At 46.4% G+C, this 144,179-nt stretch overlaps 2 protein-coding genes across 3 annotated transcripts in view; one reads left to right on the top strand and one right to left on the bottom strand.

The window, feature by feature from the left end:
- isoQC (iso Glutaminyl cyclase) overlaps positions 1 to 6,836 on the top strand; it is a 65,269-nt gene extending 58,433 nt beyond the window's left edge. Inside the window, exon 7 of one of the 2 annotated variants that reach the window (XM_068362745.1) lies at positions 4,879 to 6,836. In XM_068362745.1, coding sequence (XP_068218846.1) covers positions 4,879 to 5,030 — 152 coding nt within the window. In that variant the 3' untranslated portion in view covers positions 5,031 to 6,836. The remainder of the gene's footprint in view (positions 1 to 4,878) is intronic. The other variant, XM_068362746.1, reaches the window with a different exon arrangement.
- Positions 6,837 to 43,907: 37,071 nt separating this feature from the next.
- Positions 43,908 to 140,450, bottom strand: Datp (purine phosphoribosyltransferase family protein Apf). The gene is made up of 4 exons (XM_068362744.1): positions 140,300 to 140,450; positions 84,502 to 84,618; positions 66,072 to 66,187; positions 43,908 to 44,357 (listed from the first exon to the last, which is right to left on the bottom strand). The coding sequence occupies exons 2-4, from the start codon at positions 84,611 to 84,613 to the stop codon at positions 44,157 to 44,159; spliced, it is 429 nt and encodes a 142-aa protein (XP_068218845.1). The 5' UTR covers positions 84,614 to 84,618; positions 140,300 to 140,450; the 3' UTR covers positions 43,908 to 44,156.
- Positions 140,451 to 144,179: the final 3,729 nt, after the last annotated feature.

Genomic DNA, 144,179 nt, shown 5'->3' with positions numbered 1-144,179 from the left:
TAGGGTCTCTGGGCATCCTGCTGCGTTCCGAGGATCTTTCCAAGGAAAGCACCAGGAAGGCCCTGGAGACCTTCCTCCTCTCGGGCACACGTACCATCGAGTTTCTGGCCCACCAAGTTTCGAACTTGTGGGCAAACTTGATCTTGAAACGACGTGATGCGGTGACCGAGAGGTTCCACGCGAAGGTCCCAGCCATGGATGTTTGCAAGCTCAGACACTCTTCCATCCTAGGAAAGAGCCTGTTTGAGCCCAAGGATGTGGAACAGGCAGCTGAGAGGTGGAGGAAATCGAACCATGATTCTCTCCTCCAAAGGGCTCTTACATCTATGCTCTACAAACCTCCAGCACCCCAACAACCTCACCAGTCCAAGTTGACGAAACTGGCGCCGGCAGCAAAGACGAAGGTGTCCAAACAGCAGCCCTTTCCTGTGAAAGACAAGAAGGGCGGAAAGTCCACCAGGGGAGGCAAGAATCCTAGAGGGAGCGGCTGAGGCTGCAAACGCTAGGATTGGCAATCCCCCTGCATGTCCACCAGTGGGGGATGCCTACAAAGTTGCGCATTCAGGTGGCAGCAACTCGGGGCCGATTCCTGGACGATCTCCGTGATCAGTCAGGGATATCGCGTTTCGTTCACGACATCTCTTCCTCCCCTGACAGCGAATCCAGTGTCGTTGAGCTCCTATGCCATGGGATCGGTAAAGGGGCTAGCACTTCGGGCAGAAGTCGAGACTATGCTCAAGAAGGATGCTCTCCAGGAGGTCGTCGACGGCTCCCCAGGCTTCTTCAGTCGACTCTTTCTTGTAAAGAAGGCGTCTGGAGGCTGGAGACCCGTCATCGACCTCTCAGCCCTGAACAAATTTGTCAAACAAACTCCGTTCAGCATGGAGACAGCAGACACTGTCACAGTGTGACCGCAAGACTTCATGTGTACACTGGATCTGAAGGACGCGTACTTCCAGATCCCAATCCATCCGTCTTCCAGGAAGTACTTGAGATTCAGCCTAGGCAACAAGATCTACCAGTTCAAGGTGCTGTGTTTCGGTCTCTCCACAGCACCGCAGGTTTTCACCAGTGTTCACCCTGATATCTTCGTGGGCACACAGGATCGGCATCCGTCTCCTCCGTTATCTGGACAACTGGCTGATCCTGGCAGACTCGAAGTCGACCCTTCTTCGACACCGAGACAAGCTTCTGGGACTTTGCCAAGATCTAGGGATCATGGTAAATCTCGAGAAGTCTTCTCTGCTTCCATCTCAACGACTGGTATATCTAGGCATGATATTGGACACCAATCTCCACAAAGCCTTTCCATCAGACGACAGGATAGCAAGGCTGAGGAGGGTCGCAGATCCTTTCCTCAGACGAGAAGAGCTTCCAGCACAATCGTGGTTACGTCTCCTAGGTCACCTTTCCTCCTTAGCCCGTCTGGTTCCAAACGGCCGCCTCAGGATGAGATCCCTGCAATGGCGACTCAAGTCCCGGTGGAATCAAGGCCACGATTCCCCGGACATCCTGGTCCCTATGGGTCCTGCGGAACGGACGGACCTTCAGTGGTGGGTGACGGACGAAAACCTTCGAAAGGGAGTGGATCTTCTCGTCCTCCCCCGGGATTTGATGCTATTCTCGGACGCCTCAAAAGAAGGGTGGGGGGCCCACGTTCTGAACCACAGGATCTCAGGCCTATGGTCAGAATCAGAAAAGTACCTCCACATAAATCTGCTAGAAATGGAGGCCGTATATCTGGCACTTCAACAGTTCCAACGGATCCTGGCGGGTCACTCCGTGGTGGTGATGAGCGACAACACCATGGTGGTGGCTTACATCAACAAGCAGGGAGGTACCAGCTATCTCATCTTGCAGTAGAGGTACTGAGATGGACCGAAGTCCACTCGATTCCACTATCGGCTTGCTTCATTCCGGGCAAGAGGAATGTGCTCGCCGACAGTCTGAGCAGAGCATCGCAGATAGTGAGTACCGAGTGGTCTTTGGATCCTCTAGTATCCAGCAAAGTCCTGACTTTGTGGGGTTCCCCGACGGTGGACCTGTTCGCGACAGCCTTGAACTTCAAGCTTCCGCTGTACTGTTCCCCAGTCCCGGACCCCAAGGCACTCTGGCAAGATGCCTTCCAACAACGGTGGGACAACATCGACGTTTACGCCTTCTGTCTGATGAGAAGGGTGCTCAACAAGACCAGACTATCGGTCAACCTGTCAATGACCCTAATAGCTCCGCTATGGCATCATGCAGAGTGGTTCCAGGACCTTCTGCAGCTCCTGATGGAACTCCCGAGAGAGCTTCCTCCACGACACGAGCTACTCAAGCAACCACACTGCAACATCTTCCACAAAGCCGTAGCATCGCTTCGGCTTCACGCCTGGAGACTATCCAGCATCTCCTCACAGAGAAAGGCTTTTCGCAACAAGTTGCAGAGAGGATGTCTTGACACCTGCGAAAGTCATCTGCAGGGGTCTACCAGGCGAAGTGGAGAGTCTTCTGTGGTTGGTGTCGTGGAAGGGGTATCTCTCCCCTCGATGCCACTATTCCAGCAATAGCGGAGTTTCTTGTGTATTTGCGGGAAGAAATGCGCCTTTCGGTCTCGGCGGTGAAAGTCTATCGCTCAGCCTTAAGCCTGGCCTTCAGGCTAAAAGGAATGGACATTTCCTCCTCGCTGGAACTTTCCCTACTTATACGAAGCTACGAGCTTACCTGCCCTCAGTCGGAAGTGAGACCTCCTCCATGGAATGTGGTCTCTTAAGAGACCTCCGTTCGAACCATTATGCCAGGCTTCTGATCGTCACCTGACTTGGAAGACGGTGTTCCTGCTCGCTTTGGCCTCGGCCAAGCGAGTCAGTGAACTTCATGGTCTCTCGTACGACGTCGCCCATTCAAGGGGATGGGGGGAGGTAACGTTCGGGTTCGTCCCTGAGTTTGTTGCTAAGACTCAGAATCCTGGAGTTCCGGACCCACGGTTCGACTTCTTCAGGATTTCGAATCTCCTTTCTGTAACAGATGACCTAGACCATCTCCTACTGTGCCCAGTAAGGAGTCTGAGGCTCTATCTTAAGAGAACAGCTGCAGTTCGTCCTCGAGTGCAAGCCCTGTTTGTGAGCACAGGAAGGACGAAGAGGAGGGTCACTAAGAACACCATCTCAGCCTGGATTCGCAGGGTCATCCACCATTCCCTGAATCCTGACCCTCCTCCATCATGTCGCCCGAGAGCACACGATGTCAGAGGCATCGCTTCGCCCCTGGCATTCAAGAGAAACTTCTCAGTGACGCAGGTTCTACAAGCTGGGGTCTGGAAGTCTCAAATGACCTTCACAGCCCACTACCTGCAGGACGTGACCCACAGGAGGCTCGATACGTTCTCTATCGGCCCTGTGGTGGCTGCACAACAGCTGGTCTAACCTCAGGCTCGTTAATGGACAAGTAGCAGAAGGTTGAGGGCATTGTTACCCGGTTTTAGTCTGCATGAAAGAAAAAGTATATCTGGCCCTTACTCTTTTCTTCATCCTCCCCTCTCTTGGGGAAAGCAGCATCCTGAGTTCTTTGCACAGCTGACCTCAAACCACTGCAGGTAAACCATGCTTCCTGTGTTCATAGTATTGATATAATACTGTCGCATCCCCCATACCCTGCCGAGGTGGTATTGGGAACGTCCTAGCCCAGATTTCCATCTATAGGACTTCAGGTCAACTTCCTAGGACAAGTCACACTTCTTTCCTTCACACACTCGCTTATGTAGGCCGCACGTTCCTTGTGGAGCAAGGAACTTGCGAGGTGCAGGGACTCCTTATCTCGAGTGCTACACACTCGGATCCTGAGTCCCCAGGCAAAGCCAAAGCCAGTAAGGCTGGGACTTACCACCCTACCTAAGGGTTAAGTCACCCCATGTAAATAGCGTGGTTTGTATTTCGGTTACGGAACAAATGACAAATTCGGAGATAATTTGTATTTTTCCTAACCATACAAACCTTAGCTATTTACACATACTTGCCCGCCAGCCCTGTCCCCCGTGAAGTCTTACCTCTAAGCGAAGTGAATCAGTTCACCGGTGTGTGAGGGGGGAGGGGTAGCTAGCTACCCCTCCCCTACCTCCTCGCTAGTAGTAAACCCTCGTTAAAAATCTAATGGCTCGTCATTTCAGCTACGCCAAAAGTAATACCCCCCATGTAAATAGGTAAGGTTTGTATGGTTAGGAAAAATACAAATTATCTCCGAATTTGTCATTTTCATGCTATTTTGAAGAAAAGCCAGAAGTTGTCTCTAGATAGGTTCTTTGTGAAATTTTAATGTAAGAATAAAAAAAAAAATATGACCAAATGTGTCCATAAAGCATAAATTAAGTGCTTCTGTTAGTGATAGTGAATGCTATTCAAGAGAGAGAACTCCCAATATTTTACTCAAAAGTTCTCATGGAGGGAGATTCTCCTCTCTGATCTCTGGCATGCCAGCCACGACTCTCGTCAAATATGAAGTGTGGGTTATTTTTGTCAATATTTCTATTTTTAATTGTGAATTATTAATTTCTGATTTTAGGGGTTATAATTTCTGCTTTTAATAACAAAAAAGGAGTGTATTTATGAAAGTGTGGAATGCATCAAGTGAATTCCTTTTATGTATTTAAGGGAAATATTGTTTTAGTATAAGAATTCTGGGTTACAAGCTTGCTCCTGGAACAGATAAAACTTTTATACCGAGGCACCACTGTACTGTACCTGGGGATTTATTACATAATAGTACTTTCCAGAGCAATTGCTTTAATTTATTTAGGCTCAAGTTATAAATACAGTACCATGTACAGTATAGCATACTTGATATATATACTGGAGTTGGAAAAAGAAAATTCTTGTGAATTAAAATAATTTTTTCTTCCAGGTGTGCCAGTTGTGCATTTAATTCCAGTGCCTTTCCCCAGAGTGTGGCATGAGGATTCAGATAATGCAACGGCTTTGAACTATGAAACAATCCAGAATTTGAATATCATCATGCGAGCATTTGTCGCCGATTATCTTCATTTAGCCCTATAGGAAATTGCCCAGAACACAGCCTTCCATGATGATCTGTAATTAGATTTTCATAAAATGTACTTATCCTTTTATGATTTTTCTCTTCTGTAGAATGTCTTCTTAGTTGGGTATCGTTAACAGACTACAGTTACCTTTTTGTAGGTATTGTGTAAGTTCAGATTGATTAGATCTCCAGACGGTATTTTCTGTAGACGTTATTATAAAATATTAAATGAAATGTGGTTGGCTCAATTATTTTCCTTGCAGATATACTTTTTTCTTCATGTTTAACTCAAAATGTTAAGCAAAATGAATTTATAAAGGGATACTGTCTTTAAATCAAAGCCATATTAAAGTCTGCTATAGTAAATGATCATCTGAAGCTGTGTTCTGGCTGTATTTTCATGACTTAATTTTTCAAGGTCCATTGGCTGTAATAAGGAAACTAATGATTAACCTATTATGATAAGGATTAATAGATCTTATACATCAGTAATTGTATTTCGTTCTACAAAGTTGACAGTAAAGTATTCTTCCATGTGCTGCAATTGGCCTTTTCTTAAGTATGGCAAAGGAATATCTGATGTCTTTGAAGCCTTGGAATTATTTTTTGTTACATTTGAGCCACATACAGGTATTGATGAAATAGCACCGTAAGTTAGTTTTGGGCTGGTAGTGGGTCTTAGTTTATTTTTGTTAGTCTGTTATTTTTTATTTCTTAAATACAAGTATTGCATGCTGCTTTGTCTAGTGATGAGGTGCTAATGATTTATGTAGTTAATGTGTTACAAATGTTAATTTTACTTAATACTATGGTTGTGAAAATAGTCCTTTGAATTCAAGCATGAAACTGATAAAACTTATGAAAAATGTGCAATATGTTATGTGAAGTATGATTATTTTTATGAAAGTTTAATTTTAGGGTTGAAATTTATTTACTATTGTCTGTTTTCATTTGATTTGTGTTTAGACATTACTATTAGTGTGTACAATGATACCAGTATTTTTCAAGATAATCCAATACCAATATTTTAATTATCATTTTAAAGGTAGAGTTGATGTGATACCATTACTTTATAACTCTGTCTTGTATTATTTCTTTAGGTTTACTTGCTGAAATTTTAAAATAATAATTCAAGTAATTCTAAGAAATATTCGGTGATAATAATATACAACACTAGTAAATTATGTACTTTGTGAAGTTTATTAAAGGGTTATCGGCTGTTGACAATAACTGCAATTGGTACTTTTCAGTTATATTGTTTTTACACAGAATTTAATACTTTACAGCTAACTGCAAGTGTCAAACAGTTTTGATGATGTCCTAATTATAATTTTCCACTCTAAATTATTTCTGATAGCCTTTTAATTTCTGTAAGGAAGTGTGTTTTGTACTACATTACAGATTTATCTTCATACTGCATTGTTGTTTTTATTTTTAAAATTTCTAATGAGAGAAAATCAGGTTATCTGCTTGCTAACCAGTGGAGAAATTGCTGGTTATCCATTTCTATATTATTTTTGTGGATTAATTTGCTGCTGCTAAAATTTTTTTATTGATAATGGTTTCTTTAAATTCTATAGATACAAATCTCTCTTTTGTACTTGACATCTAGTTTCTTCTTGATTTCCGAATTTATAAAAATATTAAAGAAATGTATTACTCTGGTACCAGGAGCAAGTAACTTCTCTATATGAATGATAAAACTTAAAAAAAAATATTATGTAGATTTTTCTAATTATTAATCAGTAATTCCATTAAAATGGAGGGAAATGACATTTCCACTCGACTTGAGAAAACAAAAACTTTAAACTCTTATCAGCATATACTTGGATTTTAATTTTCACAATATCTCTGACATAAGATCATACAAAATGTGCATTTAAAAAAAATTTCTTTACCTCTAGTGACATGATAGGATGTGGATGTGTTACCATTATGGCCTTTTGAATAAGTGAGGAAGGTTAGATGTTGAGTATAAGTAGGTGACAAATGAAGTAAATAAGCAATACAGAGTTGGTGAATATAACCAAGACTTGCATTACTGTGGTACATTTCACGAAGATATCACTCTTGTCTTCTCAGCCTTAGCTTCTGGGCTTTGACCCATATCACTGTATACTACATCTGTATAATGATATTATGCAATTAAGCAATGTCATGCATTCTCAACATACTAACTGTGAGCATTGTATTTTGATACAGATTTACATGCTCTTTTAAATATGCAAATAACTTGGCCAGAATATGCTATTTCTGTGAACCTCCTATTTTGTTCATATTACTGTAGGGTACGCCTCTCTCAAAGATGATTAAATTTCAACTTTTTCCCATAAACTGAAAATTTCCTGTTTTCTTTCCTTGTTATTACTATGCCCTTCAAGTGTAAATTGTGATTTCCTAGCAGGGTATGGCAATACTATTGCATAGATAGATCATATCCGTATTGTCTTTTAGTGCTACCATCGGTCACGTTAGAGTCGACAACTCCAGATTGTAATATTTTTTGTTTTTAAGTTCTATAGAAAGGTATTATCATTTATTGAATTTAAGGGATGTCTTCTTCTGGCTTCTTTATGTCTAGTGAAGGTTGTTCAACAAGGGATTTATTGCTGGCCGATAATGATCCTCATTCACTTTGTGTTACATGTCGGGTAAAAAAGTATGATTTGAATAACCATTACGAAGAATAATTCCCTCATGAAGGATCATCTTCAATTAGTAGCTGTTCACTCAAAAGATTCAAGTCATAAAAGGAAATAGTCTTTCTATTTGAGGAAAACCCAAAGAACACCAGGGTAGTAGATATTTGCGGAAGTGAGGTTGCCGATGCCGTTTTGGCCATTACCAAACTTGCAGGAATTGATAGTACTGTAGCGTTATAGGCTTCACAAAATAATCGGGCAAAGGGAGCAATCCTTGAATGACCTACCCTGATTTGAATCTTGGGTTAACTACTAAAGTAGTGCTTACTGGTTCTGGTGTACCAATCAGCCAGGGTTCTGTTAGTGTATACAATGCATTTTAAGAGAGTATAGTTGTTCCTCGAACCTCGCACTGTAAATTCACTTCAGGTCCTTCTATTGCAAAACCCTCACTGTTCTGAGATTTTGTCAGCCCTGAATAATGTGCCATATTGAATGGTTCCTGAAGAACTTGGTTTATTGTTATTAAATTCTCTAAAAGCTTCGGTTTAGACGGAGATGATGTTGCATCATGCTTCGAGTGGCAGTAGGTATCATTCTCTTGTAAGCTCGGCCACTAGTTCATCTCTAATTTTAGTATGGGCGCTTGTATCCCTGCCTAAACAAGTCCCTTGCCTGGCACAGGCACAACAGGAAGTAAGCAGATGGGAAAACTTGATAATTCCAGTTTGGAAGATCTTACATAACACGAATGCAAAAGTGAGGAGGGAGCAGAAAAGGAGATTGACTTGAGTGAGGTATTTCCATTTCAGTAATTTAGAAAGGTTATAGAAAGGTTATTGATAATTCCAGCTTAGAAGATCCTACGTAACATGAACATGACGGTGAGGAGGGAGCAGAAAAGGAGGCTGACTTGAATGAGGTATCTCCATTTCAGTCATATAGAAAGCTTATTGATAATTCCAGCTTAGAAGATACTACAGAACACGAAACATGAAGGTGAGGAGGGAGCAGAAAAGTAGGCTGACTTGAATGAGGCATCTCTGTTTCAGTCATTTATTAAGCTTATTGATAATTCCAGTTTGGAAGATTCTATGGAGGACGTAAGTAAAGGTGAGAAGGGAGAAGAAAAGCTTATTGTAGGATTGTATCCAAATAGAATGACCCAGGTAAGTGCTGTTAATTCTTATTCAATTATGCCGTCGAATGATTCTGAAACGACATTTACTGCACTCCAAAGATTTCTCTTATTTTCAGTGAATAAATGACTGTCCCATGTGGAAAATAAGCCAATAATTCTGCTTCCCATTTTTTATTAAAACCTATCTTGAACAATACCATTCATTAATTTATAAAAAGAAAAAGTCAATTTCCCAACCTTGTTGTTCTCCCTACATGACCCAGTTCTCTTAATTTCATTATTAATGTGAATAAAATGAATGTCTTGACTCTAACAGATTCTATTTATAGTTATACAGTTCTCACCAAGTTTTCAATGGAAACTCCTTCAATGGTCCTGGTAGTAGTGAAGGAGATTGGATGTTTGCAATGGACTTGATTGACGGTTTCTTTCACATTCCTATTCATCAAGAATTGATGAAATTTATTTGGCTTGGGAACAGGTCAAAGGTTCACCAACTCAAATGTCCATGCTTCATTCGCTTGAGGGCTCTTAAGTATTTACCAGGGTGATGGCTCCCATCTAGAAAATAGCAGAGGTTTCTGGACATCAGAAGTATGTTATACTTGGGAGATTGGATAAATCTGAGCATGTCTTTGGAAAAGATTCTGATTCAGCACCTTTTCTTACTCAGGTTACTGAAAAGGTTAGGAATAGTCCCAGTTATTATGATGAAGTCTCCTCTAGTTCCTTATCAAAGGATTCTATATGTGAGGATGATAATAGCAACAATACCTTTTTGGGCTTTTCCGTTGCTAAAAAGGATTCAATCTTTGTTCTGTTAGATAATTTCAACCAGATGTGATGAGGTTACTAGGGACCATAACATCTCTTAAAGTCCATTCCAATGGGTCACATGAAGATAAGGAAAGTCTAGTTTCATTTTATCGACAAAGAACCAAAATGTGCAATCTAGACCCTTGTTCAAATGATGCAGAACCAATTACACCAGTTGAAATGGTGGGATGATTCCACCATTTGGCTTGGTATGTTGTGGAAGTAAGGTTTTTAGACATTCTTCTATTCGCAGATGATTTCCAAGAAGTTTGGGGCACGCACAACTAGGGATTTTCTTCGTCAATCAAAGAGTTTGTTGAAGGAAGAGTCAGCACTAAATATCAAATACCTGGAACTTTTGGTGGTACGTCAGGATCAAGAATCTCTGGTGATGGGAAAGTTTGTTGCCATCTATTCAGATAATACAACGGCTCTGGCTTATATTCAGAAACAAGGTGAACCAGGTCGGAATCCCTGTTTCAGATAGTAGAAGTTCTCTTTACCATAGATGATGCTGAGCAGAATAAATCTTTTACCTTTGTTTATTTGAGGGAAATTGAATATGGTAGCAAATCAGTTAAGCAGGAAACGACATGTACTTCCAAACGAATGATCTCCGCATGCTTTAGTGTTAAGAGATTTGGAATAGCTGGGGGAATACCAAAAGTAGACACCTCCTTGTTGAGTGACATTGCAAATATGTGTGTATTGCTTTCCAGTTTTGGAGCCATTGGGAGAGAAGGACTGGTTGAATCTAAATATATCTGCTTTTCCTCCGATCTCAATCATTCGGATAGTGATACCCAAGTTCAAAATTTCGTCAAACGGCAGGATAACTTTGGTGGCTCCCTTTTTGACTTGGAAAGAATTGTAAACAGACCTGTGTCAGAAGAGGTTGCCTTTTAAGACCAAACTCTCAGACAACTGATTTCCAAGGCAGTTCACCTAAACCCCCTTATGCTTCATCTGTGACTGCATGGAGACTATCAACCATGTTCTTGTTCTGATTATTTCTTTGAAAGGAATTGTTGAAAAACCCTCAAGTAACAGATTTCATAGGGTAGCTTGACCTTTTAAATTCCTGTCTGAAAGGAAAATTATACTGCTAAACATGGATTGTGGAATCTTGTTGGCAGGCCAAGCCTCTCTCATTCAAGTCAATTGAAGGTATGAATTTGAAAAACTTTGAGAGCTATTATGCATAAATAAGGTTTTACCTGTCATATTGCTTTACTTTTAAATAATTTTCTATTTACTGCCAAAGATCTAACTTTGTCATTTAAGTAAGTCTTGCTTAATGTGGAAAACGTTCCAATTTTTCTAGCTGACTTTCCTTCTCCTTGTTCTTATAGGTGGTGGTATCAACAGTAGTTTTGTTATACTCTGCAGCATAATCCGGTCTCCAGTTCCGTGTTTTCCTCTTTGTTACCCTGTTTTCTGCTGAAAAAATAAAATTAGGAACTGAAGCACAGATTTGTTCCTACTTTGCTCAACATCTAACTAGAAAAAAAAAAGGTTTCAATTTATGCAACACAATTGCAAGAAAATTTTCTAAAATGGAAAACTAATAAGCATATTCCACAAATCCTGTGCCCTTCCTGATGACTAGTTTTGATAAATCTTATTTTTTATTAATCTATAATCCTCATTACCACCTTCCAGTGAATGCAAGATTTAGAAGAATCTTATCCCTTCTACATGTGAAAGGCTTCTGGTTTCGTTTTAGTGACCTGTTTTCCGGTAGCCTTTAGCCTGAACATTCCTGAGATTAACGTCATGTACAGTATACAAAATCTTCAATTTCAATCTTGACAGTCATTTCAAATAAAACAAGGTGATAATGTGGTGCTACAGTGACGAATTTTGTACATGACTAGCATTTAATAAAGAAAATCCAAACTAGTTTTATTAATGTAACCTTTGATTCTTTAAAAAAAAAGATTCTGCAAAATTAAGTAAAATTTGCATATTTTTGGCCTTCGTCTTTAGTTATCAGTAAATTTCTTTACAAACCCATAAATCTCTATTGGCCTTCAATTTTATTCAGCTTGTAGTGGAATATGCATTAAAAAGTCCAACTTAATTACACAATCTTTATAGGCCTTCAACTTTATTCAGCTTGTAGAGAAGTATGCATCAGAAAGTCCAACATAATCACACAAGTTCTATAGGCTTCCAATTTTATTCAGCTTGTAGTGGAATATACATAAGAAAGTCCACCTTAATCACACAAGCTTTATAGGCCTTCAATTGTATTCAGATTGTAGTGGAGTATGCATCAGAAAGTCCACCCTAATCACACAATCTTTATAGGCCTTCAACTTTATTCAGCTTGTAGTGGAGTATGCATCAGAAAGTCCACCCTAATCACACAATCTTTATAGCCCTTCAATTTTATTCAGCTTGTAGTGAAGTACCCAGCAGAAAGTCTACCCTAATCACACAATCTTTATAGGCTTTCAATTTTATTCAGCTTGTAGTGAAGTACCCAGCAGAAAGTCCACCCTAATCACACAATCTTTATAGCCCTTCAATTTTATTCAGCTTGTAGTGGAGTATGCATCACAAAGTTCACTCTAATCACACAATCTTTATAGGCTTTCAATTTTATTCAGCTTGTAGTGAAGTACCCAGCAGAAAGTCCACCCTAATCACACAATCTTTATAGCCCTTCAATTTTATTCAGCTTGTAGTGAAGTACCCAGCAGAAAGTCCACCCTAATCACACAATCTTTATAGGCTTTCAATTTTATTCAGCTTGTAGTGGAGTATGCATCAGAAAGTCTACCCTAATCACACAATCTTTATAGGCCTTCAATTTTATTCAGCTTGTAGTGGAGTATGCATCACAAAGTTCACTCTAATCACACAATCTTTATAGGCGTTCAATTTTATTCAGCTTGTAGTGGAGTATGCATCAGAAAGTCCACCCTAATCAAATAATCTTTATAGGCCTTCAGTTTTATTCAGCTTGTAGTGGAGTATGCATAAGAAAGTTCACTCTAATCACACAATCTTTATAGGCTTTCAGCTTTATTCAGCTTGTAGTGGAGTATGCATCAGAAAGTCCAACTTAATCACACAAGCTTTATAAGCTTTCAGTTTTATTCAGCTTGTAGTAGAGTATGCATCAGAAAGTTCACCCTAATCACACAATTTTTATAGGCTTTCAATTTTATTCAGCTTGTAGTGGAGTACACATCAGAAAATCCAACTTATTCATACAAGCTTTATTGGCTATCAAATTTACCAAAGGTATCCAGAATTCTAACTCCTGGAGTGAATATCCCTTAAAATTTTAAAAAGGGATATCGCGTAATATCAGAGGACGTATTCTTGACACGTCTCATGGATATCTACACCCCCAATATCGCTTTCACTTCGAGGGGAAAGAGAGGCAAGAATAAGGAGTCGTTAAAGAGGCGACACTTCTACTGTACTGTAAATAGTGCGCCAAATCGCCACCGCGAGGCGCCACCGAGCCATTCTTTCTCTCGTAGCTTCGTTGACCGGTGTTATCCCGTGTTATCTCTCGCTATTTTGGAGTTTTTTGGTCGCTATGATGTCTTCACCAGCCTCATCAGCTTCTGGAAAGGAGGAGCATCCTGAGTGCGGGAACAGCTTTTGCAGGGTCCGTAGTAAGAACTTCTACGGCCATGATATATGCAGGGGCCATGCTCGCTGCGCAATCACCAAGGGGGCTCTCAAGTACTGGGACCCACAGGTATGTACCGTTTGTGAAAAACTGGTAAGAGAGGCTTTTGACGATCAAAAGTCCACTGAGTCAAGGGACGCAGCAAGGGAAATGCTGCGAAAATGGGTTAGGGGCTTCCAGAAGAACACTTCTGGCCCATACTTTCCTAATGAAAAGATGAGGGCTTGTCTTTTCCCTAGGGCATCTTCGGATGCGGTTATTCCTCGGGCTCAACCTGAGATTCCCCTGGTTCAGATTCCGGTAGAATCTGAAGTTTCGGATGCCTTGGAGAACATCCAATTAGAGGACAACATGTCAGTTGTCTCAGAGGAGACTGAGAACAATCTAGTGGAGGAACTGGATCAGGCGGATGACGTTCCACCTGAGACAGAAGTCGAGAAAGCCGAAACGATTTTGGTATCATCGGCCACAGTGACTGAGCCGGTGCCTTCGACCTCTTCCACTGCACCCCAACTAGATTCCATCACGAGTACGTTGCACTCATTGTCCATGGTGCAGGACATTCAGAAGAAATTGTCCGAGAAGGAGGCCTCTCTTCGGACGGAAATGCATCAGCTAGTTGCAACACGTTTGGCCCCGAAGAACTAAACGTTAAGGATCTCCCCGCCTTCTCTGACGTTAAGCCCTGGAGGTACGCAGAGCATATGCCTATGTCGGGGGGGGGGGGGGGGGGGGAGAGATCTTCCTCTCAGAAAAACTGGGAACCGTCCCAGTGGAGGAAATTGAGTTCTGGCCCAGCAAAGGGGCCTACCCGGATTGCTATGTCCGTCTTAAGACGGAACCTGCATCCAAAGAGGAGACAGAGCCGAAGGAAACTATTGTCCTTGAACTCTCTAAGGCTCAGGCCTTATATACCACCACCTTAAAGAAGAGGGCCTTTACTAGCTCTAAGGTGCCGGCTCTCAGCAAGAAGCACCCGTCCTTCATTGCTGACCCAAAACGTGCCTTCCCCTTTATGGACAAAGGGCTTAAGGCAGCCTTAAAGGCAGTTGAGGCAGGGAAACCATGCCCTACACTGGAAGAGTGTAGACCCTTCTCCCTTGCCTTCCCATCAGACGATGCGGACTGGAAGGATGTGCACAACATATTCACAGTTGGGAAGCTGGAGGCAGATATTGCCGGACGACAGTTCGGCGAAGACCTCCCGAAGCTGTCAGACTTTCTCCTGCGTAGGGAACAGGAGACAAAAGAACGTCTTGCTGCTTCCTTGTCTCTGCAGACTGGCCTGGAGCCAATGGCAAGCATCCCAGATACCTCAGACATGTACATAGTCTTCGCCAAATCTCATTTGGCAACAGTCACCAAAGACCTGTACAACTTTATTAAAGCCCGAAGGGCTTGCAGAGAGTTCGTGTTCGCCTCGGCTGCGGTGAGACACGAACCAAGGAAGCTGATAGCTTCCAACATCTGGGGAAAAGACCTCTTCCCAAGTAAACTGGTCAAAGAGGTCGTGGACAAAGCCACTACTGAGAATAGAAACCTCTCTAAATGGGGCTTGTCCTCTAAAATAAAATCTTCAGCTGATGAGGGTCCCCAGCCGAAGAATAAACCAAAACGACCTAAAGTGCCCTCTCGGCCTAAGCAACAGCAACAGCTTCCCGTGGCCACGGTGTCCCAGACGGTGGCACAACCACCCACCACCTTCCAACTGGTGCCCCAAACACTGGCGACTCAGTCACCAGTGTTCACCCCAGTGTTTGAAAGGCAATCTACAACCTTTCAGCCGAAGTCTCGAGGTTCCTTTCGAGGTTCCTCCAGACGCCCCTTCAGAGGTAGGGGCAACAAGGGTGGACGTGGCCAAGGAGGTAAATCCTCCACCCAGCACTCAAAGTGAGATGCTACCGGTAGGAGGGAGACTCTTCTTCTTCCGGGATCGTTGGACCTTCGATCCCTGGGCCCACAGCCTAATCAAGAACGGACTAGGGTGGAGTTGGAGCTCAACTCTACCGACCTTCCCTCAATTCTTCCAATTGGAAGAATATGTTCAGGAACTCTTGAACAAAAGAGTTATAAGGAAGGCGAAGTCTGTCAGATTCCAAGGAAGGCTATTTTGTGTTCCGAAGAAGGACTCGGAAAAGCTCAGAGTAATTCAGGACTTGTCACCACTCAACAAGTTCATAGTGAACTACAAGTTCAAAATGCTGACGCTTCAACACATCAGGACCCTGTTGCCCAAACGGGCATACACAGTCTCCATAGACATGACGGATGCGTACTGGCACGTTCCAATCAGCCGTCAAGTTTCCCCCTACCTGGGATTCAAACTACAAAAAAGACTACGTTTTCAGAGCCATGCCCTTCGGTCTGAACATAGCTTCAAGGGTATTCACCAAGCTTGCGAATGCAGTCATTCATCAACTACGCCTATAAGGAATCCAGGTGGTAGCCTACCTGGACGACTGGCTGGTGTGGGCAGCATCCGAAGAAGAGTGCAGGCAAGCCTCCAAGGAAGTGATCCAGTTCCTGGAACACTTGGGATTCAAGATCAACTTGGAAAAATCTCGACTATCTCCAGCTCAGAAGTTTCAGTGGCTGGGCGTCCACTGGAACTTGCAGTCACACTGCCTTTCCATTCCATCAAAGAAAAGGAAAGAGATAGCAGGATCTGTCAAAAGCCTTCTTCGGTCCACAAGGATATCAAGAAGGCAACAGGAGAGAGTGTTGGGGTCCCTCCAGTTCGCCTCAGTGACAGATCCAGTATTTAGAGCACAATTAAAAGATGCATCAGGAGTTTGGAGAAAATACGCATCAAATGCTCGAAGAGATCTACAAAGACCGATACCAAATCGTCTGCGATCCCTACCCAAGCCATGGTCGGAGGCCAAAAACCTAAGGAACAAGGTTCCCTTACAACCGCCTCCACCGTCAGTCACCGTTCACACGGATGCCTCGAAAGAAGGGTGGGGAGGTCACTCTCATCATCGGAAAGTCCAAGGAACCTGGTCTCCCCTCTTCAAAACCTTCCACATCAATTTCCTGGAAGCCATAGCAGTTTTTCTTTCCCTGAAGAAATTGAAACTCCGCTGCTCAATCCACATCCGTCTGGTTCTAGACAGCGAAGTCATAATGAGATGCCTAAACCGACAGGGCTCGAGATCGACTCACATAAACCAAGTGATACTAGCCATCCTCCGCCTAGCGGAGAAGAAGAGATGGCACTTGTCAGCAGTCCACCTTCATGGGTTCCGCAATGTGACAGCGGACGCTCTATCCAGGACCAAACCGATAAGAGTCAGAATGGTCCCTAGACGCAAGATCATTCTCCTTCATCTTACGCAAAGTCCCAGGACTGCAAATAGACCTCTTCGCAACGAGCAACAACAAGAAGCTACCCCGGTATGTAGCCCCGTACAAGGATCCTCTAGCGGAAGCAATGGATGCAATGTCCATAGATTGGAACAGATGGTCCAAGATCTACCTATTCCCTCCAACCAACCTTCTGCTGAAAGTCCTCAACAAACTGAGATCCTTTCGAGGGACAGCAGCAATAGTGGCCCACAAGTGGCCCAACAGCGTTTGGTTCCCTCTGGTAACGGAACTACCCCTGAAGCTGATCCCGTTGCCGGACCCAGTTCTGACTCAGCAAGTGCAGAAATCGACTGTCTCAGCTTCATCAGTGAAAACCCAGAACCTTCATCTCATGATTTTCTCGCCTTAGCGGTCAAGAAACGGTTCGGGATTTCTAGGGACAGTATTAACTTCTTAGAAGAATACAAGTCAAAGTCAACAAGAAGACAATATGAGTCTTCCTGGAAGAAGTGGGTGGCCTTTGTCAAGGCGAAGAAACCTAAGGAGATTTCTACAGATTTCTGTTTGTTCTTCTTCATCCATCTTCATGAACAAGGTTTAGCAGCCAATACAATTACTGCATGTAAATCTGCCCTAGCCAGACCAATGCTTTACGCCTTCCAGGTAGACTTTTCCAATGAGATCTTCAACAAGATTCCTAAAGCCTGCGCTAAACTTCGGCCCGCAGCTCCTCCTAAGCCCATTTCATGGTCTTTGGACAAAGTTCTTCACTTAGCATCAACCCTGAACAATGAGGATTGCTCGCTGAAAGACTTGACTCAAAAGGTGATATTCTTATTTGCACTAGCCTCGGGAGCCAGAGTTAGCGAAATAGTGGCCCTCTCGAGGGATGATGGCCACATTCAGTTCACAGACAACGGAGAACTGAACCTCTTTCCGGACCTGACGTTTCTCGCCAAGAACGAGCTGCCCACTAAGAGATGGGGTCCCTGGAGAATCTGCCCTCTGAAGGAAGAAGCATCCCTCTGCCCAGTGGAATGCCTAAAGGTCTATCTTCACAGAACTTCAGACTTTAAGGGAGGTCAGCTTTTCAGGGGAGAGACTTCCGGTTCAACATTATCCTTGAAACAGATAAGGGCGAAAATCACCTACTTTATACGCAAAGCGGATCCAGACAGTACACCCGCAGGTCATGATCCGAGAAAAGTTGCCTCGTCTCTGAATTTCTTTCAGACGATGTCGTTTGAAAGCCTTCATGCTTATACTGGATGGAAGTCTTCCAGAGTTTTCTTCAAGCACTATGCGAAGCAATTAAAAGAAATTAAATTTCATGTGGTGGCGGCGGGCAGTGTAATAAAACCTGCTGCTTGATTACTGCGAAGAACAGTGCACTATTTGGGACTTATAGTGAAGGGTGTACATGATAGACTCGTAAGGCATATCATGTTGAGTATTGTGTTTAGTGATGACACTATAGACTGTTCTCTCTACACAGGTGACATTAAGCATAATAGACTGACACAAGTGCCAGGCATACTTATATGCAGCGTTCCTAGTAACAACAGAATGCACAGTGAAATTTTATATTTCCCTTAGAGTGGCTAATGTTTCCTTTTCAGGTGAAACTTATTTTATTTCTGTTATTACTGTTAATGCTTTTATGCAGAATTGTTCAGCGTAAAATGTAATTAAATACAACCATGATTTCTATTTTTGTAATAAACAATAGAACGAATCTTTGCGTCTCTTTCGCCCCAAACATTCCAGTGTATGTATAAGTCAGAGCATCCTTGACTTTTTTGATATTTAAGAAAATATCGGAACTAAGATTCATATTGTTCCAAGCAAACAGGTAAGATCTTATTGTACTAGAATGTTCATTTTACTGTTTAAGGTTTCCTACACGTATATAAACCTGTCCGTCTCTTTATCGACAGACCTGGGAGGTACAGTAACCTGCACAGATCAATACCATCCTAATACAAACTATGCTTTACGTATATGATGACACTAATATACAAACTGTTTGCTAGATTGTTTCCTTGAACTCACAATCCTCGGGTTTTTTCCTTGAGTCTACCCAGACTCTTCCCTATAGGGGGCAGGAAACACTGACATATTTCATGATCAGCTGATTGATGTATAATGGTAACATCAAGTGTCTCTAGGTCTAAAGACCAAAAGGAAAGATTTATCTCGAGATGAACGGCACTATTAAAAATCCACAGATACATTAATGCTCTGGTAAACTTCCATCACGACGACATGGCCTGAGCCAAAAAAACGGATTTTGAGCGAAGCGAAAAATCTATTTTTGGGTGAGGTAGCCATGTCGTCCTGATGGACCCACCCTCTTTTGGACAAAAGGATAATGAATCCCTCCCTATGGTACTGTATCTGCAACACCTATAAAGCTACAAAGAATGGCTCGGTGGTGCCTCGCGGTGGTGATTTGGCGCACTATTTACAGTACAGTAGGAGTGTCGCCTCTTTAACGACCCTCCTTATTCTTGCCTCTCTTTCCCCTCGAAGTGAAAGCGCTATTGGGGTGTAGATAGCCATGAGACGTGTCAAGAATACGTCCTCTGATATTACACGATATCCCTTTTTAAAATTTTAAGGGATATTTGCTCCAGGAGTTAGAATTCTGGATACCTATGGTAAATTCTCTGGGATATATCACTGTAGTCAAATATACCTAGGAAGCTACCTTTGAAGGAACTTCCATCAGGACGACATGGCTACCTCACCCAAAAATAGATTTTTTGCTTCGCTCAAAATCCGTTCTATGAATTTGTCATATTTATAGGCCTTCAATTTTTCAGACATGTACAGCAAGGCATAGAATATAGAAATCCACATTTAATGGAAATTGTGGACTATGAAAAAGCCTTTGATAGTATGCACCTGTCAATTTTGTTGAGAATCCTGCGTTATCATGGAATTCCTCTTAAATATGTAAATTTGATTAAGTCTGTCTATGTGCATAGCAAGTGCAAAGTTAATGTTAATGTATTCCCATCAAATGAATTTCCAGTGAACAGCAGAGTACTCCAAGGGAATGTATTGTTACCTATGTTGATTATCCTCCTCATGGATTTTGTATTGCATAGAACGTTTAGTTAGCCAGAACGACATTCCCAGTATATATTTGCTTTGATAAATTTAGCTATTTAGCAATTTCAGCTAGGAAATTTTATATTATGCCGATTGTACAGTGGATTTGGCAATTTATTTACCAAGCCCCACTAGTGCTGGGCTAGGCTTCCTAGCCTAGGCACCTTCATTTACTTTCATGCATGATATAGTTTTCCTAGTGTGATAATTTATTGAAGCTTTAGGCAATATTTTATACATATAAGATATTACTGCATATAAATTTTCCTCTTCCAAAATAGTATACGAGAGAGTTTCGGTGACCGATTCTCACCGCGCCTAGGCTACTAGCCCAGGGGCTTTAGCATACTTTCATACATGTCCCCGATTGCCCTTGTATCGTCTTATTAAGTGGAGACTGACACCTCCTATTCTTTTTAAGACGATACTAATTTCCTTGGGAGATTTAAGAGCAATCTCTCTCCCTCTGAGTTAGCCTAGGCTAACCCTAGTCGGCTTTACCGTTAATTTTATTCGGGTAAATCTAGGCTAGGGTGTTTCTGTCCCTTCCCTTAACCGCAGAGGCTGGTTTTGAGTTTAGGACAGAACATCAGAGTATTCGTCTGTGATCGGTGGCCGTCTGGCTTGGTGAATTGAATTCCTAAGTCAGGTTAGGCTACCGATGCAGGAGGCTAGACCTCCCTAGGCTTCACCAGAAGGCATTATATGATATAATGCCTCCTCCCTGCGGCCTAGCAGACAGTCCTGTGCCGGCAGAACCTAAGCTGAAGAATTGAATTCTTCTCTTGCTTAGGGTCTCCGACACTAGACTCTGTTCCTAACACCTGAGACAGCGGCATGGGTGCTGCCGTCTCACGCTATTAGGCTAACCCCATTCTAGGGAATCGAATTCCCTGGCCCCTTGGGGTTATCCTTACACTGGAACGGAGTCTTTTTAGGTGGGGTAGAACCTGCCGGCTACTACCTCACCTACAGGACCCTCACCCCTCCCCTTGCTGTCCTTTAGTGATGGCTTAGCCTTCACACATTTTGGTCACCATTCTACATTCGACCCTTGTGCGGGTAGATTGTGGGATTGGCTCGGGTTCTCTGTCGGCTGCCGGCAGAGAATCCCCTACCCTATCGAGTGTTCTTCAGTCCTCTCTTGGTCTGCCTTCCACAACCCTGCCGGCTGGTACCGGCCGGGTTGTGGCTGGATGGAAGCCCGAATGTAATTCCCCCTTCCATATGAACCCTCATTCTGGATGGAGGGCTGAGCCTTTGCTTCCCCTCCCATCCATATTTTCTCTCTCTCTCAACAAGTATCCTGGGCCCACCAGACTGTGGACCGCCGGCAGGTTGCACTTCCGCCGAATGTTACGGGTTGCCGACGACCGACGACCCAATAACGGCCAGCACACACTGGCCGGCCGCTGGCAGCTAAGATGACTGCCAGGAGCCGGTCGAATGTTTGTTTGATGACATCGCACTCACCGCCAGCTACCGGGGGGACTGCCGAATGTCGGTGACCCCCCGGCTGCCGGCGGTCTGCCGCCCACTACTACTAGAAGGCAGTACACCTTCTTCTTAAACCCAGGAACTACCATGCCGGTATGCGCCGGCAGGACTACAGTATATGGCCGTGGAGTGGTCAGTAAAAAATTGCGATATTGATTATACTGCAATAAATAAACCACTGTACGGTCTGTACGGTAGCCCATACATTTTCCAACCTACAAGGTGTTTCAAGGGCAGCCTATTGTGAGACCACTTGTTGAAGAAAGCGATTCTTTCTTTAAAAAATTCAGTGATCACTATATTCAATCCCCAATATTGAATTCCTGAAGACGGTGTTATGTTACACCTTCATATATCCTGAGGATAAATGTCTTCTTTAATAATTCTATCTTAGAATACCCGAGATTCAATATTGAGGGAGGTCATAGCAATTGGCTGAGCAGGAAACACACGTAGGAGTCTTTCCTCTTTCCTTTCTAGCTTACCTATCCTAAGCTAAAATATACATAACATTGTATGATGAATTTTGTGAGATAATTCACCGAATACTCATCCGCCTTTCCTTTCTTTACAGGAGGAGCATCTCGAGTGTGGGAACCATTTCTGCAAGGTCCGCAGTAAGAACTTCTGCGGCCATGGGATGTGCAGGACCCACGCACGCTGCGCAACGACAAAGGGCTCTCTTGAGTATTGGGACCTCCAGGTATGTGACGTATGTTCCAATCTGGTTACTGAGGCTTTTGATGATCAAAAGTCGACTGAGTCAAGGGATGCAGCAAGAGAGAAGCTGCGTAAATGGGTCAGGGGTTTTCAAAAGAATGCCACTGGCCCATACCTTCCTAACAAAAGGATGAGAGCTTGTCTTTTCCCTAAGGCATCTTCGGATGCAGTTATCCCTCAACCTCAAGCTGAGATTCCCCTCGTCCAGATTCCGATAGAATCTGAAGTTTCGGATGCCATGAAGGACATCCAGCTAGAAGACTATGTCGGTAGTTTCTGAGGAGACGGAACGGAGTCTTCTAGCAAAAGAGCAGGAACAGGAGTCTGTTTTACCTCCTGAGGGCGACGATGAAGGAACCAAAATTATATCGGTTTCATCGGCTCCGGTGGCTGAGCCCGTCCCGTCGACCTCCTATGCCCCCCAATTGGACACAATAAGTCACACCCTAACATCTCTCCTGTCTATATTTCAGGACATGAAGAAGGAGTCATCTGAGAAAGAAACTTCGCTTCGGATTGAGATGCACCAGCTCGTGACTTCCCGTTTAGCCCCGAAGAAGCTAAACGTTAAGGACCTTCCCCCTTTTTCGGATGTCAACCCTTGGAGGTATGCTGAACACATGCCTATGTCAGGAGGGAAGATCTTCCTCTCTGACAAACTGGGTACGGTCCCAGTAGAGGACATCCAGTTCTGGCCCAGCAAAGGGGCCTATCCTGATTGTTATGTTCGTCTGAGGACGGAACCTCCCTCGAAAGAGGAGACAGAGCCGAAGGAAGTCATAATACTTGACCTAGACAAAGCCCAAGCTTTGTTCACCAGTACCTTGAAAGAGAAAGCCTTCACTAGCTCCAAGGTACCGGCTCTGGGCAAGAAGCACCCATCCTTCATTGCTGCTTCTTCCCGTGCCTTCTCCTTTATGGAAAAAGGGTTCAAGGCAGCCTTAAAGGCAGTCGAGGCAGGGAAACCTTGCCCCACACTCAAAGAGTGTAGGCCATTTTCCCTTGCCCTACCATCAGATGATGCAGACTGGAAGGATGTCTATAGCACCTTCTCAGTCGGCAAGTTGGAGGCTGACATTGCCGGACGTCAGTTCGGAGAAGACCTCCCTAAGTTGTCAGACTTCCTCCTGCGCAGGGAGCAGGAAACGAAGGAAAGACTTGCCGCCTCTATGTCCCTGCAGACTGGACTAGAGACAATGGCAAGTGTTCCAGAAACCCCAGACATGTACATGGTCTTTGCCAAAACTCATTTGGCAACGGTCACCAAAGACCTGTACAATTTTATCAAAGCCAGACGAGCTTGTAGAGAGTTCGTGTTCACCTCTGCTGCGGTGAGGCACGAACCAAGGAAGCTGATAGCTTCCAACATCTGGGGAAAAGACCTCTTCCCAAACGAAGCGGTCAAAGAGGTTGTCGACAAAGCTGCCACGGAGAATAGGAATCTTCTCCAAAAGTGGGGCTTGTCGACCAAGAGAAAGACCAAGCGACCTAGAGTGCCCTCTCACCCACCTCGACAACAACAACTTCCCGTGGCCACGGTGTCCCAGACGGTGACACAACCACCTACCACGTTTCAGGTGGTGCCCCAGCAAGTAGCGACACAGTCGCCTGTTTTTACCCCAGCCTTTGAAAGGCAATCCACGACCTTTCGGCCGAAGTCTCGAGGTTCCTTTCGAGGTTCCTCTAGACGCCCCTCTAGAGGCTGGGGCAACAAAGGTGGACGTGGCCAAGGAGGCAAGTCCTCCAACCAGCACTCAAAGTGAGATGCTTCCGGTAGGAGGGAGACTTCTCCTTTTCCAGGATCGCTGGACCTTCGATCCCTGGGCCCACAGCCTAATCAAAAACGGACTGCGGTGGAGTTGGAACACAACTCCACCAACTTTCCCTCAATTCTTCCAACACTCAACCCCCATTCTGGAAGAATATGTCCAAGAAATCTTAGACAAGGGAGTTGTAAGGAGGGCAAAGTCCGTCAAATTCCAAGGAAGGCTGTTTTGTGTTCCGAAGAAGGATTCGGAAAAGCTCAGAGTCATTCTGGACTTGTCACCACTCAACAAGTTCATAGTGAATCACAAGTTCAGGATGCTTACTCTTCAACACATAAGGACCCTATTGCCCAAACAGGCACACACAGTCTCCATAGACATGGCAGACGCATATTGGCATGTCCCGATCAATCGACAAGTTTCCTCCTACCTAGGATTCAAGCTGCAAAAGAGACAATACGTCTTCAGAGTCATGCCCTTCGGACTAAACATAGCCCCAAGGGTATTCACAAAGCTTGCGAACGCAGTCATTTGTCAACTACACCTAAAGGGAGTTCAGGTAATTGTGACGACTGGCTGGTATGGGTAGCATCCGAAGAAGAATGCACGCAAGCCTCCCAGGAAGTGATCCAGTTCCTGGAACATCTAGGATTCAAGATCAACCTGGAAAAGTCTCGACTATCTCCAGCTCAAAGGTTCCAATGGCTGGGTGTTCACTGGAACTTATAGTCACACTGGCCCTCCATTCCATCAAAGAAGAGGAGAGAGATAGCGGGATCTGTCAAGAGACTTCTTCAATCCGACAGGATATCAAGACGGCAACAAGAGAGAGTTTTGGGGTCTCTCCAGTTTGCCTCAGTGACAGACCCAGTGCTGAGAGCACAATTAAAAGATGAATCAGGAGTCTGGAGAAAATACGCATCAAACGCTCGAAGAGATCTAACAAGACCGATACCAACTTGTCTGCGATCACTCCTCAAGCCATGGTAGGAGGCCAAGTACCTAAAGAAGAAGGTACCCCTACAACCGCCTCCACCTTCAGTCACCATCCACATGGATGCCTCGAAGGAAGGATTGGGAGGCCACTCTCACCAACGGAAAGTCCAAGGAACCTGGTCCTCCCTCTTCAAGACCTTCCACATCAACATTCTGGAAGCCATGGCAGTTTTTCTATCGCTGAAAAAACTGAAACTTCACTGCTCGATCCACATCCGGCTGGTCTTAGACAGCGAAGTGATAATGAGATCCTCTAGCGGAAGCAGTGGATGAGATGTCCATGGATTGGAACAGATGGTCAAAGATTTACCTGTTCCCTCCAACCAACCTCCTGCTGAAGGTCCTCAACAAACTGAGATCCTTTCAGGGAACAGCACCGATAGTGGCTCACAAGTGGCCCAACAGCATATGGTTCCCACTGATAACGGAACTACGACTGAAGCTGATTCCGGTGCCGGATCCAGTTCTGACTCAACAAGTGCAGAAGTCGACTGTCTCCGCTTGATCACAGAAAACCCGGAACCTTCATCTCATGATTTTCTCACCTTAGCAGTCCAGAAAAGGTTCGGGATTTCAAAGAACAGTATCAAATTTTTAGAAGAATACAAGTCGAAATCTACTAGAAGACAATACGAGTCTTCCTGGAAGAAATGGGTTGCCTTCGTCAAGGAAAAGAAACCAAAAGAGATCTCTACAGATTTCTGTTTATCTTTCTCTATCTATCTCCATGAACAAGGTTTAGCAGCCAACACAATCTCTACGTGTAAATCTGCCTTGACTAGACCCCTACTATATGCCTTCCAGGTGGACTTCTCGAATGAAATCTTCAACAAGATCCCTAAGGCCTGTGCTCAACTTCGGCTAGCAGCACCTCCGAGACCCATTTCTTGGTCCTTGGATAAGGTTCTTCATCTAGCCTCTACCTTGAACAATGAAGATTGCTCTCTAAAGGATTTGACTCAGGGGGTGATATTCTTATTTGCACTAGCCTCAGGAGCCAGAGTTAGCGAAATAGTGGCCCTTTCGAGGGATGATGGTCACATTCAGTTCACAGACTGCGGAGAGCTGAACCTTTTTCCTGACCCAGCGTTTCTCGCCAAGAATGAGCTGCCCACCAAAAGGTGGGGTCCCTGGAGAATCTGCCCTCTGAAAGAAGATGCATCTCTATGCCCAGCATAATGCCTAAAGGTCTATCTTTGTAGAACTTCAGACTTTGGGGGAGGACAGCTTTTCAGAGGAGAAACCTCAGGTTCAACATTGACCTTGAAACAACTAAGGGTGAAGATCACCTATTTCATTCGCAGAGCGGATCCAGACAGCACACCCGCAGGTCATGATCCGAGAAAAGTTGCTTCGTCTCTGAATTTCTTCCAGAACATGAGTTTTGAAAGTCTTCGCTCCTATACCGGATGGAAGTCATCCAGGGTTTTCTTCAAGCACTACGCGAAACAAGTGCAAGAGATTAAGCATTAAGTGGTGGCAGCAGGTAGTGTACTAAAACCTGCGGCTTAAATTCTGCAAAGAACAGTGCACTAATTGGGACTTTAGTGAAGGGTGTACATGTTTTCCTCCTACAGAGTGACATGTTTTGTGAAGTGTCTAAGTAGTACCTAGCGATGTAAACAAACGGCTGCCATAGCTGGCCGCCATCTTGGTTTACGTCACGGCCGCCATCTTGGTTTACGTCACGGCCGCCATCTTGGTTTACGTCACATCCGCGCGCTCCATTCCTTGATTCCATCCAGCGTATCTGTCAGCCTCCATGATACAATAAGAAAGGGAGGGGCCTGACAGGCCAGAGTAGAGAACAAGGGCGGGTCCATCAGGACGTCATGGCTATCTCACCCAAAAATAGATTTTTCGCTTCGCTCAAAATCCGTTTTTTGGGCTCAAGCCATGACGTCCTGATGGAAGTGTACCAGAGAATTAGTGTATCGTGGATTTTCCCCGTTTCGGTAGTGCCTTCTACTTCAAACAACATTCCTTTGGTCTGATGACCTTAGAGACCGTGACATCTCCGTTACATGTCACTACCAATGGCATAAACTATGACATGGCTTCCTGCCCCCCTGGCAGGGAAGTCCTGTTTGGACGAGAGGTACATCTCATAGTATCCTGATGAAGAAAAACTCACCTGTAGACGAGGATCTTGTCGGTCTCGTAGACAGATCAGGAAAGTTAAGTACTTGTGTGGGAACAAATATTTCACTTTTCTTAGGTGAGCTTATATCAGACAGGAGCAATATTATAACATGAATTATAATAAAGGTCAAAATAGGGGCAATAAAACTTTGTTCCGTAACTGAAATACAAACCAAGCTATCTAATATGGGTAATTACTTTCGGCGTAGCTGAAATGACGAGCCATTAGATTACGAGGGTTTACTACCCCACCGCTAGTTAGCGGGGGTAGGGAGGGGTAGCTTGCTACCACCCCCCCCCCCACACACCTGTGATTTAGCTCACTTTGCTATCGGCTCGGGTGGTAGTCGGACTTGTCCGCTCTCACCCTCGTCTCTTTTACAGCCATATTAATGCTTTTGTCTTTTTTACTTACTTTTTCTTATACTTGGAATATATATACAGTGATACCTCGGTAGTCGAACGACTCTATACTCGAACAATTCGGAGTTCGACCAAAATTTTCGAGAAATTTTTGCTGCGGTGCTCGACCAAAAATTCGGTACTCGACCAGCCGAACACGTGACGACCGCATGGGCTTTGTGATGATCGCGCCATCTCGGCCACTCTCGCTTGTTCGGGAAGCATCAGTTCTCTCGAGAGCGTCACTCAGACAACGCGCGATCAGCATTCGTTGTGATTTAGTGATTTTCAGTGCTTTTAATTGCTTTTTTAGCTTTCATAATGAGTCCCAAGAAAGTAATGAGTGTTAAGGGGAAGGAGAAGAGGAAAACAGTGCGAACAACGATCGAGTTGAAGAAGGAAATTATAGCGAAATATGAGAATGGTGTACGAGTGTCCGATTTAGCGGTAGAATACGGAATGGCGAAGTCGACCATTTCTACGTTTTTAAAGCATAAAGAAATGATTAAGAAGGCGAATGTTGCAACGGGAGTTACGGCGGTAACTAAGCAAAGGCCACAAGTGATTGAGGAGATGGAAAAGTTGCTTTTAATATTTATTAAAGAAAAACAGTTGGCCGGGGAAAGTGTTAGTGAAGCGTTCATTTGTGAAAAAGCGTTGCATATCTATGAAGAATTAGTGAAGAAAAGTCCGAGTACCAGTGAAAGTGATTCATTTACATTTAAAGCGAGCAGGGGTTGGTTTGAAAAGTTTCGTAATAGAACAGGTATTCATCGTGTTACTAGGCATGGGGAGGCAGCTAGTTCGGATCAAATTGCAGCCGATAAATACGTGGGGGAATTCGATCGGTACATAAATGAACAAAATTTGATCGCACAACAAGTCTTTAATTGTGATGAGACTGGGTTATTTTGGAAGAAAATGCCAGCCAATACGTACATTACCAAGGACGAGACGAAGATGCCAGGTCACAAGCCAATGAAAGATAGGCTAACATTGTTGCTGTGTGCAAATGCAAGTGGCGATTGCAAGATCAAACCCTTGTTAGTGTACCACTCGGACAACCCCCGGGTGTTCAAACGAAATAATATTTGTAAAAGTGCACTACCAGTTATGTGGCGCTCGAACACTAAATCTTGGGTCACAAGACAATTCTTTACTGAGTGGATAAACGAAGTGTTTGCCCCCCAGGTTAAGGCTTACCTCATTGAAAAGAGCTTGCCAATGAAATGTCTTCTGGTTATGGACAATGCTCCTGCACATCCTCCAGGTCTCGAGGATGACTTGAAAGAAGAATACAGCTTTATCAAAATCAAATTCTTGCCCCCCAATACTACTCCCATACTCCAGCCCATGGACCAACAGGTCATTTCAAACTTCAAAAAACTCTATACCAAGGCCCTTTTCAGAAAGTGTTTTGAAGTGACCAGTGACACGAAGTTGACCCTAAAGGAATTCTGGAAGGAACACTTCAGCATCCTCAACTCTGTTAACATGATTGACCAAGCTTGGCGAGGTGTGACCTATAGGACATTGAACTCTGCCTGGCGTAAGCTGTGGCCATCATGTGTCACAGAGAGGGAGTTTGAAGGTTTCCAACCAGAGGCGGGTCCAAGCACTGCTACCCCTGTAATTTCTGATGACACTGATGTCGTTGAGGAAATTGTTGTCATGGGCAGGAGTTTGGGGCTTGAGGTCGACAAGGATGATATTGATGAGCTTGTAGAAAGCCATTCTACCGAGTTGACTGTGGAGGAATTGTTGCACCTGCAACAACAACAGCAGCAGGATCTGATTGTGGAGCAGGAATCTTCAGAAGAGGATGAGGTAAGGGAGGATGTTCCAAGTTCTCTCATCAATGAAATTTGTTCCAAGTGGGCAGATGTGCAGGCTTTTGCTGAAAAATACCACCCAGAAATTGCAGTAGCAAACCGGGCAGTGCATATGTTTAATGATAGTGTCATGTATCATTTTCGAAGAATACTGCAGAGGAGGAAGAAACAATTAACAATAGACCAGTTTTTCACAAAAGAAAAGAAAGCTGCTACATCAAAGCCTGTTTCTCCTCCAAAGAAGAGACAAAGAAGAGAAGAAACCCCTGAAATAGATCTGCCCACCCTTTCATTGGAGAGAGAAACAACTCCTGAAGGAGAACTACCCCGCCACATCATGGAAGGGGACTCTCCTTCCAAGCAGTAACCTCCCCCTTCCATCCTCTCCACATCCATCCCTGTATGCCATCGAACAGCTGCTCAAAGGTATGTTCACTACAGTACAGAAAATGGTTTAAAATTGTTTTATTTTAGTACAGTAAATGGTTTAAAATTGTTTTATAGGATTTTCTGACCAATTTCATACACATTTAGATAATTATTGTTGTTTAGGTACACGTTTTATTAATATTTTGGGCCTGTTCGAGTGCTTGGGAACGGAATAGAATATATACCATTATTTCTTATGGGGAAAAAAAATTCGGTACTCGAACAAATCGGAGGTCGAACACGGATCTCGAACGGATTATGGTCGAGTACCGAGGTATCACTGTATAAACATTCTTTATGTTTATGTATATATTTCTGTATAGAAATGTAGTAAGTTTTCTTTTCAGTGTTTGTGCTGTGTGTGTGATGTACAACAACGACACTTGCGTAGTGCAAGGCCACCACAGTTCCACTTCGTGGGGAACAACCTCTCCCTCTGGTCCTTCGGTCTTCCCTTCGGCTTATTTCTGTTAACTCGGCCGCCGCAGGGGAACCGTGATCGCCTGGACTCTCTTCATTCATCTATTATCTTTGCTTTGCCTCTTTTCCTACGGAAAACTTGGATTTTCAGCGAAGGGAATATGGTCTTTTTTTAGATTGACTACGGTCTTTCTCTACTCGAAGTCGTTCACCCCTTACTACAACTACGTACTATTACGATAGCTCCTTTCCCGTTGCAGGTTAGGTTGCTATTTCCGTTGTTTGTCTCAATTATTTTTTAGTGAAATCTAATTGTGTTTTAACTTTTCAGCTTCTCCGTGGGGAACACTTCCCTTCGGGGGGTCAGTGGTTCTCACCTTTAGTGTATATTCTTAGATGATTTAGATAATTATAATTCTGTTATAATTCTGTTTTTATTACAGCTCTCCAACCCCCTTCTCCCGTGGATGTCATCTGGGGAAGGAGGGCGCATACTTAATTCTTATTTTATGTTATTCCCTCGGGGTTTCTCTTCGGAGTTCCTCCCTGGAGAACTTGTTAAAATAATTATTTAATTTTATTTTCCCAGTTAACTATGCAGTTCTTCTTCGTTCGACTAAAGAGTGCCAACGAAGCAGAGCCTGCTGTCTCTGCCAAACTGTCCTGTTCATGACTGGGGAATCTGCTGTCGCTGCCGTCCCTCAGAGGACGTCGTCATGGGCGTTATCCTTTCTCTTAGAAGTACTCCCGTGACAACGTGCCAGCACTTCAGATCATCTTAGAACGCTAAAGGAGGTTCGCCTCCAGGGGTTGGACAACTTCCCTTCCGAGGGAAGTTTCCTCCCCAGATGTGAGGTTTTCTCCCTTCAGAGGGAGAACTTCTCATACCTTAATAAATTCATCGCCTTCGACTACTGTTGCTGCCCCTTGGCCAGACTTTTCTCACCCCTTGCTGAGTTTCTCTTCCTTCAAGGGTGGAGCACAGTCTTGGCAAGTCTCTTCTACGAAGTGTTCACCTCTTTTGTTCGCGAGAGAGGCCACTCATAGAGACTCCTCTTCGGAGGATCGTTCCTGTTAAAGTCAGCCTGCTGATCCAACGGCCCTAAGGGGCGCCATCACAAGTGTCTTCAGGTCTCTTCTACGAAGTGTCACCTCTCTCGTTCGCAAGAGAGGCCACTCATAGAGACTCCTCTTCGGAGGATTGTTCCTGATAAGGTCAGCCTGCTGATCCAATGGCCCTAAGGGGCGCCATCACAAGTGTCTTCAGGTCTCTTCTACAAAGTGTCACCTCTCTCGTTCGCGAGAGAGGCCACTCATAGAGACTCCTCTTCGGAGGATTGCTCCTTATAAGGTCAGCTTGCTGATCCAATGGCCCTAAGGGGCGCCATCACGAGTGTCTTCAAGTCTCCTCTACGAAGTGTTCACCTCTCTCGTTTGCGAGAGAGGCCACTCATAGAGACTCCTCTTTGGAGGATTGTTCCTGATAAGGTCAGCTTGCTGATCTGGACCTCTCCACAGATCGTTCGCGATCTCTTAGACCTGCTGACCTGCCGTATCCGTTCCTGACTGCTGACGTGCTGTGGGCACCAACGCATCCTTTTGTTATACAGGCATCGATCCCTTCGAAGTAAAAAGGGCGTATGGGAAAATACTGCACATACTTCCCTAAGGGCCAGGTTTCACCTGCGCGCCAACGCTCACCTGCGTGCCTGACAAAGGCGCCAGCGCTCACCTGCGCTCCAGCGCACATCGTTGGAGTTTCCTGAGATAGCGCACAGGCGCTCACCAGTGCTCCAGCTATCTTCTGCGCGCCATCATTCACCTGCGCGCCAGCGGACATCGATGGTTGTTCCTGCTAGCGCGCCAACCTCACCTGCGCGCCAGCGCTCACCTGAGTGCCAGCGCACATCGTTGGAGTTTATCTGAGTTAGCGCACAGGCTCACCGGTGCTCCAGAGTTCTTCTGCGTGCCATCTCTCTCAAGCTGACCTACTGATATACCAGCCCAACCTTGCGCTGCAACAAGGACTTCGGTCCTGGACTCTAAAGCAGACCTGCTTACGGTCCTCATCGGGGAATGTTCACCCTTTCTTCAAGGACACATCCCAGTTCCTGATCGTCCTGCCAGCTGACCCTTCAACCTAGCGCGCTCACACGTTCGCGCGTTCGCCGCGCGCGTGTACCGATGGTTTCCTGCGCGTGCTCACCGATTACGCGCACAAGCGCCGACGATCTTCTTCCGCGCGCAGGTACCATGGTTTCCCGCACACGCACCGCTACCTTCGCGCTATCTAACGCGCGCAAGCGCCGACGATCTTCTTACGCGCGCAAGCGCCGACGATCTTCTTATGCGCGCAAGCGCCAACGATCTTCTTTTGCGCGCGGGTACCGATGGTTTCCTACGCGCACACCGCTTCAGTCCCGCGAGCACGCTCACGCTCAACGATCTAACGCGCGCAAGCGCCGACGATCTCCTTACGCGCGCAGGCACCGACAATCTTCTTACGTGCGCAAGCGCCAACGATCTTTTCCGCGCACGGGTACCAATGGTCTCCGGCGTGCGCGCCAATAGTCTGAGGGCGCAGATAGTTTTCCGCGCGCGCACTCCAATGTACGCATCCTGCTCGTCAATCTGATTCCTGCGCACTCTATGAAGTCTCGCCTGCACGCACGCGCATCAGCACTTCGACAGTCTCTCGCGCGCCAGCGCCAGTGCGCTCCCTAGCGCAATCGCCAATACCCTCCCCGCGCGAGGCTGCCGAACAACGCGCGGTAAGGGCGCCACCACCACATTTCCCCCCCCCCCCCAGCACAGAACAGCGCGCTTGCCGGTAGGGGGGAAGGTTCCAGAAAGGTCCAGGGACATGCCCTCCTTACCTTTTTACAGGCGACTTCCCCTCCAGAGGGAGTGTCTGACAGCGCAGCCATCAGCCGGCAGCCTGGTTTGGGACTCTAATCAGAGTGGTAGCACAGGCTTCAAGCTGTTCTCTCTGAGTTGAGCCACAAATCCTTGGCTGCATCTACTCCCCCGAAGAGGGAAAGAGGAGTTTCGGACGAGGTAACTTCTCCGAGGACGTAGCTGTCTCCTCGTAAGTTTTCGAGGCAGGCACTTTCCCCTCTCAGATTTTTCTCCCTCACCTTCGGACGGAGATTTCCCACCCTCAGGAGAGTCACGGGAGGTGAGACGTTCCCCAATCACATTGAGGGAAACCCCACCTCGCACGGTAAAGTCTTCTCGTTGTTGGAGTCCTACATCCCTCCCGGGAGGGAGTCAAAGGACTCCAAGACAATACCGGGAGTCCCCTAGCACCAAAATCTACAGGCTCAGACATTCTTTCGTTATGGGAACGAACCTGTTTAAGCCTAAGGACGTGAAGCAGGCGGCTGAGAGGTGTAGGAAGTCACCAAGACTCCCTCCTACATAGGGCTTTGACATTCAAGCCATATAAACCTCCAGCACCTCAGCAGCCACGTCCCACCAAAACAACGGCAGCTAAGACAGTGGGGTCTAAGCCCTTTCCGGTCAAGGACAAGAAAGGCATTAAGTCCACCAGGGGAGGGAAGAATCCTAGAGGGAGCAGCCGAGGCCCCAAACGCTAGGATTGGCAGTTCCCCTGCATGCCCGCCAGTGGGGGGATGCCTACAAGGTTGCGCAGATAGGTTGCAACAACTCAGGGCCGATTCATGGACGATTTCCGTAATCAGTCAGGGATATCGCGTCCCGTTTACAACATCTCTACCTCCAATGAGGACGAATCCGGTGTCATTTAGCCCCCTTGCCATGGGATCAGCAAGGGGGCGAGCTCTGTGGGCAGAGGTCCAGATTAAAGCAAACTCCGGTCAGCATGGAGACCGCAGACAGTCAGTCTTGCAGTAAAACCGCAAGACCTCATGTGTATACTGGATCTGAAGGACGCATACTTCCAGATCCCAGTCCATCCGTCTTCAAGGAAGTACTTAAGATTCAGCCTAGACAACAAGGAGTACCAGTTCAAGGTGCTGTGTTTCGGTCTCTCCACAGCACCACAGGGTTTCACCAGAGTGTTCACCCTAATATCATCGTGGGCACTCAGGATCGGCATCTGTCTTCTCCATTATCTGGATGACTGCCTGATCCTAGCAGACTCGGAGTCATTCCCTCTTTGACACCGAGACAAACTTCTAGGACTTTGCCAGGATCTAAGGATCATGGTAGGTCTCGAGAAGTCCTCTCTGCTTCCCAAGCAAAGACTGGTTCACCTAGGCATGATTATAGACACCAATCTCCACAAAGCCTTTCCATCAGATAACAGGATAGCCCTTTCCTCAGACGAGAGGAGCTTCCAACCCAAACATGGTTATGTCTCCTCACTCACCTTCTAATTCTCAACGGTCACCTCAAGATGAGGTCTCTCCAGTGGCGGCCCAGGTTCTGGTGGAATCAAGGCCGCGATTCCCCAGACATCATGATCCCTATGGATCCTGCGGAACGGACGAACCACCAGTGGTCGGTGACAGACGAGAACCTACGAAGAAGAGTGGATCTTCTCGTCCTTCCCCCAGATTCCATGCGGTTTTCGGACTCCTCAAAGGAAGAGGGGGGGGGGGGGGCCACGTTCTGTACCACAGGACCTCAGACCTGTGGTCAGAATCGGAAAGGTGCCTCCATATAAATCTGCTAGAGATGAAGGCCATCTTCCTGGCCCTTCAACAGTTCTAACAATACTTGGCGGATCACTCTGTGGTGTGACGAGCAACAACCCACAGTAGTGGCTTACATCAACAAGCAGGGAGGTACCTTTTCAAAGCAGCTATCCCATCTCTACTGATAGACCGAAGTCCACTCGATTCCACTATCGGCTCGCTTCATTCCAGACAAGGGGAATGTGCTCACCGACAGTCTGAGCAGAGCGTCTCAGATAATGGGTACGGAGTGGTCCTTGGATCATTCAGTAGCCAACAAAGTCCTGACTTTGTGGGGTTCCCCGACTGTGGATCTGTTCACTACAGGGCTGAACTTCACGCTCCTGCTGTATTGCCCCCCCCCGGGTCCCGGATCCCAAGGCACTCTGGCAAGATGCCTTCCAACAACGGTGGGACAGCACCGATGTGTACGTTTCTTCCCCCCGTTCTGTCTGATGAGGAGGGGGGTGCTCAACAAGACCAGAATATCGGTCAATCTCTCGATGACCCTTCATAGCTACGCTATGGCATCACGCGGAATGGTTTCCGGACCTTCTACAACTCCTAACGGAACTTCCGGGAGAACTCCCTCTGCGACACAAGCTACTCAAACAACCATACGCCAACATCTTTCACAAAGCCGTAGCTTCGCTACGACTTCACGCCTGGAGACTATCCAGCATCTCCTCACTGAGAGAGGATTGTCGCAACAAGTTGCGAACGGGATGTCTGGACACCTGCGTAGGTCATCCGCAGGGGTCTACCAGGCAAAGTGGCGAGTTTTCTGTGGTTGGTGTCGTGGAAGGAGTATCTCTCCACTCGATGCCACTATTCCAGCAATAGCGAAGTTCTTCGTATATTTGCAGGAAGAATGCACCTTTCAGTCTCGGCAATGAAAGGCTATCACTCAGCCTTAAGTCTAGCCTTCAGGCTCAAAGGAGTGGACATTTCTTCCTCGCTGGAACTTTCCCTACTCATACGAAGATAGGAACTTACCTGCCCTCAGTCGGAAGTGAGACCTCCTCCATGGAACGTGGTTCGAGTTCTCAAGCCTCTTAAGAGACCTCCCTACGAACCATTACGCCAGGCTTCAGATCGCCACTTAACTTGGAAGGTGGTGTTCCTACTAGCTTTGGCCTCGGCCAAGCGAGTCAGTGAACTTCATGGTCTCTCGTATGACATCGCCCATGCAAGTCAATGGGGAGTGGTAACGTTCAGATTCGTCTCTGAGTTTGTGGCTAAGACACAGAATCCGGGAGTGCCGGAACCTCGATTCAAATCTTTCCGGATTTTGAGTCTTCGCTCTGTAACAGATGACCCAGACCATTCCCTACTATGTCCAGTAAGGAGTCTGAGGTTATGTCTCAAAAGAACAGCTACAGTTCGTCCCCAAGTGCAAGCTTTGTTTGTGAGCACTGGGTGTACAAAGGAGGGTCACCAAGAATACCATCTCGGCATGGATTCGTAGGGTGATCCATCTATCCCTGAATCCTGATCCTCCTCCGTCATGTCGCCTTAAAGCGCATGATGTCAGGGGCGTAGCTACGTCGCTGGCCGTCAAGAAGAACTTTTTCAGTGAGGCAGGTTCTACAAGCGGGAATGTGAAAGCGTCAGACGACCTTCACAACCCACTACCTGCAAGACGTGACACACAGGAGGCTCGATATGTTCTCTATCGGCCCTGTGATGGCTGCACAACAGCTGGTTTAAAACCTCAGGCTCCTTAATGGACAAGTAGCAGAAGGTTGAGGGCATTGTTACCCGGTCTTAGTCTGCATGAATGAAAAGGTTTGTCAGGCCCTTATTCTTTTCTTCATCCTCCCCTCTCTTGGGGAAAGCAGCATCCTGGGTTCTCTGCACAGCTGACCTCGAACCACTGAAGGTAAACCATGTTTCCTTGTGCTCCTAGTATTAAGTTAATACTGTCACGTCCCCATACCCTGACGAGGTAGTATTGGGAGAGTCCTAGCCTTGAGTTCCATCTAAAGAACTTCAAGTCAACTTCCTAGGACGTGTCACACTACATACCTTCACACACAGCTTATGTAGGCCACAGCACTTGTACAGCAAGATGCTAGCAAGGTGCAGGGACTCCTTATTACTGAGTACTGACACACTCAAATATTGAGTCCCCGGGCAAAAGCCAAAGCCAGTAATGGCCAGGACTTACCACCCTTCCTAAGGGGTGAGTCACCCATATTAAATAGCGTGGTTTGTATTTCAGTTACGGAACAAATGACAAATTCGTAGATAATTTGTATTTTTCCTAATCATACAAACCTTAGCTATTTAATCAAACTTGCCCGCCAGCCCTGTCCCCTGGTAAAAGTCCTACCTCTAAGCAAAGTGAGCTAAATCACAGGTGTGTGTGAGGGGGGGGGGGTAGCAAGCTACCCCTCCCTACCCCCCGCTAACTAGCGGTGGGGTAGTAAACCCTCGTTAAAAATCTAATGGCTCGTCATTTCAGCTACGCCAAAAGTAATTACCCATATTAAGTAGCTAAGGTTTATATAGTTAGGAAAAATACAAATTATCTACGAATTTGTCATATTCTATTCAAGAAAATATCCGCGATAATATGAAATAAGGTAAATAATTTACAATAAAATTATTGATTAATAAACATAGACTGAGGACTACATAAGACAAGGGTGTGGAATCTGAAAAGGAAAACTTGCCATTACACACATGGGTTCCAGGGGAACTAAAAGTCTTTTAAAGTCACAATACACTTCATGTCCAAATAAACATGTGGCACACGTGTTCAAGTCTATGTTACTTCACCTTGTAGAAGAAGAGTCATGCCACTAAGTGGCACTTAAAATCACTATGTATCGTTGAAATAACTCACTGTCCTACACAGCACTAGTAGCAGGTTTTAATACACTACCTGCGGCTACCATGAATCTTTTGACTTCGTGCACCTGCTTCGCATAGTGTTTAAAGAACACTCTTAAGGATTTCCAGCCTGTGAAAGATCGAAGGCTTTCGAAATTTATTCCTTGGAAGAAATTTAGGGAAGAGGCGACTTTTCTAGGATCATGATCTGCTGGTGTACTGTCAATATCCGCTCTGCGAATAAAGTAGGTGATTTTCGCCCTTAGTTGTTTAAGTGACAAATCACTACCCGATGTTTCTCCTTTAAAGAGTTGTCCTCCGCCAAAGTCTGAAGTTCTTCGAAAATAGACCTTTAGACTCTCTACTGGGCATAGAGAGACATCTTCCTTCAGGGGGCAGATTCTCCATGGGCCCCACCTCTTAGTAGGGAGTTCATTCTTAGCAAGAAACGTTGGGTCCGGGAAGAGGGTAAGTTCCCCTGTTTCGGCGAACTGTATCTGGCCCTCTTCTCTAGATAAAGCCACTATTTCACTGACTCGTACTCCCGAGGCGAGAGCAAAAATGAAAATAATTTTTTGAGTCAAGTCTTACAGAGGGCAAGATTCGTTGTCCACACTAGAGGCAAAATGGAGCACCTTATCCAGAGACCAGGAGATGGGTCTCGGTGGAGGTGCAGGACGGAGTCTTAGCACAGGCCTTCGGAAGTTTGTTAAAGATTTCGTTGGACAGGTCTATCTGGAAGGCATACAGTAGTGGTCTTGTCAAGGCCAATTTACAAGTGGAAATCGTATTGGCTGATAAGCCTTGTCCATGAAGGTGAATGAAGAAGGACATACAGAAATCTATGGATATTTCCGTAGGATTCTTTGCCTTGACGAAGGACACCCACTTCTTCCAGGATGACTCATATTGCCTTCTGGTAGACTTTGTTTTGTATTCCTCTAGGAAGTCTAAACATTTCTTCGAGATTCCGAACCTTTTCTTCACAGCTAGGGAGAGAAAATCATGAGATGAAGGTCTCGGGTTTTCTTTGAGGAAGCGAAGACAGTCGACTTCTGAACCTGCTGGGAGAGAGCTGGGTCCGGCAGAGGAATCAGCTTGGGCTGTAGCTCCAGGACTAGAGGGAACCAGTTGCTCCCGGGTCACTTGGGAGCCACTAGGGCTGCTGTTCCCTTGAAGGTTCTCAGTTTGGAGAGGACTTTCAGCAGAAGGTTGGGTGGAGGGAACAGGTAAATCTTGGACCATCTGTTCCAATCCAGGGACATGGCGTCCACCGCTTCCGCCTTGGGGTCCTCGTATGGGGCCACGTACAGAGGAAGTTGGTTGTTGTCGCTCGTCGCGAAGAGGTCGATCTGCAGTTCCGGGACTTGACGGGAGATGAAGGAGAATGAGTTTGCCTCTAGGGACCATTCTGACTCTATGGGGCTTGTCCTCGATAGAGCGTCTGCCGTCACATTGCGGAATCCTTGTAGGTGAACTGCTGAGAGGTGCCATCTCTTCCTGTTCACTAGGCAGAAGATGGGTAACAGCACCTGGTTGAGTTGGGGCGATCGTGAGCCCTGACAGTTGAGACATCTGACCACAATGGTACTGTCCAGAGTTAGACGGATGTGGATCGAAGGACGAGGGGACAGTTTCTTCAGAGTGAGAAGAACCGCCATGGCTTCCAAGATGTTGATGTGAAACGTCTTGAATAGGGGAGACCATGTTCCTTGAACTTGTCGCTGGTGGGAGTGACCTCCCCATCCTTCTAGCGAGGCATCCGTGTGGATGACGACCGACGGAGGTGGTGGTTGAAGAGGCACTGATCTTTTCAGGTTCTTTGCCTCTGAACACGGCTTGAGGAGTGAGCGAAGCCTGGTTGGCAGAGGTCTCTTGAGATCTCTTCGAGCGATGGATGCATTTCGTCTCCAGACTCCCGATGCATCTTTTAGCTGTGCTCGTAGCACTGGGTCTGTCACTGAAGCGAACTGGAGGGAGCCGAGCACTCGTTCCTGTTGTCGTCTTGAAATACGTTTGGATTTTAGAAGTCTCTTGACAGATCCGGCTATTTCCTTCCTTTTCTTCAGAGGGATGGAAAGACGGTGTGACTGAAGGTTCCAATGGATTCCCAACCATTGAAACTTCTGAGCTGGAGACAGTCGAGACTTTTTGGTGTTGATTTTGAAACACAGATGTTCCAGGAACTGGGTCACCTTTCTGCAGGCACGCGAGCATTCTTCTGACGATGTCGCCCAGACCAGCCAATCGTCTAGGTAAGCCATCACCTGGACGCCTTGAAGGCGTAGCTGTTGGACGATCGTGTCTGCAAGCTTCGTGAAGATTCTTGGGGCCACGTTGATTCCAAAGGGCATAGCCCTGAAGGCGTACTGTCTTCTTTGAAGCTTGAATCCTAGGTAGGAGGAAGCCTGGTGATTCATTGGAATGTGCCAGTAGGCGTCCGCCAGGTCTATTGAGACCGTGTAAGCCTTGTGAGGCAGTAGGGCTCTTATCTGTTGAAGAGTCAGCATCCTGAATTTGTTGTTCGCGATGAACTTGTTGAGAGGGGACAAGTCCAGAATGACTCTGAATTTGTCTGAGTCTTTCTTGGGAACACAAAACAGTCTTCCCTGGAACCTGGTGGACTTTACCCTCTTGATCACCTTCTTGTTCAAGAGTTCTAGGACATATTCTTCCAGGATGGGGGTTGAGGGTTGGAAGAATTGGTGGAAGACTGGAGGTGGTTTTATCCAGCTCTACCCTAGTCCCTTCTTGACGATGCTGTGGGCCCAAGGATCGAAGGTCCAACGATCCTGGAAGAGGCGGAGTCTTCCTCCCACCGGAAGCACTTCATTGCTTCTGGTTTCCCGAGGGTTTACCACCTCGGCCACTTGCTCCCCTTCCTCCTCTCCCTCTGGATGGACGTCAAGAGGAGTCTTTGCCGGAGCCTCTACCTTTGGGGGCGAAAGGTAGTGGATTGCCTTTCATAGGCACGGGTGAAAACTGGCGACTGGGCCACCACCGGCTGAGGGACCAGCTGAAAGGTCTGTTGTGGCTGAGCCACTAGCTGGGGAGTAGCAGGTGCCGGAAACTGGCGTTTGGCCTGACGCTGCTGGGGTCGGGGCTTGTTGGACTTCTTCTTAGGCTGTGGACCCTCATCCTGAGAAGATTTCCTCTTTCGGGACATGCCCCGCTTATTGAGAAGGTTCCTATTCTCAGTGGCGGCTTTGTCCGCAATCTCTTTCACCAGGTCCACTGGAAAGAGGTATTTGCCCCAGATGTTTCCGGGGTTCGTGTTTAATGGTAGCGTCCGCAAACACGAACTCTCTACAGGCTCTTCGGGCCTTGATGAAGCTGTACAAATCCTTCAGCAAGGTGGCAAGGTGGGTCTTTGCAAGAACCATGTAGTAGCCTGGGACCCAAATGTCCCTGGCCATTGTCTCAAGTTGCACTTGAAGAGACAGGGAGGCCGCCAGCCTCTCTTTCGTGTCTTGTTCCCGACGCAAAAGGTAGTCAGTGAGCTTGGGGAGGTCTCCAATAAACTGACGTCCAGCGACGTCAGCCTCCAGCTTTCTAACCGTGAAAGTTAGCTGGATGTCCTTCCAGCTTTTATCATCGGGAGGTAGGGCGAGGGAGAGAGGCCTACACTCCTCCAATGTAGGGCAGGGTTTTCCTTCCTCCACTGCCTTCAACATGGAATTCAAGGCCTTTTCTGCAAAAGGAAAGACCATGGTGGGAGGAGCAAGAAAAGACGGGTGCTTCTTGCTCAAAGCCGGCATCTTGGAGTTGGTGTATCCTCTGCTCTTGAGGTAGTCAGCCAGCATAGCTTGAGCCTTGGCGTGGTCAAACACTATGACCTCCTTAGGCTCGGTCTCCTCCTTGGAGACTGGTTTGGACTTGAAACGGATGTAACAGTCCGGGTAGGCGTCGAAGCTAGGGTAGAACTCCACCTCTTCAAGGGGAACGGCACCTAGCTTATCATTAATGAAGATGCGTCCAGTCGTGATAGGCATGTGTTTTGCATGCCTCCAGGGATTGGTCACTGAACAGGGGGGAAGATCCTTGACGGAAATCTTCTTCGGCTGCTTCTTCAAGCTCAGAAGTTCCCTCTTAAGGTCCGCATGCCCCTTGCGGAACTTCCCCTCCAGGAATGCCACCAGAGCTTGGATGGTATCCTGGGTGCCCAGTACTACAGGTATCGGGGTGGCAGATGTAGAAGGGACTGGTTCAGAGACCAAGACGGAAGTCACGGAGGGCGCACGGGCGATCTCGTCCTCAGAATCAGGGGTCTCCACCTGATCCTCTTACTCTTCTTGACCTTCAGTCATGAGGGTCCTTTCCGTATTTTCGGACACATCCGACATCCTCTCCACTTCGTCGATATGACAATCATGGAGAGCGGCCGCAACATCCGGTTCGACCGTTAGTTGGACGCAGGGGATCTCATCCTTGGGGATAACGGCATCAGAAGATGCCTTAGGAAAGAGCAGGGCTCTCATCTTCTCGCTTGGATAGGATAAAAGGAGAGAGAGGAAAGGGTACCCAAACCAATCTTCCTCCGGAAGAAGTGCTCAAATGAAAGGGAGGGGTGCTTCCTTTCATCCGGCGGCAGAGAGCCGGCAGTCGGCTATGTTGCCAGTGGTGGCCCAAGGGAGGACCAAAGAACACTCAAAGAAGGGAGGTCCTCCGCCGACAGACCGACCGACGAATGCTATCCCATAGTTCGACTATGTGCGGTAAGCGTAGCAGTACGGACTAACCAATGCAGGGACCGAGCTGAACCGGCAACCCACCGGCACGCGGTGGAGTTATAGGACGGCGGACAGGGGTGTGAAGGCTAAGCCAACACCAAAGGGATAGATGGGGAGGGGAGAGAGTCCTGAGGGGGAGTGTATGGGGGAAGCGTAGTTCCCACCAGCACTGCAGGGGGGGGGGGGGGAATTCTGTTCAGGGCTAGCCTGTCTAGGTAGGAAGAGTCCATTCTCCAGCCTAGGGTAGGTTAGCACAGAGTAGGTACAGCACTAATGTCCTGTCCTAAACTATAAAGAAGCAGAATCCCACAGACTGCCTAACCTAGGCTAGGTGAACTAGTCTCCTAGACCAGGAAGGGCAGGGGGAGGACAAGTCGCTAGGCCACAGGGAGGAAGGGACTTAACCCAACCACGTGTGGACTAGGGGGAAGGGCAGAGCCCCACCACCTTCACCCTCCAGCAGGGACCCGAAGGAGAGTACATTCTCCTAATGGGGAGCTGGGGGCGAACGACTGGTACTCTGAGGTTCCGTCCCAAACTCAAAGCGCATGTACTATGGCAAGGAGTGGGGAAGGAAAATCCTAGCCTAACCTTACCCGAATGCAATTCGAGGTAAAGAGGGGTAGGATGTAGCCTAGGCTACCTCAGAGGGAGGAGATTACCTTAGGTAAGGTAACTGGGGAGGTAAGGGAGTATACAAAAGCCCCAGCGTTAGGTTAGGGGCAAGGGAGACGACTACCAAGATCACCGAAACCCCTTGTATACTCCCTAGAAGGCGAAATAACATCTGTGCAATCACTGAATCTTGTTTGTATAAATGCCTATATCTTCATTTTATAAAATAACACTAGGAACACTTATTATATCATGCAAGAAGTAAACATGAACACTAGGCTATCGAGCCTAGGGGCTAGGCTAGCAATCTAGCATAGGGTTAGGCTAACACTAGTCGCCTAAAACGAATACTAACGGCATAATATAACTAATTCCTAGCAATGAAGACTAAATAACTAATGTAGTTATTAGTTATAAGACCGGGAAGGTTGCTCTGGCTAACTAAATAAAGCATGCGAGGCGAGCAACAGCGTCGCAACATGACGCCTCCGGTCGGGGCACAGCTCAGCCACAAAACACAAGAATTAAAGATAAAAAGTCGTTACTTTACAGCTGGAGCTTATTTATACAATACAAGAATATGGTACTCAACTTTCCAAAAGAAGGCGAGGCTGAAAATTGCGACATGATGCAATTAAATAGTGAACACTGGGAAAAACACTCTGCTCAGGTATGCTACAGAACAGGGAATGGAGCGCGCGGATGTGACGTAAACCAAGATGGCGGCCAGCTATGGCGGCCGTTTGTTTACATCGCTAGGTACCGTAACAGTAACGCAGGAGGAGAGTTTTGTAACGGCTCCTCCTAATACTTGCCACACTTCCCCCTCGAAGCGTAAACGCTATGTGGGGTGCAGATAGCTATGTGGCGTGTCAAGCATACGTCCCCTGTTATTATACGATATCCTAAAGGGAAACCTTATGGGTACTCGCGCCAGAAGTTAGAATTCTGTGAAACCTTTAGTTAATTCTCTGGCAATATCTACTGTAGTCATATATACCCTCAGGAAGCTACTGAAGGAACCTTCCATCAGGACGTCATGGCTTGAGCCCAAAAATCTATTTTTGGGTGAGGTAGCCATGTAATTTAGTTGAATCTCATATACTCATAAAATTAATATAGCTAGCTACAAGCTGTAAATATCAGTTGAAAAATAAATTATTCAGTAATTTTAAATACATTTATTTACTGTAATGCAGAAGAAATCAAAATTGAAATATTACATACCGGTACTTTTCTTGATGTTAAAAAATTGCTTGACTGAATACAAGTATCTAAAAATATTGAGAATAAAATCAGATATGATTAAAAGATTTTCATGTCTACGTAACAATCACATCCAGTATTAAACATCTTCAAAATTCTGCAAATTTGAATCAAAAGTCAAGAGAAACTTATTTTTCTCATGCTATGAATCATTGTTCTTGCTGCTTAAGATACTTGTCACATTCTTTGAGTGCTTTTATCAAATCAGGGTACCCTACAAGTTCACAAGCTTCCGAGAGGGGTAACCATTTATAATCCTGATGCTCGTTGGACATTGTAATAGGCGTTTTTGGTTCAAGTAGCTCAGCCATCCAATATATTACGGTCTTAGGTTTCCCATTCACTGAATACTGAAATATATCAAAGTATACTGTATCATCAAAAATGTTTTTTTTTTATAATATTTAATTTCATAACTGTTAGATTGTAACAAAATAGACTAGTGTAACAGTATTTCAAAACCTCTCATAAAAGACATAAAAATACAACAGTTAGAGTAACCAATACCTAAATGTACTAGAATAAGTAAGAACACTAGAATATATAAATGCAAATTTCTCTATTTGAAATACAGTATACAGAAATACTACTTTATGTAAAGGAAAGACTACCTTTCATATCACACTTTAGAACTTGTCTAATAATGATATTTTAATTATAAAATAAATTTTTGAATATACTTACCCGGTGAATATATAATAGCTGCAACTCTGCGGCTCGACAGACAACATACTCAATAAACTCGCGAGCGATCGCTATGCAGGTTGCGGGTGTGCCCACCAGCGCCAACTGTCGGCCAGATACCACTCTTGTATGTAAACAAAACCTTCAATTCTTCTCGTCCCGCTGCGTCTCTATTGGGGAGGAAGGGAGGGTCATTTAATTTATATATTCACCGGGTAAGTATATTCAAAAATTTATTTTATAATTAAAATATCATTTTTAAAAATTAAACTTAGCCGGTGAATATATAATAGCTGATTCACACCCAAGGAGGTGGGTAGAGACCAGAGTTAATATGTTTACAGCGTATAAGCTAAGAGTTTTTAATTTTGACAGTTATCAATATAACAAAACCAAAATAAATAGGTACCTGGTAAGGAAGTTGACTTAGACGATTACTCTGCCTTGTAAGTCTGTCTTCCTTACGGAGCCCAGCGATCCTCTTAGGATGCTGACAGACTCCCAGGAGCTGAAGTATCAAGGGCTGCAACCCATACAACAGGACCTCATCAAACCCCTAATCTGGGCGCTCTCAAGAAATGACTTTGACCACCCGCCAAATCAACCAGGATGCGAAAGGCTTCTTAGCCTTCCGAACAACCCATAAAAACAATATTAAAAACATTTCAAGAGACAGATTAAAAGGATATGGAATTAGGGAAGTGTAGTGGTTGAGCCCTCACCCACTACTGCACTCGCTGCTACGAATGGACCCAGTGTGTAGCAGTCCTCGTAAAGAGTCTGGACATCTTTCAAGTAAAATGACGCAAACACTGACTTGCTTCTCCAAAAGGTCGCATCCATGATACTTTGCAGAGATCTATTTTGCTTGAAGGCCACGGAAGTTGCTATAGCTCTAATCTCGTGCGTCTTAACCTTAAGCAAAGATCGGTCTTCCTCACTCAAGTGTGAATGAGCTTCTCGTATTAACAATCTGATAAAATATGACAAAGCATTCTTTGACATAGGTAAGGATGGTTTCTTAACCGAACACCATAACGCTTCAGATTTACCTCTTAAAGGCTTAGTACGAGCTAAATAGAACTTAAGAGCTCTAACGGGGCATAAAACTCTCTCTAACTCGTTGCCTACGATCTTTGATAAGCTAGGAATATCAAAAGATTTAGGCCAAGGACGAGAGGGCAGTTCATTCTTGGCTAGGAAACCAAGTTGAAGAGAACAAGAGGCTTTTTCTGTCGAAAAACCGATGTTCTTGCTGAAGGCATGAAGCTCACTGACTCTTTTAGCTGAGGCCAAGCACACCAGGAAAAGAGTCTTAAGAGTGAGATCCTTCAGGGAGGCTGAATGTAAAGGCTCAAACCTGTCTGACATGAGGAATCTTAGGACCACGTCTAAATTCCATCCAGGTGTAGCCAAACGACGTTCCTTAGAAGTCTCAAAAGACTTAAGGAGATCTTGTAGATCTTTATTGTTGGAAAGATCTAAGCCTCTATGCCGGAAGACCGAAGCCAACATGCTCCTGTAGCCCTTGATCGTGGGAGCTGAAAGGGAGCGAACTCTTCTCAGGTATAAGAGAAAATCAGCGATTTGGGCTACAGAGGTACTGGACGAGGATACAGATACTGACTTGCACCAGTCTCGGAAGATTTCCCACTTCGATTGGTAAACTCTAATGGTAGAAGCTCTCCTCGCTCTTGCAATCGCACTGGCTGCCTCTTTCGAAAAGCCTCTAGCTCTCGAGAGTCTTTCGATAGTCTGAAGGCAGTCAGACGAAGAGCGTGGAGGCTTTGGTGTACTGTACCTTCTTTACGTGTGGCTGACGTAAAAGGTCTACTCTTAGAGGAAGACTTCTTGGAAAGTCTACCAGCCATCGAAGTACCTCGGTGAACCATTCTCTCGCGGGCCAGAGGGGAGCAACTAACGTCAACCTTGTCCCTTCGTGAGAGGCGAATTTCTGCAGTACCTTGTTGACAATCTTGAATGGTGGGAATGCGTATAGGTCTAGGTGAGACCAATCTAGGAGAAAGGCATCTATATGTATTGCTGCTGGGTCTGGGACTGGAGAGCAATAGATTGGAAGCCTCTTGGTCATCGAGGTTGCAAAGAGGTCTATGGTGGGTTTACCCCAAGTCGCCCAAAGCCTCTTGCACACATCCTTGTGGAGGGTCCATTCGGTCGGAATTACCAGACCTTTCCAACTGAGACAATCTGCTAGAACGTTCAAGTCGCCCTGGATAAACCTCGTTACTAGGGAGATGCCTCGATCTCTTGACCAGATGAGCAGGTCCCTTGCGATCTCGTACAGTGTCAGGGAGTGGGTACCTCCTTGTTTGGAAATGTACGCCAAGGCTGTGGTGTTGTCCGAGTTGACTTCCACCACTTTGTCTCGAAGGAGACTCTCGAAGCTTATCAAGGCCAGGTGAACTGCCAAAAGCTCCTTGCCGTTGATATGCATGCTCCTCTGACTTGAGGTCCACAGACCTGAGCATTCCCGACCGTCCAGTGTCGCACCCCAACCCAAATCCGATGCGTCTGAGAAGAGAACGTGGTTTGGTTTCTGAACTGCTAGGGGAAGTCCCTCTCGTAGACTGATATTGTCTTTCCACCAATTCAGGCAAGTCTTTACTGTTTCGGAAATCGGGATCGAGACCGCCTCTAGCGTCTTGTCCTTTTTCCAGTGAAAAGCTAGATGGAATTGTAGAGGTCGGAGGTGTAGCCTTCCTAGCGAGACAAACTGCTCCAGGGATGATAGAGTTTCTACTAGACTCATCCAATTCCTGACTGAGCAACGTTCTCTCTTCAACATCTTTTGGATTACGAGCAGGGCTTGATCTATTCGGGGGGCCGACGGAAAAGCCCGAAAAACTGGACTGCGAATCTCCATCCCTAAATACAGAATAGTTTGGGATGGGATCAGCTGGGACTTTTCCAAGTTGACCAGAAGTCCATATTCCTTGGTCAGATCTAAAGTCCAATTGAGATCCTTCAGACAGCGATGACTGGACGAGGCTCTGAGAAGCCAGTCGTCCAAATAAAGGGAGGCTCGGATACCCGATAAATGGAGGAATTTTGCCACATTCCTCATAAGCCTCGTAAACACGAGAGGAGCAGGACTTAGGCCAAAGCACAGGGCCCGAAACTGGTACACCACATTGTCGAACACAAATCTCAGAAAAGGTTGGGAATCTGAGTGAATGGGGATGTGGAAGTAAGCGTCTCTTAGGTCGAGAGAGACCATCCAGTCTCCCTTTCTGACCGCTGCTAAGACTGACTTCGTGGTCTCCATGGTGAACTTTGTCTTTGTGACAAAGACATTCAGAGCACTGACGTCTAGCACCGGTCTCCAACCTCCTGTCTTCTTCGGTACTAGGAAGAGACGGTTGTAAAACCCCGGTGATTGAAGGTCCGAGACTTTGACCACCGCTCCCTTCTCTAGCAAAAGAGACACTTCTAGTTTCAGGGCTTGTCTCTTTGCTTCCTCTCGGTACCTGGGAGAGAGATCGATGGGGGACGTCGCTAGAGGAGGTTTGCGTACAAAACGGATTTTGAGCGAAGCGAAAAATCTATTTTTGGGTGAGATAGCCATGGCGTCCTGATGGAAGGTTCCTTTTTGGTAGCTTCCTTGGGTAAATAACTACTAAGATATTCCCAGAGAATTTAACCACAGGTTATCACAGAATTCTAACTTCTGGAGCGAGTATCCTAAAGGTTTCCCTTTTAAGACATCGTATATCAACAGGGGACGCATGTATTAACGCGCCACATAGCTATCTACACCCCGAACAGAGTTAATGCTTCGGTGTGTAAGGGCTGAGAATAGCTGGGAGCCGTTCCATAGCTAATCTCATCCGTGGCTACTTTTGGTACTCGAGACGTAAACAAACGGGCGCCATTGCTTAAATGACGTCACGACCGTCTTCATCCTGAAGCCAGTTGCTTGCCGATCACCATGATACAGCAGAGCAGGGTGGGACCTAAAAACTGGACGAAGTAGCAGGGAGGGTCCATCAAGACGCCATGGCTATCTCACCCAAAAATAGATTTTTCGCTTCGCTCAAAATCCGTTTTTTGGGCTCAAGCCATGGCGTCCTGATGGAAGAATACCAGAGAATCAATGTATCGTGGTAGATTTTCCCCTATTAGTAAGTGCCAAGGGCTTTGACAAAATAGCATAGTAATCTTAGTAAAGAACCGTAGGGAAGAATCTTCCTGCCCCCCTTGGCAGTGAAGTTCCCACGGGCCATGCCGACGTCAAAGTGGTATTGAAGGGCTATTCACCCTGATAGAAGAACTTGAAGAACTTGGAGACGAAGCTGAATGTTTGGCATTCGTATAGGAACATTCTGAAAAGCAGACCAGTGGTGGTTGGACACTGTGTGCTGAGAAGGTTGGTTTCATCTCCAGGGTATGAAGAGTAAGTATTCGTATTGGAACATTACATAATCAGAGTGAATATAAATTAAGAGTTAGTATCTTAATTTCTCCATGAACCATAAGGAAAAGGGGATAATAAAACTATGACAGGCATGTATTTCATAGTAAGTAGGAGCTGATTGAGACGCACAGGTAATAAAATAGAAATTTTATTTCACAAATGCAGAAATTAAATGAATTGCAGCAATAAGTAAAGTTCATTTACAGTAATTATAATGTACATAGTAATAAAGACTTGCTCTTGAATCTGAAAAGGAATTTCAAATTTATTAGTAGGCACTCGTTCTCGAGGAACGTTAGTCTTTGATTAAAACACATCATGCTCAGGGCATGCGGCACTTGTGTGACAACTATGACATTTCACCTGGGATAAGAACAGTTATAAAAGCACTAAGTGTTTTCGACATCACTATGTATCGCTCGAGGGTCAACATAGGCACCCGAAGAGTTAGAGTCCCAAGTAACTCACTGTTCTATGCAGAGTTAGGTGCAGGTTTCATAACACTACCTGCGGCTACCACAAAATGTTTGACTTCGTGCACTTGTTTCGCATAATGTTTAAAGAAAACGCGCGAGGACTTCCAGCCTGTGAAGCTTTTAAGGCTTTCAAAGTCCATACTCTGAAAGAAATTCAGGGATGATGCAACTTTCCTAGGATCATGACCGGCGGGTGTACTGTCAGGATCCGCTCTGCGAATGAAGTAGGTGATTTTCGCTCTCAATTGTTTCAGTGACAGGTCGCTTTTCGGTGGGGGTGCTGGGCGTAGACGAGCACATGCTTTCGGTAGTTTATTGAAGATGTCGCTGGACGGATCAATTTGGAAGGCATACAGAATTGGTCTGGTCAAGGCCGATTTGCAGGTTGAAATCGTATTGGCTGCTAATCCTTGTCCATGAAGGTGAATGAAGAAGGACATGCAGAAATCAATTGTGATTTCTTTAGGATTTTTTGTCTTGACGAAAGAGACCCATTTTCTCCAGGATGATTCGTATTGCCGTCTTGTGGATTCGGTCTTGTATTCCTCGAGGAAGTCTAGACTTTTCTTCGAGATCCCAAACCTCTTCTTTGCGGCAAGGGAGAGAAAATCATGAGATGAAGGTCCTTGATTTTCGATGATGAAGCGAAGACAGTCGACTTCTGTACTTGTTGGGAGAGAACTGGGCCCGGGAGAGGGATCAGCTTGGGCTGCAGCTCCAGGACCAGGGGGGTACCAGTTGCTCCGGGGCCACTTGGGAGCCACTAGGGCCGCTGTCCCTTTGAAGGTTCTCAGTTTGGAGAGGACTTTCAGCAGAAGGTTGGTGGGAGGGAACAGGTAGATCTTGGACCATCTGTTCCAGTCCAGTGACATGGCATCCACTGCTTCTGCCTTGGGGTCCTCATACGGGGCCACATACCGAGGAAGTTGATTGTTGTCGCTCGTTGCGAAGAGATCTATCTGAAGTTCTGGGACTTGGTGAGAGATGAAGGAGAATGATCTTGCGTCTAGAGACCATTCCGACTCTATCGGGTTTGTTCGAGATAGAGCATCCGCTGTCACGTTGCGGAATCCTTGTAGGTGAACTGCAGACAGGTGCCACTTCTTCTTCTCTGCCAGATGGAAGATTGGGAGAAGCACCTGATTTATCTGGGGCGATCTTGAGCCTTGGCGATTGAGACATCGAACTACCACCGAGTTGTCTAGGGTTAGACGAATGTGGATCGAGGGAGGCGGGGATAGTTTCTTCAGAGTTAGAAGGACCGCCATGGCCTCCAAGATGTTGATGTGGAACGTCTTGAACAGGGGAGACCAGGTGCCTTGAGCCTGTTTTTGGTGGGAGTGACCTCCCCAACCCTTCAGCGAAGCGTCCGTGTGGATGTTGAGTGATGGAGGTGGGTGTTGAAGAGGAATGGACCTTTTCAGGGCCTTTGCTTCCGACCACGGCTTGAGGAGAAGTCGAAGTCTGTTTGGGAGCCGTCTCTTGAGGTCTCTTCGAGCGATGGATGCAGAACGTCTCCAGACTCCCGCTGCATCCTTTAGCTGTGCACGAAGCACTGGGTTTGTTACTGAGGCGAACTGTAGAGAGCCTAGAACTCGTTCCTGCTGGCGTCTTGAAATCCGTTTGGATTTTAGTAGTCGCTTGACAGACCCTGCTATTTCCTTCCTTTTCTTCTGGGGGATGGAAAGGCGGTGTGACTGAAGGTTCCATTGGATTCCTAACCACTGGAACTTCTGAGCAGGAGAGAGGCGAGATTTCTTCTCGTTTATCTTGAATCCCAGGTGTTCTAGGTACTGGGTGACTTTGTTGCAGGATTTTACACAATCCTCGGGCGATGGAGCCCAAACTAGCCAGTCGTCGAGGTAGGCCATCACCTGGACGTTTCGGAGGCGGAGCTGTTGTACTATGGCGTCCGCCAGCTTTGTGAAGATCCGAGGGGCCACATTGAGGCCGAAGGGCATGGCCCTGAAGGCGTAGCTTTTCCTTTGGAGTCGAAATCCTAGGTAGGAGGAAGCGTGATGGTTCATTGGAACGTGCCAGTAGGCATCCGCCAGGTCTATGGAGACCGTGTAGGAACCTCGAGGCAGAAGGGTCCTTATTTGTTGAAGAGTCAGCATCTTGAACTTGTCGTTCGCTATGAACTTGTTGAGGGGGGATAAGTCCAGAATGACTCTGAGTTTGTCGGAGTCTTTCTTAGGGACACAAAACAGTCTTCCTTGGAACCTGGTGGACTTTACCTTCCTTATCACCTTCTTGTTCAAGAGATCTAGGACATATTCTTCCAGAAGGGGGGTTGATTGTTGGAAGAACTGCTGGAATGTTGGGGGTGGTTGAGTCCAACTCCAGCCTAGACCCTTCTTGACGATGCTGTGTGCCCAAGGATCGAAGGTCCAACGATCCTGGAATTGGCGGGGTCTTCCTCCCACCGGAAGCACTTCATTGCTTCTGGTGTCCCGAGGGCTTGCTGCCTCGGCCGCTAGCTCCCTTTTCTCCTCTGCCTCTGGAGGGACGGCGAGACGCGTCTCTGCCTGCACCTCTGTTTGAGCCTCTACCTTTGGGACGAAAGGTAGTCGTCTGTTGCTCGAAAGCAGGGGTGAAGACCGGTGACTGTGACAACACCGGTTGGGTGACCAGTTGAAAGGTCTGTTGTGGCTGAGCTGCCACTTGGGAGGTAGCGGGTCCCGGAAACTGACGTCTTGGTTGACGTTGCTGGGGTTTCTGTTTTGAGGCTTTCCTCTTAGGTTAAGGTCCGTCGTCCTGAGAGGGTTTTCTCTTCTTTGACATGCCCCATTTGTGGAGAAGGTTCCTATTCTCCGTGGCGGCTTTGTCAGTGATCTCCTTCACAAGGTCAGAAGGAAAGAGGTGTTTGCCCCAGATGTTGGAGGAAATCAGCCTCCGGGGTTCGTGTTTCACAGTGGCACCTGCGAACACGAATTCACGACAGGCTCTCCGAGCCTTCATGAAGTGGTACAAGTCCTTCATCAGGGTTGCCATATGGGATTTGGCAAGTACCATGTAGTGGTCTGGTACTCTGGTGTCACAGGCCATAATTTCAAGTTGGACTTGGTGGGACATGGATGCTGCGAGCCTCTCCTTCGTATCTTGTTCCCGACGAAGGAGGTGATCGTTGAGCTTCGGGAGGTCTTCATTAAACTGACGTCCGGCGACGTCAGGATCTAGCTTTCCCACGACGAAAGTATGCTGGATGTCCTTCCAGTGTCGAGCGTCAGGGGGAGTAACTATGGAGAAGGGTCTGCACTCCTCCAGTGCAGGGCAGGCTTTCCCCTCTTCCACAGCTTTAAGGCACGCAGCGAAGGCCTTTTCCATGAATGGAAGTACCGCATCTTCAGGTGCGACGTAGGTAGGGTGCTTCTTGCTCAGGGCCGGAAGCTTAGAGCAGGTAAAACCCCTACTCTTGAACGTGTTGGCTAGCATAGCCTGGGCCTTCGCGAGATCGAACACTATCTCTTCTTTCGGTTCGGTCTCTTCTTTAGAGGCAGGTTCAGAGCGAAGTCGGACGTAACAGTCCGGGTAGGCCTCAAAATTGGGGAAGAATTCCACATCTTCCAGGGGGACCGAGCCGATCTTGTCGCTGACAAAGATTCTGCCGGTCGCTATCACCATATGCTCAGCATACCTCCATGGGTTGGCATGAGAGCAAGCGGGGAGATCCTTAACCGAGATCTTCTTCGGTTCTTTGGATCCTATCATGGACCTGATGAACTCCTGATTCTCCTTTAACTTGTCGTCCATGACGGCTTTAATCAACCGGAGCATTTCCTGAGTGGATGATGAGGGTTCCGGGGTCGTGGAGGTAGATGGGAGAGACACTTCCGTCGGTGTAGGAGTAGGGGCGGAGATGGAAGGAGGAGCGACCTCTTGCTCCGACTCGGCGTATTCCACCTGGTCTTCTTCATCTTCAGCTCCTTGAGCCATGAGGGTCTTCTCCGTACCCTCCGAGACATCCGACATGTGTTCGTCATCATCGGAATCTAGGCGGCAATCGTGCATGGACTGGGCCATGACTACATCAGGTTCCACCGTAATTTGGACAGTGGGGATCAAATCCTTGGGCACCACAGAATCAGGGGAGGCCTTTGGGAACAGAAGTGACCTCAATTCTTCAGTGGCCAGGTACGGTCCGGTGGCATTCTTCTGGAAGCCACGCACCCATTTGCGTAGCTTCTCTCGAGCAATGTCCCTGATCTCCGCTGAGGGAGAGTTATGGAAGCCATCAGCTATGTGAGCCTGGCAGACCGTACAGTTCAGCGGGTCCCAGAATTTCAAATCCCCTTTCTTGTTAGCACAAGGGGCGTGAGTCCTGCAAGCCGTATGCCCGTAGAAGTGCGGGCGTTTCACAGCGCAGAAGTTGAAGTCACACTTCATCTGCTCCTCCTGTGGAAGAAAGAGAAAATGAGTATGGGGGGAGTCATAAGAATGGCTCTTAATCTAAGTTAATATTAATCATTAATTTTTAACTTAATGAAGGGTGTGATGCATAGAGATTGAAGTAGTAAAGAAAACATACTCCATGCATCCCGCCCGGCTGGCTACCGCAAGCTTTATCCTTGGATAATCCGAGATGGCCGAAGGCACAGGATAGTATTCCTTAGAAGTCCATAGGGCAATGGAATTCCATGGAAAATGCCAAGGATAAGTTTGGGACCGAGGCCACTCAGTCCCAAATTAGGGGGCTAACAGGTCCCTTAGGGTAACTGCTTCCGGCAACCAGCCGCGCTAAGATACACGCAGCATGCTGGAATTTTGAAGAATGCAAGGAGACAGCATGATTACTAATAGAACAGTACCAAGGCACTGATCTAAGAGCGTAAACAGGCCATCTGTTTGCAGTGTAGGGCTATCAGTATTCATATGATAGCTAGTAGAAGGGGGCGCAAGTAGTCTTGACGCCTCCGGGGGGTTCCGGCAGACCTCCGGCACGCCGGAGGCCGCTCCAGCAGAGTTTCTGGCATTAGAACAGACAATATATAAGTCAAGAGTAATACCAGGGTGGCGGCCGCCGGCACAACGGCGGCACGCCGGCAGAGGAGCGACGGCTCCGGCAGTCGGAGGATGCCGGATTGGTGACTGGGACAAGGATGGTTATAGCGGAACCAGGTTGCCGGCAGTGGATGCCGGCACTCCGGTGGCCGACCGGCAGGCGGACGGCGAAGCTAGGAGGAAGGAGGAGAGCCATCGGCAGGAGCCGGCGGCGGTCGGCAGTCCCCCGGCACGCGGGGGGCTGGCGGCATGAGGGTAAGGGGAGAGTCACCAAGGTAGGAGGCGGGTATCGCCGACAGTGGAGGCGGCAAGGGACCGGCACCCGGATAGTGAGAGAGACAGGGGGAGGGATGTAAGAAGTCCAGTCATGGACTCCCAGACATCCCCCCCTGAGAGGGTGTACCCATGATAGAGGCTGGCTCTATCACCCAGAAGCAGGGGTATCAGAGGACCGGGAGCTAGGGTAGCCCAAGGGAGGGCTAGGGGACACCCAAAGAGGGGGAGACCTCTACATACAGAACCCATCCAGTGGCTAACCCCATAGGACACTATGAAGGGTATATGTACCAGAGCGGACTGCACATAGAAGCTCAAGGTAGCCCTATCACTACACCCTAAGGAGGAGTTGTAGGACAGGGGACAGATGGGTATAGACTAACCTAAGTGTAGGCTAGGCTATACAAGAGATAGGTGGGGAGGGGAGAAGAGAAGAGTCTTCCATGGAAGGGGTTCTGTACCAGAGCGGCCACTAGGGAAAGGGAGGACACTCCCTAACCTAAGATAAGGCAGCCTGGCTGAAACGGTGCATGGGTACAGTTTCAGCAGGGGACAGAATAACCCTTCCAAAACCTAACCTAGAGCAGGGCTAAGAGCCCTGGACTAGGAAAGATAGAAGACATATCGCTATCGCAGGACAGTCATAGACTAGTCCTAGCCATAGAGGAAGGGCTAGCCGTTCCTCACTCTCGGACGCAACCCTAAGGGGGGTTCATTCCCTTAGGGAGGACTGAGAGGCGATAATATACTCCGTTAGGCGCTTGATCCCTTTACTTAGTAAGGGAATCAAGGCTAAACAGAGGGAATGCCAAGGGCAGGGGGATGAAGGAAGCATATAGGGGTCCTACAAGTAGGTTAGGTTAGGAAGGGACACTAACTAACCTATCCCCTATATGGTCCCTGAAGGCGAAAAACACTTGCATCACAGTCGAAAGTATTGTAAAATAATGCCACTATCTTCATAACTTAGCCTAGGATCACTAATAAAATCATGCATGAACACTGATATATAGGCGCTCTGGCCTGGGGGCTATAGTAGCCGACTGGTATGAGGTCAATCGATGACCGATAAAAAGCGTCAAAACACGATATAAAAGTTCCTAGCTATGAAGACTAAATAAACTAATGTTATCGATTAGTAAATGAGGCCGGAAGCGTTGTTGTGGCTAACTAAATAAGGCATGCATAACAACAACGACGCCATAAAATGGCGGGTCCGGTAGAGGCACAGCTCTGCCACAAAACAACAAATATCTCGGAAAGTAATATTTACTTTACGGTCAGAGCTTAACTAAACAATACTGGAACCTTGTACTCAACTTTCCAGAAGAAGGCGAGGCCGAAGGTAGCGACATAACGTAGATGCAAAGCGATAAGTAAGGCACAGGGAAAATCCGTCTAAGTAGGGCGAGCTACTGAACAAAGGATGAAGACGGTCGTGACGTCATTTAAGCAATGGCGCCCGTTTGTTTACGTCTCGAGTACCAAAAGTAGCCACGGATGAGATTAGCTATGGAACGGCTCCCAGCTATTCTCAGCCCTTACACACCGAAGCATTAACTCTGTTCGGGGTGTAGATAGCTATGTGGCGCGTTAATACATGCGTCCCCTGTTGATATACGATGTCTTAAAAGGGAAACCTTTAGGATACTCGCTCCAGAAGTTAGAATTCTGTGATAACCTGTGGTTAAATTCTCTGGGAATATCTTAGTAGTTATTTACCCAAGGAAGCTACCAAAAAGGAACCTTCCATCAGGACGCCATGGCTTGAGCCCAAAAATGGGATTTTGTACCCCTCTCTGAGCAACCTCACAGACTGTTGATCTGTGCCTCTCTTTTCCCAGGCTTGCCAGAAGTTCTTGAGTCTGGCACCTACTGCTGTCTGAAGTTGCGGGCAGTCAGACTCTGCCTCGCGAGGACTTGGCTCCTTTCCTCTTTCCTCTCTTCCCTTCGGCACGAGTACTTCCCCTGCTGGGGGCTCTGCCACGAAAGGGCGGAATAAACCTGGACGCTGGAGTGTCTATCCTAGGTCTAGCAGACAAGGCAGACGAAGGGGTCCCTTTGCGAGCCGAGGACGCAACCAAGTCATGGGTGTCCTTCTGTACTAGAGACAACGCTATTTCCTTAACTAAAAGTTCAGGAAACAGGAACTTAGACAAAGGGGCAAAGAGTAGCTCAGATCGTTGACAGGGCGTCACTCCTGCTGACAGAAAAGAGCACAGAGACTCTCGTTTCTTTAGGACTCCTGACGTAAACGAGGCGGAGAGCTCGTTGGATCCATCGCGGATGGCCTTATCCATGCAGGACATAATGAGTAAGGAGACATCTCTATCGGCTGATGAGATTTTCCTACTCAAGGCTCCCAAACACCAGTCAAGGAAGTTAAAAACTTCAAAAGCCCTAAAGATGCCTTTAAGTAGATGGTCCAGGTCTGAGGATGACCAACTAATCTTCGAGCGTCTCATGGCTAGGCGGCGGGGAGAGTCTACAAGACTTGAGAAGTCGCCCTGGGCAGAGGCAGGAACTCCCAAGCCGAGAACATCTCCCGTGGCATACCAGACGCTCGATCTAGACGAGAGTTTAGTTGGAGGAAAGGCAAAGGCCGTCTTCCCTAAACTCCTCTTGGTTTCCAACCAATCGCCTAACAGCCGTAAAGCTCTCTTGGATGAGCGAGAGAGAACGAGTTTTGTAAAGGCTGGCATGGCAGCAGGTACGCCTAAAACAAACTCAGACGGCGGCGAACGAGGAGCCACAGAGACAAAGTGTTCAGGGAACAACTCTTTAAAAATGAGCATGACTTTTTTAAAGTCCATAGACGGCGGAACTGCTCTAGGCTCATCAATATCTGAAGGATGATCCTCAGGCTGAGGGTCAGCAACGTCCTCATCCGAAAGTTCCTCATCTGATAACTGATGAGAAACAAGCAAAGGGGTAGGCAATGCTTGACACGCAGCGTCCGCCCGCACTGGTGCATAAGTGGCGGAGCAGGGCGCAGCGTCCTGAAACTGCTGAACAGTCTGGGAACTGTCAACAACAACAACAGGTGCGTGAGGACGCACAGCGTCCACCCGAGACTGCTTAGACCGCCTGGGTTGTGCAGTCAAAACAACTCTAGGTTGCGGAGGTTGACGCACCGCGTCAAAACAAGTCAACTCTGATGGTTGGTGAACGTCCTGAACGTCACCAGGCGCATCAGTGAGTTGCTTAACGTCCACATGCGGCTGAAAATCCACACGAGACCGCATCGGGTGTGGTACAACCCCAACTGGTTGACGTGAGCTGGCTACACCAACGTCAACAGGACGCACAACAGAACGCTTGGGTGGCTGACGGCCAGTATCTCCATGAGATAAACGGCTAGGTTCAACGGAAACCTTCTCTGCGTTGTAATCTTCCATAAGGGATGCAAGCTTAGACTGCATGTCCTGCAGTATAACCCATTTAGGGTCTACGGTAACGGGTGCGGTAACAGACGGGGTTAGCGTCTGAGACGGCACAACTTTGCCTTGCTTAGGCGGCAAGCAGTCATCCGATGACAGCAACGGGTCCGAACTGTCCCAATGACTACATCCGGGACGTTGGACCTGTCCTGAAGGGACCGACTTGCGTTTCAAAGGCCTAGAAACCTTGCTCCATGGTTTCTTGCGTGAAACGCCTTCGGAAGACGAGGTAAAAAAGGGCTCTCTCGTCTTATGGTAGGGGCGATCTTGACGAGATACGCCTGATACCATAGAGGGAACGTCTGTTCGCTGATAAAGGCCTCTCGAACCCATAAGTCGTACGACATTGCTTCTCCCCTGGGCTTGGGAGCTTGCAAGAGGTCCCGGACTAGGTGAACGACAGGCACGAACAGACGAACCCTCGGTCGCAACACTGTTCACAACACTTTGCGCACTAATCACTTTCCCACTTTCCGCCGTGGCACTGTGGCACTTAAGTTCCTTCACGTCAGCCATGAGTTGATTACGGTCACTTGCTAACGCTTCAACTCTCTCCCCCAAGGCATGAATAGCACGTAACATGTCTTGCATAGACGGTTCCTGAGTGCTAGAAGGGGGGTTAGGAACAACCACTACAGGGGAAGGATTAGGTTCAGGGGCATGTGGAGAGGAAAAATCTACGGACCTAGATGAACTTCTCCTTACCCTATCTCTCTCTAGTCTGCATGTATACTTATCATATTCGATAAAATCGAATTCCGAAAGGCCCACGCATTCCTCACACCGATCTCCCAATTGACAGGTTTTACCCCGACAATTGGAACAAACAGTATGAGGGTCAAGAGAAGCCTTTGGAAGACGCCTATTACAGTCCCTAGCATTACACTTTCGAAATCTAGGAACTTGAGAAGGGTCAGCCATTTTGAATTAGTCAAAGAAAATTCCAAAAACAATCCAAGTCATCAACAAATAATCCGATTCAATAAAGAGTTCAAGAGTTTATGTTGAGGAAAAACACCTGTACTGCGAAAGCTCAAACCAAAATAAAGTACTTCACCAAATATGATGGGAAAAATGTTATTTTTATAATAAAATAAATTTTTGAATATACTTACCCGGTGATTATATAAGCTGCAACTCTGTTGCTCGACAGAAAACTCTACGTTAAAAATCCGCCAGCGATCGCTATGCAGGTAGGGGGTGTACTTCAACAGCGCCATCTGTCGTGCAGGTACTCAGTACTCAATGTAAACAAAGAACTCAATTTTCTCCTCGGTCCACTGCGTCTCTATTGGGGAGGAAGGGAGGGTCCTTTAATATATAATCACCGGGTAAGTATATTCAAAAATTTATTTTATTATAAAAATAACATTTTTCAATATTTAACTTAGCCGGTGATTATATAAGCTGATTCACACCCAGGGGGGTGGGTAGAGACCAGCAATAAATGTTTACATTATTATGAGCTAAGGATTTTTTATTTTATTTTAGCAGTTATCAAAATAACAAACTTAAAATAAATAAGTACCTGGTAAGGAAGTCGACTTGAACAATTACTCTGCCTTTTTAAGTACGTCTTCCTTACGGAGCCTCGCGATCCTCTTAGGATGCTGAGCGACCCCTAGGAGCTGAAGTATCAAGGGTTGCAACCCATACAACAGGACCTCATCAAAACCTCTAATCTAGGCGCTTCTCAAGAAATGACTTTGACCACCCGCCAAATCAAGTAGGATGCGAAAGGCTTCTTAGCCTTCCGGACAACCCAAAAACAATAATAAAACATTTCAAGAGAAAGATTAAAAAGGTTATGGAATTAGGGAATTGTAGTGGTTGAGCCCTCACCTACTACTGCACTCGTTGCTACGAATGGTCCCAGAGTGTAGCAGTTCTCGTAAAGAGACTGAACATTCTTAAGATAAAAAGACGCGAACACTGACTTGCTTTTCCAATAGGTTGCGTCGATTATACTTTGCAGAGATCTATTTTGTTTAAAGGCCACGGAAGTTGCGACAGCTCTAACTTCGTGTGTCCTTACCTTCAGCAAAGCTTGGTCTTCCTCATTCAGATGGGAATGAGCTTCTCGTATTAACAGTCTGATAAAATAGGATAAAGCATTCTTTGACATAGGCAAAGATGGTTTCTAACTGAACACCATAAAGCTTCAGACGGGCCTCGTAAAGGTTTAGTTCGTTTTAAATATAACTTAAGAGCTCTTACAGGGCATAAGACTCTTTCTAGTTCATTTCCAACCATACAATAAGTTTGGAATATCGAACGATATTGGCCAAGGCCGAGAAGGCAGCTCGTTTTTGGCTAGAAAACCAAGTTGTAGAACATGTAGCCGTTTCGGATGAGAATCCGATGTTCTTGCTGAAAGCATGAATCTCACTGACTCTTTTAGCTGTGGCTAAGCATACCAGGAAAAGAGTCTTTAAGGTGAGATCTTTCAGGGAGGCTGATTGTAGCGGTTCGAACCTGTCTGACATAAGGAATCTTAGTACCACGTCTAAATTCCAACCAGGTGTAACCAAACGACGCTCCTTCGTGGTCTCAAAAGACTTAAGGAGGTCCTGTAGATCTTTATTGTTGGAAAGATCTAAGCCTCTGTGACGGAAGACTGATGCCAACATGCTTCTGTAACCCTTGATAGTGGGAGCTGAAAGAGATCGTTCTTTCCTCAGATATAAGAGGAAGTCAGCTATTTGAGTTACAGAGGTACTGGTCGAGGATACGGATACTGACTTGCACCAGTTTCGGAATATTTCCCACTTCGATTGGTAGACTCTAAGGGTGGATGTTCTCCTTGCTCTAGCAATCGCTCTGGCTGCCTCCTTCGAAAAGCCTCTAGCTCTCGAGAGTCTTTCGATAGTCTGAAGGCAGTCAGACGAAGAGCGTGGAGGCCTTGGAGTACCTTCTTTACGTGTGGCTGACGTAGAAGGTCCACCCTTAGGGGAAGTGTTCTGGGAACGTCTACTAGCCATCGAAGTACCTCGGTGAACCATTCTCTCGCGGGCCAGAGGGAAGCAACTAGCGTCAACCTTGTCCCTTCGTGAGAGGCGAACTTCTGCAGTACCTTGTTGACAATCTTGAACGGAGGGAATGCATATAGATCTAGATGTGACCAATCTAGGAGAAAGGCATCTATATGAACTGCTGCTGGGTCCGGGATTGGTGAGCAAAATATTGGGAGCCTCTTGGTCATCGAGGTTGCGAAGAGATCTATGGTTGGCTGGCCCCAGGTGGCCCAAAGTCTCTTGCATACATCCTTGTGGAGGGTCCATTATGTTGGAATTATTTGTCCCTTCCGACTGAGACAATCTGCCATGACATTCAAGTTGCCTTGGATGAACCTCGTTACCAGTGATATGTCTAGACCTTTTGACCAGGTGAGGAGGTCCCTTGCGATCTCGTACAACGTCAGAGAGTAGGTCCCTCCTTGCTTGGAGATGTACGCCAAAGCCGTGGTGCTGTCCGAGTTCACCTCCACCACTTTGCCTTGAAGGAGAGACCTGAAGCTTTTCCAGGCCAGACGTACTGCCAGTAGCTCCTTGCAGTTGAAATGCATTGTCCTTTGACTCGAGTTCCATATTCCCGAGCATTCCCGACCGTCTAATGTCGCACCCCAGCCTACGTCCGATGCGTCCGAGAAGAGAACGTGGTTGGGAGTCTGAACAGTCAGGGGAAGACCCTCTCTTAGGTTGATATAGTCCTTTCACCAAGTCAGACAAGACTTTATCTTATCGGAAACCGGGATCGAGACCGCTTCTAGCGTCTCTTTTTCCAGTGAAAAGCTAGATGGTATGGAAGAGGACGGAGGTGTAGTCTTCCTAGTGACACAAATTGATCCACGGATGACAACGTCCCTACCAGACTCATCCACAGCCTGACTGAGCAGCGTTCCTTCTTCAGCATCTTCTGGATGGATAGCAGGGCTGGGGGCTGATCGTCTTGTTCAGCAACGTCCTCATCAGAGGGTTCCTCATCCGAAACTGATGAGGAAACGGCAACGGAGTGGGCAACGTCTGACTCGCTGAATCCGGTCGCACTGGTGGATGCGTGACGGAGCCGGACGCAATATCATGGAACTGCTGCACAGTCTGTGAACTGTCAACAACCATGGGTGCGCGAGGAAGCACAGCGTCAACCCGAAACTGTCTAGACCGTCTGGGTTGTGCAGTCAACACCCTACCGGGTTGCTGAGGTTGACGCACTGCATCACAACAAGTCACCTCTGCTGGTTGTTGAACGTCCTGAACGTCAACAACCACCTCCGAGCGTCGCTTAACGTCAACGTGCGGCTGGCAACCCACACTGGGTCGCATCGGTGGAGGAACCACCTCAACTGGCAGACGCGAGTAGGTTACCTCAGCGTCAACAGGGCGCACAACCGACCGGTTGGAAGGTTGTTGGCCAGAAGGTTCTTCTCCGCATTTAAGTCCTCTATCAAGGACGCAAGCTTGGACTGCATGTCTTGCAGCAAAGCCCATTTAGGGTCTACAGGAGCAGGTGTGGCAACAGACGGGGTTAGCGACTGGGGCGGAACCGTTTACCATCCCTGAAAGCCTTGTTATGCGTGACATAATAGTACAGCAAAACTTCAAAGGCTCGACAACAGCTGAGAAGTTGACCTGTAAACAACTTGGAGCGTCTCCTGGCTAGGCGCCAGGGAGAGTCTACCAGAATTGAGAAGTCTATCTGGGCATAGGCATGAACTCCCAAGCCGAGAACTTCTCTCGTGTCATATCAGACTCTCGCTCTATAAACCAGTTTAAAAGAAGGGAAAGCAAAGGCTGTATCCCCAAAACTCCTCCTGGTGAAAAACCAGTCGCCTAGCCAACGTAACGCTCTCTAGGAGAGCAAGAGAGCACTAGCTTAAAAACAACGGCTTCGAAGTAGCTAGGCCTAGTGTAAGTTCTGACGTTTAGGCGAACGAGGAGCAGCAGTTACAAGATCCGGACGAAGATCCTTAAAAAAATCATCATGATTTAATTAAAGTCCATAGGAGGCTAAGCAGCTTAAGGCTCCTCTCCATCTGTCAGAGTCCTCAAGGGAATATCAGTAGGAGGGAGAACAGCAACTTCCTCATCTACAGGAACCTTGTCCGATAAAAGCTGAGTCTCTCACTGGTGCATTAGTAGCGGACCAGAACGCAACGTCATGTAACTGCTTGACAGTCTGTGAACTGTCAACAACTGAACTGTCAACCACAACAGGTGCGTGAGGACGTACAGCGTCCACTCGAGACTGCTTTGACTGCCTAGACTGAGCAGTCAAAACAACTCTAGAATGCGGAGGTTGACGCACAGCGTCAAAACAAGTCAACTCCGATTGTTAGTGAACGTCTAGAACGTCAATAGGAGCATCAGCCAGTGGCCTAACGTCCAAATGCGGCTGAAAAACCACACGAGACCGCATCGAGTGTGGTTCTAAACAACCTGACTGACGTGACTAAGCTACGCCAACGTCAACAGTAAGCACAAAGGAACGTTAGGTTGGCTGAAAGCCAGGATATCGATGAGATAAACGGCTAGACTCAACGGACTAATCAGCAGAATAGTCTTCCATAAGGGAGGCAAGCATATACTGCATGTTTTGCCATACAACCCCTTAAGGATCAACGGAAATGGTTGTGGTAATAGACGAGGGTAACGTCTGTGACCGCAACACTTTGCCTACAAAAAAAGACTTTCGGAGTCTGTGTTACGCTTTTGTTAGGCGGCGAGCAGTTATCCGATGACTGCATAGGGTCAGAGCTGTCCTAATGGCTGTAACCAGGACGCTGGACCTGTCCTGAAAGGACTGACTTTCGCTTAAGGGCTTCGAAACCTTGTGACAGGTTTCTTATGCGAAAAGCCTACGGATGGCGAGGAGAAACAACGTCTCTCTCGTCTTATGGTAGGGGAGATCTTGGTAAGAAACACCCGATACCATAGAGGGAAAACGTCTGTTCGTTGGTCAAGGCCTCTCAAACCCATAAGTCTTTTGACATTACTTCTCCCCTGGGCTTGGGAGCTTGCAAGAGGTCCCGGACTAGGTGAACGACAGGCACGAACAGACGAACCCTCGGACGCAACACTGTAACACTTTGCGCCTCGGACGCAACACTGTAACACTTTGCGCATATCACTTTATCACTTCGATTTTCTGTTTTGCACTTATTTCTACCTGAAAACACGCAATTCTACCCTTCATTAAAAGGTAGTAATTGCGAAATTAGTCGTATAATGCAAGCTCATTAATACCAGCAAAAAACAGAAAACATATTTTAAGATAAAAAAAAAATCAGTGGCTGGGAAAGAGACTAAACACTAGTTCATATAACTACGTTTTCAATCTCTCACCGCACATAGCCTGGGGACGAGAATAAAAACCTAAAAACGTTTTATCCTTCCTCCCCGTACAGAGACTAGGGACGAGAGTAACACGAGAACAACGTTCCCGCTTGAACGGAACGTTTTCTCTCCTCTCTCTCCCTCCGTCTCTATCTCTCTCTCTCTTTCTCTCTTGATTTCGCACCTAAGAGAAGAGCCCAATTATATATCGTCAAAAAAAACATGTTATTTGACTAAAGGAAAAAACTGAAAGGTTTTTCAAATAAAAAGTTCCTTTAAAATAGAATTTAAAACATTTAAGCTAAGAAAGAATGAACAAAACGTCAGAATCGATTTACTCTTACTGCAAAGTGAAACCGTGATACACTCTCTCTCTATCGTAACGATAGAGCGCATGTTGAACGTCCTGAACGTCAACAACTGCGTAGCATAAAAAACTAAACGTTAGTTCATCTTTGAAAACAGTACGAAGACTATCAAAGAAATTCTTTCATAAAATATTACATTTAAAAAGTTTTAAATCCTTTAAAAGCGATATAAAGGGCTCAATGTTGATTAACTTCGGTTTCCAAGTTAGGACCGCCTACTCTCAGGAAAGGTCTATATAAACAAAGCATTAAAATTTATATTATATGTTTATAAAAAAATCTATAACGTGATAAGATAATTACTAAAAGCCTAAACACACTTCCGTCTAAGGAAAGGGTCGGACATTTAAAAGTGAAAGAAAGTCCATACTCTCTTTGTCACCATAATTAAATCTATCCAAAACGAGTTCAAGTTTTGAGATGAAGATAAAACACCTGCATAGCGAAAGCTCAAAACTAGAATAGTGTACTTCACCAATAGTTGTGAAAACAAATCCAGTTAGCAACAGCGAATTAGTAGGTCTTGCCGGTAGCCCGACAGAGAGAAAATTGAGTTCTTTGTTTACATTGAGTACTGAGTACCTGCACGACAGATGGCGCTGTTGAAGTACACCCCCTACCTGCATAGCGATCGCTGGCGGATTTTTAACGTAGAGTTTTCTGTCGAGCAACAGAGTTGCAGCTTATATAATCACCGGCTAAGTTAAATATTGAAAACTCCAGGTTCTACAGCGAGTATAAGTACGTCTTGTCGTCAATGTCGACAGAGAAGAATTGAAGGTTTTGTTTACATACAAGAGTGGTATCTGGCCGACAGTTGGCGCTGGTGGGCACACCCGCAACCTGCATAGCGATCGCTCGCGAGTTTTTTGAGTATGTTGTCTGTCGAGCCGCAGAGTTGCAGCTATTATATATTCACCGGCTAAGTTTAATATTTAAAAATAGATATTTAAATTGTCCTAACATTTCTGCATTACGCTGTACAAGTTCATGAAACGACTGATGTCTGAGAAAATTTGATATGACAATATCTAACACAAAAGAAAACTAACCCTCAATTCGTGTTTGAAGTCTTCAATAACTTTAAAATGTTCAGTTCCTAGACCTGCTTCTTCATGAGTCTCTCTTAAAGCTGTTTCTCTGTCAGATTCACCAGGGTCCACATGTCCTGAAGTAGTAAAAGGTTATACAGTAATCAATATTCCTATAATAGTCAAGGTACTTGAGACATGCAGCCTAAATCAAGCATACCGTATATTACCGAGTAAAGGGCAGCCTAAATTAAGCATACCGTATATTACCAAATACAGTAAAGGGCAAAATTTTAAGACTGGTTTTAGATGAAGAAAGTCAGGGTTCACCCATTACACGAAAAATACTTTTGGAATCATCGACCTCTGTTGTGTAGTTGTTAGGGTACTGTATTTTAACTGCATATCAATTAATCAATTAATTAGTTCATTATGCATGCTGCATAAGATTTTTTATAATTCTGACCATCCTTTACATTCAGATCTTCCCGGACAGTTCCATCCTGTTCGTAATACTAGGAATGCAATTACAGTAATTCTAATAGTCAGGCCTTCTCCATCATGAGGCTCAATACTACACAATACAGTATTCTAAAAGTTTTATTCCAGCTGTGACAAAGTTGTGGAATGATCTTCCTAATCGGGTAGTTGAATCAGTAGAACTTAAAAGTTCAAACTTGCAACAAATGTTTTTATGTTGAACAAGCTGACATAAGTCCTTTTACCGATTATATATAGAATATGTTTTAATGTTTTTAAAACATTTTATTTTAATTGTTCATTACTTCTTATATCATTTATTTATTTCCTTTCCTCACTGGGCTCTTTTTCTCTGTTGGAGCCGTTGGGCTTATAGCATCTTGCTTTTCCAACTAGGGCTGTAGCTTAGCTAATAAAAATAATAATAATAATAATAAACCTGCTACGCAAGGCTGTGGCCTACGCAAGCAGTGTGTTGAGATAAGCAGTGTGTCTGTCAAGGTAAAAGTTATTACGTCTTTGTAGGAAATAACTGTGGTAACCAACACTTTCCCAATACTGTACCCCCTCACAAGGGTATGGGGACGCAACAGCATTGACACGATACTACATACACTTGAGGGAGCACGGTTTACCCGTAGTGGTTGAAGTAAGTTGTGCAGAGAACCCAGGCTACTGCTTTCCCCATGAGAGGGGCGAATGAAAAGAAAGAGAGCCAGTCATTCCTTTTCATTCACGTAGACTAAAACCAGGTAACAGTGCCCTTAACCTTCCGCTACTTGTCCAATAAGGAGCTTGTGGTATTCAACCAAATGTTGTGCAGTCACCACAGGACCGATAGAGATCGTATCGAGCTCCCGTGTGTCACGTCTTCCAAGTAATGGGCTGTAAAAGTCATACGGCGCTTTCACACCCTTCCTTGTAGAACCTGCGTCACAAGAGTAATCCCTTTTGAAGGACAGGACATAACTATGCCGCTGACATTGTGAGCTCCGGGTTGACATGTTAGAGGACGATCCGGATTCAGAGTAATTGATGATTCTGTGAATCCATACAGAGATGGTGTTTTTGGTGATCCTCCTCTTGGCTCTCCCAATGCTGACGACAAGCAAAGGCACCTGGGGGTGAGCTGTTGCTGTTTTCTTGAGGTAGAGCCTCAAACTCCTCTCTGAGCACAGTAACAGATGATCAGGAACATCGGTAACAGAGAGGCGACTCATTATCCGGATGGGGTCGATTCTAGGATCCATCACCACCGGATTATTTGTCTTGGCAACAAACTCAAGGACAAAGCTGAACGTTACCTCTCCCCCTCCCCTTGAATGGACAATGTCGTATGAGAGACCACGAAGTTCACAGACCCGTTTGGCCGAGGTCAAAGCGAGTAGGAACTCTGTCTTCCAAGCCAGGTGGAGATCTGTTACCTGGTGTAGTGGTTCGTAGGGTGGCCTCTTTACAGACCGGAGAACTCGAACCCTGTTCCAAGGGGGAGGTCTAACTTCCTATTGAGGAAAGGTAAGTTCATAATTCTGTATGAGTACGGAAAAATCTAGTGATGAGGAGATGTCCCTTCCTTTCAGTTTGAAGGCCAGGCTTAGGGGTGAGCGATCAACTTTCACCGCTGAAACTGAAAAAAAGAGTCTTTCCTCTCGCAAATACCAGAATAATTTCACTATTGCTGGAATAGTGGCATCGAGTGGAGAGATACCCTTTCCATGACACCAACCACAGAAGACATTCTACTTTGCCTGATAGACTGCTGCTGAGGATTTCCGCAGATATCCAGACATCCTTTTTGTGAAAATCCTCTCTGAGTGAGGAGGTGCTGGGTAGTCTTCAGGCGTGCAGTTGTAGCGAAGCTACAGTTTTGTGGTAGAAGTCGATGTGCAGTTGTCTGAGTAGATCATGTTGTGGAGGGAGTTCTCTTGGAGGCTCCGTTAGGAACTGCAAAAGGCCCAGAAATTATTCTGCATAAGAACCTATGAGAGTCATTGAGAGGTTGATAGATGTTCTGGCCTTGTTGAATACCCTTTTCATCAGACAGAACAGGGGGAAAGGCATAAACATTGTTGTTGTCCCCACTGTTGTTGTCCCCACCAATGTTGGAATGTATCTTGACAAAGGGCCTTGGGGTCTGGGATTGGGGAGCAGCAGGAGCCTGAAGTTCAGGGCTGTTGCGAACAGATCCACAGTTGGAGAATCCCACAAAGTCAGGACTTTGTAGGCTTCTAGATGATCTAAAGACCATTAGGCACCCATTATTTAAAATACACTGCTCACATTGTCGACGAGCAAACTCCTCTAGCGTAGAATGAAGTGGGCTGATAGCGGTAACGAGCAGACTTTGGCCCATCTCAGTTTTTCTACTACTAGATGGGATAGGGGCTGCGAACAAGTACTTCCTTGTTTGTTGATATGAGCCACTACTGTGATGTTGTCACTTATCACCACCACTAAGTAGCATGCCAGGAACTGATGGGACTGTTGAAGGACAAGAGAAATGGCTTTCATCTCTAAAAGATTTATGTTTTTGTCAAATCCCAGCATGCTTGAGGGTTTCTGTCTATAAGAACAGTCGAATGTCTGCAAAATGCTTCTCAACTTGATTGTAATTCTAGTTGCCATCCAAAAGCCCTACAGGGAGTAGGCCGTGCTGTTATTACAACATATTTACCAAAGTTGGAAATTCAATTACTGTACTTGTTAACACATATGAACATTGGCATCAATGGCAATAAAACAATAACACATTTCTTAATGCAGTTAATTGAACTGGTACTCATCAAGTTGGACTAGTTTGCCGCATAAATTGTGAATAGCATCCTTCTGTTAAAGAAATGACTTATACTGAACCTTATTTTTTGTGTGTGTGACTATGCAACCAAGAGGAGGGGCCTCCAAAAAAACTATTGTAAGTGGTCTCGACTCTCATCCATTTTCATGGATTTAGAATAACAGTGACATACTGTGTATCACCGAGGACTGTAAGTTTTTTTTTTTTTTTTCTGATGCAGAAGTGAGAATTTAGTCAGGTCTAATGTGAAACCTTGTTTTATATTCCCTTTGATCTTGATGCAAGCAATCATTCAAAATACATTGGAAATTAGCCAAGATATGTACTGTATACTATTTATACTTTAATATTTACTGTGTATCTTCTAGATTGAATACTAAGAGGCTCTGCCTAGATATATCTAAGTTGCTGCTTATGGTTGTTGGAGACCCATACTGTCTCACTATTTTCTTTCTCTCAAAATAAATATCTATATTTTTTTCTCTATATCATGTGCATAATGCAAGCAGCAGACCTGTGGTGCCTTACCTCGAATTTTACTTTTATATAGTTCTGTAAAGCTTACACTTAAGCCATTGCTGAGGTGACAATCTGCCCACTTCCAAAGGGCCCATGAGAGACACCAGATGAAACAAATTCAGTCGACCATAACATTCTACTTGTCCTAAAATGGATTGGAATGAAAGAACAATCACAAGACTTCATGAAAAAGATCTGGAAATCCTTTAAACTCTTAGGATACACCCTAAAAGGGACACTTTATTCTTTGGGAAGGGTGGAATCTCCTTTCAGCAACATGTCCCTCATCAATTCTAATTCCATCTTGACCATTTGTCTAAGAAGGGTCTTATTAGGCTTTGCAGTGTCTTCCCAACCACTGAAGCAACAAGCAAACTATGGTCTAGAAGAAAACCTCTTTATGGGTAAGCTGGTGGCATAGTGCTAAGGGATAGATCCCTAATCTACCAACATGACTGAGGGAACTTAGCAAGTTTTTAAATGCCACATCATTGACTGGAGGATCAAAGCCCCTCATTGAAAATTGATTTCGGTAAAAACAAATACATTCCTGGCCATATGCCTGGGTTCCAGACAAGGTCCCCTTCCTCAAAATCTATAGTAGACACCCTCATCAGCAAACCTAAGACTTGGATAGGAAGATATCACCCTCACTGGAGTTTTTACCCGACTCTAAAACCGCACGGTCCAGCCACCGCCAGGTCCTCGGGTTGGACCGAAGAGGGGTGGACAGAAGGTCGCGACTCTCAGGAATAGTAGGGCCTTGGGCGCGATCACCATACAGAGAGAGGAACAATGCCTCAACTATCCAGCAATAACTGAAGCGTTCATAGGGGACGTAAGCTGACCTTATCCAGAAGGAATGATAACCTGCCTAACGGAATTTTGGGTTGGAGACAACCTGATAAGCTGACTAAAACCCCAGGGGAGCATCCAATGGTAACCTCCCAGTGAAGTCTCATCTGATGATCCATGGAGTAAGGTCGTCTCCTCTTCAGGGTCTAAATTATCCAACGAGCCAAAAAATACTACCTAGAAGGGGTCTGGTCCACCCTGACCCCTCTACCAAAACCCCTTCTAGTACTGACAAATTCAATGATGTTGGCCAGATGAGATCTCCCAAATTCCTTACTGGGTAAATACTCAGCGGAACCCACCGTTTTTACATATCTTTTCACCCACATGAAAGGAGATACTGTAAAGTAATTTTCTCTTAAACATGACAAATTCGTGGATAATTTGTATTTTTCCTAACGATACAAACCATAGCTATTTATTTAGGGGTATTACTTCCAGTGAAGCTGAAATGACGAGCCATTAAAATTATCGAATATGGATTTTCATTATAAAATGAAATTTTATTGCATACTTACCAAACAGTTATATAGCTGTAGGTTCCCTACGACGGCAGACAATAGATTCAAAACTACCGCGGTGGCGCCGCCATCGCTGATGTAGGTGACGTCATCTCCCTCCACTCGAGGGAGCTACAGGTACAACTGTCCAGTTAACCTCAATTTGTTCTTCCCAGCCATCCACTAGTGGGGAGGAGGGAGGGCTTTAATTAATAATTGTTTGGTAAGTATGCAATAAAATTTCATTTTATAATGAAAATCCATTTTTATTGCAGTGTCTTACCGAACAATTATATAGCTGATTATCCATTGCAAGGATGGGGGGCTGTGGATGTAAGTTTTACTTCATCAATAACATATGATTATTGAAAATAAAGTAAGCCCAAAAGCATTGTTAGTGCCTGTTGTACCTTACCTTGTAAGAGAGCTACTGCAGGAGAATACTGCCTCTGGTCGGTGGTCATCTTACATAGTAGAGAACTTGGAATATGACCAATGATTGCCTCTACATGGAGGGGAAGATCCTCGTAGTCATGGTGTTCACCGCTGACTTAACGAAGATACAATAAAATATTGCCATTGCCCTGGGCTAAGACCAGAAAATAACCAACATGAAAAAACTGTCACCTACACCAAAATAAAAACCTTTACCCACCAAAACTAACACTAAAATGACTGGTGAGTACTCCAGGTACATTCTACCCCCAGACTTCCCTTTAACTCGTCAACCTTGATACAAGGTAAAACATAGGTTAATAGAGGGAGCAACCCCTATGTTGTTCCTCCCAACACCATCCCAGCTACCATAAGCGGACCGAGAGACTTACAATTTTCAAACACTGTCTCGATTTCTTTCAAATAATGCGTCACAAACACTGATTTAGACCTCCAATAGGTACTTCGCTGGATAGCGGATAGTGACAAGTTGTGTCGAAAAGCAAGAGAAGTCGCTACCGCTCAAACTTCGTGTGCTTTCATTCTCAGTAAAGGAAACACTGCATTGTTAACTTGAGAATGTGCTTCTACAATTAACTCTCACAAAACTCTGTTCTGCGGAGATAATATCTTAATGCCCGCACGGGACATAAGAGTCGTTCTTCTTCTTCCTGGCCTATCAAGTCTGTCAGGTTTTTTAGAACAAATTTTCATGGCCACGGATTAGAAAAGTTGCGCAAATAATGTATGTGTGACGAATCGCAACATTACTTACTTTTACTTTTACGGGTTTATTTCTCGCCCTCCATGAGACACTAAGAGTCTGTTCAGGCAGGTCTTGATGTGTGAAAATAATATCTTTCCAGTTTATATTTTGCTCTGTATCTTTTCAGTTATTCGCTAGTAATTGTATTCAGGCTTAATAGTTTCCTGATCACTATTATAACACTTTCCAAAGAGATAAGTCTTCAGGTTTTTCTTGAAAGCTGCCACATTATTGCCGAAAGAATTTTGATCGTTGACTAACTGTAATATTTTCTTGAATGAGAGCGAACATGTTCTCAAACAAAAAATACAATTATAGAGGCGATCATTTCACCATTGGTTTACCCCTCCTCTTTATGTGAGGAGCTAGTCAGTGTTCATTACACAGAAACGGATGTCTGGTTACCTGTGGGCGGAGTTAGAGACATTTGTAAACGTAATGAAAAGTTGCCCACGCTGTTGCTATCGTTCTTTCAACGTTAGCTAACAACGTTCGTTCAGGACTAATTGTTCGAAACAATAACCCAGTAAGGATAGAATAAAAAGGTCTCGGAAGCCTATCGTGTAAAAAGCAAGTCGTTATACCCAGGGTACAATGACGGGGGAGGCTGCATCCATCAAACAGTAGAACAGAGTTTAAGACAATAGCCTCGCGGTTTTGTCTTAGCTAGAGCGCATGCTCCAGGACGGCCTACGGCCTTCATGAAGTTTAAACAACACCCATTGAAGTTCTGTAAGAACTTCTCAGGAACGAGTCTCCCGAAAAGGGTGAAGTCTTGTATGTGGGAGTTTGCTTCAAGAATGCCAAACATAATTGCCATCGACCGCTTACCCGAAGGGGTTGCCATCGAACGCTTTCTCGCTAGTGAGAAAAACTGCCGTCTAAATCAGGCAAGGCCTGCCAGGGAAATGAACTGGAATGTAAATAATTTTTTATTCCTCGCTCATTTCCGTCTGCTAACCCAACCACTCGAAGTGGGAAGGTGGAGGAAAGATGACGGTGGTTCGTTCGAAAACGAAATGATCGGAGCTGGCGAAATCAGACTAGCTGATATAGTAATCAGCTGGGAGCGTAGAGTGACGTAACAAGTCACACCTTTGGAAGACCCATCCCGTAGAGGGGGGAGGTCGACCATAGAGTTTTCAGAAACCTCTGGATCGCGGAAACCGAGAAATTCGGATGAGAACCTAGGGGTTCAGAATCTATTTGGAATACCTTTCTCACGACCTTAAGGAAATGTTGTGCCGAGAACCCGCAGGAGCTCTGTCACTTATTCCTGACGGAATTTTCAGGAATCGTGTTACGTGACCAGGACCCAAAGAAACTGTGTCATAGTTACCTATAGAGATTCGTAAACCCTTAGGCAGCAGGCATCCCTCTGTCATCATAGTAAAACTCTTGATGATGATGGGCGCGCGCGAACAATTCACGGGATGAGAGTTTGAAAACTCTGTCATAAGAGTTGTTCGTGCACTTCAATTAGTTGTTCGTGCCCACCCAGTTGTCGTCAATATGATCCTGCGCGCCACATAACCATTCTAACGGCAGTACTTGAAGAAGGCGACTTAGTCCGTCCGCCAACACGTTCATTTTTCCCTTACAAATCGAGGGATCAGCGTAACCTGACCAGGTGTAATCACTTTCCCAGAAGAATCAACGCTCGCGTAAATACTTGCGGTGCTGTCGAGAGGCCGAAGCAAAGAGCTCGAAACTGGTAGATCTTGCCCATGAACACAAACCGAAGATATTTCCTGGAGTTCTGATGAATCAGAATGAGGATATATGCGTCCTGCATATCCAGGGATACCATCCAGTCCCCTTGAAGGGATTCCAACACTGAACGAGTCGTTTCCATATTGAATTTGGTCTTCTGGACGAACAAATTCAGTGGGCTTACATCCAGTATGGGCCTCCAGTCCCCCGATAACTTTGGGACTACGAACAGACGGTTGTAAAAACCCCGGGGATGGTCTGTCGCTTATCTCCTCTATGACCGCCTTCTGTACGAGAATCTCTATTTCTCTGGTTAAGACTACCAACTTCTCCGAGCCTGGCGAGTAGGCAGGTAATGTGAGGGGAACATTCCTTTGAAAGGAATGGAGTAACCGAACCGGAGGACTTGTGTCACCCAGGGCTCTGCCCCTATGCGACTCCATTCCTCCCAAAAAAGGCTCCACCTGCCCCCTACTGGAGCATGAAGGATTGAAGAATCACTTGGATGATTTCGTGTCGGGTTTGGTCGAGGACTTGGTTGGGTGTTGTAAATTAAATCGAGGCCTGACGAACGGTCTAGACCTACCCCCTCGAAAGGGTTTCTCCTGCAAAGGTGATACCGAGGTGTTAGTCGCAACAGTCGAGGGTTTAATCCGCTTAGAAGACTGTGCAAGCAAGTCATTAGTAGACTTCTTCTCTAGTGCGGAAAGAATCTTGGTCACTATTTCTTCTGGAAAAAGATGATCCTTGTCGAGAGGAGAAAACAAAAGGGCGGACTTCTGAGATGAAGCGACTCCTTTCGAAAAAAACGAACACCAGATCTGTCTTTTCTTGAGAGTCCCGAATGCAAAGAGAGAAGACAGTTCATCGCAACCATCCCGAACTGATTTGTCGGCACATGACAAAACCCCAAGCCAGTCCGATGCCAGGTCTTCCTGAAGAGTAGAGCAATCCTCTATTTTCGTAGTGAGAGCTCCGATCGTCCAGTCCAAGAAACTCATAATTTCTAAAACCTTGAAAACATTCTTTACCAAATGGTCTAACTCGGGCGATGTAAGGAATATTTTAGCTGCTGCAAACGCGGATCTCCTATTTGCATCCACCAAGCCAGAGAAGTCCCCCTGAGAGGAGGCAGACACTCCCATAGAAGGGGCTTCCCCGGTTACATAGAACCTGTACCTCTTCTTAATAAGTTTTGACGGAGGATAAGCAAAAGTTGCTTTCCCAAGACCTCTCTTGACCTTCAACCAATCTTCTATATCACGAAGCGAATGTTTAGCAGGCTTGGAAAGAACGAGCTTCGAGAGAAGAGAATCGACATTCTTTCTTCTCATCAGGAAAATGGAAGCAGGCGACCTGGGAGGGGCTGCTACGAAGTAATCCGGATACATGTCGAGAAGGTAGCATAAAAGCTTCGAATAACACGAGAGAGGAATAGTGTCCGTTTCTAAGTTCTCCTCGTCATCCGAAGAGATAGGCGATAGAGACGGTTCTTGATTCGACTCATTGTTCTTCGTACCTTGTTTATCTACTTTCATCCAGTTCATCAGTTCTTGCAACTGTCGACATAACGGAACTAAATTCTCTTCTTCTAGTGTTGAAGTCGAAGCAACTGGAGTCGTGGATTTCGACACGATCGACACCGGAGGTGTCGCGCCAGGCCAATTATCTGTCGCATGCGAAGTCGAAGGACAAGGTTCGACAGTTTGATGAGTCACAGATCTCGATGAACTCAGAATCAGTCGTTCCACAACCGAGTCGAAGGCAGCTGTCGCTGTCGTAAGAATACGAGACGAAGTCCACGTAGCTATGCTACACAATGGGCGAGCGATATCTACTTCTCTGTTCCTTTTCAAAGGAGGCAAAGAGAACACCTCTTCAACGGACGTGATACTGAAGAATCATACCACTTACGACGTCTAACCGAAAGCTAATCATGCCACTTACGACGTCTAACCGAAAGCTAATCATTCGACTTACGACGTCTAACCGGGGTCGAATCACTCGACTCTGTCGATAACTGGTCACCAAACGACACACCTTTCCAATGGTGTTTAGTCGAATCCTGCTGTCGCACCACAGGATCGACTGAGGAAGTGACTGTCTGTGGGCAAACCCCGACAGTCTCTCTTGGACCTCCGGTATGTCTTCTCCCCGAGGTGGGGGAGCGGGACGGTGACCTTCGCCTAGGAGAACTATCGGGACAAACAGCCACCCTCTTCGACTGCACTGAACTGACACTTTTCACTTCACTAGAAGTCTTTCCTAAAAAAGACTTTACAGATAATCCTAACTGCATTACCGTATTAGCTAAAACATCAAATTTCTTTTCAAATTTAGATTCGACACTGGCAATGGTGTCAGGAAAACTCCACGGGAAGTTGGCAAAGGAGTTGCACGAACAGGAGAAGGAGGACTCAAGATCGGAGACATAATGAGAGGAGAAGGAAAAGGAATAGGAACAGGTGCTTCGATAGACGAAACAGAAGAGGCTAAACTAGACTTATTTTCAGCTCTAAGAGCCGCCTTCCTCTTCCTATCCTTAATTACTTTCCCCAAGTGAGAAACAAAAACTTTCCACTGTTGTTCACTCCAATCCTTGCATTCATCACAAGTCAATTCTTTAGAGCACTCGCAACCCCTACACTTAATGCACTTAGTGTGCGAATCATAAATGAATTTAACTAACCTAGTTTTGCACCCTCCGGCGCAAAACCTAACTACTGAAGGACTAGAGTCCGACATGATGGTATGACCACAAAATTGTAGAAAAGAAAATTCAGCTTCAATCCTACAACACGGAGTTTGAATACTTCACCGACATTGGAGAGATGATGCTCCCCAACAAATGAAGAAAAAAGTCTGCACCGACCACCGATGTTCACCAGAAGCCGGCAGAGAACGAACTGAGGTTAACTGGTCAGTTGTACCTATAGCTCCCTCGAGTGGAGGGAGATGACGTCACCTACATCAGCGATGGCGGCGCCACCGCGGTAGTTTTGAATCTATTGTCTGCCGTCGTAGGGAACCTACAGCTATATAATTGTTCGGTAAGACACTGCAATAAAATTGTCATTTGTTCTGTGACTGGAATACAAACCTATGCTATTGATTTAGGGGTGACTCACCCATTAAGAAGGGTGGACAGCCCTGCCAATCTAGCTTTTGGCTTTACCCGGGGGTTCCTTATCTGGGTATGTTAGTACTCACTAAAACCTTGCTACGCAAGGTACGCAGCCTACGGAAACTGTATGTTGAGATATTTCTAAGTGTGACTATCTGGGTAAAGTTATTCCAAGTCTTTTTGTAAGAAAAACTGTTAAAACCAAGACTTTCCCAATACCACCTCGCCAGGGTATGGAGACGCAACAGTATTAGCTTAATACTAAGGTACACAAGGAAGCATAGTTTACCTGCAGTGGTTTGAGGTCAGCTTAGGCAGAGAACCCAGGATGCTGCTTTCCCCAAGAGAGGGGAGGATGAAGACCCAGTCAAACCTTTTCATTCACGCAGACTATAACCGGGTAACAGGGCCCTCAACCTTCTGCTACTTGTCCAATAAGGAGCTTGAGGTATACAACCAGCTGTTGTACAGCCACCACAGGACCTATAGAGATCGTATCGAGTTCCTGTGGGTCACGTCTTGCAGGTGAAAGGTTGTGAAAGTTACCTGAAGCATTCACACCCTTGCTTGTAGAACTTGCATCACAGAGTAATCTCTTTAGAAGGGCCAGGGGCATAGCTATGCCCCCGACATCGTGGGTCGACGTGTTGGACGAGGATCTGAATTCAGAGCGTAATTGATGACTCTGTGAATCCAGCAGAGATGATGTTTTAGTGATTCTCCTCTTGTTTCTCCCAGTCCTGATGACAAGAGAAGGCACCCGGGTGGGCTGTTCCCGTTCTCTTGAGGTAGAGCCTCAAACCTCACCGCGGTAGAGTAACAGATGATCTGGATCGTCAGTTACTGAGTGGAGATTTGTTGTCTAGGATCCGTCACCTCTGGATACTGTGTCTGGCAACAAACTCAGGGACGAAACTGAACGTTGCCTTTCACCCTTCTCATGAATGGGCGACGTTAAAAGAGAGACCATGAAGTTCCTTGACTCGTTTGGCTGCTGTCAAAGTGTGTAGGAACACTTGTCTTCTAAACCAGTTGAAAATTAGTTGCCTGGTGAAATAGACCGTAGGAGGTCTCCTTAGAGACCGGAGAACTCGCACCATGTTCCGAGAGGGAGGTCTCAATTCCGACTGGGAAAAGGCAAGTTTGTAAGTCTGCATGAGTTAGGAAAGATCTAGCGATGAGGGGATGTCCCTTCCTTTCAATTTGAAGGCGAGGCTCAAGGTTGACAATGCTGAAACTGAAAAGGGGGTCTTTTTCTCCTGCATATACACGAGGATTCCGCTATTGCTGGAATAGAGGTATCGAGTGGAGAGATACGCTTTCCCATGAAACCAACCACAGAAGACGTTATACTTTGCCTGGTAGTCTGATGCTGAGGAATTCCTCAGATATCCAGACAACCTCTTCGCAACTTATTGTGAAAAGTCTCTCTGAGAGAGGAGGTGCTGAGTAATCTCCAGGCTTACAATCATAGCAAAGCTATAGCTTGTGGTAGATGTCAAAGTGTGGTTGTCTGTGACGTGGAGAGGGTTCTCTTGGAGGCTCTATCAGGAACTGCAGAAGGTTTGGAAACCATTCTGTGTAATGCCATAGTGGAGCTACGAGAGCCATTGAGAGGCTGACCAATGTTCAAACCTTGTTGAGTATCCTTCTCTTCAGACAAAAACAGGGACGAGACGTAAACATTATTGTTGTACCCACCGTTTTTGGCATGCTTCTTGCCAGAGAGCCTTGGGGTTTAGGACTGGGGATCAGCGGAAGCCTGAGGTTCAAGGTATTCCGAACAGATCCAGAGTTGGAGAACCCCGTAATGTCAGGACTTTGTGGGCTACAAGGTGATCCAAGGACCATTCGGTACACCTCATCTGAGATGCTGTGCATAGATTACTGACGAGCACATTCCTCTAGTCTGGAATGAAGCGGGCTGATAGTGGTAACAAGCGGACTTTGGCCTATCTTAGTATTTATATTGTTAGATGGGAAGAGGCTGCGAGCAAGTTCCCTCTTGCTTGTTGATGTCAGCCCCTAAGTGGTGTTGTTGCTCATCACACTACTGAGTGGTCCATTAGGAACTGATGAGGCTGTTGAAGGACTGGAAAGTTGGCCTTCATCTCTTAAGAGATTCAAGTAAGGATACTTTTGGACTCTCTCTGGAGGCCTGAGGCCTGTGGTGCAGCACTATGGTCCTTCCTCCCTTCTTTTGCTGTGTCTAAGCACAGCATCAAGTCCGAGGGGTGGGGAAGGATGAGAAGGTTACACCACTCCGTACATTCTCGACTGAAACCCATCCCTTGAGGTTCGTCCAAGCTTCTGGTCCCATGGTGATCAGAATGTCCAGGGAATTGAAGGCCTGATTCCAATTGGACTCAAGCTGCCACAGGAGAGAACGAATCCTGAGGCGGCCGTAGGAAGCTAGATAGGCCAGGAATGATAGGTGTCCGAGGAGAAATAGCCCAATATACCAGTCTTCTGAGAGGGAAGTAGGGAAGACTTCCAAAGGTTTACCATGATCACCCGATCTTGGTAAAAAGACTTCAGAAGTTCCGGTGATAACGCAAGGTTACCACCGAGTCTACTAGGGTCAATCAGTCATCCAAAAAACGGAGGAGATGGAAGCCAATCCTGTGAGCCCCGAATGGGTGCTGTGAAATGATCGAAGCACAGTGCCCTGAACTGGTATTTCTTGTTTGTCTAGCCAGAATTTCCGATACTTCCTAGAAGATGGATGGTTTGGGCCTGGAAGTATGCGTACTTTAGGTCCAGCACCCACACGAAGACCTGTGGTCTTACCCCTTGTCCGTACTTCTCCAACATGGTGTGGACATCGACCCAAAGGGACAGCTCCTTGCGGATCCTTTCACATGAGAGATTGTTGATGCTGGGGTCTTGACTCGTGGAGGAAAGGATGGGATGCAATACCCTGTGTAAGGATTCTTCCCTGGGAGAGAACTCCTTTTTGATAGAAGTGGGTAAGGAAACGCTTGACCCTACCATGCGCCCTGACGGGATTGATGCTATTCCTTAGAACAGCATCGGTCGGGGGAATGTTAACCAATGGTCAACTGCTGGGTATTGTGGCTACTGTGCAGTTGGAGCGTGCTCGCAAGTAGTCACCTGTCGACAAGCCGCTGAGGGGGGCAGTCGATCACCTGCCGATCGCTTTAGTGGATTGGTGTAATGGCAAACGGCGAGTAGCGAAAAGTGTGTTGTTTGCCTTCCTATCTAGGGAACCACGGGCAGAGGTTGACTAATAAGTCTGAGTGATGAACTGCTGGTGAACGGCGAACTGCCAACGATCGGTGAATCGACGATCTGTGAGCCAAAGATGGTAACTGACAGGCAGATGAAGGCTATCTGGTCAGTCAGCCAAGAAAGGTTGGCGATTAACGAGTTGACGATCGGCTTGTAGAGCCCTGAGAGACAGCAGAATGGTTTTAATGATCATCAGTTGGTGATTGGTGAGCCACTGACGATCAGCGTTCGATCGAGGACTGGCGATCGGCGAGCTAGAGATAAGCAAGCTGACGATTGGCTGGTCAGAGATCTGCGAGCTGAGGTCGATGATCAAAGAAAAATGACCTGGCAATCGGCGATCGGATATCATTAGCAATTGGCGAGACTAGAGGTCAATGATCAGAGAAAGATGAGCTACCAATTGGCGATCGGCGAGCTGGCGATCAGCAAACGGTGATCTAGCGATCAGTCGGTTGATAATTTCTCATTGGTGGAAGATGAGCTAAAAATTGGCGATGGGCGGACTAGTGAACGACTGTCAGTAAGCTAGTGATCAACGACCTGGCAATTAGAGGTCTCTCTCTTTTCCGATTAATAGGTGGGGAGCTACCAGGTTTTTGTACCTTCCCCACTACAGGTGGACCTGGTAACTTGGTTTCAAGTGGATTTCCATTAAATCAGGGAAGGACATGGCCTGGGACAGGTTAGTACTATCCTTTGTAATGGGGGATTAAGGTTGGATAGTGGTGGGCAATGTCTTTTTGTTGAAAGATAATGGTAAATCTTTAAGAAGAGATATTCTTGCCTTTTTATGCAGCACTTCATCAGTAGATGGTAAATTTCTTTTTCGAGAACTACTTACAGTAGTAGGTGGGTTAGGCTACTCCCGAAGAACTTTTTCTCATTTTTAATGTCTTTGCATAGGTGGTCGATTTATCTAATAATCTCTTTTGGCATGCACTACGCTTACATGTTCAATAATTGATTTATTGAGGATAACTTCTTCTAACTTATATAACTGGCAGCTCCTATCATTATATTTATGATTAGAGTTGCAGCTGAAGCACCTTGCCTCAAGTGTACATTTTCTATTGTAAAGATTGGAGCAAGTATTACAAATTTTATCCTTCTTACAAACTTTGGAAGGATGCCCCAATATAAAGCAATTAAAACATTGCATTGGCTTCTGCTTAAAAGGTCGAACACTAATCCTTCCATTTTCTATGTCAATATGGAAAGGTACATCAGCATCCTGCAAAGTAAGGATAATCATTGATGTACTTTCCACACTGATAATGGACACATAGCCAATATCTCTTTCATAAATTCATATAGATCTCTATTGAAAACCACTCCCCTTCCATGGCTAAAGTTTAGATGGGGCTTGATGTCCAACTTTATATCAACATTGTCTGTCTTTAAATTGGACAATATAACAAAGTGTGTGTATGACTTGGCATTTATCAAGTAATTTTTCTTACCAAATCGAGATATATCTTCAGGTGCAATCGTTCCTACCTTCCTCTGAAGAAATTTGCAGATCTTAAAATAATTTTCCGTACCTCCTGTAGATTGAGCAACAAGCCACATTAGTTAAGTTTTTAACAAGATAAACAACTGACTGCTGAGTGGAAGATAAGTCTCACCCACCCAACAGGTAGTGCTACCGTCACTTTGATCTTTGACCTAGAACTTATGGATTGGTTGAAGCAAGCAGTGTAACTTAAAGGTAAAGGTCCTAGTACTAGCTCCAGCCCATGCACTAGGACTAAGGAGAAAAAGCCCAAGGCCACGGTACCACTTGGTTGTCGTCCACTCCCCTTTGAAAGAGGTGGTACCGTAGGGAGCCCTCTCCATATACGGTAGTTATGATTGGCCTTCCAGACTCTCTTGTACTTCTTCATCTTCTATGAAGCATCAGAATCAATATGAGAAGTCAAAGAGGAAGAGAAGTTTAAAGAAAAAGAGGAACATGCACAATTTTTCCTCTTACCAGCCCTCACCTCAGGCTCTGCAAGGAGAAGAGTAGAGGTCTGAGTGACCTTCGATGACAAAGCTATATCCCCGGGGAAGAAACCCCACTGGTTGCTCCAACAGGAATCATAACTGGAAAACACTTATTACAGGCATAGAGCGAGAGAGAACCACAGGCAGAAGGCAGGGGTGACAGGAACAGAGGTAACAGGCACTAGGGGTGACACACTTAGGGAGCACTGCATATAGGGATCACCAAAGGGGTCATTGGTAACGGGGTCAATGACACTGCTGGCATTGAAATCACTGGTGTCACCAATGAGGTACTGGCATTGGGGTCATGGGCTCAAAGTAACCTTAGCTACTTGCTCCTTCAAAAATATATCAAGGGCCTACCTGCAAGACCTAAGAAAGCAGGTCACTTGTTGGTGGTGGAGTGCAGCGATCAGCTCACACTCCACAAAACCTGAAAAACTCCTCAATGTTTATCTGAGTTCTAGGTGCTCCTGAAACATACTCCGCATATCCAAGACAGAAGCGTATAACCAGAAGCTAATCGAATTGCATTCTTGAAGAGGAGAGCAAAGTGTTAACAGTGTCCAGAAATTCATGGGCTCACCAAGAATAAAACCAGGGAAGACTTGGTCTTCTCACTCCTAAACACAAAGGCTCACCTATGGGAAGCTATGATCTACATTTGGTAAAAAAAAGGGGGGGAATAATTGTAAACAATTATGCCCTTCAGTAGTGATTGGATTAATCACTGGTTTGCAATCCTACTTTATTTCATTACTATATACGCAGGTAAACTAAAAGGTATAAGAAACAGAATAAATAACCATGGATGGAACACAATACAGTAGTACTGTGCGTCTGTACTCGTTGCAGTCTAAGACAAAAGTGAAGAGTCTTCGACAGGCAGGTATTTACTTCCTCGTTAACGAATTCAACAGCTGTTCCAGCTACGCTGATTGATGGATTGTATTAATTGATTGATTTTGAGTTTTCTGGCATCCTCACATCGAAGGTCATTGATGCCAAACCAACTATGATGAAGACATTCCCTATTTTAAAGGATGAAAGGCTTATATACGCATAGTAACAAACATAGACAATATGTGGGGAGAGCATGTCAGTACAGTACACCACTGCATCCAAAGTCAAAGTGAAGGTAGGTTATGCTACCTACACTACCTGCTGGGTGAGCAGGGCCTACCAGCCACCCAAAAGCAGGCAATGTTTAACGCTTAAAAAACTTAATGGCAGTTCGAGCTTCACTGAAGTTATATTCCTACCTATTAAAGGTTAAAGGTTTGTATTGCAACATATAAGAACAAATACAAATTACAGTAATGTACTACTGTATTTAAAATTTCTGATGTGAATACTGGGAATGCATATATTGTTTATCAGGAAACAAGTGTGTATCCTTGTCTTCTTCCTTTGATATCTACCTGAAAATTTCTTTCAAAACAATAGCAAAAGATTAAAGCAGCCAGTTTATGCAGCAGCAGAGCAGTACATCTGTACTGAGCTGCAGTTAAACTCAAAGTGAGGATTGCTTTACCTGGCAGCTAGCAATTACAACTGCCTCATTAAAAGTTTAAAAGACTGTTTCTAGCTTAACTGAATCCATACTCTTACTAAGGGATGATAGTTTGTATTTAACAATAAAATATGCAGCTGTTTTCTAGTCCACTGGAGGACAAAGGCCTCAGATATGTCCTTAAGTCCTGTCTGGGGTTTGGCCAATTTTCATCACCATGCTAGCCAACTGCAGATTGGCAATAGTGAAAGACTTGTCTGATCGCTAACAACAAACCAACCTAGTATGGTGGCCCTGACTAGTACAGCTTTGCTGATCATGGTAATACACAAAACCTTTCACCACGTTAAGGTACCCCGACTCAGAAAGGGTTTGTTTTCATGTACTTACAAATGGCATACAGTACATAATTTAGCTAAAGTCCTAGCATCATAACTTCAACATAATAGCTTTAGAAAATCAAAGAACTGTACCTAAATAATTCCAACATCCAAGATAATGAGTAAATCACCTTTTGGTGGAGTCCAGTGATGAATTCCATACGAAGTTTGCATTAATAGATACTCTATTTCTGCCGCCATTCGTCGAAAGATTATAAGACCAGCTGCTCGTAACTCTGCCATATTCTCTATGAAAAAAAAAATCAATAAAAATCAAAGACCTTTAAATGCACAGAAATAACTATCAAAATATGACAAATTCGTAGATAATTTGTATTTTTCCTAACTATACAAACCTTAGCTATTTACTAGGGGTTATACTTTTGGCGGAGCTGAAATGACGACCCGTTAAAATTTAGCGAGGGTTAGCTACCCACACCGCTAGTTAGCGGGGGTAGGGCGAGGGTAGCTTGCTACCACTCCTGTTCACACACCTGTGATTTAGTCACTTTGCTCGGAGGTAGGACTTCAAGGGGGATAGGGATGGCGGCCAAGTTTGTATAAATAGCTAAGGTTCGTATAGTTAGGAAAAATACAAATTATCTACGAATTTGTCATTTGTTCCGTAACTGGAATACAAACCATGCTATTTATTAGGGGTGACTCACCCATTAGGAAGGGTGAACGTCCCTGCCAATCTGGCTTTTGGTTTTACCCGGGGGTTCCTAATCTGAGTATGTTAGTACTCAAAAATAAGGAGTCCCTGCCCTCGCTAAAACCTTGCTAGGCAAGGTCCGCTGCCTACGCAAGCTGTGTGTTGAGACGTGCAGAAGTGTGACTGTCTAGGTAAAGTTATTCCGAGTCTATGTAGGAAAAATGATATTTTAATTATAAAATAAATTTTTGAATATACTTACCCGGTGAATATATAGCTGCAACTCTGTTGCTCGACAGACAAACTCTACGGAAAAAACTCGCCAGCGATCGCTACACAGGTTGCGGGTGTGCCCAACAGCGCCATCTGTCGACCAGATACCCAGCTCTTATGTAAACAAAGACTCAATTTTCTCCTCATCCCACTGCGTCTCTATTGGGGAGGAAGGGAGGGTCATTTAATTTATATATTCACCGGGTAAGTATATTCAAAAATTTATTTTATAATTAAAATATCATTTTTAAATATTTAACTTAGCCGGTGAATATATAGCTGATTCACACCCAGGATGGTGGGTAGAGACCAGTAATATATTTTTACATTTTATGAGCTAAGAGTTTTTTATTTCATTTTAGAAGTTATCAAAATAACAAAAACAAAATAAATAGGTACCTGGTAAGGAAGTCGACTTGAACAATTACTCTGCCTTTTAAGTACGTCTTCCTTACGGAGCCTCGCGATCCTCTTAGGATGCTGATCGACCCCTAGGAGCTGAAGTATCAAGGGTTGCAACCCATACAACAGGACCTCATCAAACCCCTAATCTAGGCGCTCTCAAGAAATGACTTTGACCACCCGCCAAATCAACCAGGATGCGAAAGGCTTCTTAGCCTTCCGGACAACCCATAAAAACAACATTAAAAACATTTCAAGAGAAAGATTAAAAGGGTATGGAATTAGGGAATTGTAGTGGTTGAGCCCTCACCCACTACTGCACTCACTGCTACGAATGGTCCCAGTGTGTAGCAGTCCTCGTAAAGAGACTGGACATCCTTTAGATAAAAAGACGCGAACACTGACTTGCTTCTCCAATAGGTTGCGTCCATTATACTTCGCAGAGATCTATTTTGCTTAAAGGCCACGGAAGTTGCAACAGCTCTAACTTCGTGCGTCTTCACCTTAAGCAAAGCTTGGTCTTCCTCACTCAGATGTGAATGAGCTTCTCGTATTAACAGTCTGATAAAGTAGGATAAAGCATTCTTTGACATAGGCAAAGATGGTTTCTTAACTGAACACCATAAAGCTTCAGATTGGCCTCGTAAAGGTTTAGTGCGCTTTAAATAGAACTTAAGAGCTCTTACAGGGCATAAGACTCTTTCTAGTTCATTGCCTACAATCTCCGATAAGCTGGGAATATCGAACGATTTAGGCCAAGGTCGAGAAGGCAGCTCATTTTTGGCTAGAAAACCAAGTTGTAGCGAACATGTGGCTTTTTCTGACGAAAATCCGATGTTCTTGCTGAAGGCATGAATCTCACTGACTCTTTTAGCTGAGGCTAAGCATACCAGGAAAAGTGTCTTTAAAGTGAGATCTTTCAGGGAGGCTGATTGTAGCGGCTCAAACCTGTCTGACATGAGGAATCTTAGTACCACGTCTAAATTCCAACCAGGTGTAACCAAACGACGCTCCTTAGTGGTCTCAAAAGACTTAAGGAGGTCTTGAAGATCTTTATTGTTGGAAAGATCTGAGCCTCTATGCCGGAAGACCGATGCCAACATGCTTCTGTAGCCCTTGATAGTGGGAGCTGAAAGGGATCGTCCTTTTCTCAGGTATAAGAGAAAGTCAGCTATTTGAGCTACAGAGGTACTGGTCGAGGATACAGAGACTGACTTGCACCAGTCTCGGAAGACTTCCCACTTCGATTGGTAGACTCTAATGGTGGATGCTCTCCTTGCTCTAGCAATCGCTTCGAAAAGCCTCTAGCTCTCGAGAGTCTTTCGATAGTCTGAAGGCAGTCAGACGAAGAGCGAGGAGGCTTTGGTGTACCTTCTTTACGTGCGCCTGACGTAGAAGGTCCACCCTTAGAGGAAGACTTCTGGGAACGTCTACTAGCCATCGAAGTACCTCGGTGAACCATTCTCTCGCGGGCCAGAGGGGAGCAACTAGCGTCAACCTTGTCCCTTCGTGAGAGGCGAACTTCTGCAGTACCTTGTTGACAATCTTGAACAGTGGGAATGCGTAGAGATCTAGATGTGACCAATCTAGGAGAAAGGCATCTATATGTATTGCTGCTGGGTCCGGGACTGGGGAGCAATAGATTGGAAGCCTCTTGGTCAGCGAGGTTGCAAAGAGATCTATGGTTGGTTGGCCCCAAGTGGCCCAAAGTCTCTTGCATACATCCTTGTGGAGGGTCCATTCTGTTGGAATTACTTGCCCTTTCCGACTGAGACAATCTGCTATGACATTCAAGTTGCCTTGGATGAACCTCGTTACTAGTGAGATGTCTTGACCTTTTGACCAGATGAGCAGGTCCCTTGCGATCTCGTACAACGTCAGTGAGTGGGTCCCTCCTTGCTTGGAGATGTACGCCAAGGCAGTGGTGTTGTCTGAGTTCACTTCCACCACTTTGCCTCGAAGGAGAGACTTGAAGCTTTTCAAGGCCAGATGTACTGCCAACAGCTCCTTGCAGTTGATATGCATGTTCCTCTGACTCGAGTTCCACAGTCCTGAGCATTCCCGACCGTCTAATGTCGCGCCCCAGCCCACGTCCGATGCGTCCGAGAAGAGAACGTGGTTGGGAGTCTGAACAGCCAGGGGAAGACCCTCTCTTAAGTTGATATTGTCCTTCCACCAAATCAGACAAGACTTCATCTTTTCGGAAATCGGGATCGAGACCGCTTCTAGCGTCTTGTCCTTTTTCCAGTGAAAAGCTAGATGGTATTGGAGCGGACGGAGGTGTAGTCTTCCTAGTGACACAAAATGTTCCACGGATGACAGCGTCCCTACCAGACTCATCCACAGCCTGACTGAGCAGCGTTCCTTCTTCAGCCTCTTCTGGATGGATAGCAGGGCTTGATCTATTCTGGGGGCTGATCGTCTTGTTGTTCAGCAACGTCCTCATCAGATAGTTCCTCATCCGAAAACTGATGAGGAAACGGCAACGGAGTGGGCAACGTCTGGCTCGCTGAGTCCGGTCGCACTGGTGCATGCGTGACGGAGCCGGACGCAACATCATGGAACTGCTGCACAGTCTGTGAACTGTCAACAACCATGGGTGCGCGAGGAAGCACAGCGTCCACCCGAGACTGTCTAGACCGTCTGGGTTGTGCAGTCAACACCATACCGGGTTGCTGAGGTTGACGCACTGCGTCAAAACAAGTCACCTCTGCTGGTTGTTGAACGTCCTGAACGTCAACAACCACCTCCGAGCGTCGCTTAACGTCAACGTGCGGCTGGCAACCCACACTGGGTCGCATCGGTGGAGGAACCACCTCAACTGGCAGACGCGAGAAGGTTACCTCAGCGTCAACAGGGCGCACAACCGACCGGTTGGAAGGTTGTTGGCCAGAAGGTTCGGCAGCAACCTTCTCCGCATTAAAGTCCTCTATCAAGGACGCAAGCTTGGACTGCATGCTTGCAGCAAAGCCCATTTAGGGTCTACGGGAGCAGGTGCGGCAACAGACGGGGTTAGCGACTGAGGCGGTACCGCTTTCCATCCCTGAAAGCCTTGTTTATGCATGACATAATTGTACAGCAAAACTTCAAAGGCTCGAAAACAGCTGTGAAGTTGACCTGTAAAAATCTTGGAGCGTCTCCTGGCCAGGCACCAGGGAGAGTCTACGAGATTTGAGAAGTCTATCTGGGCAGAGGCATGAACTCCCAAGCCGAGAACTTCTCTCGTGTCATATCAGACTCTCGCTCTATAAGCCAGTTTAAAAGAAGGGAAAGCAAAGGCTGTATCCCCCAAACTCCTCCTGGTGATAAACCAGTCGCCTAGCAAACGTAAAGCTCTCTAGGAGAGCGAGAGAGCACTAGCTTAAAAACAACGGCTTCGAAGTAGCTAAGCCTAGTGTAAGCTCTGACGTTTAGGCGAACGAGGAGCAGCAGTTACAAAAAGATCCGGACAAAGATCCTTAAAAAAAATCATCATGATTTAATTAAAGTCCATAAAGGGCTAAGCAGCTTTAGGCTCCTCTCCATCTGACAGAGTCCTCAAGGTAATATCAGTAGGAGGGGGAACAGCAACTTCCTCATCTACAGGAACCTTGTCCGATAAAAGCTGAGTCTCAAGCAAGGGAGAGACCTACCGTGGTGGCAATGCTTTACAAGCAGAGTCCACACTCACTGGTGCATTAGTAGCGGACCAGGACGCAACGTCATGTAACTGCTTGACAGTCTGTGAACTGTCAACAACTGAACTGTCAACCACAACAGGTGCGTGAGGACGCACAGCGTCCACTCGCTTTGACTGCCTAGACTGAGCAGTCAAAACAACTCTAGAATGCGGAGGTTGACGCACAGCGTCAAAACAAGTCAACTCCGATTGTTAGCGAACGTCTTGAACGTCAACAGGAGCATCAGCAAGTGGCCTAACGTCCAAATGCGGCTGAAAATCCACACGAGACCGCATCGAGTGTGGTTCTAAACAACCTGACTGACGTGACTTAGCTACGCCAACGTCAACAGGAAGCACAAAGGAACGTTAGGTTGGCTGAAAGCCAGGATATCGATGAGATAAACGGCTAGACTCAACGGACTAATCGGCAGAATAGTCTTCCATAAGGGAGGCAAGCATATTCTGCACGTCTTGCCGTACAACCCATTAAGGATCAACGGAAATGGTTGTGGTAAGAGACGAGGGTAACGTCTGTGACCGCAACACTTTGCCAACCAAAAAAGACTCTCGGAGTCTGTGTTACGCTTTTGTTAGGCGGCGAGCAGTTATCCGATGACTGCATAGGGTCAGAGCTGTCCTAATGGCTGTAGCCAGGACGCTGGACCTGTCCTGAAAGGACTGACTTTCGCTTAAGGGCTTCGAAACCTTGTGACAGGTTTCTTATGCGAAAAGCCTTCGGATGACGAGGAGAAAATTCGTCTCTCTCGTCTTATGGTAGGGGAGATCTTGGTAAGATACACCCGATACCATAGAGGGAAACGTCTGTTCGTTGATCAAGGCCTCTCGAACCCATAAGTCGTTCGACATTACTTCTCCCCTGGGCTTGGGAGCTTGCAAGAGGTCCCGGACTAGGTGAACGACAGGCACGAACAGACGAACCCTCGGACGCAACACTGTAACACTTTGCGCATATCACTTTATCACTTCGATTTTCTGTTTTGCACTTATTTCACTGAAATAAAAACTTTTACTGATTTCTACCTGAAACACGCAATTCTACCCTTCATTAAAAGGTAGTAATTGCGAAATCAGTCGTATAATGCAAGCTCATTAATACCAGCAAAAAACAGAAAACATATTTTAAGATAAAAAATTCAGTGGCTGGGAAAGAGACTAAACACTAGTTCATATAAACTACGTTTTCAATCTCTCACCGCACATAGCCTGGGGACGAGAATAAAAAACTAAAAACGTTTTATCCTTCCTCCCCGTACAGAGACTAGGGACGAGAGTAACTCGAGAACAACGTTACCCGCTTGAACGGAACGTTTTCTCTCCTCTCTCTCCCTCCGTCTCTATCTCTCTCTCTCTTTCTCTCTTGATTTCGCACCTAAGAGAAGAGCCCAATTATATTTCGTCAAAAAAACATGTTATTTGACTAAAGGAAAAAACTGAAAGGTTTTTCAAATAAAAAGTTCCTTTAAAATAGAATTTAAAACATTTAAGCTAAGAAAGAATGAACAAAACGTCAGAATCGATTTACTCTTACTGCAAAGTGAAACCGTGATACACTCTCTCTCTATCGTAACGATAGAGCGCATGTTGAACGTCCTGAACGTCAACAACTGCGTAGCATAAATAAACTAAACGTTAGTTCATCTTTGAAAACAGTACGAAGACTATCAAAGAAATTCTTTCATAAAATATTACATTTAAAAAGTTTTAAATCCTTAGCTCTTTAAAAGCTATTTACGATATAAAGGGCTCAACGTTGATTAACTTCGGTTTCCAAGTTAGGACCGCCTACTCTCAGGAAAGGTCGCATATAAACAAAACATTAAAATTTATTTTTATATGTTTATAATAATTGGAAAGTTAATCGAAGAGGCCTAATAAAGGCGGAGAGATATAAAATATATAGAGGAAAATCTATAAATAATTTATAACGTGATAAGATAATTACTAAAAGCCTAAACACACTTCCGTCTAAGGGAAGGGTCGGCCATTTAAAAGTGAAAGAAAGTCCATACTCTCTTTGTCACCATAATTAAATCTATCCAAAACGAGTTCAAGATTTAAGATGAAGATAAAACACCTGCATTGCGAAAGCTCAAAACCAGAATATAGTACTTCACCAATATGATGTGAAAAACTCCAGTTTAGCAACAGCGAGTAAAGTACGTCTTGTCGACACGTCGACAGAGAGAAAATTGAGTCTTTGTTTACATAAGAGCTGGGTATCTGGTCGACAGATGGCGCTGTTGGGCACACCCGCAACCTGTGTAGCGATCGCTGGCGAGTTTTTTCCGTAGAGTTTGTCTGTCGAGCAACAGAGTTGCAGCTATATATTCACCGGCTAAGTTAAATATTTAAAAACCTGATGTAACCAAGACTTTCCCAATACCCCCTCGCCAGGGTATGGGGACGCAACAGTATTAGCTTAATACTAGGTACACAAGGGAGCATGGTTTACCTACAGTGGTTTGAGGTCGCCTTATGCAGAGAACCCAGGATGCTGCTTTCCCCACGAGAGGGTAGGATAAAGAAAAGAATAAGAGCCAGTCAAATCTTTTCATTCACGCAGACTAAAACTGGGTAACAGTGCCCTCAACCTTCTGCTACTTGTCCAATAAGGAGCTTGAGGTATACAACCAGCTGTTGTGCAGCCACCACCAGACCGATAGAGATCGTATTGAGTTCCTGTGGGTCACGTCTTGCAGGAGAAAGGTTGTGAAAGTCACATGGAGCATTCACATCCTTTCTCGTAAAACCTGCATCACAGAGTAATCTGCTAAGAAGGACCAGGGGCATAGTTATGCCCCTGACACTGAGTCGTCATGTCGATATGATGTTTCGGTGATCCTCCTCTAGTCTCTCCCAGTGCTGATGACAAGAGAAGGGACCCGGGTGGGCTGTTGCCGTTTTCTTTAGGTAAAGTCTCATACCATACCCTGGGTACAGTAACGGATGATCTGGAACGTCCGTTACCGAGTGCAGACTTGTGTACGATCCGTCACCTCTGGAGACTGTGTCTGGCGACATACTCAGGGACGAAACTGAACATTGTCTTTCGCCCTTCTCAATAATGGGCAATGTCAAAAGAGAGACCATGAAGTTCCTTGACTCGTATGGTTGCTGTCCAAGTGTGTAGGAACATTTTGTTCTTAAATCAGGAGAAAATTTGTTGCTTGGTGAAGTGGAACATAAGGAGGTCCATTTAGGGATCGGAGAATTTGAACCATGTTCCGAGAGGAAGGTCTCAATTCCGACTGGGGAAAGGCAAGTTGTAAGTCCGTATGAGTTAGGAAAAGTCTAACGATGAAAGGGTGTCCCTTTCTTTCAGTTTGAAGGTGAAGGATCAAGGTTGAGTGATTATCTTTACCTGTCGAAACTGAATAAGGGATCTTTTCCTCTTGTATATACTCGAGGATTTCGCTATTGCTGGAATCGAGGTATCGAGTGGAGAGACACACTTTCACATGACACCAACCACACAAGACATTATACTGCCTGGTAGACTGATGCTGAGGAATTCCTCAGATATCTAGACAACCTTTTTGCAAAGAGGTATTGGGTAGTCTCCAGGCATACAATCATAGCAAAGCTATAGCTTGTGGTAGGTATCAAAGTGGGTTGTCTGTGATGTGGAGAGGGTTCTCTTGGAGACTCAGGAGCTGCAAAAGGTTTGGAAACTGTTCTGCATAATGCCATAGCGGAGCTAGGAGAGTTCTTGAGAGGTTGACCGATGTTCTAGCTTTCTTGAGTGCCCTTCTCCAGATAAAACAGGGACGAGACGTAAACGTCATTGTTGTACCCACCGTTGTTGCCAGAGAGCCTTGGGGTCTAGGGTTGGGGAGTAGCGGCACCCTGAGATTCAGGAGCGTTACGAACAGATACCTAGTTGGAGGACCTCGTAAAGTCGGGACTTTGTCAGCTACAAGGCAATCCAAAGTCCATTTGGTATACCTTATCTGAGATGCTGTGCACAGATTGTCGGTGAGGTCGTTCTTATAGTCTGAAATGAACCGGGCTGATAGTGGTACCGAAGGAGTTTGGCTCACCTTAGTGTTTATACTGTTAGATGGGAAGAGGCTACGAGCAAGTTCCTTCTTGCTTGTCAATGTGAGTCTCTATGTGGTGTGTGGTGTGTCGTCCATCACATCACTGAGTGTTCTGTTGAGAACCGATGAGGCTGCTGAAGGACCAGAAAGTTGGCCTTCATCTCTTAAGAGATTTAAGTGAAGGTACTTTCGGACTCTGTCCAGAGGGCTGAGGTCGTGTGGTGCAGCACTATGGTCCCTCCTCTCTTCTTTTGATGTGTTCTAAGCACAACCTCAAGTACGAGGGGTGGGGAAGGATGAGAAGGTTATGCCGCTCTGTAGATTCTTGACTGACACCCATCCTTGAGGTTTGTCCAAACTTCTGATCCCATGGGGCTCAGAATGTTTGGGGGATCGAGGGTCTGATTCCAGTCCGACTCAAGTCCCTTTGGAATGGGAGTCATTCTCGTTTCGAGAAGGTTTTGTGGAGATTAGTGTCTAGAATCATTCCCAGATACACCAGTCTTCTGGGAGGGAAGTAGGGAAGACTTCCGCAGGTTTACCCTCATCACTGGATCTTGGTAAAAAGACTTCAGAAGTTCCGGTGTTAATGCAAGGTTGCCACTGAGTCTGCTAAGGTCAGTCAGTCGTCCCGAGCAGAGGAGACAGAAGCCGATCATGTGAGACCAGGATGGGTGTAGTGGAAAGACCGAAGCACGGTGCCTTGAACTGGTGTTTCTTGTTTGTCTAGACTGAATCTTCCAACCTTCCTAGATGGATGGTTTGGACCTGGGAGTAATTGTCCTTTAGGTCCAGTGTGCAAATAAAGACCTGAGGTCTTAGCCCTTGTTCGAACTCCAACATGGTGTGGACATCGACCCAAAGGGACAGCTCCTTGCGGATCCTTTTGCATGGAAGATTGTCGACGCTGGAGTCTTGACTCGTGTCGTAAAGGATCTGGCGCGATACCCAGTGTAAGAATTGTTCTCTGAGAGAGAATTCCTTTAACTAACAGAAGGAAGGCAACGCTTAGCCTTACCATGTGCCCTGTTAGGATTGATGCTATTCCTTAGAATAGAGTCAATCTGGCGAATGTTAATCAATGGTTAACCGTTGGGTATCGTGATTACTGTGCAGTTGGAGAGTGCTCGCAAGTAGTTCCCTGTCGACAAGCCGTTGATGAGGGTTGTCGAACGTTTGCTGATCACTTTAGTGTGATGGCGAACGGCCAGTAGCGAGAAGTATGTTGTATACCTTCTGAGGTTAACCAGTAAGTTCGAGTCACGAACTGCTGGCGAATTGCCGATGACTGATGAATCGATGGTCTGTGAGCCGATGGTGAGTTAGAGATCAGCAAGCTGATTATGATCGTTAGTCCTTGGAGGGACTAGAGGTCAAAGATCAGCATTGAGATAGCAATTGGCGACCTGGTGATCGGCGACCTAGCGATCAGTAAACTGTGTACTAGCCATCAGCAAACAGTGATCTAGAGATCAGACAGTTGATGCTTTCCTGTTTGCTGACGGTGGTCTGTCAAGGAAAAAAGAAACTTCAGAAAAGACAGGGACCAACGATTCCCCGTTTCGATTCCCCTTGTAAGATGGAATCTTCGGGATCTTGAATCCTTCTGTGAAGCCTTATTCCTCTTTTCCCAGTGGCTATGTTATGTGTTTGCGGGGAGGAATGAGGCAATGGTGACCTGTCCAAAAAGTTTTATTCCTTTTTACTGCCTATTGCGCGAGTGTGTAGGAGAGTACTGGAGCGATGGCACACAGGATGATCCTGGTGCTCAATTTCTGCCTGGAGAGCAGGCAAGCGCTGACTCTTAGGCGCCTGACTCTTTGGCGAAAGCTGGCGCATTGGTTCTGAGACCACAACTGCGCAGGAGGGCGCAGGAAAGTGTGGTAAAGTGCAGTAAGGCACTGTATAGTTTTGTGCATTCTCCCTAGAATGCGCCGAAGCATGTTATTGGTTGCGCAAGGGCGAGTGCATTGGCGCGTGCGTGAGAGTACTACGTGGAGACTGCTGGCGCTCGTGTGCGGAAGACCATTGGCGCGGGAGACCATCGGCGCCCGCGCACAGAAGACCGTCGGCGCACGCGAAGACTGCTTGCTCGCGCAAGAGCATTGGCGCGCGTGCGCGCAGAAGGCCACCGGGCACTCGTGCGGGAGACCATTGGTCCCCGCGCGTGGAATACCATTGGCGCGGCCGGAAGGCCGTCGGTGCGCGCGCGGGAGACCATCGGCGCCCGTGCGCGGAAGACTGTCAGAGCGCGCGTGCACGGAAGACTGTTGGCGCGCGCGTGTGAAGGTAGCGCTAATAGGTTAGCAGGTCAGGAGGTCAGCTGGCAGGACAACCAGAAACTTGGATGAGCCCTTTGGAAGTGCAAACATCTATGATGGAGACCGTAAAGGTCCACGGAAGAGTTCAGGACCGAAGTCCAAGGACTAACAGCGGTGTAAGGTTACGTTGGTAGATCGGTAGGCCAGTCGGCAGGACGATCAGGAACTGGGATGTGCCCTTTGGAAGGGCGAGCATCCACCGATGGGGACCATAAAAAGGTCAGCGTTAGAGTCTAGGGCCGAAGTCCAAAGGACTACCAGCGACGTAAGGATGTGTTGGTAGATCGGCAGGTCAGCTGGTAGGACGATCAGGAACTGGGATGTGCCCTTTGGAAGGGCGAACATCCACTGATGGCAACCGTGAAAGGTCCATAGAAGAGTCCAGAACCAAAGTCCACGGACTAAGTTGCAGCGCAAGGTTGCGCTGGTAGGTCTGCTGGTAGGATGATCAGGAACTGATGAGCTGCGTGATCCTCTGAAGAGGTGTCTCTATGAGTGGCCTCTCTCACGAACGAGAGAGGTGAACACTTAGTAGAAGAGACTTGAAAATGCCTGTGATGACACCCATGAGGGCCGGTGGATCAGCAAGCTGACCTTTAACAGTAGCGATCCTCCGAAGAGGAGTCTCTATGAGTGGCCTCTCTCGCGAACAAGAGAGGTGAATACTTCGTAGAAGTGACTTGAAGACACCCATAATGACGCCCATGTGGGCCGGTGGATCAGCAAGCTGACCTTTAACAGTAGCGATCCTCCGAAGAGGAGTCTCTATGAGAGGCCTCTCTCGCGAACGCAAGAGGTAAGCACTTCGTAAAAGAGACTTGCCAAGACCGTGCTCCGCCCCTGAAGGAAAAGAAACTCAGCAAGGGGGGAGAGAAGTCTGGGCGAAGGCAGCAACAGCAGTCGGAGACAATGAATTTATCAAGGTGTGGGAAGTTCTCCCTCTGAAGGGAGAAACAACCTCACACCTGGGGAGGAAACTTTCCCTCGGAAGGGAAGTTGTCCAACCCCTGGAGGCGAACCTCCTTTAACATTCCAAGATGATCTGAAGTGCTAGTCATGTCACGGGAGTACTTCTAAGAGAAGGGATGATGCCCATGACGACGTCCTCTGAGGGACGGCAGTGACAGCAGATTCCCAAGGCATGAACAGAACAGCTCTGCTTCATCGGCACTCTTAGTCGAATGAAGAAAAACTGCATAGTTAACTGGAAAAAATAAAATTAATCATTTAACAGAAATTCCCTAGGAAGAAACTCCAAAGAAGAACCCCGAGGTAACAACATAAAAACAAGTATTGCGCCGACAATAAAATTAATCATTTAACAGAAATTCCCTAGGGAGGAACTCCGAAGAGGAACCCCAAGGGAACAACATAAAATTAAGTATTGAGCCCTTCCTTCCCCAGTCGACATCCACGGGAGAGGGGGGGGAGCGGAGTAACTGTAATAAAACCAAAATTACAATTATTTAAATCAGCTAAGAATATTCACTAATAGTGAGAACCACTGATCCTCCGAAGGGAAGTGTTCTCCACGGAGAAAAGCTGAAAAGTTAAAATACAATTATAATTTCACTAAAAATAATTGAGACAAACAATCAGAAGAGCAACCTAACCCGCGCACGGGAAAGGAGCTTCCCAATAGTTCACTGTTGTACAGGTGAACGACCTCGAGAAGAGAAAGACCGTAGTCAATCTTTGAGAGGCCACATTCCCTTCGCTCAGAAATCCATGTTTCCCGTAGGAAAATGGAAAAGACAAAGACAATAGTTGAATGAAGAGGGTCCAGGCGATGATGATTCCCCTCCGGCGGCCGAGATAACGCTTATATACCGACGGGAAGACCGATGGACCAGAGAGGGAGAGGTAGTTCCCCACGAAGTGGAACTGTACTGGCCTTCCTAATCTACGCAAGTGTCGTTGTCGTATATGTATCACACACACAGCACAAACACTGAAAAGGAAACTTATCACATTTCTATACACATATATATACATAAACATTAAGAATGTTTTCATATATATACAAGTATAGGAAAAATTAAGTTAAAAGACAAAAATTAATGACAGTCTAGAATAGGCGAGGAGGGAGAGAGGAAACAACCGCTCTCCATCCAAGCCAAAAGTAAAGTGACTAAATCACAGGTGTGTGAACGGGAGTGGTAGCAAGGTACCCACCCTACCCCCGCTAACTAGCAGTGTGGGTAGTTAACCCTCGCTAAATTTTAATGGCTCGTCATTTCAGCTCCGCCAAAAGTATAACCCCTAATAAATAGCGTGGTTTGTATTCCAGTTACGGAACAAATCAGATTTGTATGGTAATGCAAACTTTCGACTTTTAATAGGAAACTTACCCCTAGGAGGATGTAAGTCCCAAAAATCAAACTGCCTAGTTTATTCACTCAAGAAGTGTCAATAAACTTTGGTCCTGTCAACCTCCTAACTACCTGAGCATGAAGATGTCACAGGTGTTAGGGTGAAGAACCTTTATTTCTCAGCATATGAGTGTCCAATCGTATAGGCATCATATGAGAAATGGGTATACATACATTCTATCCATCCTTCCCCTTGGTCAGAAGGATGAGGGAGATACAATACTTCAATATAAATTCTATTATAAAGAAAAGATACTCAGTTGATTAGCTTACCCCTATTGATCATCCAGTCTAGCACAACAACTATGCAGTACCTCAAAAGAGGGGAAGAAGAAATGAAAAGGCCAGTCATTCTTACCTCACATAATGACTGCTTTCTACTACCTGCCCATGGCAGCTGAGAGAGTCTGCTAGTCTATTCCTCTTACCTGGAATGTAGCCTTCTGACAGCTCTAATGCATTGTCAAACACCCAAGTGTGTGCCTGCTTCATCAACTCGCAGAGGGCTGAGACACGGTTCCTCCTTACTTGTTAAAGTAGGCGACTATAGTCTCTTCTTGTCACTCATCATCTTGACCGAGTACCCTCCCAAACTCCATTGGAAGTCTGCAGTGCCAGGAGCCCTGCTTGCACTTCCAACATGTTGATATGCAGGATCCGTTTATCTTCGGACCACACTCCTGAGGTGGTGTGGTTTCTCAGGTGGGCGCCCCAGCACTCTTTGGATGCCTCTGTAAACAGCAGCATCCCTGGAGATGGCAAGTTGAGTGGAATTCCTCTTGTTTCATATTTACGAAAAGTTGTGGCGAGTTGGTGGCCACTGACCACTGTTGCTTCAGACACCAAAGAAGCAATCACTGGTACGAGCTTCTCCAGCAACAAGATATATTTCCGAGAGAATGAGGTCTGTGTGCTTCTTCGTCTCTGAATTGGACAAATCCTGAGACAGTATAGTACAGTATGCTACTGGTCATGACCGGGGGTCTATCAAGCTTGTAGCTTACAGACTGGCCATAGCTGCTGCTTTCATGGCTGTAGACTCCAAAGCTGATAATGAGGTACAGGTACTCTAGTACTTGAATCCGTCAGCAGTACTTCCTGCCATCAACATTGCTGTTGCTAGATATATCAGAAGAGACGATGTCACTGCTTCTTCCAGCACAAAAAACCTACACTGCTCAGAGAGGATGGAGATAAAATCATGGTGGAGCTGCTCAAATGAAGCGAGTTCTTTGGTCCAGAGACATGAGAGTTCACTCTGACCAGGGATACCCGCAAATGAACAGACCACTGAAGGTTAAGGTTGAGTTTTGACTGCTGAGGAGAGGGACAAAACCTTGAGGAGACTGGATTCTGTCTGATGGTTTTTGGCTTCAGCTAGCCGTGGGCCAGAATTGGGGGTGGACGGGTGTCTAAAGTCCCAAAAATCCTAGCCTCTAACTTGAAGGGAGGACTCGACTGGAACTACTGTTCATCCTTCTCTTTGGAGTGACCTCTAACCGGACAGAAAACATGACTAGGCCTTCATTCCACAGCTGAATAAGTAGGTGATTATAATTTGGCGTTGAGCTGCCTTTGACTCTCTTGCCTTTTAAAGTCAAGGTAGTGCTAGGTGTTATGGAGAGAGAGTGAGAAACCATAGTTGATCCTAGTAATCGTTTTCTGGATGTCCATCCTTATATGAATAAAGACTATTAAATGAACTTTTGAGCAAAGACGCCTTTCTCCTCTATAAAGAGCGTTGAGAGCTAGCCTCTGGAGACACCTTTTCTTAGATTTTCTCACAACAGCACTTTTCTCTGTCTGCTCAGTCTAAACCGGAGAAGTCCTGTGAGTCAGACCAGTCTCCATGAGTTGGACAGTCTCATTAATCATGTTTGAGTGAATCTGTGAAGGAAAAGGCGATCAAGCTTTGGGTGAGTCGGGTTCACAGGGTACTGAGGGTTCAGGCTTCCTCTCACTCTTGGATCTCCAACTATGAAGCTTCCAAACAGTTGATTTAATGCTGGTAGCCTTTCCTCAAGACAAACCCATCTTCAGATCTGTCTCATCATTATCATTATTATTATTATTATTATTACTGGCTAAGCTACAACCCTAGTTGGAAAAGCAGGATGCTACCAGCAAGTGCCAAGCCCCCCAGCCCATTCACAGGTATAACAGGTGACAGGATAGTCAAAACAGGGGAAGCCTCAATGTGGCTAACATTTTCATTTGCTTTCCCCCCAAATGAAGTACCAGCAATAACCAAAGAAGGCAACAATTTCCTTAGGTCGTCATTGGTCTGTACAGCCACAGGAAACCCTAATGGAAAAGGTGGGGAAGTCTTACCTTCATAAGGGGAAGGTGGTACTTCTGTTTTCCCAGAGGACTGCCCTGAGGACTAGCTGAGGTCTCCTCCCCCTCGCCCAATTCGTCCAGAGGACCCAGTCCTAGAGGAATCCAAAGGAATCGCAACAGATCAAGAATTACCAAAAGAAAAGAAAAAGCTTTAAAACATCTTTGGCATCAGTTTTGGTGTAGGTGAAGCTGATTCTAAAGTGTTTTTCTTAGCTGTTTTCTTCTTATTGACAAACTCCTCCCACTGCAGAGGCCATGACTTGCGTTCATCACAAGAGGATGATTGCGAATGGTCATGCCCCCTGCAAATGATAAGGATGAAAAACAGGATTAGACATGAATCTGCCACACTTCTTATCAGGTTTACCTGGACGCAACTGCGTGTCTTTTATTTATCCATTTATTCTGAAAATAGTAAGAGTGAAAATTAAAGATGCCAGAATATGTCCAAGCTGCTTGCAGCCAAAGACAAAATTGCTGGTCATGCTGATGATTGGCCAGGAGTTCCTCAAGAGTCATAACATGACAGGGTTGATAATATGACAAATTGGGAGATAATTTGTATTTTTCCTAACCATACAAACCTTAGCTATTTACATAGGGTTTACTTTCGGCGTAGCTGAAAATGACGAGCCATTAGATTTTAACGAGGGTTAACTAGCCCCGCGCTAGTTAGCAAGGAGGTAGGGGAAGGGGTAGCTTGCTACCCCTCACCCCCCACACACCGGTGAATTATCTCACTTCACTTAGAGGTAGGACTTATCTTGGGGGACAGGGCTGGCGGGCAAATATGTGTAAATATCTAAGGTTTGTATGGTTAGGAAAAATACAAATTATCTCCGAATTTGTCATTTGTTCCGTACCCGAAATACAAACCACGCTATTTACATAGGGTGACCTACCCCTTAGGAAGGGTGGAAAGTCCCCAGCCTTACTGGCTTTGGCTTTACCCGGGGACTCAGAATCCGAGTGAGCAGCACTCGAGAAAAAGAGTCCCTGCACCTCACAAGTTCCTTGCTCTGCAAGGAACGTGTGGCCTACATAAGCTTGTGTGTGGAGGAATAGAGTGTGACTCGTCCTAGGAAGTTGACCTGGAGTCCTTTAGATGGAATTCTAGGCTAGGACGTTCCCAATACCACCTCGTCAGGGTATGGGGGACGCGACAGTATTAACTGAATACTGTACAGTACTAGGAACACAAGGGAGCATGGTTTACCTGCAGAGGTTGAGGTCAGCTATGCAGAGACCAGGATGCTGCTTTCCCAAGAGAGGGGAGGATGAAGAAAGAAGTAAGGGCCAGACATACTCTTTCATTCACGCAGACTGAGACCGGGAAACAATGCCCTCAACCTTCTGCTACCTGTCCAATAAGGAGCCTGAGGTTAGACCAGCTGTTGTGCAGCCACCCCGGGGCCGATAGAAAAAGTATCGAGGCTCCTGTGGGTCACATCCTGCAGGTAGTGGTCTGTGAAGGTCGTTTGACGCTTCCAGACCCCAGCTTGTAGCACCTGCGTCACAGAGAAGTTTTTCTTAAAGGCCAGGGATGTAGCGATGCCCCTGACGTCGTGTGCTCTAGGGCGACGTGACGGAGGAGGGTCAAGATTCAAGGCGTGATGGATAACCCTTCGAATCCAGGCCGAGATGGTGTTCTTGGTGACCCTCCTCTTAGTCCTAACCATGCTTACGAACAACGCTTGCACGCGGGGATGAACTGCAGCTGTTCTCTTCAAGTAACGCCTCAGACTCCTCACTGGGCATAATAGCAGATGGTCTGGGTCACTTGTTACGGAACGGAGACTCGTGACCCTGAAGGAGTCGAACCGTGGGTCCGGCACTCCAGGGTTCTGAGTCTTGGCAACAAACTCAGGGACGAACCTGAACGTTACCTCCTCCCATCCCCTTGAATGGGCGATGTCGTATGAGAGACCATGAAATTCACTAACTCGTTTGGCAGAGGCCAACGCGAGTAGGAAAGCCGTCTTCTAAGTCAGGTGGCGATCAGAGGCCTGGCGTAATGGTTCGAAGGGGGTCTCTTCAGAGCCCTGAGGACCCGAACCACGTTCCATGGAGGAGGTCTCACTTCCGACTGAGGGCAGGTAAGCTCATAGCTACGTATGAGTAAAGAGAGTTCTAGCGAGGAAGAAATGTCCACTCCTTTCAGCCTAAAGGCCAGGCTTAACGCTGAGCGATAGCCTTTCACCGCCGAGACCGAAAGGCGCATTTCCTCCCGCAAATACACAAGGAACTCCGCTATTGCTGGAATAGTGGCATCGAGTGGAGAGATACCCCTCCCACGACACCAACCACAGAAGACTCTCCACTTCGCCTGGTAGACTCCTGCGGAGGACTTCTGCAGGTGTCGAGACATTCTTTCCGCAACCTGCTGCGAAAAGCCTCTCTCCGTGAGGAGACGCTGGATAGTCTCCAGGCGTGAAGCCGAAGCGAGGCTACGGCTTTGTGGAAGATGTTGCAATGGGGTTGTCTGAGTAGCTCGTGTCGTGGGGGAAGTTCTCTCGGAGGTTCCGTTAGGAGTTGCAGAAGGTCCGGAAACCATTCCGCGTGATGCCATAGCGGAGCTATTAAGGTCATAGACAGGTTGACCGATAGTCTGGTCCTGTTGAGCACTCTTCTCATCAGACAGAACGGTGGGAAGGCGTACACGTCGATGTTGTCCCACCGTTGTTGGAAGGCATCTTGCCAGAGAGCCTTGGGATCCGGGACTGGGGAGCAGTACAGAGGCAGCTTGAAATTCAAGGCCGTCGCGAACAGGTCCACTGTCAGGACTTTGTTGGCCATCTGAGAATCCAAAGACCACTCGGTACTCACTATCTGCGAAGCTCTGCTCAGACTGTCGGCGAGCACATTCCTCTTGCCAGGAATGAAGCAAGCTGATAGTGTTATCGAGTGGACTTCGGACCACCTCAGAATCTCTACTGCAAGATGGGATAGCTGTTGTGAAAAGGTACCTCCCTGCTTGTTGATATAAGCCACTACCGTGGTGTTGTCGCTCATCACCACCACGGAGTGGCCCGCCAGGGTCCGTTGGAACTGTTATAGGGCCAGATACACGGCCTTCATCTCTAGCAGGTTGATGTGTAGGTACTTTTCTGATTCTGACCAAAGGCCTGAGACCCTCTGGTTCAGAATGTGGGGCCCCCACCCTTCTTTTGACGCATCCGAGAACAGTGTCAAATCCGGGGGAAGGACGAGAAGATCCACTCCCTTTCGTAGGTTTTCGTCGATCAGCCACCACCGCAGGTCCGCCTGTTCCGTGGGTCCTATAGGGACCAGAGAGTCCGGGGAATCGGTGCCCTGATTCCACGGGACTTGAGCCGCCATTGCAGGGATCTCATCCTGAGACGGCCGTTCGGGACCAGACGGGCCAGGGAGGCTAGGTGACCTAAAAGACGTAACCATGATTGGGCTGGAAGCTCTTCCCGCCTGAGGAAGGGCTCTGCAACCCTCCTCAGCCTTGCTATCCTGTCGTCTGATGGAAAAGCTTTGTGGAGATTGGTGTCTAGTAACATGCCTAGATATACCAGTCGTTGGGTCGGCTGCAGAGAGGACTTCTCGAGATTTACCATGATCCCCAGATCTTGGCAAAGTCCCAGAAGCCTGTCTCGGTGTCGAAGAAGGGTCGACTTCGAGTCTGCCAGGATCAGCCAATCGTCCAGATATCGGAGGAGACGGATGCCGTTCCTGTGCGCCCACAACGAAATCAGGGTGAACACTCTGGTGAACACCCGAGGTGCTGTGGAGAGACCGAAGCACAGTACCTTGAACTGGTAGGTCTTGCTGTCTAGGCTGAATCTCAAGTACTTCCTGGAAGACAGATGGATTGGGATCTGGAAGTACGCGTCCTTCAGATCCAGTGTGAACGTGAAGTCTTGTGGTCTCACTGCAAGTCTGACCATGTCCGCTGTCTCCATGCTGAACGAAGTTTGTTTGACAAACTTGTTCAGAGCTGAGAGATCGATGACGGGTCTCCAGCCTCCAGACGCCTTCTTTACAAGAAAGAGTCGACTGAAGAAGCCTGGGGAGCCGTCGACGACCTCTTGGAGAGCATCCTTCTTGAGCATGGTCTCGACTTCTGCCCGAAGGGCTAGCCCCTTTGCCGATCCCATGGCATAGGAGCTCAACGACACTGGATTCGCTGTCAGGGGAGGTTGAGATGTTGTGAATGGGACGCGATATCCTTGGCCGATCACAGAGACCGTCCAGGAATCGGCCCCATGTTGCTGCCACCTGTGCACGCAACTTTGTAGGCATCCCCCCATAAGTGGACACGCAGGGGGACTGTCAATCCTAGCGTTTACGGCCACGGCCGCTCCCTCTAGGATTCCTGCCTCCCCTGGAGGACTTTCCACCCCTCTTGTCCTTGACAGGAAATGGCTGGGGCTTAGACACCTTCGTCTTAGCTGCCGGAGCCTGCTTCGGTGTCCTGCGAGGCTGCTGTTGATGCTGTTGTGGAGCTGGAGGCTTGTAGGGCCGAGACGTGAGGGCCCTTTGGAGGAGCGAATGATTCGACTTCCTCCACCTCTCAGCTGTACGTTCTACATCCTTGGGCTCAAACAAGCTTCCTCCAAAGATGGAGGAGTGTCTGAGCCTGCAGACATCCACGGCGGGGACCTTCGGATGAAACTTCTCGGTCACCGCATCGCGTCGCTTTAAGATCAAGTTGGCCCATAGGTTGGTAACCTGGTGGGCCAGGAACTCGATGGAGCGAGTGCCCGAGAGGAGGAAGGTCTCCAGGGCCTTCCTATTGCTCTCCTTAGACAAGTCCTCGGAGCGCAATAGGATGCCCAGAGAACCCAACCAGACGTCCAGCCACGAAGTGGCCTGCATGGCACACTTCGCGACCTTCTCCTGGCTAAGGATCTCCGAAGCCGAGAATGTCACCTGCCGGGAGGAGAGCTTCTCAAGAGGAGTTCCCCTTGTGAGCTCTCCCACCGAGGGGAAGAGCTACACTGGACTCCCCCATGATCTCAAAATACCTCCTCTGCTGTAAACGAGGTGCGAGGAGTTTGTTCCCGGCAGAAGAACGGCTGGAGGAGGCGAGTTCCGAGAGCTGGGATTCGACCTTGTCTCTGGCACTCTTCACCCCCTGGTACCAAGGCAAAGCTGCACTGGCCCTTGGGGGTTTCTGGGTACCATAGACTTGGTCTAGGACCGTATCCTTGCCTTAGCGAGGGGCGATCTCGGGGTCCTTGAACCTGTTGAGTTGCCTCATCAGATTCAAGACCTGCCAGAAGGCATGCTCAGACTCATGCTGCTCTCCTCCCTGTGGACTGGCAGCTAAGTCTCCCGTCCCCAGAGGCTCTTCTTGGGGAGACACGTGGACGTTCTCCCGGGGTCTGGTTGGCTCTGGACGGATCCATGAAGACGACTTAGGAATCGTCTTTGAGTCCTTGGGTTCCCTCCTGGGCGGGATACAGGACTCCAGCAAAGAGGTCTGGAAGGTACTTTCCACGCGAGACGTTTCTCTTCCTGGAGGTGGGGTTCCCCTCATTGGTGCCGTGGGAGAGACCCTCACCTCGCTGGACTCTCCTGAGGACGGAAAGGCTTCGTCCACAGGAGAAGGAGAAAACGACCGCGAAGGGGATGGAGCCTTCCTGACGGACCTCTTAGGAGCCAACTTCTTCCTGGGAGAAGTCACCACGAAGTCCACTCCTCTCCTTCTCTTCAGCGGGGGCAAGGCTGTCTTTGGTCTGAGTCCCAGATCAGCGAGGGCCGGCTTCACAGCCTGCACCACCGCTTTCATCAAGTGACCAAACCAAGACTGACGGGTGACGGACGCAGTGTCAGTAATCCCCGCAGGAGGGAAGGGGATCTCCTGGTCCTTCGGAGTGGACGCAACGGGGCCTACCTGAAAAGAAGAAAGGGAAGAATGTTGCCTGGACCTTTCTGGTGACTTTTCCTGGTCCTGGGTGAGAGCCCTGCGCTTGCGCAGTGGCGATCCTGATGGCGATCTGGAAGTACGCGTCCCTGTCGTAGGTACGAGCTGCAGGACCCGGCGAGAACGGGGGTCGCGCTGGCGCTCGCGCGATGGAGCATTCAGAGGGTCGCCCGCGGAGATAAACGCGCGCGGACGCGTTTGCACTCAGGCGAGTGGGCGCGCGCGGACGAGTTCGCGCTCAGGCGAGTGGGCGCGCGCGGACGAGTTCGCGCTCAGGCGAGTGGGCGCGCTGGCGAGGGGGCGCGTTGGCGCGCAGGTGAATGAGCGCGCGAGGGTAGAGGAGATCGCTGTTGGTCAGGAGAACGATGAAGCGCAGGAGATCGACGGCGCACTGGAGATCGATGGCGCGTGGGCGAGCAATGGCGCGTTGGCGAACGCTGGCGCGTTGGCGAACGCTGGCGCGTCGGCGAGCGATGGCGCATTGGCGCGTGGGCGAACGATGGCGCGTTGGCGAACGATGGCGCGTTGGCGAACGATGGCGCGTTGGCGAACGATGGCGCGTAGTACGTGCAGGTGATCGACCGCGCGCAGGAGATTTAGCACGTGTGCGCGTCGGAGACCTGTGACGATCCGAGTCATGGGAGCGCTGGCGCGTTGGCGAGCGCCTGCGCACAGGTGAAGGATCGAGCGGGCGCTCAGGAGATCGTTGGCGTGCAGGAGGGTGTCGACGCGCAGTCAGCTGGGGCGCAGGATCAGATGACGAGGAAACGCGCAAGGGCGAACGCTCGCGGTCGGGCTCAGAAGAAGACTCGTGGGCACGCGAGCGCGCAGGAATTCTTGAAGTGTGCACCGGAGTGCGTGCGCGCTGTTGCGCAGGCGAAGATGGACGCCCAGGTGCACGAGGGCGAGGCGAAGGAGTAAGGTCCTTGCCTGCGTCCAGATCCGAAGATCTAGGGCGCGTGGGAGAGCGTTGGCGCGCATCAGGAACAAGGTGCGCAGGTGCGTGCTGACGAGCAGGAGATCGTGGGCGCTCAGGAGACCGATGCGCGCAGCAGGAACAGAAGGGCGCTGACGGCTAGCAGGGGAGTGCTGCCGAGCAGGAGAGAGCTGGCGAACAGGCGAGCACTGGCGAGCAGGAGAGCGTTGACGAGCAGAAGAGCGCTGGCGAGGCGAGTCTGAAGGCTGCAGCTCAGGAGAGCGCGTGTGCGCTACTGCGCGCGAACGCGCAGCTCAGCGCGCGCAGGGGAAACCTGACGCGCAATGGATTTACCCACACCGTGGGAGACATTCCTTTGCCCCGAAGGGACCGGTGCCCGTCGGGTGACGGGGTGAGAAGGCGCCTGCTGCGCATCTGCATCCAGGGGCAAAGGTAGGCCGGAAGGACTGGAAGGTCTGGCAGGCGTAGGAGATCGTGAGCGATCTGCGGAGAGGTCCAGGGACGTGGCTGCTACAGTCTGCTCCCGACGAGAAGAATCCTCTGCAGGGGAAGGCGGCGGTGAAGACGATCCAAAGAGGCGCCTCTTAACTCCCTTGTAGGGAGAAGGAAGGCCCCTACGGCAAAGAGGAGGACGAGCCTTACGGCGAAGGCGACCTCGAGGAAGGGTATCCACATCGTCGGTCCTCCAAAGAGGAGTCTCTGTCAGTGTGCTCCCCCGAGGATGAGACGCACCCGCAGGAGAGACCGTGGGACTTGACTTCCCCCTCGAAGGATGTTCGGAAGGGGAGGCTGAGCCTTCAGCAACGTCCGCAACAGCAGCAGCAGCAGAGGTTTGACCAGACCCGTCGGAAGCCTCTGCCACAACCACGTCGACAATAGACAGAGGGTCTACCTCTGCTATTACCAGCGATTGCTTGACAGCAGCCCCCAACTGGATCAGGTCAAACAGGCTTCCTTGGAGGGCAAGCCCTTAAGCCCCAAGGAAGCCCAAAGCTGAAAGAGATCATCATTAGACACAGCATGGTCATCATCGTAATGAGAATCAAAATCCTCCCCCGGAGGAGGAGGGGGAGCTGCCCTGCTATGGGAGGCAACGCCCTCTCCCGCATCCCGAGGTTGGGAAACAGAACAATGGCCTACGCTACCACTCGACGGCCTCTCACGAGAGACCGACCGAGTGGGAGCTTCGGAGGAGGTTCGGGCGGCGGAAGAAGAGTCCTTGCAGCCTTCCTTCTGCAAGGCAGCCCTTGAAGGAGAAAGGTCTCTCTTGGACTTCTTCTTACGCTGTCGGGCAAACCTCTCCCACTGGGAGGTCGACCACTCCCTGCACTCACTACAAGTTAAGTCTCTAGCACACCGTTGACCTCGACACTGCGGGCAAAGGGTGTGGGGATCCGTCTCGACCGCCGACATGAAAGTTCCACAAGGGCGGCCGGAGAGTCCAGGGCACTTGCGCATAATTGCGATGAAGGTAGAGGCCAACTTCCAAACACACAAAGCTGAAGAAAAAGAAAACACAGATTAAGGCTGTCAAAAGCGAGGACGAAAGACAGACACGTCTGCTCATCGTCCGAGCCAAAAGTGAAGTGAGACAATTCACCGGTGTGTGGGGGGGAGGGGTAGCAAGCTACCCCTTCCCCTACCCCCTTGCTAACTAGCGCGGGGGTAGTTAACCCTCGTTAAAATCTAATGGCTCGTCATTTTCAGCTACGCCGAAAGTAAACCCTATGTAAATAGCGTGGTTTGTATTTCGGTTACGGAACAATTGAATTTTTCCTAACTATACAAAGCTTGAACTCTTTACTAAGGATATATTGTTCCAGCATAACTGGAAAATACCCATAAACTTTTTAAGTCAGGTATAACAACCCGACGCTAGTTAGCGGGGGGAGTAAAGCAACCACCCTGCTTACCACTCACTGAGTATATAACGTCATTTTTTAATTGCAAGCAGGTGCTGGTGGACCAAGTATGAGTAAAAGCTCAAGGTTTGTATGGTTAGGAAAAATACTAAATTACAAATTTTTCACTTGTTCCTACACGAATACAAACCCTTTTGCTCTTTACTGTGGAAGTCCCAACCTAACTGGCAGGTAACTTGACCTGGGGTAAAACTCTGAACTCGTGCAAGTATAAGAGGGGTACTCTTGACACCTCACGCACTCTCGGTCTGATAAGCTAGAGAGCTGACGGCCTAGGCAAATATGGTGAATGAGTGGAAACTAGTCACTGTGACTTGCCCAGGTAAAAACAATAGACACACAGTACTCCTCATACTAAACCTGGGCATTGTCCGACTCCCCTCTTAGGGAGGATGGGGACATAACAAATAAATATCATATTTTCAGTTACACAAGGGAAATGGGTATCACCTGCAGTTGGAGGTAGGCCAGCTTGTAGTCACCCTGATGCTATACCTCATGAGAAGGGAAGAAAAGTCATCATTCTGTCCATTAATCCCAAGCTAACTCCAGGTACAGTCTGCCCTGGAACGACTGCTACTTGTCCTGTAAGGAGATGAGGTAGCTTACACCAATTGTTGTACTGCCACCAAAGGACCTATGGAGAAGATATCCAGGTTCCTATGGGTTATGTCTTGCAGGTAATAGGTTGTAAAGGTGCTCTGGTGATACCAGAGACCTGCCTGAAGGACCTGGGCCACAAAGAAATTTCTTTTGAATGTTAGGGGCATGCTTACGCCCTAACAATAGGAGCTCTAGGTCTGCATTCTTGATGAGGAGAATCAGGGTGCCCAGCCCAGATCATGACCTGGTAAATCCCAACTAGAACATCTTTTAGGGATTCTCCTCTTAACCCTGCCCCTGTTTACAGACAGGTGTCTAATGCGCAGGTGAACTCTTGTTGTTCGTCTGAGATCATGCCTCAATGCTCTCGAAACATTGAAAAAGAGCCCTGAAATTAGGGCCCGCTATGGGTTTCTGAGTCTTGGCAACGCACTCAGGGACACAGTTGAGTGTAACTTATCCCAAAACCCTATGGCTGAGCAATGTCAAGGAAGAGACCATGTGCCTTCCTGACTTTCCTAGCAGAGGCCCTAGCAAGCAGGAAGAACAAACTTGTCAAGTCATGATCCAACGACTGACAAGCAGTAAGAAAATGCTTATTTTCGAGAGCATAGTACAGACACTACACCCCGAGGGGGTAGTTTGGCTTCCAATTGGGGACCAGTTAGCTCAACAATTTATATGAGGGGACACAATTTCATCGAGGAGGAAATGAAAAACTATGTTCATTCTAAAGACAAAGCTAAAGACCGTGTAGTAATTTATCATGGCCGCAACTGAGCTGGATCTTTCCTCCCCGAGGAATAGAAAGAACTCAGCTGTCCTGGGGAAAATGATACTAAGCAACGCAAGGCCTCTTTCCACGACATCAACCTTGGAGGATAAACCACTCTGCCTGATATACAGCAAAAGATGACCTATGGGGATCCAGCCATCCTTTTCTCTACTACTCTTGAAAAGCATCTCTGAGGGAGGAGAAGTTTGATAACCTCCAGGTGAGAAGTCTTAGGAGCATGACTGATTGTGGTGATTTTCTGCGTGAGGTTATACGAGCAGTTCGGGAAAGGAGTGAGATGATCTCTAAATATCTCTGCAGGCAGAAACAGGTCTGCCACTGCGGAGTGATCAGCATCACTGACCGATCTCTAGATGCCCTCCCCTTGATAATGCATCTCCTCATCAGACAGAGGGGGCAAATGCATAGACATCCCAGTTGTTCCACGGATATTGAAGGGACTCCAGTAGCGGTGCCTGGTTATCCTGTACTGGCTAATAGTATTCCGGAAACTTACAGGCACGAGACATCCTAGACCGACATCTCGTCCGCAACTCTCCCTGGGTCAGGACTTTGATGGCTAACTGAGGGAGAAAAAGGTCCCTTGAAGCTTACTATCCGAGTCCGCCTGCTCAGGCTGACTGACAGGAGGTTTTTCTTTCCCACACTGAATTGAGCTTAAAAGGGTGATTGAGCTGTCTTACGTCCAACTCAATCTTCTTATGGCTAGATGGTAAAGCAGCTGCACAGAGAATACCTTTGTCTGTCTAGGTATTCTACTACCGTCGTCCTCTGTTAAAAACACTACGGCGTGTTAGGAAAGGGGTTGTTGGAAGTGATTAAGAGCCAGCAATACTGCACTCTAATCCAGGAAAACTTGTGTGGCACTGCCGATTGGGGTCGGAACATAGCCCAGTGGCCGTGTGTTACAACAGGCGAGTCCCCCCCTCTTTCTTTCGACGTATCCCACAGGAGCATCGAATGCGAGGAAGGTGAAAGAAGGTATACTCCTCTGATGAGGTTAGTAATCTCTACCTCCTAACTCTGGCCTCTCTTTTGCTCTGATCCAACCAGACTCACAAGTCTGGAGAATCTCTGCTAATACCAAAAGGTTTTCAGTTGGCAATAGTGGGGACTAAAGCTATGACATTCAACGGGACCAGACGTTCCTGGAAGTTCAGGTGCCCTAAACAAATGCAGCCATCGATGCACCTGTAAGAAGTCTCACTTGAGGAAGAGACATGGCAATTCCTCGAGTCTTTTTTCTGATTGGACGGAACAACTTTGTCTATTCAATGGTTATTTGCCTTCTTCAATATGCCATTTCTCTTGACAGTTGCCAAGATGAATTCTAGCAGTTAAGGCCAATCGCCCAATCAAAGCAAAACCCAAAAGATTGACAAGGTGTTGGATAATAATCTCCCCAGAGTCTGCTAGAATCAACCACTCGTCTAAGGGACAAGGAGGGTGGATGTGGTTGCCAATGACCAAGGTTGCAACTAGAGTGAACACTAGAGCGGTTGAGGGTAGGCCGGAGCCCCGCACCTTGTATTGGCAAATCAACTCTCGAAGGATGACTCTCGGTACTTCCTAGGCAATTAACATCCAGTGATAACAGGCAGTCAATTGGTCTGGTGTACCACCTGAACATCACCACTCTAAGGCTGAGGAACTACCCTGAACACTTCCCAAAGGAAAAGGGTATCATTGGATGTGGAGTCATCCTCCCCCCTCCCCCCCAGTAGGACAGGGGGGGAGGGATCCCGTCTTCCACTCTGCCCTTAGCGCAGGTGGTGCTGTTGCCTTTACTCCCTCGAGTGTGATCCAAGTATGCTAGACCTTGTATCGTGACTCGAGGAATTGGGAGACATTGACAGATGATGATATCATTATCATTGCTCACACCAAAGAAGAGCTTCAACATATGCTCACTGAGCTAAATGAAGCAAGCAAATCAATTGGCCTCCACATGAACTTCCAAAAGACCAAAGTCATGAGCAATAAATATACTGAAAATACAGATGACATACTTGAAATTGAAAACCAACAAATTGAGGAAGTGGACCACTACATCTACCTAGGACAACGAATCTCTACATGACGCTTGTAAAGAGAGCAAAATAAAAAGAAGAATAACCCTCGGTTGGCAAGCGTTTGGAAGAGCCAGTACAGTGTTAAAAAATAAGAAGATTCCTATTATCTTAAAAAGGAAAGTCTATGATCAGTGTATCCTCCCCACTGTCACCTATGGGGCCGAAACTTGGAATCTAACAAAAACGCTTTCCCTTAAATTACGAACAATGCAGAGGGCACATGAGAGAATTATGCTAAATCTAACATGAAAGGATAAAAAACCGCTAAATGGATATGTCAAAAAACTAAAGTAATGGATATCCTTGAAACCATTAGCAAGCTCAAATGGAACTGGGTGGGGCACATTGCCAGGAAGACAGACAACAGATGGACATCACGAACAACCTTCTGGACACCCCGAGGATACACAAGAAACCGAGGAAGACAAAAATCCCGCTGGCGAGATGACTTAGACCAACATAAGCAACAGTGGCAGAGAATAGTTTGGTTTAGAAGTCTGTGGAGGAACCTGGGGAAGGCCTACACCAACAAAGGACTTTTGAAGGCTGAAATGATGATGATGATGATGATGATGACAGTTTATACAAGCAACCCTTTCTGGTGAAAGCAAGTCTTCCTCTCCCACGCCATCAGAAACTGGGACAGACGACAGATTTCTCTCCGAATCTCCACAGAGTTTAGGGTGTTGTCACAACTAAACGCACTAAAAAAAAGTTTGGGCTACCTAGTTAACAAACTACTCACTACAACAGCAAGTACCACCTAGTGACTATGTCAAAAACCCTGAAGGGTTGAAGGGTTCAAATGAGAGAAACAACAATCACTCATCTCTCGAGAGAAAGACTAACTCCCATCTGAGTGCCCAAGGGTGCCAAGAGGTTGCTAAAAAAGCAAACCTTTCAAGTCGAAGGCTGTTAAGTCATGCAATCGTTGCAAGAAACTGTTTCTGGAAAATGAGGATGAAATATTGCCCCCCAACTGCCCTTGCTAGGATGCGAGTTGTTCGCATATATCTGCCCATGGACCAGTAAACACCAGAGTAACCACCTATCTCTAGCAGATATTGGCATTAAAGCAAACATACCTAGCACATCGCTGTCAAGCAGACGATCGGTTGCTAGCAACTACTAGTCATACCTCTGCTTACAAAATTTTGAAGCTGCGAATCGAGAATATTTTTATGACTCCCTTTACGAAAAATGTTTCACTTTAAGAAATGAGATTTGCCAGCCAGGCCGAGAATGAAATAGGCACCCATCCCAGAGTTGAAGAAAATGGGTTCAGACAACAGAAAATGTAGCTGTAGTCTATAATTGGGGGTAACTATAACAGCACAGCACATATGGAACTGTATATTTTGTATATGTACAGTACAGTATTGTATTGTATGTATTGTATTATTTTCCATTTATTATTACATTATGTTGTAATAACTATTTAATTTACAGGTATTAACATTTAGTTTAGGTATATTGAATGGTTCAAATGTATTTGGCTGTACTGTATTTCATTGTGGTTATACTGTAGCTTTAGTATGAGATTCAATGTGGTGTTTTGTAGGGTTTGGGATGAATCAGGCTATTTGCATGTTAAATGTGACTCATAACACGAAAAAATGTTATTTTCCTTAGTAAAATAAATTTTTGAATATACTTACCCGGTGATCATGTAGCTGCAGCTCTGCTGCCCGACAGAAAAAACCTACGGGCGGGATACGCCAGCGATCACTATACAGGTGGGGGTGTACAACAACAGCGCCATCTGTCGAGCAGGTACTCCAGTACTTCTTGTCAACAAAGAACCAATTTTCTCCTCGGTCCACTGGGTCTCTATGGGGAGGAAGGGAGGGTCCTTTAATTCATGATCACCGGGTAAGTATATTCAAAAATTTATTTTACTAAGGAAAATAACATTGTTCAATATTAATCTTACCCGGTGATCATGTAGCTGATTCACACCCAGGGGGGTGGGTGGAGACCAGCATACATGTTAACATTAGAAGCTAAGTATCCCGTATTTCATTTTAGCAGTTATTCAAAATAACAGACATAAAATTAATAAGTACCTGGTAAGGAAGTCGACTTGAACCATTACTCTGCCTTTTTAAGTACGTCTTCCTTACTGAGCCTCGCGATCCTCTTAGGATGCTGAGCGACTCCTAGGTGCTGAAGTATGAAGGGCTGCAACCCATACTAAAGGACCTCATCACAACCTCTAATCTAGGCGCTTCTCAAGAAAGAATTTGACCACCCGCCAAATCAACCAGGATGCGAAAGGCTTCTTAGCCTTCCGTACAACCCAAAAACAACAATAAAAAGCATTTCAAGAGAAAGATTAAAAAAGGTTATGGGATTATGGGAATGTAGTGGTTGAGCCCTCACCTACTACTGCACTCGCTGCTACGAATGGTCCCAGGGTGTAGCAGTTCTCGTAAAGAGACTGGACATCTTTAAGGTAAAATGATGCGAACACTGACTTGCTTCTCCAATAGGTTGCATCCATTACACTCTGCAGAGATCGGTTCTGTTTGAAGGCCACTGAAGTAGCGACAGCTCTAACTTCATGTGTCCTTACCTTCAGCAAAGCATGGTCTTCCTCATTCAGATGAGAATGGGCTTCTCTAATCAAAAGTCTGATGTAATAAGAAACTGCGTTCTTCGACATCGGTAAAGCAGGTTTCTTAATAGAACACCATAAAGCTTCTGATTGTCCTCGTAATGGCTTCGTACGTCTTAAATAGTACTTAAGAGCTCTTACTGGGCATAGTACTCTCTCTTGTTCGTTTCCAACCAAACTGGACAGACTTGGAATCTCGAACGATTTGGGCCAAGGACGAGAAGGGAGTTCGTTTTTAGCTAAAAAACCAAGCTGTAAGGAACATGTAGCCGTTTCAGATGTAAATCCTATGTTCCTGCTGAAGGCGTGTATCTCACTGACTCTTTTAGCTGTTGCTAGGCAAACGAGGAAAAGAGTCTTCAAAGTGAGATCTTTAAAAGAGGCTGATTGAAGCGGTTCGAACCTTGCTGACATCAGGAACCTTAAAACCACGTCTAAGTTCCAACCTGGTGTGGCTAACCGACGCTCCTTTGAGGTCTCAAAAGACTTAAGGAGGTCCTGTAGATCTTTGTTGTTGGAAAGATCTAAGCCTCTGTGGCGGAAGACTGCTGCCAACATGCTTCTGTAACCTTTGATCGTAAGAGCTGATAGGGATCTTACCTTCCTTAGGTGTAAAAGGAAGTCAGCTATCTGCGTTACAGAGGTACTGGTTGAGGATACTGAATTAGCCTTGCACCAGCTTCGGAAGACTTCCCATTTTGACTGGTAGACCTTGAGAGTGGATGTCCTCCTTGCTCTGGCAATCGCTCTGGCTGCCTCCTTCGAAAAGCCTTTAGCTCTTGAGAGTCTTTCGATAGTCTGAAGGCAGTCAGACGAAGAGCGTGGAGGCTTGGGTGTACCTTCTTTACGTGCGGCTAACGCAGAAGGTCCACTCTTAGAGGAAGAGTCCTGGGAACGTCTACTAGCCATTGCAGTACCTCGGTGAACCATTCTCTCGCGGGCCAGAGGGGAGCAACCAACGTCAACCTTGTCCCTTCGTGAGAGGCGAACTTCTGCAGTACCTTGTTGACAATCTTGAACGGGGGGAACGCATAAAGGTCTAGATGGGACCAATCCAGAAGAAAGGCATCTACGTGAACTGCTGCTGGGTCCGGAATCGGTGAGCAATAATTTGGGAGCCTCTTGGTCATCGAGGTAGCGAACAGATCTATGGTGGGCTGACCCCACAGGGCCCATAGTCTGTTGCAAACATTCTTGTGAAGGGTCCATTCTGTAGGGATGATCTGACCCTTCCGGCTGAGGCGGTCTGCCATGACATTCATGTCGCCTTGAATGAACCTCGTTACAAGCGATATCTTTCGATCTCTTGACCAGGTGAGGAGGTCCCTTGCGATCTCGAACAGCGTCATCGAATGAGTCCCTCCTTGCTTGGAGATGTACGCCAAGGCTGTAGTGTTGTCGGAGTTCACCTCCACCACCTTGCCTAGAAGGAGGGACTTGAAGCTTCTCAAGGCCAGATGAACTGCCAGTAGCTCCTTGCAGTTGATGTGTAGTGCTCTTTGATCCGGATTCCACGTGCCCGAGCATTCCCGACCGTCCAGTGTTGCACCCCAGCCCGTGTCCGATGCGTCCGAGAAGAGAAGGTGGTCGGGGGTCTGAACAGCCAGTGGTAGACCTTCCTTGAGAAGAATGCTGTTCTTCCACCAAGTCAGAGCAGACTTCATCTCTTCGGATATAGGAACTGAGACCGCTTCTAGCGTCATGTCCTTTCTCCAGTGAGCAGCTAGGTGATACTGAAGGGGTCGGAGGTGGAGTCTCCCTAACGCGATGAACTGGTCCAGCGATGAAAGCGTCCCTATTAGACTCATCCACTGTCTGACTGAACATCGGTTCCTTTTCAGCATGCTCTGGATGCATTCTTGGGCTTGACTGATTCTGGGGGCCGACGGAAAAGCCCGAAAAGCTTGACTCTGAATCTCCATACCTAGATAGACTATAGTTTGGGATGGGACGAGTTGGGACTTTTCTATATTGACCAGGAGACCCAATTCCTTGGTCAGATCCATAGTCCATTTGAGATTCTCCAGACAGCGACGACTTGACGCAGCTCTTAAAAGCCAGTCGTCCAAATAGAGGGAGGCTCTGATGTCTGCTAAATGCAGGAATTTGGCAATATTCCTCATCAGTTTGGTAAACACTAGAGGTGCCGTGCTTAGGCCAAAGCACAGGGCTTGGAACTGGTAAACCACCTTCCCAAAGACGAACCTTAGGAAAGGTTGGGAATCTGGGTGGATGGGGACGTGAAAGTACGCGTCCTTTAGGTCTAACGAGACCATCCAGTCTTCCTTCCTGACCGATGCTAGCACCGACTTCGTCGTCTCCATGGTGAACGTCTGCTTGGTGACAAAGACATTTAGAGCACTGACGTCCAGCACCGGTCTCCACCCTCCTGTCTTCTTCGCTACTAAGAAGAGACGGTTGTAGAAGCCCGGGGATTGATGGTCCCGGACTATGACTACCGCTCCCTTTTGTAGCAAGAGAGACACCTCTTGCTGTAAAGCTAGCCTCTTGTCCTCCTCTCTGTACCTGGGAGAGACGTCGATGGGAGTTGTTGCTAGAGGGGGCTTGCGTAAGAATGGAATCCTGTACCTCTCTCTGAGTAACTTCACAGACTGTGCGTCTGCACCCCTGTTCTCCCAGGCCTGCCAGTAGTTCTTGAGCCTGGCTCCCACTGCTGTCTGGAGAAGATGGCAGTCAGACTCTGCCTTTTGAGGACTTGGAACCCTTCTTCTTTTTGCCACGTTGACTATCGGCACGGGTACCTCCTCTGCTGGAGGTTCTGCCACGAAAGGGCGGAATGAACCTAGACGCTGGTGTGTCCATCCTAGGCCTAGGCACGGAAGGTAAAGCTGTGACTTTACGTGCGGATGACGCCACCAGGTCATGGATGTCTTTCTGGATCAACGAGGCGGCAATCCCCTTGATCAGCTCTTCAGGAAAGAGACACTTGGATAGCGGAGCAAACATCAGCTCTGACTTCTGACATGGTGTGATCCCCGCCGACAAGAAGGAGCAAAGGTGATCTCGCTTCTTAAGAACTCCAGACACGAAAGAAGCCGCAAGCTCGCCAGACCCATCCCGAATGGCTTTGTCCATGCATGACATGATGAGCATGGCAGAGTCCTTATCCGAAGGGGAGGTCTTCCTGCTCAACGCTCCCAAACACCAGTCCAGGAAGTTGAAGATCTCAAACGCACGGAAAACTCCCTTCAAAAGATGGTCCATGTCCGAAAAGGTCCAGCAAATCTTGGAGCGTCTCATAGCCAGTCTGCGGGGAGAGTCTACCAGACTTGAGAAGTCGCCCTGGGCAGAGGCAGGAACTCCCAAGCCGAGAACTTCTCCCGTGGCATACCAGACGCTAGATTTGGAAGCAAGCTTGGTCAGGGGAAAGATGAAGGATGTCTTCCCAAGTTGCTTCTTGGCCTGCAACCACTCTCCCAGTACCCTTAAAGCTCTCTTGGATGAGCGCGCGAGTACGAGCTTCGTAAAGGCAGGAGCTGCTGACTGCATGCCTAAAGCGAACTCAGAGGGAGGTGAGCGTGGGGCTGCAGACACAAACTGGTCCGGATACAACTCCTTAAACAGGGCAAGGACTTTCCTAAAGTCTAAGGAGGGAGGCGTAGTCTTGGGTTCATCTATGTCGGAGTGTTGATCGTCCAAATGCGCAGCTTCGTCGTCATCAGAGATTCCTTCATCCGAAAGCTGAGGAGGAAGCGGCAAAGGAGGAGAAGAAGGCTGAACGGCTGAATCCGGCAGCACGGGTGCATGCGTAGCTGCACTGGATCCAACATCATGCCGCTGCTGGTCAGTCTGAGAGCTGGCAACAACAAAAGCGGAGTGGTGGTGCGTGGTGGGGACTGCCGTGGGTTGCGGAGACTGCCGCATTGCGTCAAAACACGGCAGCTTGACAGCACCTTCCCACTGCTGATGCGGTAGCTCACGCATGTCAACGGAGGGTGCCGCACGTCGGCTAACGTCAACATGCGTCTGGCAGGGTCGACTGCGCATCGGTGGTGGAGCTCTCACAGCCGGAGAGTGGGAGCAGGCAGCCGCAGTGTCAGCTGAGCGCACAACCGTGGCAGGTTGTAGGTTAACGGGTGCAGCATCAACCTTCTCAGCACGATACTCCTGCATGAAGGAAGCTAGCTGAGTCTGCATAGACTGCAGCAAAGACCACTTAGGGTCTACAGCGGATGGTGCGGCAACAGACGGAGTGATTGCCTGCTGCGGAACCACTCTACCTCTCTTGGGAGGTGTGCAGTCTTCGGAAGACTGCGGCGAGTCCGAACTGACCCAGTGGCTACACCTGGGCCGTTGGACTCGCTCGGAAGGGACCTTGCGCTTGAGAGGTCGTGAGACCTTGGTCCAGCGTTTCTGACGAGAAACTTCTTCCGCAGACGAGGAATGAATGGGCTCACTCGTCTGTTTGTGGGTGGGACGATCTCTGCAAGATACGTCCGCAACCACTGAGGGTACATCTGTACGCTGATCAAGGCCTGTCGAACCCTTTGGTCCTTCGACATTGCTTCTCCCCTGGGCTTGGGAGCTTGCAAGAGGTCCCGGACTGGGAGGACGACTGGCACGAACAGATGCACCCTCATGCGTAACACTGACACTTTTCACAGCACTTGCACTCACTACACTTCCCACTGCACTTTTCTCCTTCAACTCTTTAACGTCGGCCAAGAGTTGATTGCGGTCATTCGCTAATGACTCAACTCTGTCACCAAGAGCCTGAATGGCACGCAACATGTCCGCCATCGAGGGTTGCTGAGAGCTAGTAGAAGGGTCGGGTGTAACCACTACAGGGGAAGGAATAGGTTGAGGGGCATGGGGAGAGGAAAAATCAAAAGAGCGAGACGAACTCCTCCTGATCCTATCCTTCTCTAGCCTACGTGCATTCTTAAGGAATTCTTGAAAATCGAATTCCGAAAGCCCAGCGCATTCCTCACATCGATCTTCCAATTGACAGGTTTTACCCCTACAATTGGAACAAACAGTGTGAGGATCTATAGAGGCCTTCGGAAGACGCCTAGAACAGTCCCTAGCGCTACACTGCCTGTACTTGGGGACTTGAGTAGGGTCAGACATCTTGAATTAGTCAAAGGGGGAAATCCAAAATCTATCCAAGTCGTCAACAAATAATCCAAAATCTAATCAATAAAGCTTGATAAGGTATTGATGATAACTCCTGTACAGCGAAAGCTAATAACTAGAGAGAATACATCACCAAAAAGCGTGAAAATCAACTCCAGAAACAACAGCGTATCAAGTAGGTCTTGCCGGTGGCACGACAGAGAGAAAATTGGTTCTTTGTTGACAAGAAGTACTGGAGTACCTGCTCGACAGATGGCGCTGTTGTTGTACACCCCCACCTGTATAGTGATCGCTGGCGTATCCCGCCCGTAGGTTTTTTCTGTCGGGCAGCAGAGCTGCAGCTACATGATCACCGGGTAAGATTAATATTGAAAAATCACTTTACGAAAGTCAATCCAGAACGAATTAATTTCGTGTTGTGAGGCATTACTGTACTTCCAAGAGACATCATACAATCTATCTTCAATCACATTTGTCAGGAATGCAGTTGTGCGCATAAGTCCATCAGCAGACCAATAAACACAGACAAAAAAGTACCTCTATAGAAGGTATATGTTCCCTGTTTTTGGGGGAACTGCCCGTGATGCAAGTGTTCAAGGGCAGATCAAAGTAAATTTCGGGAGCCCAGTCATATGGAAAGGATCTCCTGTGATGGGTCCTCAGGTGCAGTCCAAAGATCTGGAACCAACACAAATGGTCCGTTACGCCCAAACTTGATCGACGAACATCAATAAATCTTCGTAAACGAGACCTCCTTCGCCCTGGTGAAAGGTATCCTTTAAAAAAAAGGCAAATCCCGTCTCTGATCTCATTGGTCGGATTGACTGTGATAAGTTCCGTTTGTTACCAGCAAGGAAACAGACTTGCTTTGCAAAGTTACGGCATCCAAGTACCTTTGATACTTATACGTATGATTTGATTTTTAGGGAGGATCTGATGGGGATGAGGGAAGAGCCCATTTGAGGGTAGACATCCTATGCCAGGGATCTATGGGGAAGAAGGGGCTCTTTGGAAAACCTGATTTTCCCGCAAGGAATATGACCATTAGCTGAGAAAGAGGGCCTTTGATGCATTGGAACAGGGTTCAAAATTGTCTGATTCATAGCTTCATCGGCTAAACCCGCATGTGTCCTTCGCAAACAAAGGGACATCAGTGGGTTTTGAATGGAATGATAACTAGCCCTTGCTACTCCTCACAAGCGTGCATGCACGAGCCCACGAAGTAGCGCATGCAACTGGTGAAAGGAACAGCCTTCGTCGGCACTAGAACCTCGCCCCCTGCAATGAGTGTACATCAACAAGTAAATACCCTGCCCCAAAGGAAGTGATCGTTCACTAGCTGTAGCATCGTTAACATGTTTGTGAATGTGTGTGCACCCCAGAGGTAGCACATGCAGCTGGCGAAGTGATCACACCTTCCTAAGCAAAAAAGGCCGCCAGCAAGGGCGGGCGGGATAATTGCGTGTGTCGATGTGCAACTTCATTGCTCAAAAATAACTAATCGTTCATGAGCCGTAGCATCATTAAAAAGTTTGCCACGAGGAAGCACATGCAGCAGGCAAAGCGATCACATCTTCATCGGCAATGGTAGGCTGGACAAAAGAGTGTGCGTTTACACACACCTATAAGCAAACACTCGTCTGCCATCCCTCGTGAATGTCAGAACAAGCTGGCTCTATCCCACAGGGCATAGATACTTGAGGCTATAACCCCAAGGGGTTATGTCTCATGAGACTCATTATGCCCAGAGGGCACGATGGCGAGAGGCGTAGACCACAAGCAGTCGGAGGGCATCACCATGCGAGGGCTCCGAAGAGATCTCTATTCTGTAGAGAGTAGAGCCCTAAGGCAATAACAGCGAAGGGTTATGTCTCATGACACTTATCAAGACTCATTGTGTCCTGTAGGCACAATGGTGAGAGGCAGCAACTGTAAACAGTAAGCAGGTATCACCATCTGGGTGCTCCAAAGTGCTGGAGCAAGGCATAGATAGTTTAAAGCTCGGTTACAAAGAACTCGAGGGGACCACTCAAGAGAGGAAGATCTTTCGAGTTGGCATGAAGGGCGACCTTCCTCGTGGGTTAGAGGAACTACGCAAATGCGTTTCTCCTGTTGAGGAAACTCAGCGCACAAAGCAAGCTCAGGTCGATGAGTGTGCTGACCGAGATCAGCTAGCATGCCCAACCAGAGAGATCTCAAGCCAAACTGGGACTCTGGGGAGACCCTGCCAGCCTCTATTCTGCTGGCAAGGAGGTGCGAAGGACAGTTAGTTTTCTTTTGTGTTAGATAATTTGTCATATCAAATTTGCTCCGACATCAGTCATTTTACAAATTTCTACAATATAATGCAGAAATGTTAGGGTAATTTAAGTATCTATTATCAAATAAGTTCTAAAGTGTGATGTAAAAGGTAGAATTTTCTTTACATGAAGTATTAATTCAGTATACTGTACTTCAAATAGAGGACTTTGCATGAATTTGTATTGTCATGTTTTAGATAAACTACATATTTTAGATCATCTAGTGTTTACATTTATTCTAGTATACATTTAGATATTGGTTACTCTAACTGCTGTATATTTATGTCTTTTATGACAGGTTTTGAAATACTGTTACACTATAGTCAATTCTTTTTAGTGAGGCAGATTTGCACAGACTCACATGGGTGCCCTTTAATCTCGGAAAAGTTTCCTGATCGCTGATTGGTGGGGCAAGATAATTCTAACCAATCAGATACTGTACTAGGAAACTTTTCCGATCGAAAAGGGCACCCCTGCGAGTCGATGCAAATCTGCCTCACTAAAAAGAATTGGCTATAGTCTATTTCATTGCAATATAAAAGTTATGTACTGTATGTCAGTATTCAGTGAATGGGAAACCTAAGACCGAGATATACTGGATGGCTGAACTACTTAAACCAAATACGCCAATTACAATATCCAATGAGCATCAGGATTATAAATGGTTACCCCTCTCGGAAGCTTGTGAACTTGTAAGGTTTCCTGATTTGATAAAAGCACTCAAAGAATGTGAGAGGGATCTTAATCAGCAAGAACAATGATTAATAGAATGAGAAAAAAATAAGTTTCTCTTGACTTTGGATTCAAAATTGTAGAATTCTAAAGATGTCTAATATGTGATTGTTACATAGATATAAAAATCTTTTAATTATATCTAATTTTTTCTCAATATTTTTAGAAACTTTTTCAATCAAGCAACTTTTCAAAATCAAGAAAAGAATGCAATATATGACAAATTCGAAGATAATTTGTATATTTCCTAACCATACAAACCTTAGCTATTTACATTGGGTTTACCTTTTAGCGCAGCTGAAATGGCGAGCCATTAGAATTTAACGAGGGTGTATTACCCACCTAGCGGGGGGGTAGGGGAGTGGTAGCTAGCTAACCCTCCCCCCACTCACACACCGGTGAAGCTCACTTTCACTTAGAGGTAGGACTTGTCTTGGGGGACAGGGCTGGCGGGCAAATATGTGTAAATAGCTAAGGTTTGTATGGTTAGGAAAAATACAAATTATCTTCGAATTTGTCATTTGTTCCGTAACCGAAATACAAACCACGCTATTTACATTGGGTGACTTACCCCTTAGGTAGGGTGGAAAGTCCCCAGCCATACTGGCTTTGGCTTTACCCGGGGACTCAGAATCCGAGTGAGTCACACTCGAGAAAAGGAGTCCCCGCACCTCACAAGTTCCTTGCTCCGCAAGGAACCGTGTGGCCTACATAAGCTTGTGTGTGAAGGAAGAAGTGTGACCCGTCCTAGGCAGTTGACCTGGAGTTCCAGAAGGAACTCTGGGTTAGGACGTTCCCAATACCACCTCGTCAGGGTATGGGGGACGCGACAGTATTGACTCAATACTCGGAACACAAGGAAGCATGGTTTACCTGCAGAGGTTCGAGGTCAGCTATGCAGAGACCAGAATGCTGCTTCCCCGTAGAGAGGATGATGAAGAAAGAAGTAAGGGCCAGACATACTTCTTTCGTTCATGCAGACTAAAACCTGATAACAATGCCCTCAACCTTCTGCTACCTGTCCAAAAAGGAGCCTGAGGTTAGACCAGCTGTTGTGTAGCCACCACAGAGCGATAGAAAACGTATCGAAACTCCTGTGGGTCACGCCCTGCAGGGAGCAGGGTGCGAAGGTCATTAGACGCTTCCAGACTCCAGCTTGTAGCACCTGCGTCACAGAGTAGTATTACTCGAAGGCGAGGGACGTTGCGATGTATCCGACATCGTGCTGTAGGGCGACGTGACGGGGTAGGGTCTGGAGACAGGTCGAGATGAATGTCCTTGAGTCCGAGCTGAAGAGGTATACTGGTGACTCTCCCCCATGTCCTTCTTGTGCTCCCAAACCGGCTGCAACTGAGGACAAACTGCAGCTGTTCCCAAAGCTAACCTCTCGATTCCTTTACTGGCAAGAAGGAGAAGGTTTTGGGACATCAGATACAGAATGGAGACTCGAAATCTTGAAGGAATTGGACTGAAGGGCCGGGACCCCAAGATTCTGAGTCTAGCCAACAACTCAGGAGCGAACCTGAATGTTGCCTTCCCCCATTCCTTAGAAAGGGCGGAGTCGTACGAGACCAAGAAGATTGCTTACACACTGGCCGCGGCCAGAGTGAGCAGGAGACCCAAGACAGAATACAATCAGAGGCCTGACGTAAAGGGTCTTGAGAAGATCTCTTAAGGGACTAAAAAGTCCGAGCCATGCTCCAAGTTGGAGGTCTCACTCCGACTAGGGCAGGGACGTTCGCAGCTTCGCATGAGCAAGGAAAGATCCAGCGGGAAGAAAAAAGTTATTCCTTTAAGCCTGAAGGTCAGGGAAAGGCTGAGCGACAGGCTTCATTGCCGAGAGCGGAAAGGAGTTTCCTCCCGCCGAAAGGCAATAAGATCGTTATTGCTGGGGAAGAGGCCTCAAGGGAAGAGGTATATCTCCCACGACACCAACCACCGAAGACTCTTCCCTTCGCCTGGAAGACCCCTGTGGATGACTATCGCAGATGACGCGACCTCCGTCCCGCGACTGTAGCGGGTTGTCTCTTCTTGAGGAGGAGGCGTAGTGTCTCCAGGTATGAAGCCGAAGCGACGCCCCGGCTCGTGAAAGATGTTGCAGTGTGGTTGTTTGAGTAGCCTGTGCCGTGGGAGAAGCTCTCCCGGGAGTTCCGTCAGGGGAAGCAGAGGGTCCAGAAACCGTTCTGCGCATAGTCCCAGTGGAGCTCTCAGGGCCATTGAAAGGTTGACAGACAACCTGGTCTTGTTGAGACCCATTCTCAACAGACAACAAAGGAGGGAAGACGTAGGCGTCGATGTTGTCCCACCATCACCGGAATGCATCTTGCCAGAGTCTCGGGGTCTGAGACTGGGGGGAAGAACAGCGGAAGCTTGAGGTTCCAAGCTGTCGCGATCAGGTCCCCCAGACCAGGACTTGCTAGTTACTCAAGGCCAAAGACCCCCAGGTACACTCTCTCTACGAGGCTCTGCTCGGATAGTCGGAGAGAACATTCCTCTGCCTGGAATGAGAGAGCCGATGGTGGTATTGAGAGTATCTCAATCATCTCAGTATCTCTACTGCAAGATACGAAGGTGTGAAAATGCGTCCCCTGCTGGTTAGAACACGCCAGAACCATGAAGTCGACGCGCACGGAGCGACTCGGCAGGAGCTGTAGGATCTGTAGAGGGGCCAGACTACGGCCCCTAAGCCTGCCTGAATGATGGAGAGGTATTCTTCAGGTCCTGACCATAGGCCTGAACCAGAACATGCCCCCCCCCCCCCCTTTTCTTTGACGAGTCCGAGAACATCATAAAAAATGTGGGGAAAGGACGAGAATATCCACTCCCATCAAGAGGTTCCATAGGTCAACACCCATTGCAGGTCTAATCGTTCCACTGGTCCCATAGGGGCCAGGAAGTCCGGTTAATCGTTGCTTGAAACCACCGGAACTTGGACCGCCCCACATGGAATTTATCCTGAGGCGACCGTTCGGAACTATAGACGGGTCAATGAGGAAAAGAGAACTAGGAAACGTTCCAAGGTAGGGCTGAAAGCTCTGCTTGACTGAGAACAGGTACTGCGACTCTCCTCAGCCTTGCCACAGTCAACTGAAGGGAAGGCTCGGAGGAGGTGGCAACAGAATCTGGCGTCCCCAGGTGGTCACCCATCCAAGTACCGACCATAACCGACGTTGCTTAACCTCGCTGGACGGACGAGAAGCGGGGTTTCCAATGTGATAAGGCCGTTGACTCAATATCATGGCTAGATACTCCAGATGTTGAGGCAGAAGAAGAGAAGGCTCCTAGCAAAATACCATGAACCCCCACTCATGGTAAGCATCTGGAAGCTTGTCCCGGTGCTGAAGAAGGTCGAACCTGAGCCTACCGGAGTTGACCAGACCTCCAAAAAGCGAAGGAGGCGGAAGCCTGCACCTGAGCGGCCATGAGGAAAGCAGGGAGAGTTCTCTGGGGAAAAAAACCTGCGATGCCACGGCGGGATCGCCACACTGCATCTTAAGCAGGAATACCTGCAGTCTAGGCTGAATTCCACGAGCTTCCTGGAGATGGATGGAATGGAAACTGAAAGTACCCGTCCTTCCGATCCAGGGTCTAAGGAGTCCTGTCGCCTCGTTACCAGTCTGATCGATTCTGCTGTTCCACGCTGGACGAAGTTTGTTCGACAAACTTGATCAGGGCTGAGAGGTCGACTACAGAACTCCCGTCCCAGATACTTCCTTACAAGAAAGGATCGACAGAAGAAGCCGGGGGTGAAGCCGTCGATGATCCTATGGAGGACCTTCTCCTAAGGCATGGATCATTCTGCCCAAACGGGCAAACTCTTGCCGACCCTATGGCATAGAGGTTCAGAGACACTGAATTTGCTGACAGAGACGGCAGGCGCGATATCCTTAGCTGATCACAGATATCGTGCAGGAATGGGCATCGGGAAGCTGTCATCCGGATGAGTAACCTTAGGCATCCTCCCAGCGTGAAACCTGCAAGGGGGGGTGCCAATCCTAGAGTTCGTGAACTCTGTCACTCCCTCTAGGACTATGACCCCCCTCCCCCGGGAGAGCCTCCCGTGCCATCTGTTCCTGACAGGAGAGAACTGCAATTGGACACCTTGTCTCAGTTGTCGTAGCCGGTCCGATAACTTAGGCCGACGTGGCTGAAAGAAAGAGGCGCTGGAGCCCTGCAGGGTCTGGAAGAAAGCGCCTTGGAGGAGTGAAAACGGAAGTCGACTTCCTCCGCACAGCCGCTGTCTATGTCTCTGTCCTTGGGCACAAACAAACTCTTCTCAAGGATGGAAGGGTGTCTGAGGTTGTCGACATCCACGGATGAGACACCCGAAAGGAAGCCCTCGGTCATTGCGTCCAGATGGTCAAACATCGAGCTTGCCCGCAAGTTCGATACTTGACGACGAAACGCCAAGGTGCTTGAGCCCGAGAGGAGGAAAGTACCCATGACCTTCCTGTAGCTTCCTTGAACCAACCTCGGGTCGTAACCGAGGAGGGAAAGGACCTGGTTAGCCCCTTTCACGAGATGGAGAAGAGGAAGGGGTAAACAGTCGCCCCTTGGCCGATGGAGAAATCTCGAACGGAAAGCCCCCCGCCAAAAATCCTTCCAGGAATGACAGTGAAGGGCTAACCCAGGTTCTGGAAAGAAGAATGTTGCTCAGACCTCCCAGAAGATTCTTCTTATTCTTGCATGTGCCATGCTCTGCGTTTACGGGGTGAGGCCGTGTTCTGGAAATACGCTCCAGAAGACTCGCCAGGCTGGCCATGCTGCGAAAACCCCAATGGGAATCGCGGTCGCAATCGCCCTGGAGCTCGCGCGATAGTAAATCAATGATTTGCGCGTGGGAAAACGTGGAAGCGCCCATGCGCGGGCACGCAGGAACGCAAACGAAGGTGAGCGAAGGAGCGCAGAAGGAGGCGAGCGTGGGGAGCTGGTGGTCGGCGAGCGATAACCCATAGGCGAGCAATGGATACTGCAAGAATTAAGCCGACGTTCGCGCGAAGAAACACCGTAGGCTCGCGCGACGGAACACCGTCGGTTCGAGCGACGGAACAACGTCCGTCCGCGCGATGGAATACCGTTGGTTCGCGCGCGGGCGAACATTGGAGAGCATGTGCGCGGTCGCGCATGAGCGTAGGCGTGCAGGCACGTGGGCATGCGGTCGCGCGGGCACATGGGCGCGCGGGTGAGCACCGGCGGTCGGGAGACCGATGACGCGTAGGCGGGCGATGGCGCGTTGACGAGCGATGGCGCGTTCTGGCGAGCGATAGCCCGTAGGAGAGTGAAGGCGCGTTGGCAAGCGATGGCGCGTCGGCAAGCGATGGCGCGTCGGCAAGCGACGGCGCGTCGGCAAGCGACGGCGCGTTGGCGAGCGGTGGTGCGTTAACAAAACGCTAGCGCGCAGGTGAAGAATCGCGCGGGCGCGTAGGCGATTGCCAACGCGAGAGAGACAAGTGATGGTTAGCGCGCATCGCGCTAACAGAAGGCGCGCAGGTGCATCAGGAAGGTGAGCGCTGAAGCAAGCTGTTAATCAGGCGATCCTAGACGGTCAGAAAACCGTTGGCGCCCATTGGTGCGTGGCAAAGAAGGGCGCGCAGATGTGCGCTGGCAATTCAAGAAAGCTGGCGCACAGAAGGACAGAAGTAAAGGTGAGCGCTGGCAAGCAGGAGGAAGATCTACGGCAAGACTCAGCTACCGGAGATCGTGGTCCACAGCAGGCGAGCGCTAGATTGCTACTGATGGTGGTCAGGGGAACTGACACGCGTGGCAGATCGATGGCGATCGTTGACGCGTAGGAGATCGCTGACAAGCAGGTGAACGTTGACGCGTCTAAGGTCGCTGGCGAGCTGGTGATCGCTGACGAGCAGAAGGCAACGCGTGGAATCCCCAGGCCTCAACAAGACAGCTCACACCGTTGCCAGCTGACGAGCAGAAGGCAACGCGTGGAATCCCCAGGCCTCAACAAGACAGCTCACACCGTTGCCATATTACAGAAACGAACTAGATCGGTAACTGTAAAAAAAATAAAACAAAAATCATTAGTACACATTCATTCCCCCGGGAAGGCTCCGAAGAGGAATCCCGAGGGAAAGGAAACAAGAATTACACAACAGGCACGTGCCCTCACAACCACTTACACTCACGGAAGGAGAGCTGTAACCAAAACAGAATTATAACAATTATAATTATGAAACTATGTAATTATGTAATTTAAAAATGAATGAACACTAAAGAAAGAACGAAAACCCCAAAAGGAATCGTTCTACAAAGCTGAAAAATTAACAAATACAATTAGATTCATAAACTAATTGAGACAAAACGTACGGCGTAGCAACCCCCCCACACGGGAAGGAAGCTACAAGGGGCGTAGTAAATGTAGTAAAAGGGTGAACGACCTCAAGAGAGAGAGAGAGAAAGACCGAAGTCAAACTCGACCGCAACCCATAAAATTACACCGTGGTGGCCTAAACTGGCGAGGGCTCCACGGAGATATCGTACACTACACACACAACTCTGAAAAGGAAACTTACTGATTTCTATGCTCAAATATATATACAAACATGAAAAAATGTTTACATATATATTGAGTAAAAGAAAAGTAAGTGATTAAGTAATGACAAAACAAACAATGGCTGCCAAGTGAGGACAAAGACAGAGACGTCTGTCCCAGTCCAAGCCAAAAGTGAAAGTGAGCTTCACCGGTGTGTGAGGGGGGGGGGTAGCTAGCTACCACTCCCCTACCCCCCCGCTAACTAGCGCGGGGGTAATACACCCTTGTTAAATTCTAATGGCTCGCCATTTCAGCTGCGCTAAAAGGTAAACCCAATGTAAATAGCGTGGTTTGTATTTCGGTTACGGAACAATTATATTTTGATTTCTTCTGCATTACAGTAATTATATGTACTAGATTTCAAATTACTGAATGATTTATTTTCAAGTAATATATACAAGGTGTAGCTACTGTATAATAATTTTATGGGAATATGAGTTTCAGCAGCCAGTTCCTCCTGCTTGCATAGAAAATGGACACCAACTAACCTAAACTTCTCCACTTAACCTAACATACAAGCCGTGTCCTTACCTAACAGGGGGCTAACGACACCCTGCGCCCCCCTTACAATGCCATATTCTTAGTAGGCCGTCATCATACATACAGGTGGCCGCTAACATACATACACCCCCAAAATTCAACCAGGGTAATGGGAGCATCAAACATGGGTCAGAGATGCCCACTCTTAGCCCCCGGGACACGAATATGACAACGCATCACTGTGAGAGCAACGAAGTTCGACATAATACTTGTGAATAATTCTTTGAACCAATCAATCCAAAACTATTGAGAGTTATGAAGTTTACCCAACAAAGGAGTTTACATCATATTCATATTAAGATAGGACTCCTGATTGATTATTGTGGCGCTTGTTCCAAATGTAGTATTGGTGAAATGAGTTAAGTTTCCGATGGAAAATCAATGCACAATGGCAAGCCCACATGTTCTGGTGGTGTTCAAATAGTTTGTGCCAAAGATTCCAACTTCAGTGACTTCAAGTAATGTAAGAACATCTATATTTGCTTCTGTTAATATGTATTATTGGATGAATGTAATTTGTTAGGACAAGTGTAAACTCACATCATATTATTTTTTAAGCCCATTTCTTTTACGTAATATGATTTAGTGCCACCTTGCCAGGAGTGAAGCGAGTTGGGAAGCAAACACGAGGTAAGCTAAGAATATGGCAATCTAAGGAAGGGTACAGCCCCATCCCGATTGGTAAGTTGGTAAGGACACGGCTCCTAGGTTAGGTTAGGTGAGGAATTGTAGGTTAGGTGGTTTTCTTCATAAAATTATAGTTACGGACCGAACATTATTTTGAACAAGAAATATTGTTTTTCCGGTATTAAATAATGTTCTTTAACTGAATTTGATGTTCATTTCTTCAGCAAATAAACCGAAAACCCGTTAGACCGTCTAAGAACATGGATTTTTTTTTTTTTTTCTTTTTAGAAATATGTTATTTTGATAATAAAATAAATTTTTGAATATACTTACCCAGTGATTATATAGCTGCAACTCTGTTGCCCGACAGACAACTCTACGGTAAAAACTCGCCAGCGATCGCTACACAGGTTGCGGGTGTGCCCAACAGCGCCATCTGTCGTCCAGATACCCAGTACTCAATGTAAACAAAGACTCAATTTTCTCCTCGTCCCACTGCGTCTCTATTGGGGAGGAAGGGAGGGTCCTTTAATTTATAATCACCGGGTAAGTATATTCAAAAATTTATTTTATTATCAAAATAACATTTTTCAATATTTAACTTAGCCGGTGATTATATAGCTGATTCACACCCAGGGGGGTGGGTAGAGACCAGCAATATATGTTTACACTTTTATGAGCTAAGAGTTTTTATTTCATTTTAGAAGTTATCAAAATAACAAAAACAAAATAAATAGGTACCTGGTAAGGAAGTCGACTTGAACAATTACTCTGCCTTTTAAGTACGTCTTCCTTACGGAGCCTCGCGATCCTCTTAGGATGCTGATCGACCCCTAGGATCTGAAGTATCAAGGGTTGCAACCCATACAACAGGACCTCATCAAAACCCCTAATCTAGGCGCTCTCAAGAAATGACTTTGACCACCCGCCAAATCAACCAGGATGCGAAAGGCTTCTTAGCCTTCCGGACAACCCAAAAAACAATAATAAAAACATTTCAAGAGAAAGATTAAAAGGGTATGGAATTAGGGAATTGTAGTGGTTGAGCCCTCACCCACTACTGCACTCGCTGCTACGAATGGTCCCAGTGTGTAGCAGTTCTTGTAAAGAGACTGGACATCTTTCAAGTAAAATGACGCGAACACTGACTTGCTTCTCCAATAGGTTGCGTCCATTATACTTTGCAGAGATATATTTTGCTTAAAGGCCACGGAAGTTGTTACAGCTCTAACTTCGTGCGTCTTCACCTTAAGCAAAGTTCGGTCTTCCTCACTCAGATGTGAATGAGCTTCTCGTATTAACAATCTGATAAAGTCTGACCAAGCATTCTTTGACATAGGCAAGGATGGTTTCTTAACTGAACACCATAAAGCTTCAGATTGGCCTTGTAAAGGTTTAGTACGCTTTAAATAGAACTTAAGAGCTCTAACAGGGCATAAGACTCTTTCTAGTTCATTGCCTACGATCTCTGATAAGCTGGGGATATCGAAAGATTTAGGCCAAGGCCGAGAAGGCAGCTCATTTTTGGCTAGAAAACCAAGTTGTAGCGAACAAGTGGCTTTTTCTGACGAAAATCCTATGTTCTTGCTGAAGGCATGAATCTCACTGACTCTTTTAGCCGAGGCTAAGCATACCAGGAAAAGAGTCTTAAGAGTGAGATCTTTCAGGGAGGCTGATTGTAACGGCTCCAACCTGTCCGACATGAAGAATCTTAGTACCACGTCTAAATTCCATCCAGGGGTAGCCAAACGACGCTCCTTGGTGGTCTCAAAAGACTTAAGGAGGTCTTGCAGATCTTTATGTTTGGAAAGATCTAAGCCTCTATGCCGGAAGACCGATGCCAACATGCTTCTGTAGCCCTTGATAGTGGGAGCTGAAAGGGATCGTCCTTTTCTCAGGTATAAGAGAAAAACAGCTATTTGAGCTACAGAGGTACAGGTCGAGGATACAGAAACTGACTTGCACCAGTCTCGGAAGACTTCCCACTTCGATTGGTAGACTCTAATGGAAGAAGCTCTCCTTGCTCTAGCAATCGCACTGGCTGCTTCCTTCGAAAAGCCTCTAGCTCTCGAGAGTCTTTCGATAGTCTGAAGGCAGTCAGACGAAGAGCGTGGAGGCTTTGGAGTACCTTCTTTACGTGTGGCTGACGTAGAAGGTCTACCCTTAGAGGAAGACTACTGGGAACGTCTACTAACCATCGAAGTATCTCGGTGAACCATTCTCTCGCGGGCCAGAGGGAAGCAACTAACGTCAACCTTGTCCCTTCGTGAGAGGCGAACTTCTGCAGTACCTTGTTGACAATCTAGAACGGTGGGAATGCGTAGAGATCCAGATGTGACCAATCTAGGAGGAAAGCATCTACAGTATATGTATTGCTGCTGGGTCCGGGACTGGAGAGCAATAGATTGGAAGCCTCTTGGTCAGCGAGGTTGCAAAGAGATCTATGGATGGTTTTACCCCAAGTGGCCCAAAGTCTCTTGCACACATCCTTGTGGAGGGTCCATTCTGTTGGAATTACTTGCCCTTTCCGACTGAGACAATCTGCTATGATGTTCAAGTCGCCTTGGATGAACCTCGTTACTAGGGAGATGTCTTGACCTTTTGACCAGATGAGCAGGTCCCTTCCGATCTCGTACAACATCAGTGAGTGGGTACCTCCTTGTTTGGAGATGTACGCCAAGGCCGTGGTGATGTCCGAGTTAACTTCCACCACTTTACCTCGAAGGAGAGACTTGAAGCTTTTCAAGGCCAGATGTACTGCCAACAGCTCCTTGCAGTTGATATGCATGCTCCTCTGACTCGAGTTCCACAGTCCTGAGCATTCCCGACCGTCTAGTGTCGCGCCCCAGCCCACGTCCGATGCGTCCGAGAAGAGAACGTGGTTGGGAGTCTGAACAGCCAGGGGAAGACCCTCTCTTAGGTTGATATTGTCCTTCCACCAAGTCAGACAAGACTTTATCTTTTCGGAAACCGGGATCGAGACCGCTTCTAGCGTCTTGTCCTTTTTCCAGTGAAAAGCTAGATGGTATTGAAGAGGACGGAGGTGTAGTCTTCCTAGTGACACAAATTGTTCCACGGATGACAGCGTCCCTACCAGACTCATCCACAGCCTGACTGAGCAGCGTTCCTTCTTCAGCATCTTCTGGATGGATAGCAGGGCTTGATCTATTCTGGGGGCTGATCGTCTTGTTGTTCAGCAACGTCCTCATCAGAGGGTTCCTCATCCGAAAACTGATGAGGAAACGGCAACGGAGTGGGCAACGTCTGGCTCGCTGAGTCCGGTCGCACTGGTGGATGCGTGACGGAACCGGACGCAACATCATGGAACTGCTGCACAGTCTGTGAACTGTCAACAACCATGGGTGCGCGAGGAAGCACAGCGTCAACCCGAGACTGTCTAGACCGTCTGGGTTGTGCAGTCAACACCCTACCGGGTTGCTGAGGTTGACGCACTGCGTCAAAACAAGTCACCTCTGCTGGTTGTTGAACGTCCTGAACGTCAACAACCACCTCCGAGTGTCGCTTAACGTCTACGTGCGGCTGGCAACCCACACTGGGTCGCATCGGTGGAGGAACCACCTCAACTGGCAGACGCGAGTAGGTTACCTCAGCGTCAACAGGGCGCACAACCGACCGGTTGGAAGGTTGTTGGCCAGAAGGTTCGGTAGCAACCTTCTCCGCATTAAATTCCTCTATCAAGGACGCAAGCTTGGACTGCATGTCTTGCAGCAAAGCCCATTTAGGGTCTACGGGAGCAGGTGTGGCAACAGACGGGGTTAGCGACTGAGGCGGTACCGCTTACCATCCCTGAAAGCCTTGTTATGCATGACATAATTGTACAGCAAAACTTCAAAGGCTCGAAAACAGCTGTGAAGTTGACCTGTAAACAACTTGGAGCGTCTCCTGGCCAGGCGCCAGGGAGAGTCTACGAGAATTGAGAAGTCTATCTGGGCAGAGGCATGAACTCCCAAGCCGAGAACTTCTCTCGTGTCATATCAGACTCTCGCTCTATAAACCAGTTTAAAAGAAGGGAAAGCAAAGGCTGTATCCCCCAAACTCCTCCTGGTGAAAAACCAGTCGCCTAGCCAACGTAAAGCTCTCTAGGAGAGCGAGAGAGCACTAGCTTAAAAACAACGGCTTCGAAGTAGCTAGGCCTAGTGTAAACTCTGACGTTTAGGCGAACGAGGAGCAGCAGTTACAAAAAGATCTGGACAAAGATCCTTAAAAAAATCATCATGATTTAATTAAAGTCCATAGGAGGCTAAGCAGCTTTAGGCTCCTCTCCATCTGACAGAGTCCTCAAGGGAATATCAGTAGGAGGGGGAACAGCAACTTCCTCATCTACAGGAACCTTGTCTGATAAAAGCTGAGTCTCAAGCAAGGGAGAGACCTACCGTGGTGGCAATGCTTTACAAGCAGAGTCCACACTCACTGGTGCATTAGTAGCGGACCAGAACGCAACGTCATGTAACTGCTTGACAGTCTGTGAACTGTCAACAACTGAACTGTCAACCACAACAGGTGCGTGAGGACGCACACCGTCCACTCGAGACTGCTTTGACTGCCTAGACTGAGCAGTCAAAACAACTCTAGAATGCGGAGGTTGACGCACAGCGTCAAAACAAGTCAACTCCGATTGTTAGTGAACGTCTTGAACGTCAACAGGAGCATCAGCAAGTGGCCTAACGTCCAAATGCGGCTGAAAAACCACACGAGACCGCATCGAGTGTGGTTCTAAACAACCTGACTGACGTGACTAAGCTACGCCAACGTCAACAGTAAGCACAAAGGAACGTTAGGTTGGCTGAAAGCCAGGATATCGATGAGATAAACGGCTAGACTCAACGGACTAATCGGCAGAATAGTCTTCCATAAGGGAGGCAAGCATATACTGCATGTCTTGCCATACAAACCATTAAGGATCAACGGAAATGGTTGTGGTAAGAGACGAGGGTAACGTCTGTGACCGCAACACTTTGCCAACAAAAAAAGACTCTCGGAGTCTGTGTTACGCTTTTGTTAGGCGGCGAGCAGTTATCCGATGACTGCATAGGGTCAGAGCTGTCCTAATGGTTGTAACCAGGACGCTGGACCTGTCCTGAAAGGACTGGCTTTCGCTTAAGGGCTTCGAAACCTTGTGACAGGTTTCTTATGCGAAAAGCCTTCGGATGACGAGGAGAAACAACGTCTCTCTCGTCTTATGGTAGGGGAGATCTTGGTAAGATACACCCGATACCATAGAGGGAAAACGTCTGTTCGTTGATCAAGGCCTCTCGAACCCATAAGTCGTTTGACATTACTTCTCCCCTGGGCTTGGGAGCATGCAAGAGGTCCCGGACTAGGTGAACGACAGGCACGAACAGACGAACCCTCGGACGCAACACTGTAACACTTTGCGCATATCACTTTATCACTTCGATTTTCTGTTTTGCACTTATTTCACTGAAATCGAAACTTTTACTGATTTCTACCTGAAACACGCAATTCTACCCTTCATTAAAAGGTAGTAATTGCGAAATCAGTCGTATAATGCAAGCTCATTAATACCAGCAAAAAAAGAAAACATATTTTAAGATAAAAAATCAGTGGCTGGGAAAGAGACTAAACACTAGTTCATATAACTACGTTTTCAATCTCTCACCGCACATAGCCTGGGGATGAGAATAAAAAACTAAAAACGTTTTATCCTTCCTCCCCGTACAGCGACTAGGGACGAGAGTAACTCGAGAACAACGTTACCCGCCTGAACGGAACGTTTTCTCTCCTCTCTCTCCCTCCGTCTCTAACTCTCTCTCTCTTTCTCTCTTGATTTCGCACCTAAAAGAGCCCAATTATATTTCGTCAAAAAAACATGTTATTTGACTAAAGGAAAAAACTGAAAGGTTTTTCAAATAAAAAGTTCCTTTAAAATAGAATTTAAAACATTTAAGCTAAGAAAGAATGAACAAAACGTCAGAATCGATTTACTCTTACTGCAAAGTGAAACCGTGATACACTCTCTCTCTATCGTAACGATAGAGCGCATGTTGAACGTCCTGAACGTCAACAACTGCGTAGCATAAATAAACTAAACGTTAGTTCATCTTTGAAAACAGTACGAAGACTATCAAAGCAATTCTTTCATAAAATATTACATTTAAAAAGTTTTAAATCCTTAGCTCTTGAAAAGCTAATTACGATATCAAGGGCTCAACGTTGATTAACTTCGGTTTCCAAGTTAGGACCGCCTACTCTCAGGAAAGGTCTATATAAACAAAACATTAAAATTATTTTTATATGTTTATAATAAATGGAAAGTTAATCGAAGAGGCCTAATAAAGGCGGAGAGATATAAAATATATAAAGGAAAATCTATAACGTGATAAGATAATTACTGAAAGCCTAAACACACTTCCGTCTAAGGGAAGGGTCGGCCATTTAAAAGTGAAAGAAAGTCCATACTCTCTTTGTCCCCATAATTAAATCTATCCAAAACGAGTTCAAGATTTAAGATGAAGATAAAACACCTGCATAGCGAAAGCTCAAAACTAGAATAAAGTACTTCACCAATTAGTTGTGAAAAAACTCCAGTTTAGCAACAGCGAGTAAGTACGTCTTGTCGATAGCTCGACAGAGAGAAAATTGAGTCTTTGTTTACATTGAGTACTGGGTATCTGGACGACAGATGGCGCTGTTGGGCACACCCGCAACCTGAGTAGCGATCGCTGGCGAGTTTTTACCGTAGAGTTGTCTGTCGGGCAACAGAGTTGCAGCTATATAATCACCGGCTAAGTTAAATATTGAAAATTAACGGTTTTCGCTCCGCCGTGCGCTCGCTTCGCTGGCAGAAAAATAAAAACATCCAGCTCCTATGTACTGGCAAGCGGTGCCTACTGAGCTGTACACGCTAACCCCATTGATTATTATTTCTTACGTTAGACCATCTAAGAACATGATTTTTTTTTTTTTTTTTTTTAGAAATCTAATGGTTTTTGCTCCGACGTGCGCTCGCTTGGCTGGCAGAAAAATAAAAACATCATGCTCCTATGTACTGGCAAGCGGTGCCTACTGAGCTGTACACGCTAAACCCGTTGATTATTATTTCTTACGTAATTAAATTTCTACTAGCAGTGAAATAAGTATCATTTCTGAAGAAAACGATTGTTTTTATGGTATTATTACAGTTTCAACCATTATGGGAAATCTATCATATTAATATTTTCCCGAGTAAAGCACGTATTAACAAAACACTTCTTCTCAATACATTATTGTCGCTAATGCATACTTACAGAGAAAAAAAATATTTCAGGTATTGAAGGTCTTGACTTTTTCTAAGTTTAGTGTATATCTTTCCATGGGCACGCAAGGTAGCTCTTGTTAGTTTGTATATCTGTTTTCATCTTACTTGGCTCCTCCCCATTGCGTAATGTGACAATATTTGCTTGAAGCGCAATTCCTCCTCCCACTAATGTCGCTCCTCCAATCAAAATACTACTGGGATCTTTTCAAGAGTTATTATTGGCTTCCAGCTAGTAATGTCGTTCTTCCAATGAAATTAGAGTTTTTTTTTCAAGAGTTATCATAGACTATTTTTGTCCCTTATAATTTGTTTTCGTCTATGACAATGTTCACGCTTAATCAAATTATCATTCATTCCTGGCCATATTGTTAAGAAATTTTTTGTAGAGCCTATCGTAAGGAAAGGCTTACGGAAATATTGGACGATTTATTTTGTCTCTCATTCTTATCCCATGGATCTGTTTTTCGTGCAATATACCATTGTAACCGATAGTATTTTGTTTTTTTCCTATTTCATTGTGGGAGAAACGCCTGATTGTCGTTTGTTTTTTATTTTGAAACCTGCCGGTCTCTATATGTTCAGCACTCTCGTTACTTAACTGTCATGGATCCTCCGGTGCAGGTGTGCAATATATGTCGCTATTCGTATTTTGAGGTGATCGCTCGATTTCATGTGAGTTATAATGGTACTCCAGAGGTTGTGAATAGGTTTCTTAGAGGGCATTCAGTATTACCCATAAGTGTTAAGTGTGCTAAATGTGATTCACCTTTACTTTTCCGTGAAGATATGCATTTATGGTACTGTACAAAATCAGTAAAAAGGGTAGGTCTAGGGTCTGTGACCGGGGTCCTTCTAAGTTAGGTTAAGGGGGTTTGTTAGGTTAGCTGGTTTAGTTTAGGGGTAGGTCTAGGGTCTGTGACCAGGGTCCTTCTAGGTTAGGTTAGGGGGGTTTGTTAGGTTAGCTGGTTTAGAATAGGGGTAGGTTTAGGTAGGTCTAGGGTCTGAGACCGGGGTCATTTTAGGTTAGGTTAGGGGGCTTTGTTAGGTTGGCTGGTTTAGTTTAGGGGTAGGTCTAGGGTCTGTGACCAGGGTCCTTCTAGGTTAGGTTAGGGGGGTTTGTTAGGTTAGCTGGTTTAGAATAGGGGTAGGTTTAGGTAGGTCTAGGGTCTGAGACCGGGGTCATTTTAGGTTAGGTTAGGGGGCTTTGTTAGGTTGGCTGGTTTAGTTTAGGGGTAGGTCTAGGGTCTGTGACCAGGGTCCTTCTAGGTTAGGTTAGGGGGGTTTGTTAGGTTAGCTGGTTTAGTTTAGGGATAGGTTTAGGGTTTGTGATGAAAGATTAAGGTCTGTGGTATACTTAACAGCTTTCAGGATTTGTTTTCTAACATAAACCATTTTTTTTATTGCAAATATCATTTGACGCCCCCCCCCCACCCAAAACCCCGGTTCCCACCTGGTGTCCCCCATAATTGTTGGGATGAAGTAGGGTCTTTCTGCATTACAACATATGAAACAAAAACAATAAAAACTCGGTTACAAACACTAATTTTTCTGGAAAAACTCGTTGTTTTAACTCCAATTACATAGTAAATCTCTAAATCGGATGGTTTGCGGTTAAAATAAACGTTAAATCCGTTGGAACTACACTATTTCTGATGCAACAATATATTTTTATTCCAGTTTCCCCATAATGGTTGAAACTGTAATTTTACCTTTTTTATTTCTTTAGTTAAAAAGCTAATTCCAGGCATAACTATAATAAAACGTGTTCTTGTGCAGAGGTTTTGCAGTACGGCGGACACGGCTGAAGAAGATACAAGACAAATCAACATCTAAACTATTTACATTTACAGTTGACAATTATATAGTTAAACTAACTTACCACAGAAAAAAAAATCACTGAATAAAATTGATTGTTTGATTTCTAGGGTAGCTCAGCCTTGTATAAAACCTAATACACTTAACACTAGACGTCACTAAATAGCGTTTCATCGTTTACAAACTGTCAACAGACAGTAGTAGAAATAGTAGTAGCGGAAAATTTTCCTTTATGACAGCTCTCAAATTTTACGGTCTTTGAATATAAACACAAGACCAAATAGTATAAAGTTAAGTCAATTGTTTAAAATAGAATATAAGAGAGAATTGTGCAGTCTAGCAAAATTTGTGAAAATAATACTGGAACAGTTTTAGTTATATATTAGTTTTTTATTTAGTCCATATGGGCTCATGTCCCCATTATACATGACACATATGGATATACGGATATATGTACAGTATTGTATAGATATGTGATTAGAAGTAGTTTTTCTTCATTTTACTGCCATCTTGCACAATTAATGTAAGTCAAATTGTAATTTTGTATATTATGTAATGTACTCTCATACCCTGAGAGGGGTCGCTAGAATTAATAAAAATCCTTAAATCCTGCTGGAAGAGGAAATATACATTTTTAAATTTTCCATTTATGAAGCATCTTCAACCTTTCAATAATCCTAATTAATAACCTAGATTTTTTCAGTCATTTTTTGCATTTTCCCCCTTTACTAACTATTATTAGGGACTTTGGAATGTCTATTATTATTATTATTATTATTATTATTATTATTATTATTATTATTATTATTATTATTATTAATTGCTAAGTAACAAGCCTAGCTGGAATAGCAGAATACTATAAGCCCAGGGACTCCAACAGGATAAAAGCCAAGTGAGGAAAGGAAACAAGGAAAAATAAAATATTTTAAGAACAGCAACAACTTTAAATAAATATCTTCTATATAAGCTATAAAAACTTTAACAAAATAAGAGGAAGAGAAATAAGATTGAATAGTGTGCTCGAATGTACCCTCAAGCAAGAAAAATCTAACCCAAGGCAGTGGAAGACCATGGTACAGAGGCTATGGCACTACCCAAGACTACAGAACAATGGTTTGAATTTGGAGTATCCTTCTCCTAGAAGGGCTGCTTACCATAGCTAAAGAGTCTGAGTCTCTTTTACCCTTACCAAGAGGAAAGTAGCCACTGAACAATTACAGTGCAGTAGTTAACCCCTTGGGTGAAGTAGAATTGTTCGGTAATCTCAGTGTTGTCAGATTTATGAGGACAGAGGAGAATCTGTAAAAAATAGGCCAGACTATTTGGTGTATGTGGAAGCAAAAGGAAAGTGAACCGTAACCAGGGAGAATGATCCAATGAAGTACTCTCTGGCCAGTCAAACGACCCCATAACTCTATAGTGGTAGTATCTAGACAGGTGGCTGGTGCCTGTACACTATCAATGAAAGTCTTTTGATAAGATTACAAGGCCGTTTGTCTACCATGCGGAAAATTCATAATGTGCCCACTAGACTTGGATGCTATCTTCTACTTTAATTGTGCCCTGTTTTCTAATATACTAACACAAAATCTCCAGGCGTATTGTTTGATATTATAAAGACAAATTCTCCAAGCATATTAAGTATATTGTTTACAACTTTGGTAGTTTATATTTCTATAAATTTCAATAATTAATTCATTGGATTTCAATAAACTCGCCAATAGTACCATAGGAGTGATCCTATATGGTATGATCTTGTAATAACTCTTCTTATTCGGGGATTTCTATTAAACTATACTTGTGATGGTATTGCAAGAGTGATTGCCAGGTGAAAGACCTCATCTAAAAATTTAATCATAGAGTACTTTGATAATAATGAATATAATCCATAAGGCCCAGTGTTGGCGACTGGGAGGCCAATCAGCACCAAGGTAAAACGAGGGTTAAACCCAGCACTTGAACTATAAAAATAAGTTTAAAGAAGTTGGACAGCAAATTGGGAGATAGCATTAATGGAGCTAATGTAAATGGTTAGCGAGTGCAGCTACTATTCATTTTAGAGAAGGACAAATGCTGTTTAACAAAAATACCTCTTAAACAAATCATTGAACCAGTGTGATATTTCAGCAAGCAAGGCAATAACCCTAGTTGGAAAAGCAAGATGCTATAAGCCCAAGGGCTCCAACAGGGAAAAATAGCCCAGTGAAGAATGGAAACTAAAGGAAATAAATAAACTACATAAGAAGAATAAACAATGAAAAAGATATTTCAAAAACAGTAACAACATTAATTTAGATCCTTCACATACTGTATAGACTATAAAATCTTTAAAAAAAAACAAGAGGATGAGAAATAAGACAGAACAGCATTCCTGAGTGTTCCCCCAAGAAAGAGAACTCTAACCCAAGACAGTGGAAAACCATGGTACAGAGGCTATGACACTACCCTAGATTAAAGAACAATGGTTTGATTTTAGAGTGTCCTTCTCCTAGAATAATGCGACCAGAGTCCCGCTTTTAGGTGGGACTCTTTTTCAATGCCTGTCCCGCTTTTTTCAAAATTAACAAAATGTTCCTCTTTTAATTTACTTTAGCGAATTTTGTCCCGATTTGACCCATTTGCCCCACTTTTTTGTGCTATAATAACAACCCTGTCCCTATTAATGGAATAGTTCTGATATTTAGTTTAATTTTGCTATTCCAGTGAAAAGTATGAATATTAAAGGTAACTAGAAACAGGTTTTGGATTGATTCTCTCTCTCTCTCTCTCTCTCTCTCTCTCTCTCTCTCTCTCTCTCTCTCTCTCTCTCTCTCTCTCTCTCTCTCTCTCTCTCTCTCTCTCTCTCTCTCTCTCTCTCTCTCTCTATATATATATATATATATATATATATATATATATATATATATATATATATATATTGTAAGGACACCGATCCCTTTGTCGTCCAGAAAATCGACAAACTACTTATTTATTTAAATTCTCTCTTCGCCACACTGTGGTGTCCAATGTATATATATTCCGCTCTACCAGAGCTACATTTTGATATATGTATCGTTTCATGACATGTTTTTGTTAACCTGTAATTCATATATTTGTAAGTGTAAGAAAACACATATATTTTGGCGGGCACTCCAATCTGACTTGGCGCCAATGTAATCCTACGTTTCCGTCCGCACCTTGTTATGTATTTCCGTGCGCATTCAAATAAAGTATCAGTTGATCTTGGTGACGCTTGTCTCACTGTCCTTACAACTGGTGACCCCGGAGTTGAAAGTAGCATCAGCGGTTTTGGCTTTGCCATTAACGAACTTATTACGGCCGTGCTACCTTCTACATACTCCGTTACCTTAGGCAAGAACCTGCCTTTGGTTCTCCCACACTTCGGTGAACGTAAGGCAGTAGAATGAGCTTAACCGACATATCAACCTCTCACCTCTTCGCCGACTCGTCGTCTGGCCACGATGTTGGAAGCAACACGCCCATCGCACCCAACGGCCTCGCCTCCACGCCCAAAGTCAAACTGCCGCCCTTTTCTCAACACAACACCGCTTCCTGGTTCTTGAGAGCGGACGTACTCTTCCGCGTCGCTAGACTCAGCGACTCCTGCGCCAAGGCTGACATCGTTCTCACCTCCATACCTGAAGAAGTATTCGACAAGATTTCCCCATGGCTCGACGCCCAGGCCGGCCAAGTTTCATACGACGACCTGAGAACGAAACTCATCGGCATCTACTCCCTCTCCGTCTCAGCAAGGGCACAGAAAGTACTGGACCTCGCCGGCAAGCCCATGGGTGACACCTCTCCTGTCGAGGCGTGGGACGAGCTAACCGGCCTGCTCATGCTCCCCGAAACAGACAGCAACGGCCGACGACGTGAGATTAGCTTATCTCGCGAGATCTTTCTTCGACGCCTACCTCAGGACGTACGGGCCCAATTGACAGACG

The sequence above is a fragment of the Palaemon carinicauda genome, chromosome 39 (assembly GCF_036898095.1).
Source record: "Palaemon carinicauda isolate YSFRI2023 chromosome 39, ASM3689809v2, whole genome shotgun sequence".
Classification (NCBI taxonomy): Eukaryota; Metazoa; Arthropoda; class Malacostraca; order Decapoda; family Palaemonidae; genus Palaemon; species Palaemon carinicauda.
The sequence above is the reverse complement of the archived record's forward strand: the minus strand, read 5'-3'. Positions and strand labels throughout refer to the sequence as shown.

Coding starts and splice junctions, on each gene's coding strand:
- Datp (XM_068362744.1), bottom strand. CDS start 84,613: ATGGCAGAGTTACGAGCAGCTGGTCTTATAATCTTTCGACGAATGGCG. Junction 66,188..84,501: donor TCACTGGACTCCACCAAAAG/GTGATTTACTCA, acceptor TTACTACTTCAG/GACATGTGGACCCTGGTGAA. Junction 44,358..66,071: donor ACTTCAAACACGAATTGAGG/GTTAGTTTTCTT, acceptor GATATATTTCAG/TATTCAGTGAATGGGAAACC.